At 40.0% G+C, this 121,896-nt stretch overlaps 4 protein-coding genes across 5 annotated transcripts; 1 reads left to right on the forward strand and 3 right to left on the reverse strand.

Annotated features, from left to right (window-relative positions):
- Positions 1-53,937: 53,937 nt before the first annotated feature.
- On the reverse strand, positions 53,938-71,261 carry pkz (protein kinase containing Z-DNA binding domains). Its single transcript, XM_059359952.1, is given in 34 exon segments — positions 53,938-54,505; positions 54,971-55,033; positions 55,209-55,310; positions 56,003-56,146; positions 56,229-56,661; positions 56,776-56,895; positions 57,001-57,077; positions 57,182-57,215; positions 57,306-57,337; positions 58,319-58,343; positions 58,454-58,521; positions 58,646-58,739; positions 58,827-58,972; positions 59,744-59,896; positions 63,754-63,885; positions 64,185-64,247; positions 64,475-64,573; positions 64,840-64,971; positions 66,150-66,348; positions 66,440-66,583; positions 66,667-66,786; positions 66,889-66,947; positions 67,088-67,175; positions 67,266-67,324; positions 67,722-67,800; positions 67,884-67,951; positions 68,309-68,441; positions 68,527-68,667; positions 68,751-68,812; positions 69,580-69,703; positions 69,817-69,966; positions 70,051-70,112; positions 70,199-70,325; positions 71,017-71,261. Coding segments are annotated over 34 exon segments (3,762 nt in total). The 5' UTR covers positions 71,109-71,261; the 3' UTR covers positions 53,938-54,367.
- Positions 71,262-72,070: 809 nt separating this feature from the next.
- On the reverse strand, positions 72,071-94,203 carry eif2ak2 (eukaryotic translation initiation factor 2-alpha kinase 2). The gene is made up of 36 exons (XM_059359953.1): positions 93,595-94,203; positions 92,384-92,510; positions 92,113-92,267; positions 91,906-92,029; positions 91,666-91,739; positions 91,427-91,576; positions 91,197-91,329; positions 90,320-90,387; positions 90,148-90,235; positions 89,857-89,888; positions 89,726-89,768; positions 89,550-89,629; positions 89,325-89,444; positions 88,713-88,847; positions 88,414-88,630; positions 87,628-87,771; positions 87,371-87,472; positions 85,311-85,373; positions 84,643-84,774; positions 79,415-79,527; positions 78,336-78,474; positions 78,101-78,174; positions 77,567-77,731; positions 77,295-77,439; positions 77,025-77,092; positions 76,887-76,941; positions 76,550-76,614; positions 76,350-76,437; positions 76,030-76,082; positions 75,765-75,884; positions 75,545-75,673; positions 75,254-75,458; positions 74,761-74,904; positions 73,729-73,830; positions 73,381-73,443; positions 72,071-72,751 (listed from the first exon to the last, which is right to left on the reverse strand). Exons 1-36 carry the CDS (start codon positions 93,687-93,689, stop codon positions 72,617-72,619), a joined length of 3,945 nt encoding a protein of 1,314 aa, XP_059215936.1. The 5' UTR covers positions 93,690-94,203; the 3' UTR covers positions 72,071-72,616.
- Positions 94,204-94,663: 460 nt separating this feature from the next.
- Positions 94,664-96,886, reverse strand: gpatch11 (G patch domain containing 11). The gene is made up of 8 exons (XM_059359541.1): positions 96,730-96,886; positions 96,332-96,558; positions 96,190-96,231; positions 95,973-96,093; positions 95,796-95,886; positions 95,505-95,627; positions 95,174-95,255; positions 94,664-95,082 (listed from the first exon to the last, which is right to left on the reverse strand). The coding sequence occupies exons 1-8, from the start codon at positions 96,777-96,779 to the stop codon at positions 95,027-95,029; spliced, it is 792 nt and encodes a 263-aa protein (XP_059215524.1). The 5' UTR covers positions 96,780-96,886; the 3' UTR covers positions 94,664-95,026.
- Positions 96,887-97,122: 236 nt separating this feature from the next.
- heatr5b (HEAT repeat containing 5B) lies at positions 97,123-120,783 on the forward strand. 2 transcript variants are annotated; one of them, XM_059359217.1, is made up of 36 exons: positions 97,123-97,200; positions 98,063-98,229; positions 98,319-98,530; positions 99,179-99,287; positions 99,419-99,568; positions 99,873-100,044; positions 100,688-100,845; positions 100,932-101,181; positions 102,696-102,851; positions 103,878-104,128; positions 104,251-104,362; positions 104,471-104,623; positions 104,716-104,815; positions 105,153-105,262; positions 105,350-105,513; positions 105,697-105,872; positions 106,484-106,589; positions 106,682-106,872; positions 107,139-107,298; positions 107,506-107,695; positions 107,899-108,068; positions 108,161-108,299; positions 108,400-108,585; positions 108,758-109,009; positions 109,767-109,948; positions 110,063-110,131; positions 111,030-111,209; positions 112,640-112,880; positions 113,548-113,784; positions 114,024-114,151; positions 115,185-115,329; positions 116,273-116,545; positions 117,298-117,522; positions 117,636-117,787; positions 118,429-118,642; positions 119,544-120,783. In XM_059359217.1, the coding sequence occupies exons 2-36, from the start codon at positions 98,104-98,106 to the stop codon at positions 119,849-119,851; spliced, it is 6,147 nt and encodes a 2,048-aa protein (XP_059215200.1). In that variant the 5' UTR covers positions 97,123-97,200; positions 98,063-98,103; the 3' UTR covers positions 119,852-120,783. The 2 variants fall into 2 exon arrangements, with proteins under 2 accessions (XP_059215200.1, XP_059215201.1); XM_059359218.1 differs by having other exon boundaries at positions 108,400-108,579.
- The last annotated feature ends 1,113 nt before the right edge of the window (positions 120,784-121,896 follow it).

The following is a 121,896-nucleotide window of genomic DNA, read 5'->3' on the forward strand; positions in this document are numbered from 1 at the left end:
CAGTTGCATCACAGTGGTTTTCATCAGTTAACACCAAAGGCACACCCAAAGGGGTTTAAAAACTGCACTTGTGGGAAAGATAGTCAGCAGGCTCTTACCTGTCCTTGTCCTGCTTTTAGTGTTTGAATGAGGTTTTGTTATCTCTGCGATTGCTTTCATGGTATCAGTGACAGGAACTGGATACAACCACAGGAGATTTTCTGAGGCAGATGTGCTACTGGAAACGCTATCCCTGCCTCCAACACATACAAAGACATACACAAACATAAAAGGAATGTCAATGAAAAAAGGCTCAACTGTGGGACAGTATATCACTTCCTGTGCTAAACTTGGCCTTTGAACCTTATGTGTACTGATACTTTGACAGGTGTTCAAGGAAAAGGGCAGAACAAAGAAGCAATTAGAGGCTGTGTGGGGACTGAGTGACAAATCCATTTTCATTAGATTTCTCCACATGATCACATTTCCGTGCACTGGCGAGATAAAAGACTATGTTCTGGTCTATTCCAGAATGTTTATCACCTAGGCCTACTTTACGTCAAACTACATAGGCTAGCTCTTTTTTTTAAAGCTGCTTTTTTCTATTTATTTAAAAAAAAAATAACAAGTTGTAATTTGTGTCATGTCAAAGGTGTTGTTCGTAGTGACAACCAACTGACCTAAAGTCCCGCCCCACTTAGTTATCTACTGGGTCGGACAAGCCAAAAGAAAAATGGTTATTATTTGGCATATTTTCTGGGCATCAGACAAAAAGCTTCAAGAAGGCAACAGCAAGTTTTTGCCCTCTGGGATGGTAGATGTCATGTATATCCAAATAAATATCACCTAAAGTTACTTTGGGGCTGCACATTGCCTTACAGAGATGAGATAAACAAAGGAATGTTAGCTTTGATATTTTCCGATGTCTTTTCTGATTTCTGATGTCAGCAACCACCCAGTCTGTCTTTTTCCACATCTCAGAGATACGGAGGAAGCAAACCTGGCTGTTGTCAGTGATCTGATATTAGGGTAACTCCTCTTGATGTAGCTATAACTTAGCTGGTGTTTTGCTAACGTTAGCCAACTTAAAATGTGACTATATACAATCTAATGAGCAGTGGTGGGAAAATTCTTCAGATCCCTTTCTTCAGTAAAAGTACTAATACCACACTGTGAAATTACTCCACTACAAGTCCTGCATTCAAAACTTATTGAAGTAAAAGTACAAAAGTATCAGCATCAACAAAAAGTATCAAAAGTAAAAGTAGCCTACTCATAACGCTGAATGGACACACTCAGATTGTTTTATATATTCCAAATATATTTGTATTGATGCTTTTATATAAGCAGCGTTAACATTTTCTCAAGATAGGGCTCATTCAACAACTTAATATACTGATATTGGCTTAAACAAAAAATAAAAAAGTCTAATCACTTTAAATTTCTCCTGTTTTTTTAATGTTAAATCTCGACCTGAAAAGTAACTAAAGCTGTCAGCTAAATGTAGTGGAGTAAAAACTACAATATCTGCCTCTACTTAAGTACAGTACTTGAGTAAATGTACTTAGTTACATTCCACCACTGGTAATGAGTATGTTAAGATTGTGACACAGAGTACAGAGAATCACTTTACAGCTACATAACAGGAAAGAGAAGAGTTGACCAAAGTTTCGGTTATTGGAGCATCTCGAAAAGGGCCGGGAAAGGATCACTCCGTTATTACCTGACTCCGCCGTTCTCCTAAGCGCTAGGGAGCATTTGCGCATCTTTGAGCTCATTACTTTTTGTTTTATAGTAGTTTCATAGTTTTGGTTAAGTCTCACCACTCTCCCCTTCATTGTTCTGAGCCACAACAGGCAACGGTTTTTGGAGGAAACGCTCTAATAAATCTACTTTACACCACGTGACCAGCAGCAGATGGCAGACAAACAAAGTAGGTGGGTAACTGGCGATAACAGTTGAGCATTTAACTGCAAAGGAGACGGATAGTTCAGTCAGGAGACCAAAACAGAGCTAAAGAAAAAAATTGGTCAAGTCCAAATGAATGCTGATGTTGCTCCGTGTCGACTGGTGGGCAACACATTCATGTAGAACACTTTATGGTGTGTTAATATCTCAATGTTATCAATTAAATCAATCAAAAATAGTTTTGTCTCTATATATGGAAAAGGGACACCAAAATTCTGACTAAAAACAAATTCCAAAGTATAGCGGTAAGGAAGTTAAAAAGAGGAATATACACAATCTGAAACGGCTGATTATTAATGAGCAGGAATATATCAAACTGACTGAAGCTATGAGAGGAAATTAGGTTTCGGAGGGTGAGGCCAAATTTAAAAAAGAAAACTACCTCCTTCCTCTTTGTTCATGATCACAGTGTACAGTATTAGTAGGTTTCCATGTAAGAGGAGGTGTGTGATCCAGTGTGACTTATAGTCTGTCTCTGTGAGGTGCTGTAATGGGATCTGTGAATGGTACAAACGCATGTGTTGTTGTGGTGTGAACAACACTTACATCATGGTGTAGGTGTGTGACAGAGACGAGCTTTGCTGTACAAGAAATGAGGACACTGCATCTGTTCACTGCTGAAAGTGGGACAGCTTCAATAACTTACTGCATACATGATATCTGCTTTTTTTTTATCCTCAGGCAGTGCACAAATTTTGTCTTCAGCACAGACTTTTCATTTGCTACACTCTGTACAGAAGCCTTGAAAATAATTTGCAGGGCTGGGGCATGATGTTGAATTTCTGAGGGCTGTTTCTGTTGATTCAGGGGAAAATCCATTTTACAGCATGTGCAGCCAGCCAAGTGTCCAATTAGTGCTGTAAAAAAAAAAAAAAATCCTCATCGAGGCAGAATTGGAATTACATTCTGTGAATTCTGGAGCCGTCCTTGCCAAGGTCTGACACGAGGGAATCAATGACTTCACTGAAATATCAAACTGTGTCATAAATTATAGTGTTTCATTGCCTACAACCTTGATCCGCGGGACTGAGGCAATTTCGCCCGCCGCCTTTGCTGTTGAAGATGAGCCGCGCCACTCCAGCTGCACTCCTGCGGATATTCAAATAATTGCCCTCCGCTCTGTGTGAGAGAGAGAATGAATTTGAATAATGTATTGCAATGGGAGTGAGGCCACAAGGCCTCCGAGGTCGTAAATTCTGCTGCTACATCAGCTCAGCCCACGGGAACGGGAGGCACACAGGGTTGTTTATAAAATGCCCTTGGAAAAATGAGTCTAATCCCCAGCCAAACCGTAAGCCATGGGGAGAGCATTAGATAACCCACAAGCTGCAGAGTAATGAGAGTAATGAGGGAGATGGAGAAGCAGAGCCAGGACAGAGAGAATGCATCCATTTATTGGCTGTATGCTCTGATTGCCCAGACCATTTGAGACAAACTGGAGCCTGACACTGTGCTGGAGTCCATTTCGTCTGATCAGCAGCAATAAGCGCTTTCCACAGCCAATGAGTGCTCCAGGCTGGCCGCAGCCATACATCATGCACATTGTGTAACCACTCATATTATGTCTGTTTATCTAGAATCAGCGATCCATTGTGACTGCAAGCGTGCACACGGAAAACCTTCAAACGTGACAATTTTGACCAATGACTATCATATTTTACCAAGAAATTTCATGATGACGTTTTTTGGAATCATATATCAGCGTTAGAAGAAAACATAAATCCCCCATTGATCTTGTCTCTAGGAAAAAAAATGTTGCCTGTTTCCGAAAATGTGTTCCATGTCACCATCCCACTTCAGTTATCACGGCGCTAACAACTCTGCCACCTTGCTAGGTGTGCGCTAGCTGCAATGCAAATGATGCTGCGTGATAGCTTACACATCTAACCGTGTGAGAACGTGATCAGGAGCTGAGCTGACGATGACGTAAACACATGCGGATGCAGCCAACTTCTTTATGCAAACACATTTTTCTCAATTTGCAAGATGAGCATGTTATTTGTCACGTTGTTTGTGGTGTAAACCACAGCACTACTCCGTCATGAGGAAGTGCACAAAAAGCAAACAAAGGCTTTTTCCACGCACACGCACACACAGCATGACAGACCGGCCTACCAGACCAGCCTGTACAAAGCAAGCCCAGATTCCCCAGCTCCCCTTGATGTCTCATTAGCAGCAAAAGCAGGCTTCCTCCTGTTCAGCCAAAAATGAGAGAGGTGGGGGATGTGCGTGTGTGTGTGTTTTTTGTGGAGTTTTGTCCTAAAGGGTACTTTTGCAGAGTGCAGGTGAGCCGCGGGGCTTGCTGGCTGGCTTGCTGGCTGGCTGGCGGACTGCAGTGTTATTGCCTCCAGAAGGATTCCTGTAAATGAGGGCTGCCTGCCTGCCGCTACATCCCCCCAGCCTTCTTCTGGCAGCCCACCCCATAAAGCCTGGGTGACGGAGCAGGTAATAAAGGGCCCGAACGCAATGAGTCAGCACTTTAGCCTCCATTTAATTTCATCTGAATGCAGCGCTGACCCCCCCCCCCCCCCCCCCCCTCACACACACACACTCCATCCCCACCCCCATCGCTACCCCTTCTGTCTCCCCATACCGCTCCTCTCCCCTTTCTCTCTCTGCAGTAGACTTAACCCATTCCTGGCTCCTGTGTCAGACTTAAATGACTGCATAGCAGTGCTTTCAAACCTGCAGAGCAAACACTGTCTCATGGCCGTATGTTTTTTTATAAACCGCTTCCCTGTCAACCCCCTCCCCCCCTCCGGACGGAAAATGCCAGTAAATCAGGACCATGTGCTTCGAATGTTTCCGTCCTTTGTTGTTTTTGGTATGCAGCCTCTTAAACTTTGCCGTGCTGACAGTGAGTGTTGGTGTTGGAGAAGCAGAGGCGGGGGCTCAAGAGGGAATGTAGGCCACACATTCCTTTCCTAGGAGCTGTCTGAACACAAGCAAACGCTGCCGCACAATCAGACCAGGATTTCCGCCATTCCACAGCGTGGGCCAGACTCTGTGAGTTTTCCTCTCACTTTGCACGAACCCGAGGCTCAGATCCCCGCTGTTGCTCGCAACTTCCAGTCTTGCATGACGTGCGACTTTCCATCCCTAAACAGATCTGTCTCCTTCCATTAACATGATTGCCTTGCTGTTGCTCTTTGTTCTGCATCTGAATGATAAATCTTTCCAAACCGGATGCAATTCAAAATGCATGTCACAACCTAAATAAGCATACTCAGTCAACTCTGCAGCTACCCCCCAACATCCTGCACCTACAGTTCGCAGATACTTTTACAATGTGGGTCTGTTCTAGTTCCAGTTTTCACTCCAACACTAGATCATTCGTCATCCAATGTCTAATTATGGCTTGTCCCCGTGCTGTCCCCTGTTCTGCACCGCTGGGCTCTCTCATTTTTACTTATTGTTTGTGCCGTTTCCTGGGAAGGAGGGATGACATTGTCCAGACCTCCTCTCTCCCTTCCCGCTTATCCCCCTCCCATGATAACTCTCTCTTTCCCTTTCTGACTCCCTCTCTTCCTCCTCCTCCCTATTTCCAACTCTCTGCCTTTATGTCTCATGCAGCTGCTGCACAATAACAGTGTTTGAGTGCAATAGTCCAGACAGGACTTTGGTTTAAATAAGCACCCCCGGGGCCACGTAATAACCCAGCAACCCCCCTGTCCCAGTCTCCTAGTCAGTCCCTCAGTGCTGGGGCCCGCTCCACAACACATTCCTCCTCATGCACCCTGCCAGCCGCTCCGCCAGCCAGCCAGCCAGCCAGCCAGCCAGGCAGCCAAACCACCATAGGAAAAATACAGAGCATGGAACTGTGATTCACAGCCCTGATATAGAATATCACCTCCTCCCTTCTCCCCAGTCCAACAGCTGGTTTCCTGGAAGCAGACATGTGCGGTGGGAGTTCAGGCCACGGATGGAAGGCGGTGGACTCGAGGAGGCCCGATTTCTGTTCCTTCAAAGGCCTCTCTGTTCACATCTGCAGCTCCCTTGCCGGAATGTTGCAACGTCTTCATGAGCAGCCTGTGTTTACATGAAAGGGAAAACATGCATTGTAGAAAAACAGGGTTTGACGTAATGCAGGTTATCTCATAATGACATCAGCTAAGGTCTTGGCTTTCACAGGCTGAAAGTCCCTGCGTGTTTGGAGGTGAAAAGGTGAAGTGGAGATGGGAGGGTTTCTTTCTCCAGCTGTCAAAGATAGATGAGAAATGTGCACTTTGGGTTGCCTGCATTGTTGGTGATCTGGGAATTATTAGCTTTTCAGTGAATAAGGCCATCAACTAAATGTCTAAATGTCAGTGTAATTGTTAGCATCTGTCTGTGACAATAGACCTCAATATATCCAAACTCTGCCGGGATCGATGTCATTCAAGACAATAACAGGATCGTTGAGTTTAATCATGGCACAGAGTCATTGATGCACAGTTTAAATAGAGTTCCTTTGCTTTTTTTTTTTTTTTTTTTTTACACATTTGCAAGTAGAGCGCCCTTAACCTACTTTAGAGAGCATGTCAAGTCATATGTCTGTGTAGCCTTTCCTGTCTACACAATGACCTTCGAGTAGAGGAGAAGAATAGAAGCAGGGCTCACTTCCCTCCTGTGCATGAACAGCCTAATTTAGGAAAGCGTGTCAGTGTGAACCTTTGTCACATTGCCGGGCTTAGAATACCCATTGTTCCCTTGATAGAGTCATTCCACTTAGAAAAGGCTTTTAAGAGAGAGAAGAATATCCTGCATCCTTCGCCTGCACACATCTGCATTAGTATGCATGCAGACGGAAAATCAGTGCACACATATTGGCGGGACCACGCGCTTACACCCGCACACACGTGCATGATATAGGGAGATTAAGAATGGAAGTAGGCTAGCATGAGATCATGCGTGCTCTGGCTCATTAGGTACATTTAATATAGTCTGCCTGGTAAGCCATCTGTTCCAGGCGGATGGTGCCAGATATGATGTGATGCTGGCAGCCATGGCTGTTCCTGTTTACCATTTTGAAAGATGGTCATTATGTGGTAAGGCTACAGTAGACTATACTCCCCTCATAAAAACACTCACTAAGAAACCCAAATGTTCTTTCTGCCCTCAAAAAGGTATAATATTAGATTTATACAGACAAATAACCATTCAAAAGTTAGATGAGAAGCTTCTTCTGACTTTGGTGTGTTCATGAGCATTACTGGTAATGCCCTCAAACCACTACAATATTGCTTTACCTGACATTTTATCAGGGTTAATGCACATAAACACTAATTAATCTAGGTCCCACTACATCAATAGCGCATCTGAATTCATAAAAATGTATTACATCAACATTTACTTTTGTCCTCCATGTTTCTGTGTAAAGACGTCTACTTGGCAAGTTGTGTACCAAAATCTTTGTTGTTGTTGTGGCTCGTGAATCATCCCGGACAGAAACAAATCTCTCCGATTCCTCTGACATCACATGAATGCACGGTGCATTTTATCTTGTTTGTTATGCTAAGTTAAGTTAGCATGCTCCAGCTCCTTTTTTTCTTGCACTTTATCCTTCTATTTTCCCCCCAAATTATGCTTTACGGTGTCCGGTAGATGTTAGCTTAAACGTCAGTTAAGGCGAACTGATAGCTAGCCCATTATTAACCTCTCAAACTAACTAATTTCAAACTTCTTGTAGTGTTTGTGTAATTAGAATAACCTAGGTGGGTTACCAAGTGCTAAAATGGCTCCATGATTGTGCGTCTCTCAGATATTTGATTTCAAGCATGTAGCTTGGATAACATTGATGCTAGCTAGCATTAGCCATACACGTTAGCCAGAAAAAATCATTCATTTTACAAAGATTATTAATGACTATCCTACGACTATAAATGTTATGTAAACAAAGACCTAGCTATATATGCTACAGTTGATTTTAGAGCATTATCTACAATATGTGTGTCTCTTGTAAATTGGTGTGTGATCTGAATGGCTGTCTGTATTTTTGCGGCTGTATATGTGTATGTGTCACTGCAGCAGGATGTGTGTGCATGCGTGTGAATCCGCAGAGACACAAAGCCCCCCATGCCTCTTTGCGGTTGCCAGCAGCCCCCCTCTTCTTGTCTCTGGCTGGGAAGGTCTTGGGGATTAACTTTCCACTTCTCTGATCCACTTTTCCACAGAGCCAATAGCTATGCAGGTCTGGAAATGTGTTATGTGGCTGGGTGAGACAAAAATCAAGGCCAATTCCAAAATAATTTATGACCCACGTCTCAAGGTTATTTCTGTTCTTTACCTTTGCCGCCTTTTTCATTTCGATGACCTCATCTCCATTAAGAATCTCGCTGTAAACAAGGACATCATTTACATTCAGAGGACATTTGTTATTGTACAGAAAATGTGACTTTGCCGCACAAATACAGTTGTCAAATACATTTCTCGCGAGCATTAAAATTCACCCCCGATTTATTACATAAGCTTGTTTTGCATATTTCCATTAGGTTTTTGTATTCACGCTCCATTCCAAATCACAGTAATTGCTTCCTCCTCGTGCCTCTTTGAGTCTGAAGAGATTACGCTCTGCAGCTGCAAATGATTGTTTTACAATTGGATGGGGAATCCAAAATTAGGATGTGTGAATATATAGTGGCAAAACTGAAGTTTCATTCTATAATTTCACCTCAAGCTACCACAGCCCCTTAATGCACTGTGGTTTATTAGCGCAGTATATCTCAGATTTCAGGGAGCACTGTAAGATTTCAGCAGAGCGTCATTCAAACCGCAGGGTAGAGATATAAAATGGGTGAGTCCTCTAGGAGACGGGAATGAAAGCTTCCATCAAGGCAGCCAGGGAGGAGGGAGCTGAGGTATTCCTTTGAAGTGGGTGGCTCAGATATTAAATAATTGAGTTGCAGGAGATTAAAGTTTCAGAAGCTAATTTGGCCCCCTCCACGGCCTGTCACTCTGGGGCTCGAAGAGTCTGCAGTCTGCAGACGACTGGTGAATAAGTGTGACTCACTTCCTGTGTGTGGCCTGGCTGGAGAAACCCTATATCTGTGGCAGACTGAAACAGGAAGTTCATCCAGGGCACACTGTGAGTCTCTCTGACTCAGAGCGAGGGTGACGCCATTTTTGCTGTCCGAGTTTTCAGGAATCCAATCCTCCATGTGCTCGAGCAACAAAGAGGCGCAGAGATGTTTCACTTCCCCTCCTCCTTTTTTTCCTCATAAACACTCGCCATAGTTGCTGACAGCTGAAATGTTATGTGGAAAGAAGTTCATTTGCTGATGCAAGAGGAACACGTTGCTTGTGTAAGCCTGGATTTCAGTGTTATTTAGACGGGAGGGTTTCGGTTTCAGTCGCTGCGTGCTGACGGGGAGGCTGAACAGCCTGGAGGTGAAAGCTCTGTTATTTTCGTCTGGAATGTGCCTCTCAGCTGACATTGAAACCTAATTTTCAAGCACCTTGAGGATGACACTGCCCAAGTCGTAAAGTAATTGATATGTATGAGGGCATATAAACACAAGCACATTGTCTTTGAGGACAAACAACAGACTTTGTCGGAGGAGGTGTGAGGACATGCTGGTGAATTACCTATCCTGCTTTCTTTCTGTGTGACTTATGCGGGTGCAGCGGCGCCACAGTGGGCCAGAAGTCTTCCACAATGACTCAAACCCCTGCGGCGATAATGAAAAAGAGCAACTCCATCTTCCTGCGGCTATAGATTGGCTGGATAACGCCCGGGAGTACGGGGCTGTAGATTTGTTTTCCTGTGTCTTTAACCTTGCAAAAATGTCAAGATGAATCAGACTTACAGTACATGCGGCCCAGCTGAGGCCTGAACTGTCTCTGTGGCGTTGATATATGAGATGTCTGGTTCTGCTGCTCGCCCCACGGCCCTGAGCTCACACTCTGAGCTCCGTTGTTTACAGTTACTCTTTAGAAAATGATTGTTGCAAATATGCCGTATCTACCTATATATTCAAATCTCCACCGATGACATCACATTAGTTTAACAGCCTGTATGAACATTTACAGCGTCTTACCCCTGGAGTGTGTGCACTGCTTTGTATAAAGCTCCTGTCACCTGGACCAGTAATATGTTTTGACTGTCAAGGGGTCAGAGTTAGCTCAGGGCGGTGTTGCTATGTTGCGGGGAAAAACAGGCCTCCTGTTGTCATGTGGGCCAGAGGGCTGCTAGGATGGAAAGCCAAAGCCCTGCGGTGAGATCAGTATGTGGAGGAGGACTATGTTTAAGAATGAGCCCCTGTGGGCTGTTTACGCCGTGCTGAAGCAGCACTACTCTCATCTAGCTGCAGGAAAAACAAATAAAGCTTATAAACTGAAACTAAAAACACATCATTACTGCAAACTGCTGTATTATTACTAGTTGCTGTCAGTTGCATCATACACTAAACAAACTTCATGTCATTTTGTATTGAGTTTGCAGTCTGACAGAACATAATATGCAGCAGAATGCAGGCACTTCATAGAATGCACACATTTAGTGGAGATTCGTTGTTGTTTAAGCCTTTATTGAATTATAGGAGATGTTTTGGCGTGTGTGTGGAGAGCTGCTCATATCTCAGTTTGTTGTTTTTGTTTTTAGTGCAACATTCTGTCACAATTTCATCACAATCTATTGAAAAAAACAGCATTTTACAACTTATGTTATCTAGTATTCAGCTTTGAAAACTTGTTTTTGTGGTGAGATCATTTTCCAGAAATTCATTGGCACTTCACAAGCCGATTTAACTTTATCTGAAAGAAATGTTTGGGCTAATAACTGTTTTTATTCATTTTTGTTGCAGTGATGCTGAATGAATACAATCTGTTTTTTTAATAACAAGGTTATATAAATTATTAACAATATGTTATGCTACATTTTCGCATTCAAATTTGACCCATGTTATATATTTGTGCAGTTATATACTTAAATCATTAATAATTAAAAGTTTAAACCCATAAAAAGATGTAATTCAAATCAAGGATACGATCAATGTCCGTTCCCTGTCAATGGCGTCATTTCCTGTACATGTAGTTGTCATAAATTTAATTTTTAAGTTTTAAGCCACTGTTTTACAATACACTTCTTCGATCATACATAGTATAATCAGATGAAGGATTACAGTGATCAGAAATCTAGAGCTTATGTTATCAGTAAATCAAGCTAAGCATAAGTTATAGCAGCAGATAGGCTTCTCGCCCCTCCAACAGCATTTTACATGTTTTTAGTGGACTAAATCACTGTGTCCTCTTGTTTTCGATAATTCTGTTACTGGTGAAAACCTCCTGAAAGTCTGGATCGTAAATGATCAGAGAAATAAGCTAAGCAAATGCTAGCAGCAGTGGCTTGTGGTCTCTCTTTAAGGCGAAACTGCAAAAATATTCTGTGTTTTTATCAGTTTTTAATCCCCTGGTCCATTTGTTTTCATGGGAGGAGATCTCTGCAGATAATTCAGCTTCTGCTAAAAACCCAATATCAGTGCTGTGAAAATTTGTCTGTATATAAATAAGTAAATGCTTTTATGAAATAAAGAGAGAAGAAACTGGCAAATCATCCCAAACATTTATTCTTTTTCTGCTCAAAATATTACAAAAGCCACGATCAGTCACCAAGGAAACATCAGCATCATCTCCAGATAAATAAACAGTATTACGACTATGACAACAACACCAACAATAAACACAGGGGTAGCCTTCAGGGAGGAGCCACGGCTCTTCACCTGCACCCCCCTTCTGTTCATCTCACTCCACCTGAAAACTTTACTGCGCCTCACAAAAACACAGCCAAAGGGCTTCTGCTGCAGTTTTCAGCAAGGCACTTACAACTACCTCTGTCAATTTACCTCTCGTTTTTACTCCACTGAGATAATGTCTTCACTGCCTCGAGGGATGATCTCTGGGATGAACCCTACAGATGAAAGAGAGCAGTGTGACGACAGGTGGAAAAAAAAAAGAAGAGCAAACACGACCTGGCAGGGAGTTTTTAGTGGTGGCAGCTAAACAAAAGGCCCACAGCAACGTAGATCCCTCCCTCCTCTGGTATGGTGGCAGGCATGCTGGAGCTCTGTCTGCGTCTGTGCTCCTGTGCAGACTAGCTCCTGTTTAGCTACAGGCTAGGAGGGAGGAAGCGTGGGCAGGGTGTGTCTGCTTACCATGGAAGCAGGTGGGCAGATTGCACTCAGAGGTGGAGGAGGGGGAGGCAGGGAGGAGGGGGAGCAGGTGGTGTGGTGCTCCTGGCTCGTCCCCAGCAGCCACGGAGCGCCAGGTTGACGTGACAACGCCGCTGACGAAATCACGCAGACATGTAGTGCAGCTAGTCACCTTTTCAACAGCAGAGACAAAGGCATGCCACTTGAATGTAGAGCATTGACATTGTTCAAATACGTCCTTTCACAGCTCTTCTAAATATTACCATCTGCAAATGTTTCTCACAAACACACGTCATTTGTAAGGTGTGTTGCTGTGTGTACCCTTAGCTTATATCTGCATCTGTGGTGGCATTAAGAGCCTTTACTTACTGTAAAAATACTCCACTGCAAGTAAAACTCCTGCATTCGAAGTCTAACTTCAGTGAAAGGAAAGAATGCATAAACAGAGATTAGTAGAATGTTGCTGTTGTTGGTGGTTGAGGTAGAGCTACTTTTACTTTATACACAGTTAGGTATTTTATTATAGGGTAGTCACAATATCAAATTTTCTTTACAATACAATAACGATATTATCACGATAACTGTAGAACATTATTAAAGAAATTCTTAGTCAAATGTGTCTTTTTCCTTCTTTATTCTATGTGTTTTTTTGCAAAACTTAATTATCTGCCATCAGTACAATAAGAGAAAATTACTAAAGATGTGCTGGATTATTTACATAAAATTAGCATGTGTGTATTAGTACCATGATATTGATATTTAATTTTAAGTTATGCTCAGTACCGTACTATACTGCACTGTGAACTTGCTTTTTAAAAATAGTTTTTATGTCTATTGTCTATGCACATAAACACTTTCTGCTGCTACACTTCTGTGCAATATAAATATTCTATTTTTACAGTTTTATATTTTTATATTTATACTTTATTTATCTTACATTCCAGAGTACAATCTTTGTTCAATGTGCATGTTTTTATGTATAACTGAATGACAATAAAGTCTGTCTAAGTCTAAGTCTACTAGTTTATTGTGACACCCCTAGAGGTTAACAACCTTTGGGTGTTATCATAATAAACTTAATTTGTTTTGCACATTTCATAAAAAAAGTTTTTTTTAAAAAGTGCTAAAGTTCTTAAACAAAAACACACGATTACGTAGGAAGTAGGGTCATTTTCTCATAGACTTCTATTTAATCAGCCTTCTTTCTGCAACCAGTGGAGTCGCCCCCTACTGGCCATTGGAAAGAATTAAGGTTTCATGAACTTCCGTGTTGGCTTCAATTTTCAGGCCCAGAACTAGACACAAACCAAAAGGGTTGGGAATCACAGTTTTAGTCTTTAAGTCCTTTACAGTGTGTTGTATTTGTATTTGTGCTTATCCAACATTTAACATATACAACAGTACGTTTATAAATGTAGAATGTTACAGATTTAAGAAAATATACTGTATGTTTTTCGAGGCAATGCTTCCCTCTTGGTCACTTAACAAGACATTCTTATTTTTCTGAACGTTGTCCCAGATATCCGGCAATGTTTGATCTAGGCCAGCTCCACAGCAGGGTAGCCAAGGGGAAACCAAGGAGCCAAGTTAACTGGTTCATGTCACTCGTCAACTTTATTTTAACAGATATGGGTTGCATTTGCTGTGACAAAATAAGGCAGCTACTTCCATGAAGAGTTTCTAGTTGAAAACACTTGTGACCTGTTTTCACTAATACATTCTCACATCCCCGGAAGATTTTTCTGACACTAAGCAGCTTACTTCATATATATATATATATTAATTTACATTCACTTTTCGTGTTTGCCAGGTCAAGAAAGCAGAAGAGAGTGAAGTTCAGGCTGGGGCTAAACAAAGCCGGCGCTGTCATAAGCCATCAAGTTCTAATAAGGCATAACCTAGTCCTGGGTGGGCGAGGGAAGCCGCTGTTTTTCTGCTATTTCCATTTATAGACTGCACCAACGAGCCCCCTGGGAGATTGCTCGCCATGACTCATGTCTCCAGTGCTTCTGGTCCAGACTGCACTCTCTCCCTCCTTCATCATCCCTGAGCGCCGCTGCCTTTTTCTACCCTCTAACTAGCTTTGTGTTTATCTCACCTTCCTTTATTTTAATCATTTGCTCTGCATTTCTCAGCCTGTGCTTTCATTCATGCAGGACAAATAAAGCCTTGTTAAGAAAAGAAAAAAAGAGCGAGAGAGAGAGAAAGAATGTAGTCAATGGGAGGAGTGAAGTGTGAGGGTCAGACCTAGCTGATGATGAAAGCAATAAGCGGGCTGAATCAGTCCCATGTAAATAGAAGCTACAGTACAGACGGCGGCCATTTCCCAGAACTGTTGTTGTGGTGAAACGGCAGCGTCAATATGGGGGGATGTCTCTGTCTGCCTTTCCCAGCACAGCAGCCTGCAGGCTTTTCACCGTCACGTGGTCTGCTTGTCCTCTCCCACCCCTCCCCCCCCACCCCTCTCCTCTCTCTTTGGTTATATTCCAGTCACGGCACCCCTCCCTCCCTGCCCCGCCCCTCTGTGCTCTGTCAGGTCACCCGCCTTGTTTGTTCAGATGGAACAGAAGAGGAAATGAAAGCTCTGAGTCCACTGTTAACCCCTTCCTGGGACTCTGCTCCACTATTGTGTGCATTCCTGCTGTTTTTCACCTCGACGTCTCCACGCTTTGATGATGATTTGTATCTATATCAGGACGCAGTAACCATGTTGGTTCTTTTCTTGCATGCTATGGGGAGAAAAAATAACCTGCACAGACGAGAAGCGCTTAAAATACCTGCAAATCTCAGCTGCTCCGAATACAATACAGTGACAAAGCTGCACCGCAGTGGAAGATAATAACTGTGGTCTACTTAATGTGCAGCTTGGGATATTTATGCATGTATGACTTCACCAGAAAAATGCTGTGTCAGACAAAGCAAGAATTCACATCATCCCTCGCCTATTGTTTGCAAAGATTCACACTTTCTCCAATGCATTATGCCCGGCTGTGTTTGTAATAATGTGTGTTTGCGTGGGTGCGTATGCGAGCTTGTGCTCATGCTCAGGTTTATCCTCCAGTCTGCCACGTACGTTCTTGCTTGGTTACTATGCAACCGGGTCAGAACAACACGGACACCACAGTAGCTGAATGGCCATTTTGGGTAAAAGCACTCTGCAATAATAAACAGCTTCTGGCACAGAGAAGTTGTTTTCCAGCTGCAGATCGGTGCCAAAATACAGAATTAACTGCAATACCATTTACTGCTGTGGAAAAACATCAGCCGTCCAAACCCACATACCTACTGAGGCTTTGAACAGCTTGTAATCCCTCAGCAGCTAGATGGCTTTCAGAAACACGCCAGCTCCGGCTGCTGCCAAAGAAATTACTGCGCAGTTATGGTGTTACGTTCATATAAACTAAAGTGTTCGGAGTTTTGCAGGGGACAGAAAAGTAATTACGTGAGCTTAAATGGTTGCTTTAAAGAAAAAAAGAAACTCAACATGGCCACAGCTGGCTATTGTGTTCGCCCGGAGATGTCTTTACATGGGGAAGATAAGCCTTAGAAGCACAAAACAGCTGCCTTATATTTTTACAATGTAGCAGGAATTCTTCATGCTTATTTTGAAGTGGCGCCAAAGATGTTGGAGTGATTTTAAGGGGAGATCAACTGAACTTTAGCCTCTCTCAGAGGAAAGGAAGAGAAACTGTTACTGCCAGAATCTGTGAGGCTCGAATGAATTTAGAATTAGACAAAGTGAGGCTGTACGGTCAAACATTACCGTATCATTTCTTCACGTGTTTCATCTTAATCTACCAGTTATGTTCTGCCAATTATCTCTTATTGACTCAAATCAGTGAAAGCACATGTGAGTACAGCCTGTGCACACTGTCAAGGCTGCAGTTTGTGCTGAGTTGTGACTATAAGGGCCGTGCTGTGTTAGCCTTGCGCTGACATGTCATCATCACGGCCTCCGTGACCACTATGCCAGGTTTTCTTGGAATCGCCGGGAACATGACTATTTTCCCTGGCGGAGAGCCACGTTAAACAGATCCGTCACAGAGTGTGTTTTGTAATTGAATCAAATAAACAGGATAAGCTGGCCAGTAAACAGTGGAAGGAGGGCAGGGCGTCGCAGGAGATCTCAGGCGTCTCAGGTGCTGCTCAACCCGCACCGTTGAGGCTGAAAGTTTTTTGTATGTCAGCCACCCTGCTGTCAGTGGCCTCCTGCACATGTACTGTAACGTACACAAGCTGAACAAGACGCGTGGTGTTTCAAACACACGTGTACAGTTCAGAGAAGTGGAAATATCCCTTGGTAATACAAAAAACATGTCTTATTTCATTATGTTCATTTTGTGGTTTGATTATAACTAAGGCTTTTAAACAGTGGTAAGGTAGCTACAGTCCAAAGTAATCGTTTTATAAATCCAGGATTCACAGTAGCCTACTGATTTGTAATACTCAACTTGTAGCCCAATCTGATGCCATTTTATTATTAACAAGTTGAGTATTCTCTCTGTAGATACAAGTATTTCTCCACAGTCGTAGGCAACTTAGTCAGGCTCACTTTAGTTAGCTTAAAATAGCATCATGTGATGATTAGATGCTCATTTTCAGATTCCTGTTTACAGTTTATCCCAGTAAACATCTTTTAGAGGGACTATCAGGGAGGATGTGAGCTCCAGTTAAGCCAATTACAGTTTATTTTGCTCCGAGCTTGAGTCAGGTCTTTGAAATTGTTGGTGACTATTTTGAATTCAACCACTGGTTGTTACAGTCGAGTCTAGTCTCTGTTAGTGTCTAATTTAGAGCTCCATATTGTTGTTTTTGAGTTGCCAGCTAGTGATTTCTATGTTAGTGGAGAGTATTGAACAAGAGGCCAGAGACGTGAAATCCTCTGATCCTACTGGACAGAATCTGAGAGGTCAGAGGTCATGATCCAGCCTGAGGACACAGAGAAGAGCATCTTTGTGATTTGTGGATAAATACATGATGGTATTGTGCCCTGGGCTGCATCCAGACAGCCGTCCCTCCTCCTTTGTGATCAGCGGGCCTGGGCTGTTGTGACTGGGCCAGTCTGACAGATAGACCATGATGAGAGTCAAGGCTGAAAGCCAGGCTCTGTGACTGCAAGGCCAGGCCGGGCCAGGGATGACGCAGGACCAGGGAAACAGAGAGCACTGTGGACAGCCCTGGCCCCGGCCCTGGGGCCCCCAGCAGCCCCTCCTGTGCCTCGGAGCACTTCCTGCCTCTGTCATTCTACCAGCAAATCCAATCCCTGATCAAAGGCCAAGGAGAAAAAAAGGGGAAGAGAAGAGAGAGGAGACAGAGAAGTGAAAAGGGCGAGGGAGATTGACGTGCGTGTTGGGGGGAAAAGGGAGAAAACAACAAACCGCTCTTTATCTGACAGGGGAGGCAGCTGCTCGGGCCGGGGCACCTGTGTGCCTGCTGCCTCCCAGGCCGACGCCAAGCTCCGCCCTAGTGCCCGCCAGTGCCAGACCCATGAAAGGTTGCCATGGCAACACCCCAGGCCCACAGTCTGAAATAAACAACCTTTCAACCTCATCTGAGGAGGGTAACCTTTAGATGATCTGTGGCCAGGCCGAGGTTGTGCTGGCACCGCCGACATGACTAATTACTCCTCTGCCAGGTTATACCTATTTTATATCTGTTTGTGGAAAATTAGAATCAGCAGAGCTCTATTTCTGAAGGCAAAAGAGACTACCCACCTGTTCCTGCGCTTGCCCGAGGCAGCACAGAAATCCTGCAGGACCGAGGTAGTACCATTGTTCCAGGGCAATTACCCAGGCCAGATTAAAAATCAACTATCATTGAGCAGATGTCCTGGCTCTTTTTTCCCTGCATGGGGAGGGGTGGATCTTATTACATCTTACCAGGCGGACAGTGGAACCCTTTTCTTAGGATTGGATATGTCCTCTCTGTTTAGAGTCTACACACACACATACACACACACACACACACATGCTCACCGTTGTAGAGGACAAGGCTTGTGGTTCTAAGCAGAAGTGACATCCCATTCATTTGAGCTGGTCAGGGTCTGATGTCCCCCATCTTATCTTACAAGGCTTAGCGCTGTGAAATGACATTGGCCCAGCTCCAGCAAAGACCAGTGCGGTGGCTAGCATCCCTGAAGCTGGCTCACTCCACGCTGCACACACACCGACGCACGGCTGTCTGTCTGCAGCTTAATACTGTGTTATGGTTAAATGCCGCCATTCAGTATCATTTCACAGCTGTTAATGTTCCGAAGCGGTCACTGTCTGTCATTGCTAAAAATACCCCTGACAAGAGCTCGCTAATTGATGTCAAATGTGAAGCTGAACTTGTCAAGTAAAATGAGTTGATTGCTTCATAGATTGGTGCTGTGAAATTGGACAAGTACACTTCAAATGTTAACTTGATAAAGTCTGCATTGTGAATATAAAACAGTCGCTGTGCCCACTTGAGTGAAAAATATTTTTACCGAAAATCCCCAATCGAATCAGCCTGAATTTGTTCTCTGGTTTGTTTCCTCAGCTCTCGTTGTCGGCGATCACTTGCCGGCAGTGATGCAGCAGGATGAGGAGACGGTTGCCATGGTGAATAGACTCACAGGAGGAAGAATCTTTTGTGTGCAGGACTTGTGACATAATTGCTGTCATTAATTTTCTTGTTAGGAACAATAAAAGATGTGCAAATATATACAAACAGACAAACAAATCATTTAATGAAAGCATCGCAGAGACAGGAGGATTCAGGCCTGCGCAGAAACACAGACACACAAGTATTTACAGTATTGTGTCATTTCCTCTGCAGAAATCTCAACTCACTTTTGCTTACTATCCATCACTGTTGGCAGGATTCCCAGCTGATTGCGATAGCGACGCCACGTGAAACGACCATATCTGTTGTTCATCAGCTGTGCAAATAATGCTGATGACGTAGTGTCCGACTGGCTGGCATATTTCATTAATGTGGGTCGAGAGAATATTGCAATGGTCTTTTAAAAGCAGAGCCTCCGATTGTGTGTAGTGTTAGGTCCTATGTTTTAGGTTTAAACACAGGAATGAGTTCTTAAACCTGGAAGTAAGTTAACATGTTAGCGCCCTGGGGTCCAACCTCTCATACTCAATGAGGATTTTTAATAGGTTGGTGGTGCTGCCTGAAATAAGGTCCCTGGTTAACACAGCTGAAGAACTGTTTGCATTCTGTTGTACGACATAACATACTTTAGTTATTACCCCAATTTCTGAATTTGGATTGAATTTCTGTGTCACTAAAAAGGCAGTTGCTAACAAGTGGCTAAATGAGACCACAGTGGTTGATGGGGACATTAAACGTCTCTCACTCTCTCAGTAGTCCGTCTTATAGTCCCCCGCCGTGTTTTTCAGTGCTCTTGCAAACTTTTGTAGATTGTAGATTAGGTTAATGAATAATTTATTAGGCTACGGTTTTGCTAGCTTGTCAAAATAAAAGCATTAATGCTTGAAACATAATAAAAGTGGTGTTAATTTGTTAAGATTGTCCTGCTGAACAAAACGTGTAAGCATCAGAAATGTGTGTTTGCCACAGAGCTTATTTTCTGCAATGATCCAAAATCCCATTAGGAAATTCTTAATAGACCCCATGGAGATGCTAACTTCTGGGTTGACCTACAAAAATTATTATAATTATTTTGTTTGCTCTCTATGGTGTTGCTGTGTCTTCTTCTTCATCCTCTCTGATATCATAAGACAGGATGGGCCGGGGCTAGCTGGTTAGCATGCTAATTGTAGTAAATATTTCTGCAACACAACAAATATATGTCTTTGACATAACGTCAACACTGTCAGTCCTTCCTGTTAATATGTCAGGTCATTTAGAATATTTTCAACAAAAATCTGGCCATATCTTACAAATTTCACCATTAAAAATTTCAGGTTTGTTCAGGATATCCTGTGTTCTGCTAATGACCAATCAGTGGTCTAACTCCACCTTCTAGTATTGGCTGAGCTCGCTTGGAAAAAAAAGTCCAGTTGATTGGAGTGGTTCTGCTTATTATGCAGTGAAAATGTGGCATGATAAACAATCACATCGACTTACATGTATGTGGGCTATAAATCAACCAGGAGATTGTGAAGCAGCACATGAAAGAAAACTATTAGAAACACTTGCCATGTTAACAATGTGTTGTGTGTTCTGTCATCACTGTGTTGTTTGACTTTGAGGGAACAAATGAAATCCTGTCAGCGCTGGCCCTACTTCAGCCTGCTATCCATGTCAGTAGTTTCATTTGTCCGGCTTGTCCGCGTCTGTTCTTTTGAAGGTTTTACTCTTTCATCCCCCTTCATTTAATCTCGCCTGTCATGACAGCAGCGCTCCTGTCCCTGTGTTTCCATGTAGGGCCGTTCACAGGGAGAAATGTGGGAGGGTGGGTGATTGATACCGGCGGGCCGGCGGCTCTGGTACAGCGTGCAGCGGCGAGCATGCGGTGCTAAAGGATGATAGAGGTGGTATATGATAAACGAATAGGTGATGAAACAAGGCCTTTGAAGGGAAACTATTTCCGTCCCTTCCTCAAGGGTCCATTATTTTGCTTCTGTGTTTCCACTGAGGCCAAAAAGCAACCTTCAGAGTCCTGAGTAACACGTCAGTTTTTTTATTTAGTCCTTTACCGCAAACATTTTTACCAAACTTGAAGCTCTTAGAAAGATGCTCAAATAAAAACACCAAACCCAGCTTTACTACTTTGAGCATCACTGACAGCACTGTCTGACTTTATTCACATTCAGTCTTTGCTTCATCACATCCCCTTGATTGCTGAATAAATCTGCCTGGGCATTGCTTGTGCTCTGCTCCGCGTGGTCCATTAATATTCCAATCATCTCCTATATCAGATAAAAGGGAGAGACAGACTCCTCTTCATCTCTCAAAACACCAGCTGTGCAGAGCCGTGAGACATCTACACATGCACATAGAGCTGTAAACAGAGCACTGCAGACACATTAATAAATTCATACATGCAGGCAAACTTATATAATTGAGGAGTTTGCAGGCAGCCGCATCAATTTTGCATGGCGTTCATCCTGCATGATTCACGACCTGCACAGACTCTTTTCTTAAAAGAATTCACCAAATTTTCAAATGGAGGCACCTGCACACTATTGGAAAGGAGGAAAAGTGAGGAGGAACTGAGCGCCTACATGTGCAGATATCACCTCCTGCAGTCAGGTGGGTGTTGATATGCTGCTGGCACCCCCAACAGTCCCTCCTTTCATATCCCACTCATCTCCTCATCCTCCTGCCAACCCTTCATTTCTCAGAGCCTCTCTGTCACTCACGCTCCACACTATCCTCGTGCCCCCCCACCCCCACCCCTTCAAACTTGAGAATTGCATCGAAGCAGTAGTTTTAGCCCGCGCCCCTGGGCTTTGCTGGTCCCCGCTTCTCTAAAGCGATTAGTCACTCAGGCATCGAGTGGACCAAGAGTCTGGAAGCTTCTGATAGAGGACCGCTCGCAGCCCGAGTGACAAACTCAAGGACGTTTTAGTGTTGTTGTTGCTGTTTGTTGCAGTTGTTTATATGGAGGGCTGCGTGAGAGTGTCCAGCTCCTGGGGGCCGAGTCGAGGCAGTGAGCCATGGTAATTACATGCCACTCGTCACAGCGCTCTACTCTCTCTCCCTGCCCTGACCACAGCCAGCAAAAAGCTAACAGCTTGTGTGTTATCTTCGTAATGATTCACCCATCAGCTCACATGGACACAGCACTCTCCTGTCTCCCTGCACACAAACACTCACCCCGTGCTCTTGCACAAACTCACCCACTGCACACATTGAAATGCACGGAAGCAGGCTTTGTACATGCAGCACAAATACTCAGCTCCATTTCCCTTCTGAATTTTGATGTTCTGCACTCCAGTGCCTCATTTAGTTATATTTAGGATCAACTAATCTGAAATACAAACCCATCAGCGTGCATCTTAACACACACAGGGTAAATTGGTAAGGTTGCTGAGCAATAGAGTGGGTTACCTTGTTTCCCAGGAAACAACAAAATCCAATTAAAGAAGCCCATGAACCATAGCAACATGTGGTAAACACAGCATGGCACCGCCGCGAGGTTGTTATTCAATCATCAGAAGTAAAACAAACAATTACTGCAGAATGACCCTAATGCAGGAACAAATGAGAATTTATGCATGAGGAAGCGTGGGTTGGGAATGGAAGTGATCCATCCCTCATACATGTCGGCAAGAGACTGCTCGAGCTTCTTATTCACAAGAATAATGATAATACTGATGAGACAGGCATTGTGGGGAATTTATTATTTTGCTGTCTAAATGTCTTTCATGTTCAGGACAAAGCATTTCCAGTGGTTTTGCATTTCAAAGAGAATCCGCGGTATTGTTGTTATTAGGATTGATGGAGGTATGTTACCAATGCTAATTAACCGATGCTAATTGTGTGGTTTAATAAATTCTAATCAGAAGGGCGGCTTCTCAGAGTTGATTAATTTTTCATAGTGCCTCATTTATTTCTCTTCTGTGATTTTTTTTTTTTTTAAATGTTAAGGAGATCATTACATCTGCGGGAGGACTGCTGGCTGCAGGTGGGTGGAAGATGCTCCAACTACGACTGAGTAAAATGTAACACCTGGATAATTAGCTGATAGGATTCATGCGTTCACACCTCTAATATTACAGCCTCAGTATAGATCACCTATACAGGCTGATGTTTATTCTCGTCACACGCTGTGGTGGCGATGAGGGATCCATATGAAGCGGATTCAGTGTAATTTTATGGCGGAATCACATTTCAAAGCTGGCTCACTCTCCCAGTTGCTATGGCAACAGTCTAACAGAGCTGGAGTCAGATGAATGGACGGACACATTAACGCAGGAACATTGATCCATACTGCAGATGTTAATCTATCCCCCTTATTGTACATTTATAGGCAGGATGTAAACATTTAATACATAGTTAATAACACACAATAATGTAAACAAATGGATATTTAAAAGAGGAACACTGCAGCTGAATAGGATAAAAAAAAAGTCCTATGCTATAGATATTACCATTTTACTTCCCCAGTTCACAAGGAAATTATTTTTTTAAATTGTATGTTTAAATATGTAAATTAGAAATGATCTTATCAAGTGTAAACTATTTTGTATAAATACAATTATAAACATAAATCTGAACAATGCCAGGTTCAAAATAATTTTTAATCACTCCATAACTCCGAAAAAATATATATATTTCACAATGTTTTTAGGAATAAAATGTTCTATAAATCAGGCTATGAATGATATAAGAACAAAGTATAGTTTGGTGTATGTAAGGGCTGTTGAAGTTGAGATTTATGTATAACCTGTAGTGTCTTGCAGACATTTTACAAGACAACAATGTATTTTATGTTGAAATATGTTAGGCATTATGTCTGTGAGGAGAAATCTACAGAAACAGAGTGCAGTAAAATAAGCACCTAAATGTGTATTTTGGATGTTTACCATGTCATGAAAGCAAAATAATAAAATAAATGATAATAAAATTGACCAGTGCATGAAAAAACTATGTTTGTTTCTGAAGTTTTGTGTCTGCAATTCTGTGTAGTGTAGTTAGCTAATCTGCTAAATCAACAGAAAATTTGCACAAAAAGCTGAAATGCATACAGTGCATGTAGTCTGTCTGAAATCAACTGAAAAGTTCATATTTCAGCAAAAGTAAATATATGTTGTTGTTTTTTATGCATCTTTCTGGATTTGTGTTATAGATATTTATGAATTAATTATATACTACTTATAATAGCTGAAGTGTATTTTTTGCTTTCAGTATTTTTCTAATGTCAGTTTAGTTATATTACACATATGAGGCCATCAGGGGAAAATAAGATTAACCGGGGACAAAATGATTGGTGAGGCAATATCTTGTGAAACTGCTGCACACTCATGATGTCATGACGCCCTGTTCATATCTTGTCTTTTTTGGCTGATAGCGTTGCTCGTTTGCTAGCAGCCAGATGGCCTGTGTGCATCTACAGCTGACTCACAGTCGCTGGTAGCGGAGGCTTTGCTCCTCACTACAGGCTGTTAATCATGCTATTCTGAGCGGCGGTCAGGCGTCTCTCCCTTTCCCCTGATATACGGCGTTTAGCAGAATGGCAGCGAGATGATTAAATCTTGTGTTGCAGAAATGTTGCACAGAGACAGAGATTGCCTTGTGTGCAGCCGAGCTGATGCTGGATGTGATTGAGTCGTCCTTTTGATTGGAACCCCTCCTCCTCCCCGTCGTCTTGACACTGGTTGTGGCTGGTTGTAACCATGGCGACAGCTGGTCTTGTTACCTGCTTAGAGGGGAGGGGAGCTCGTGACTTCGAGGCTTGGGTTACTAGCCACGGCGAATGGATGGAGGGAGGGCGGTCGAGTAGGGGGAAGGGGGGACTTTGCACAAAGACCATACTGTTCTCTGCACATCCATTCACTGCTCCAGCAGCCAGGGAGGGAAACAAGATCAATAGCATGAAGTAGTTGATTAGAGTAACTCAATATTACGACTTTAGTTTCCAGAGATGCTTTTAGAGCAGCCATATCAGGCCCTCTCTGTCTATCCCCCATGTGAGCAGACTGAATCGTTGCCAAGCTCCACACACCATGAATAAACTCCTAAACATAGGATTGACTTCATCGCTCCCAACGGGAAGCCCAGTGACACATATTTACCTTCGCCTCATGCTGCAATCACATAGCTTCCACAGAAAGAGAGTTTAACGCACTCTCCCCAGAGATCTGAGGCAGGTTTCATTAATTGCACGCGCAAGAAATTACTACGTGTCACGGCCGTCAAACAACCCATCTTTGAATTGCTTTCGTGCAAGTTTTCTCTCATTAGGACTCACTAATTTGTCAGTCATCCTTTTGTGGATCCGCAGTATATAGTACCTCGCCCCGACTAGCCTGACATCAAGGCCCCCTTCGGTCTTTATTTACACACTGACTTATTATTGAGTGGCTGCTTTACACAGAGAAGTAATTAATTTTTGACCAATGATGTGCCAGTTGCTTGACAACAGCAATTACATCTTAATGAGTGAAAAGCTTAATGTCAAATGATTGAGATGCAGCTGGATTGCTGCTTAATAGCTTTTAAGCCTTTAGAAAAGCCAATAGTGACAACATGCACAGGCTTAAATACACATTTTTATCTTCAAACATTATGTGGTAGGGTGTGATTTATGTGGGGGCACTGAAGTCTTTTATGCGTTTTCTAAATGATTAAAGAGCAATATTAAAACCTGAAGACTGAAGGGCAGGAGACAGAGCGGAATCTTTAAAGAGGCAGTTTTTCTGAGCTTTTCAAGACCGTCAGAGGCTCACCTTTGTGTTCTCTGTGCGGTTTGCTTTCAAGCAGAGCAAGGTGAGTTTAACACCGAAACTGTACATTCACTCAGCACCGAGCAGCTGCACAAATGGCCTCAGGTTTCCCCCTAGTAGCAGGCCAATGCATTCCAGAGACCCATCAATGGGATTTGTTGTTATGATGGAGCGAGGCTGGCAGTGGCCAGATTTGGAAGGACTGTTGCCATGGAGACCACTCGAAGGGCCAAAAGCAGCTGTAGACAGTCAGCTGATGCCCTTTGGGTAAATCCTTTCAAACATGATTTGCTTACCTCTTTATTTATTTATTTCTCGTTGAGCGAAGAGAAAGCCCCCTCACGACGCACAAATCGCCTCCACCATTTTGTATCCTGTGAGAGGATGTAGGTGGGATACTGCAACATCACACACTCTCTGCTATTTTATACCTCAAAATGTAAAAATATGACACTCCAAAAGATGATGTATCACTGCAGAGCTGCTAGAACTAGCTGATTAAATAATTGTAGCAACTCTTATGATAAGAAATTAATTGTTTGATGTCAAACATTTGCTAGTGACAGCTTCTTAAATCCAAGTATTTCTGTTTTTCCTCTTTATTCTATCCATGCAAATTGAATATATTTGCATTTTGAACTGTTCCTATAGCTTTTTTCCCACTATGTTAACGTTGATAATGAAAGTAAGCATTAGTTGCAGCCCTACATCACTCCTCTTCTTTCTTCTTGAAAAAGAGGCCCTCTGTTTACGTGCCCACCGCCTTGTGTTACACTCCATGTTAATGTATTCAGCGTGTTCCATGTGTGTCACATGTTGCGTGTTATACGTGTCGTCTTTGTCGAACAGGCCCACGTCTGTGTGTGAGCAGCGATGAATTGGACCTGTTTGAACAGATAATGCGGCCCAGCACGTCAAAGAGGACAATGGGATCTTTTCTGGTCCGGAAGAGAGTGTGTAACACTATCTGCAGCTTAAATGGAGCGAGACAAAGAGTCAGGGGATTGTCATGTATCACCACTGCCACTATCCTGCAGGAGACAACAGAGGGTGTGTGTCATCGCTCAGTTTCCAGTTGCTGTTTTGTGCAAGTCATGAATTATAATCGTACACCATGTGATTTGAGCTCACCTTATTATAAGTGAATATCATGCTACAGCTGAGATAAGGCTGATCACAACAAGCAGCAACCTCCGGGCCTGAAAAGTGAAGCAATTGCAGAAGTTTCATTTCATCATCAAATTTAAAATTTCAACCCAACCAGTTGTTATTGGAGGATATCAAAGACTTTTTACTTTCTGGGACTTTTTTCAAAATGTTTACATTTTTATGTTGCAAATCAAGGTCAATTGAGTTATTATTATTACTGTTATTATAATTATCTGGGACGTAGCCTTACCTTCGCTGGTCAACTGGAAGAAATCCATGTGGTTCTACCACCTCACGGAGAGGCATGGGACCTTATTCTGGATGTCCGCTAAAGTTACCAAATAAGGTTCTTTGCCCGATAAAGGGATAAACATGCATTCTTTCTAAAGGCCAGCAGGGGGCGACTCCACTGGTTGCAAAAAGAAGCCAGATTTTATAGTCTATGAGATAATGACTCTACTCTACTCACTTGATTTTATACCACAGTAAACATTCTCATAATAAGTTTATGCTCTCAATCACTAGTTCACAAGTCTTCCTCAACACAGCATGCATTTTGTAAATGAAAGTAAAGTGCAATGGAAAAGTCATTTAATTTGGAAACATGCACTGCAATATGACACTGCACAAATTGAATCGTAAGCAGAATTACCTTTTCATGGTATTATTATATATTTTTATTGCAAAACAAAAGACAAAACAGTAACAATTGCAAAATGGACCTCACATGAGTTGTGTCCTTTATAAAGTTTGAGATGGACGCAGAAGTTGGGAAAACTAACTCAGAATTATCAACTCCTGATCTCCAATTGATTGGAAGTCCAAATATGGTCACTTCCAACTAAAAAAAAGGCTAAACTCAAGGGTTCAAAACAGTTCTCCATAAACGAGCGGGTGACGTCACTGTAGCTACATGCACTCCTTTTATACTTTTAACCATGTGCTTACAACATGGTTTCATGTCAGCTGATTATACTAAACGTAATCTTGCTGAGCTTGTTTGAACGTTAGGGAGTTGACTCCAATAATCCTCATTTGCTTACAGCTCGTGGAACTCAGGTCAGTGAGGGTGAGACATACATTACCTGCCATCGTCACTGTTTACTCTTCAAACAGCCTGGAGAGCAGGTGTGTCTGTGTGTAACTAAGGTTTTGGGTTATTACAATTTCAAATGACTTCATATTAGTTTCATGGCACTTTTAAGGAAATCATTAAAAAGTTTTAACACCACCACGAAACGTATGATCCTGGACTTCTTGCAATGAGAGTGACATTTTAAAGGTATGACATTTAACCTGTAGTGAAAGGTTGAGGAGGGTGTGTGTTTGTGTGTGTGCATGATGGCGTTTGTTTACACTGCAACTAATCCGGCTCGCCTTACCTTGCTCTACCAGTAATCGTGGGAAAGAATGCGGCTCCTCTACTGTACTTGTTTTCCTTTGTGTCGGAGGTGTGGCCGGGTCACAATGTGAAGCGCTGCCACCGTTTCTCATGACAGTCATGCCTCGCAGGTGTCACCTTTCCAGATCATCGTGTTGATACTGTAAAGGGGAAAGACTCCAAACAAACCGGAGCTGCAGTGACCTCATTTGCCTCGGGAGGTTCACAGCGTACAGCCGTGGTTTCACTTTACATTCATCATTGTCTTGTGAAACCATAATTAGTGTGAAAGATGATTCACATGGAACTGGTCCAGCTTGTCTCTCGGTAATAGGAATGATTAGGACTTAAAAACCCTATTAGAAGAAAATAGTTTATCATGTAAACAATTGCACTTTTCTCATACAAAACAACTTAGTGCATAACGTTGTTTATATAACTTGTACACAGATTTCTTGCATTTCAGTTGCTGCACATGGAATTAAGCCCATATAAGAAGCTTGAGCCCAAAAATCAAATATGCACAAGTGCTTTCGCAATTCCAATTCTCCTCTGCACACATCAGCAAAAGGCCCCAGAAGGATAAATGCTGACCACTTGGCAGAAGTTTGGTAGGGCTCCGCCACATTTGGGCCCATTTAAAGCAATGTTTCCCAGCCGTCAGCAGCTGCTTTCCATCTAGTGGCATTTTCCTTGTCTACCCCCCTGGCCACCCCCTCTCCTCCACCACCACCATCCCCTCTTTCTTCACGTCAAACTTGGCAGGCAAGTTTACACTCTGATTTTCAAAGCCGCCCTGTTCTCTGTCAAATGTTGCGTGGCAACATCAAACGCTCTGCCGGACAGAGCCTTCCTGGGATTCCAGCGTGGTGGGCGGATAATTGGAGGCAGGCCTCAGCGGATCTGGCAGATGTGTGATGAGTTTTTACTGGAGCGTTGTTTTTTTTCTTCTTTTGGAGTGGTGTGTATGTGTGCGTGGGGTGGGGTGAGAGACGGGTTTTAGAGGGAAAACATAAGGGCTTTCTTTGTTGTCGTCCCCTTCACCCTCCCTAAAGCTGGCCACAGGGGCGTCTTATTGGCCCAGTGGCCAAGTAAGGGCTGAGTGTGGCAGTAAACATTGCATACAGACACGATATCTGAACCCAGCATGTGGAATTTGATGTCTTAGGTCTGACTCACAAAGCCTTTAAGCCTCCAAACATTTCCACATGTCCTATCCTTCGTTTTCTCTGTTTCACTTTTTCTGGAAGCTGCTTTTTTCCTGTTCCCTTTGCAAGACGCATCCAGATAATTACTGGGTAATCTTGTCTGGGGGTTGACCGCAAGTTTGGATGAAGGTCACTGGAGTTGCTGTCAAACATATAGTGATTACAAAGATGCTCAGGAATTCCCCCCCTTTTCCCTCCACCCGCTCACCCCACTGTAAAAGCAGGAATGCTGGACTTGGATTCTTAGTTTTCCTGTCCATCCATCATTGAGCAAGCATAACAGGGACCCAGACCAGCTCCTCCCAAGCCAAGGGTGGGCTTCCACTGAAAGTGCAAGAGGCCAGGGCTCAGTGGAGGGCTGCGGAGAGGGAAGAGAGGATGGGGGGGTGGGGGGGTCGTTGGGCTCGGGAAATTGTTAGACAGAGGGGGAAATGGACAAAGGGGAGAAAAAAGACATGCAGACAGAGTTCCAAGAAAAAAAAGAATGAAACACAGCCCTCCCATGTTTGAGTAAAGTCCCCTGGGCTCATGCAGACAGTATTAAGTTTAATTTTTTTTTCTTTTTACACAGGAAGGCGGTGCAGATGTTCCTGAGAGCAGGCCTGCGGTTTCCCTGTTTTCCTTTTGCTAGTCTGTTCCCGGCTCTCCAGCGTTGCCAAGGCGCTCCCTTACTCGGTGCTGGCGTTTTTGTTTTTCCTGAGAGTGGGGCTCCAACAGGAGGGTCATCTCCAGGCCAGCTCCAAATGAGAAATAGTTGGCTGGCTGCCCTGGCGGCCGCTCAAATCCGCCCTTTTGAAAAGATTACTGTGCTGCTGCTGCCGCCGCCTCCTGTGGGGCATGCCAGATCTGCTGAGGGGAGAGGAATGTGCAGGAGGGCTGGAGGAGGGAGGAGAGAGGGGCACCGGGGGGCCACATTTCATTCGACCTCTTTCAGAAAGTTTTTCTCATTACTTTTCTTCTCCCTCTCCTCCTCAAATGTTTCAATTTGTGCTGCACAGAACAGGACGTGGACTGTTCCCAAATAAAACCTGACAGGGTTTTTCCACCCGGCCAAAAGCTGTGTGACACAGTCCAGTTCAGCCGCCTCCCTCCCCTGGTTGTCTTTTGGCTGCTTGTTTTTGTTTCTTAGGGACTAGTGATGAATGATCGATTGATAGCGTTAAAGCCCACTGTGGGACTGCCGCAGGCTATCTCTGCTAAGCTGCTTTGCCTGATAGGCTGCTGACTGTGGAGACTCCAAAGCCAGAGCAATAAATGTTGATTTGTGGGGGCATTGTGAGAAGCCCCAGACACTTAAGAGAGGTGTGCATGTCTCCTCTGGCCTGTCACAATCAATACTACCCCACCACTGCTGGGCCTCTCTGTCTCCACCGTGTTTACTCTTAAATAATGCATCACACTCTCGCACAAATACCTTCCATTCACACTAGGGATGGAGACCATTAGCCGTGGCCATGTGGAACAATGAAATACAGCCTCTGCGTCCTCTTTCTTTTTACCAACCAGCAGATAGAGCATTTTCCTTCTCTTGAGTGCTTCTGCAAGGCATCATTTTAGTGCTGCCTGACCTAATTTAACAACCTCAACATCCAATCTTTTCAGGCTCTGATTACACACCCGTCTAGTTTCAGCTCGGATTAACCTCTGAAAAGAACTCTATAACAATTAGTGGAACAATGAAGATAAAAGGCCTTGCCTGAGCTAGGTTGTCTCAACCTGACATATTTTGCCCCTCTTAACTGCATGCCCTGAGGGGACGCATACTTCCATGTTGTATTTATGAAAACGGTTACCGCAGTATATAAAACGGTATGTTAACAAGACGTCTCGCAAAAGAAAACACTTCTCTGCTATTATATATTACTGTTTATGATTGTCTTAGCGATCATGTAACTAGAGACTTGATAAATGCTGAGTAATTACATCACTGCTCCACTATAAGAATGTCGGAGCCTCCCCAGGGATCATTAGCTGCTGACGGATTTGGAGTGATGAGGCCTTGGTGGGTGGTCCTTATCTGAAACAGTCAGGAAACAGGGCCAGACCCATAAACACCCGGCTCACCACAGAGGAAGCACCCTTGTATGGAGACCACACCCTAAGCTGCTGTAAACCTTGAACGCGCTCGAAATATAAGTAAAAAAAGGGGGCTCCGTCCAAATCTCAGACTCTCACAGCCCTTATGGTAGCAGCCGAGGGAGAGAAAACAACAACCCAGCTTGGTTCAATTTGCTACTCTGTTCCAGTAAACATCACCGTGCATGCAGGCAGAGTCAGACTATGCTATCAGTGTGTCTGCTCCACGCTGACACTATAAGAATAGCGGTGTGTGTTCCTGAGTCACATCATCTGCTTAGCAACACGCACGCTGGAGAGAGCAGGACAGAGCGATGTGATTGGGGGAGACCAGGACCCTCAGGACACCGCGCGCTAATTGCAAAGCTGTTTTTCTCCTCCATTTTTAACAGATGCAATACGCCAGCCACAGAAAAGGGGTTGCGTAACAGGATTTTATAGCAGATCCCCCTCCTCCTCAGTGGCTCTCCCTCCATTTCCATCCTTTTTTATGCACCCCCACCCTCTTCCTAGCAACTCCATCTCTTCCTCTCCATCCACTCATAACAGCTGGAGCTGAGCCAAATGGCTCTGATGCTATTTTAAAGATTGCAGTCAGACAAAAGATTGAAAAATGTAAATGCTTTTTTATATGTTTTATATCAGCGTATAAAATGAAATCTTTGCAACACAAAAGAAGAATCCTTTGTTAATTGGTTCGGAGGCAGTGTTGTTGACCTGACTTGGGTCTTTGGCAGTCTGGACAAAGAGCTCAGTGTAGCCAGCCTTTGTGCTGCAGAGCTGGAAGAGCGGTTTCCATATTGGGACAATATGCGCCATGACCTCTGACCCTGCTCAGAGGCGGCGGCTAGAGAGCACTTGCACATTCGCTATCCAGAAACACAAAGCATTCCAGGCTCACACACATCCACAAATAAGAAAAACAGAAAACATGTTGGCACAAGTGGACGACACACACATGCACACCAACTGTTACTTTTCGTTCGTAAACCCTCCGGGCCAAAAATTACACATGCAAGCGTTTTGCTGTCTGACGGGGGCAGGGCAGACTTGGCTGGGGGAGCTGAGAATATTTGCAACAACATACACACACAGACTGGTGATCTCACTCTGTAAGGCGAACATGAAGTATTTGTTGCCACAGGGCCAACAGAGAGTGTGTGCATCAGCATGAGTGGGTGGGATTTGTTGTGCTTTGTGGGAGATGGGAGTGGGAATTGGACATAGCTGTTGTATGACTTTTTGCTCAGTACAGTTTCCACATCGGCCCCGGAGAAAACAAAGAAGAATTACGCAATGCAAATGTTACTCAACCCTGATTACAGTCTTTCATGTGAACACCATAAAAAAAAAAAATTGGACTCTGTGCCAGGGCGTGTACGAGGAATACACTAAATATAAAGGACATGTGCTTTTGCACAAAAAATCTGCTTCTCTCAATCTCACTGATTCCGAAATTGCATCTATTATTTTGTACTTTCACTTTGTGCATGCATGCATGTTCGTGTGTAAGAGTGCATGCCCTCTTATCACAGGAACACACTCTTATGCACTCTTTGCATGTTTGGCTGACTACATCTGCCATCCACAATAACCCTCGGAGTGATGTCCAATGTGCTGAGTATGTTCTGATGTTTGTATGCTTGGTTAGCTAGGGTGAGGGGAGGATAGTCCAGAAATAGAAATGTTTCATGAAAACATTAGAATGGAGAATCATTTCACTGTAAAGGCTAGTTTCATAATCGCCCTGGAGGAACCAAGCTTGTCTGTTCCATTTGAGCTCCCTTTTTGCCCTAATTCACTTCTGCAACTCGAATGTATTTAACCCAATGTCAGCTCTGACTACCCTCGCTCTCTTATCTCAGCCTTTACTCCTGTCAGGTCATGTTTGTTACGAAAGAGTTGAGTGCTTTTTTTTTTGTCTGGGGAAGTGCTGTTAACATCAGAGCTGTGATGATGACTGAGTTACTGTATGTGAGGCACCAATCATTTTCCCTGTGATTGCCGGTCAGGAGAGGGAAGCACAGCCGTGAGTAAACGAGGTGTGGCTCCCTTGAGATGATTTTCAGAGGAAACTAATTTCCCTGACCAATCAGTCTCTGAGTCATTCTGTTTTTCAGGATTCTCCCAGAATTTGTTTGTGCGGCACTGACAGCAGCCTGGTCCCTGAGCCTTTTCTAGCAGTATGCGATGAAATAGACTTGTCAGGGCTCAGGGCACAGCAGAGAATGTTTACGTAAGTGGTCAAAAATAGGCAGCAGATTTTGTCATGTTTCACGTTAGTCATGGGTTCACAGACTCACCAAGCACACCATCAAGGGACTATGTGGCCTCTATTTTTGTTTTTTTTTAACAATAAGTCAGCATGCTAACAAGCTGTTGTTTGGCTATAGACTGAATAAAAGAAATGCCACTGTGACATCACTCATCGGTTTGTTGACTGTGGTTTTGAAGGCTCAAGTTTGGCATTTTGTCCTAAGTACTTTTGTACTAAGTTTACTATGTTCATGCATTGGCTAATCGGCACTAAAAACAAATTACAGCTGAGGCTAATGAGAATATCATCAGTTTTCAGTAATTTCATAATAAAGCAAAGTATAAAACACTGACATATTTTTTAACCTCAAGATGGCACAACATGGAAAGTTAAATTAGCCACAAAGTTATTACTACTCATCCTGATAGTGACATGAATTTCTGCACCAATTTTCGTGGCAATCCATTCAAACATTACAGACAAATTTGATACTGAACCACAAATGTCAATCTTGTGGTTGCCCTGGATAAAAGTTCAGTGGTTCACCAAAGCCCATAGGATTCATCCTCAGAGGATCCAAAATGTCTGTAGCCAAAATTCATGGCAATCCATCCAATAGTTGTTGGGATATTTCAGTCTGAATGAAAGTGGTGGACAGAGCAACTGACTAACTAAACATTGCCATCACTAGAGCTGAATATTCAGTGCAGCAAAACATCTAAGTAAAAAAGGGAATGTACTCGTGAAACCAGGAAAATGTTGCAACACCAGCACAAGCCCACCATTTCATACATGGTGTCCCATATGACTTACTAAACATTATGCTGCATACTGTGGCAAGTCAAGCGCAAAATTGAATCACATATTTCATAACATGAGTGAACAGCAGCTTCAGCAGCATTTCACACGTCGCTTTATTATTGCAGAGCCAGCCAGTAAACTCCAAAGGGGTGTCTCTGCGGACCGGACATAATGCTCCTTTCATCATATACATATATTGAATATGTAAACTGTCCCACACCTACCATCATCAGCATCTTCCATAATGTGAAAGCCATGCACAGTTTATCACTGGGATGTCCTCGCTTGCATACACAGAGACAGGTACAATGACATGGATATAAAACCTGATATATAAAAGGGCTGTAAGCATTTATACGGCCTATTGAGCACATGTTTTTTTGTTTCAAGCTAGCTCTGGCTAAAGCTAAGCTACTCTTCATGCTTGGTTCCCTTAAAAATAAGCCAAATACCAACTCCAAGAAGAAGGAAAAGCCTGATTCTTAAATAGCAAATCTAGACCCGTCTCCTCTCACCATGTACCCACACAACCTGCTAACCCAGCCCGGCTCCAGCCTGAACACCAGATCAATGCGTATCCAGATCAATAGGCTTATTAGAGCTGCAGTTGAGTGGTGAACAAAGCCGATTAGCTGAGTCCCCATAGCACGTCCCCCCAGGTTGAAGAGAAACACAGAAAAGGTCACCAGTCACAAGGTCACTATGCCCCGTGGAGCTGCTGCTGGTCGTACATACTGAAGCGGCCCTCAGCACATATGATTAATAGAATTAGACTCTGGGAAACATTGATCAGCACTCTGTGTGCTTGCTCTGATTCATGCAGAAATCCCATTGATTTTTAATCATGTTTAGCTCTATGCTAATGTTTGAATGAACCACTCGAACCCCTACATTTGTGCTTGTAAAGATGTGTCCTTATAGAGAGGTTTAGAATAAGTGTCTTCAAACATTTAATGCTGGTGTTTTAAAGGTCAATGAGTGCGGTACGCCTCCGTGAGGCTATTTCTGTGGACGCCTGAGGCTGAGCAGTGAGGTGCGAGCTGATTGTAAGTCTATGACAGTCAAAGAAGGCAATGTTCTCTAGTCAAAGGACATGACATGAATGGAGCCACAGCTAGACTCAATTTTGTTACCATTTTACCCGAGAACATGTCTGAAAAGCTGCCAAAAGACACTCAGGACTTTGTGAGTTCTGTGTAAGACTGCATACATGGAGCGAATGAAAGAGACGTATTCATGCCTTCAGGGTCATTTCATGATCATGGGTACCTTGGGGCCTTATAAATCTTTCAATTAACAACTTATAGGCTTTCAATGGTTAACATAACCATTCAGTGGTATGTATATTTGAATAGATAGGAGATTATTTGCTTCCATTGGAGTATACATATTGATAAGATTGCGTCATTTATAGGAAGTAAAAACAATAATACTACTCGTGGGGGCGACATGTGCAACAACACATGCTTTTTTTTTTATTGGATTAGCTTATTGGAGAGCTTAAAATGCAACTACCAGCTCTTTTTTTGACAAGTTTCTTGGCTCTCACTAACGACTGCTGGACAATGCTCACGTCACATATCACTATATTATAAGGACTGGCGGGTTAAATTGGCTGACCTACTAACACAGAGTATGCCAGACAGACACACAGCTAACAACCTTGCAGCTAAACTAGCAGTTAAGACTTGGGGACATGGTTGAAGGGCTGCGTGAATGGTACTAGTCCGTAAAGTATGTCCGAGTCTAAGCTCTTACAGATGGGCAAACTGGCACTCCATTACCCACATGTATGTTAACTGTTAATGACTGGTTAAAAAGAGTTATCAAAGTTAGTCAGGAATAAATTCTATTTAGCTTACGTAGTTGTTTATACAATAAATGGAACACGTGTTCGATAAATCATTTGTAAGCTAGGTCAACTGACGACACAAACACTGTGGGTTTCATGTGAAAACAGAGATGACTGTGTTTAATTGGAAAAGCAACTTTCCCAAGACCTTCCCATGTGTGACTACCATCCTCAGACCAAAGATGAATGGGCTGCTCTTTCTCCTTTTCCACAGAGATATAGGCCTTGTGAATGGAAGGCTCTCTACACTCTGCTCTGTATCCTGAAACCCACTTCTAATGGGGGGAGTAGGACTGTCTTGGTCGGCTCTGACCCCCAACGCACAAAGGCCACCTTTGACTGGGAGGCCTGTAATGAGTTGGAGGCGGGGGCTTTGGGAATATCTGATGACTAAGAGGCTGTGAACGCCACTGTACGCCACTATGTGATTAATGAATGCAGCATCATCACAGACTGGCATTCATCCAACGCTCTGAGGTCATCACCTCTCCTCTTACGTTACAGTGTGAAGCAGCCAAGATTCATCTAAGAAGGAAATGTACACTTTAACATATGGATTGTTGCCTCCATTGAAGCAAACTCGCATGTCATTTGGGTAGTTTTTATGAAGTCAGCGAGGTGTGCTGTTGTCTGCGAATATTGATCTGTAGCCTTATGCTTTGTGTGCTTGCTCAGGGTATATTTGCAGCTGCTGTTACTGGAAATGGATCCCCGGAGCGATCTGGATTCAGCTGATCCAATTAAACGCTGTGAATAATTGATCTGACAGTGAAACTGAGCCCTGTCACATGGGAGCGGTGACATCATCATTTAAGGGTTGAAACCGTACTCCTGTGCAGCTGGACTGCCCTGGGTCGTTTGTTCCACAATCAGTCCACTGTATCTGATTACCGCCTGTGAAGGACACAAAGCAGACCATGAGGACAGAAGGGGGGAGGTTACGCTGGCATTATCACGCTCAGCAAGACTGTACAAAGACAACAGACTTACTGATAGCCGGGAACGGGAAACTCATGAGGTTGTCACATGTTGCAGTCTGCAAACCTGAACCCAGTAAGCGGAGAGAAATTCAGTTCTGATTTCATCTGGTTACAAGCCTGAAGTTACTTTCTGAAAGAGAAAACAAATCTTTCCTTTCTCACAGATCTCTCGTTAAGGAGCTGTGCTGCTTTGCGTGCTACAAAGGCCATTCCAAAACAAGACCTCCATGTGAACCAGATGGACTTGGCGTGGGTCGATTATCTTCCTGGCCATGAAATAAGGTGCAAATAGGAGCCATCTTTGACCCTGGCCTTGGAGGAAGCTTAGATTGTAATATCTAATGAAACCCCTCCAGAGAGGTCTGCTCCTGCCACTCGCCACCTTTTCATCTAGATCTGCACCGCAAATGAGAAAAGGAGGCTGTTGAACATCCAACATCTTGTCTGAGTTAGACTCGAACCCTTCGGCAGGAACAGGGGGAGGTCCGCTTTCCACGTCTCCCCTTGATTTCTCACGGAGGGAGGAAAGGGTGTGGGGTCCCGCTCACAGCTGACTCTCATGCTGCAAACATTTTGCTGGGTTGGCACTTCTGATCTGGTCATAATGAACTCATGGGTCTGATGAAATCATCCAGAGTTTGTCCACACGTGGCCGCACAGTCATCGTTCATCACTGTGTAATGTCCACAGTTGTAAAGTGGCATTATTGCTGTCTGCCTGTGGGAAGTCGAGAGACTCATCAACAGACAAGGACATGACTAGTTTGTCCACAGCAGATGTTTTTGATGGTTCCAGTTTTGTTCATTCTTCTTCTCTCTGGTGGAAAAAGACAGTTGTTTTACGGCTTTGATCACTCTCATGTGTTCAGTACAAGATTAGCTCACCTAATAATCAGGTTAAACTGCAAATTTGTCTCACTTCCCTCACTCAGGCTGACATAGCATTCGTGTTAGCCAGTCTTTTGTTTTGTGTTGCCCTAACCACTAAGTAGCAAGTGACATACACACCCCAACAATGTAATTTTCAGTCAACATGGAAGCTGTTGTAATTTGTGAGTTTATGAGGTTTTATTTTTGTAAGTTGGTTTACAACATAGTTGTGTCTCATCCCCTCTTGTCACCACTTTTGTGGCTATTTTTCATGGCTGTAGTAGGTAGCTTGAAGGCACAGACAAAGGAGTAGATGTAGCCACCGTGACATCATTATTGGTTTGTGGACTTCTATTTTGAAGCCTTGAGTATGGGATTTTGGCAGTCTATCTTGGTTTTTTTGGTGCCAGTTGTGACCATATTACGACAAGAGGGTGGATCTGACTAAGAACCAGAGAACACTGTGGCAGCGACTTGTCAATCACAAGCTAGCTACACACCCTCAAGCATACCTGGCTTTATTATTGATTTTACTCTAAATGGGGCCATCATTTACAATATGAACATCATGCTGTATTGAAAAAGAAATCCATTAGGAAAAGTGTTTACTGAGGTAATAAATTAAATATGAAATAGGGTAATTTTGTCATAGACTTCTACACAATCAGCCATTAAAAGGAAAGCAGGTTTGAGGCACTTGGCTTCACTTTTCAGACCCAGAGGTTACTCCGAAGAGACCTATTTGAATCATGGAACAAGTTGCACATTTGGGTGCTGATTAAGATGTCTGGAACCAAACTAGCGATTAACCTAGCTTAGCATAAAGACTGAAAGCAGGCTCTCTGCAAACCTCAGCTGACCATCAACCTATATATGTCACGTCTGAACACTTAAAATGTCATTGGTTTTGACTGATAAACAAACAAAAAATTAATAATGCAGATTTGTAATTACATGCTGGAAATATTACTGCCCAGCATTTTTCCATCATGAAATAACTCCAGCACATAAATCACCCTTAAATTATAATATTTTTGTACATTCTGTTTGAGTATTTATTTAACAATGTATTAATTGGTGTTTGCCAATCCTTATACCTAAGCCAGACCAACATGTTCTCACGTCTAACTTGTCATATACAGACGCTTTGTCAGGACCCCTTGTGTCACTTTTTAATGCACAGGGTCAACCTCTAGCATCAGTTTTAGACGTGCAGGGCTGCCTGATTAGTCCGGTGACGTACTGTAGTATGATTAGCGCGAAAAGTCTGATGCAGTCACATACTTACTTTTTAAACCAAAACCACGATCATTTCCTAACCCTAACCAAGTAGTTTTGATGCTTAAACATAACAAAGTAGTTTTGATGCTTAAACATAGCAAAGTAGTTTTGTGTGAATGCAAAACTCTAACCTCATGTTGAAGTCTAATGGATTACCCAAACACATAATTCTACCGTCAAATTAACCTATATTGAGCAATATTAACAAGTGTACCAAGGAGTGAAATGGTCAAACATTGGAAGGGGAAATTTCCCAGAATGCTTTACTATTTCTTTTACTGACAAGCATTGAAGGTGAGCAACATATTGAGCTTCTAACATTTGTTATATGCAAACTAAAGGCAACATCCTCATCTAGAACTACTGAGTAAATAGTAAGCTATAGTGGTTTGGTGTTAAACTTTGCCTGGGTTGTCCCCTTGCAATATTAACTGACTCAAGTGAAGATAAACTTTATTCAAGTATGCTTCTTTATTCCCCCTGTTGAGAAGGTCGGCAAAAGCAAATATGGCTGTGCCCACACATTTCTCTATGAATTGAGTCATTGGAACTTCATGCGGGCAATGAGGGGATCCTGTCAGTTAATTAGACGAGGGTGGTGACGGCTCCATCCATCACCTTACATTTTCTTTCACTCCAAGACGAGTCCAGTTGGAACATTTCCCTCATCCGTCAAACAGGAGAACATTTCCAGCTACAAAGACCACCAATGGGTGGAGAGCTGAAATGAAATGTTTCGAGCAACACACTGACATGAGCTCGACCTCCCAGGAAAGGTCATGCGGTGTTACCATGGCAACAGAGAACACCACCGGTATGTTAAAAAGGTAGTCAGGAGGGGTGACGAGGGGGAGGGGGCCCTAAACTGAATCCATGGCTGCGGAATTTCAGTGGGTGGGTGCGGATGCATGTTGAATATTAAAATATTCTCTCTAAATGAAGTCGGAGTAGCCGTGCCTCCATTCATTACACCACTCTGATGTTCCATAACCATTAACATCTGTTAAAGCCCAACGCGCACCACAACACATCCAGCTCTCTGGACAAGGAGGGTATTTTTAGACATGTACTCATTAGTGCTGAGAGATCATTTGTAATGAAGGACGGGAGGGGAGAAGGAGGCCAATAACACAGTGAAAGATGGTATCCATATTCAAATACCTGAGGAGCGAGTGGGTCTAACTGGTAGTGAAGAGAAAGGAGGTGAGGTGTGAGGGGCAGGCCAATCAAAGATTTTCAGGAGAGCGATGCAATAAAATATTTAGGGCAAGGTCAAGGAAATTATGCAGCACATTATGCATTATCTGAATGCTCCTATCTGTCTCTAAAACATAGACAACATATGTAACCTCTAACTAATTGCATATGCTTATAAAACTGCTATGTTCCCTGGACCAGGATCAGACCCATTGTTCTCGCCGGGATCAACATTCCTCCAGTAATTCAGCCGTAATTCAAAAGAGCTTGTCAGCTCTCTAAGCAGAGCGGCTATCATTCAGAATCACGAATGGTATCGATTAATGGCCTCTCCTTATTGTGAACTGTTCAATTATTCCACTCTGAAATGATATATATCCTGCAGGCAACATGTACCATATTTCCTGTTTTGGTCATACAATGGTGGTATTGAATTGTGGGAGTGTTATCTGTTTTTCTATAATGGGATTCCGTTTTAATTTGCTGCAGGAGGGAAAGAGTCGTGCAATCTGTCTCTTTCTCCAGGTGGAGGTTAGATTGGATAAGAATATAGTGCCATTGTCTTACAAAGTGAGAACACAAACATAGATAGGGTGGTAGACAGCTCTGCCACTGCCACTTTCAGCTCTTAGAGTGGGATGTAGCCTGGTACAACAGTGCCCCCTAGAGGACGGTTGTAATAAACCATAGTGTCTGTGAACTTAAAGCCACCAGGGGCAAATCCAGGTGTTTTTACAGACTGAAAATTATCCAGAATATAATGTTAATGCAATGTAATTACCAGGCGCACTTAACTGATCATTTATCTAATTACCAGATGCTGCACTGAATGTGTCAAAGTGACATATAACCAAGCCAAAGAAGAGCACAAAAGAGTAGCAAAAGCCATGCAGTCCAAATATGGTTTTCTGTGCCCCTGCCTCGTCCCACCAGGCTGTCGCTGTCACTGGCAAAACAGAAAACACAATGGAGTGATGGAGGGACTCATTTGCCAGAGCGGCCTTTGCTGCCACACAATTAGCAGCAGAACAGTGGGCACACCAAATATCCAAGTGCCACTCCACAGGGAGGCCAAGTTGGTTTGTGGCTCCAAATGGAGTTGGCCAATTTGGCCAGTGGCTCCACTGGCACGTGAGGCCAGTCATTGTCCTCCCAGGCAGCCGGCAGATGGGAGAGAAATGTGCCCAGGTGCTAAGAAGAGCAGTCACTGATGGAGTGATAATATCACAATATCAGTATTAATATTTATTCATGATTGAAAATTAAAACATCTGATGAAATCCAGCTTCATTACCAGTGCTGTGGAGTGGACTCCACCAGCTCATATTGTTTCACAGATTGAGTTTTGACTTTGTGAAGGTATGTTTCTTTTTTTCTTTTCCTTTTTATATTTTACTATGTTTTTGTGTTTTTTTAATACAGCATGTAGGTTCATTTGTCCTACATAAAAAAGGAAGAGCGACAGCTAAAACAATTAGAGTTGGAGGGTTACATTTAAAACGTATTCCACTACAGATGAATGAATACATGCCCAAAAATGTAATTTATAACGTATTTAATTACATTACTTAAATTAACTAACATATTCTAAATACTTTGGATTACTTTTGGAATACTTGAAAATCATTTTTGACGAGCTGATTCACACAAATTGTTGCACACTAGAGCAAATAAAACAAACTAGAAGAGCAGAGGCCTCCACTAAGGTCATCCCTATTTTGTTAAGAATAGCAAAAATTTTTTTATTGTGATTAGGATCCACTTCAGAATTTAATGGGTTCTTCCTTGGCCCATGTCAGTAGTTTTTCCGTAATCCTGCCAAACAAACAAACTGCCGAACAAACCGAAACATGACCTCCTTGGAGGAGCTAAGCAATCTTTAAGTAATCTCTTTTTTAAGACTAACTATAATCAGGACACCACAAATTGAAACCATAACTAAACATAGTTACTTGATTTGTGTGTACATACATAAATAATAAATAAATAATCCCATTATATTTATATCTGTTACTTCCTTACTGTAGAAATAATAAATATAGGTATGTTAATATGTATATGATGTGTTTGGTACAGATTAGAGATATAAAGATAGATCCGAGAAATAAAATGTTTTTAGCTATAAAAGTGCTGGTTGATTTGGTTACCTATGGCCAGAGCCAAACCAAGTGTTTCCCTGTTTCCAGTCGTTATGCTAAGCTAAGTTAAGCTAACTGGCTGTTGCATCAGCACAAGAGATGTATTCATTTGGGTGTATAATTTGGGGTTTACGTCCAACATTTGAAATAACGTAAAATGGTAAAAAATAAAAAAAAATAAAAAAAATAAAAATAAGGGAAAGGCATTAGTGCACAGCTCTCCAAAGTAGCAAAGCCTCATCTTTCCACAGCTTAAACCATCAACTGTACATCTGCCACCCACACCTCAAGCATCATTTTGTCATAGAGAGGATGTTGAGCTAATGCACTAAAAGAAGGTACGGATGCACTGGTCCTTGAAAAATCCTAAAGAAATGGATGTGATGTCAGTAATCAATAGGCCGCCACCGATTACATCATCTCCCAGCTATGAAAGAAGGTGCATGCTCTCAGGTTGCTATACGTCCTTCACTTGAGATAATGTACTGCACGGGAAAAGCTCTTAGGGATGGCATTATCTCTAATGTTCTCTGCAGAATGACATGCCTGTAATGACAGAGCACAGCATGCGCTCATAGGGAAAAACAGTTGATATTGCTCACAGACCTCAATGGGGGGGGGAAATGCAGACGACAGGATGGCGAAGGTGATTCAGTCCACAGGGTGTTGATTTCTGGGAAAGTGGCTCAGGAGGCTGGAAGTACGAAGACAGATGGCCACATGGTGCCCTGTTCCCCCTGTGAGGCTTCACACACAACAAGAAATCCATTTATGAGATGGCTCTCTGAGTGTAATGCCACTAATTTGGGTCTGATGAAGAACACAGGAGACGAGTGCCAGCGATGGGGACTTTCAAACCGTCCCTAAAAGGATTTTTTGAGAGCCCAGATGTGCTGTGCATTGAATTGGATTCAACAGTGATTATCCCTACAGGGCTTTTTAAAGAACATCTTATCAGGTTATAGACTGTATATAGAGAGTTTTACATATAACAGAGATGTCTGAAGTGATTGTATTCTGTCAGAGCACCAGCGGCGTATACACAAGCTTTGAAAACACCAAAATACGGAATCACACACAGATATATATTAAGAACAGTAGTGGAAAGATATTTACTCAAGTACTTAATTACAATTTATGGGGTACTTGAAATTACTTCGACTCAAGTGCAAAGCAAATATTATTGAATAAATAATAATAATAAATATACTATAGTTACTTTGCAAATTCAGATAAGAAATACAAAATATAACTGATAATGAAAATGAATACATTAATTAAATAAAATTAGGGGCTTCTAAAAGGACATCTTATTAGGTTATAGACCGTATATAGAGATTTTTACGTACAACAGAGATGTTTGAAGTGATTGAACTGTGTCAGAGCACCAGCAGCGTAAACACAAGCTTTGAAAACGCCAAAATATGGATAATAACAAACTGATATTAAGAACAGTAGTGGAAATATATTTACTCAAGTACTTCATTACAAATTTTGGGGTGATTGTACTTCGACTGCAAAGCAATTATTGCTGAATAAATAATAATAATAATAATAATAATAATAATAATATACTATAGTTACTTTGCAAATTCAGATTAGAAATACAAAATATAACTAATTAATTGCCCAGGTGGGCAAAATATAACTAATTAATTAAATTAATGAAATTAAAAATGAAATTATTATAGGTTAAGATAAGACTTGATTGATCCGCAGACGAAAATTCACAAACTACCGAGCAGTATATAAATTCATTTAAATTAGCTCTACCAGTGGCATTAAAGTGATTTACACATTAGTGTATCGATAATTGTTATCCAATAACCTACTAATATTATTGTAAAATGGGCCATTGGGCGAGTTTAACTTGTAACAGAATATTTCTACACAGTGGTATTGCAGCTTGTATGAAAAGATTTATCTTACACCATTGGTTAAGAATGAAAACATCCAATAATAGGCCCTGCCTGCCTGTCTTATAACTGCAGACACACTGAATTTTTGCCCTACAAAGGATTCGCTGACTTTGACCGGTATTGATTTTTTCGAGGTACCAGACAGAACAGGCTTCTTTCCAATAAGGATCAATACAGGTGTCTAGGACAGAGTCTTCTATGAACGGAGCTGTGATCCACCCCAACCCCGGTAATGAATCCATTATAGTGTGCATTTTGTAATGCTAAGGATGGCAAGGTTGTTCTGTCGGTCCATCTCTGTGGTTCAGACTGATTTATCTTCACAGCTATGATACGAATTGCCATAAAATGTTGAACATCCATTTGTGTCCCTTGAGAAGGAATCTTAATGGCTCTGGTGATCCCCTGACTTTCCCTGTGGTGTACGGTGACCAGACGTCCCGTTTGTCCAGAGCTGCTAAGGTTTAAAGCTTGGTGTTCCGAGTATCAAACAATAAAAGGTAAAATATGTACATGTCCCGTTTCTCAACATTTATTTGTGTCAATCAGAATGCAATGATTTGCAAATCCCTTGTGACCATCTCTTTTTCATGTGTATACTAACAATAACAAATGTTGTCTTTTACACAGCAACCCAACTTTTTTGTAATCACCTGGAGTTTAGAATTGTTTTTCGTTAGCTTATGAGTCCACCATGTTGCACTGCCATGTTTCTACAGGAGTTCAGAATGGACAAAACAAACTCCTCAGTAAGAAAAGCTATTGGCTGTCCTAAAAGTTGCTAAATGACATTGCCTATTTTGCATAGTTGACTATGTACTACGCTGTAGGAAAGAGGAATAACGTTGTGGGAGAGACAAGAAGTGAGTAAAAAACACCCTGAATATGTTTAGAACTGCGAATGCACTGTCTTCTGTCACAATTCCAGCCCTCCTGCTTGAATCGGCCTTGGGACTGGCAAAAGTGACCCAAAAGAGACACTCTGACTGTAAGCCAGACAGTGGCACAATTCATTTGCAGGCTGGATGCTAAGGGGTTAACATCTCCTGCTCTGACTGCATCTGGGAGGGACTGCTGCACGAGGACTGGGCCACTTGTGAGTGCTTTGGGACTTGCCCATGGAAGCACCCACTGCTCGTTCAGAAGAATAAGAACGACTCTCCGAAAGTCGACAATAACACCAAAAGTCGCATGATTTGTCGCCTTTTGAAAAGGAGTCGCTAGAGGGGTCTGAATAGCCGCTAAACATAGCAACAAAGTCGCTAAGTTGGCAACAGTGCTCTAGAGAGGGCCTTACATTTTATACGTTAACTGAAGGCATGTAATAATAAGATGTGTAATAAGAACCAGATGAGGCGCCACTGCTTAGTTTTGCGATATTTATAGTGGCCATTCACGGTATCGCAATTAAACGTTTTTCACACCCCTATGTGACAGGTCTGTAAAACTGTTGACAGTAAAGCTTGAACTGCAAACAAGGTCAGTTAGGACTCTGCTTTGATCCGTAGAGGTTTTATAATTGTAAAAGGTTTCTCAAACTGGTATACGTGACATCATCACAATGTAAAGCCTATGTGCAAGAGAAACACTAGTACAAATATTCACTGGCAGAATTAAACCCGGAAGCTAGAAATTTTATTTGGCACATGCACCAGGCAAGCAACTGTCTTTGGCGCCATCTTTGGGTCCGGTATCCAGTTTTTAGAATACATACACGCACAGTGGAATTCAGATGGCTCCAATATGTAACCTCACCACTGGGTGCCACTAAATCACACTAAATGGAGCGGTAGAGGGATTACATTTATTTGTAATAGATCTTTATAGCAAAAAAAGAGAAAAAAAGTATGTGACTGAAAGACGGAAATAGCTTGTGGTTCTGCCTCCTCCATCTACTCCCACCTACTGTGGTGGGCTCTTTCATTCATGGACTATGATAACACGGTTAAGCAAGACAGGATATTCTGCTCTCACCACCCGTGAGACCCCCTCCAAGAAAAGGTGAATCCAGATACAAGATCAAATTTGAAGCATTAAAATATATTTTTGTACTTGATACTTTGAAATGTACAACCTGAAGTGACCTTTCACTTAAATGCGAACAAACCTACTCAGGCAGAAAAGAGGTTTAACAGCTCTCCGACACAAGACAGCCGGGTTGATTGCAGAGAAGGAGGCAGAGTGTGTCTGCTTTTAGAGGCTGTGTTGGCTCGAGTGAAGCCAAACTGGACACAAATCATCTGGAGCACCATCCAGAGGGGTGGGCGTGTGGGTGGGTGGGAAGGCAGAGCAGATAAAACGAATCCTAAAAAGCTCCTGGCAGCTGAATAAAACAGCCCCAAAGGCTGTCTGTCATGGCGTAGTGTTCAAGCGTTGGCCCCCTCTTTCTGTTTCTGGCTTTGTTCATGTCCTGGTTTCACAGCGCCTTTCATCTCCCTCCCTGCCTCTCCCATAGGTGCCTGCGTAATTACTACTGACACAAAGAGGAAGAGGCAAACGTGAATCCGCAAACATTACAAAAGTAATTCATTCCTGTCGATTCAGTCTATCGTTCAATTCATCTGCCAGTTTGATGAGCCTGCCTTTTTCTGTCTTATTTCTCTGCAACCTTGTTAAAAAACAGAGTGCTTTGGGCTCAGTTAATCACCACTGCCATCACACTACCCAAATTTACTGTCACTTAGCATTTAAATTATGCAATGAAGTCACCTTGCTTGATACTGGCAGAGCTGAATATTTTAATTTCTAGTCTATAAACACTTCACTATAAAGCCTTTAATAGCACATGGAGCATGAATCCTATCTCGCAGCTTCAGTCTGCAGGTGCAGGTGCAGAAGTAGACGCCTCCTGAATCATTTAAAAGCAAATAAAATTGTGACTTCACAGTCTTTTAGAGGACTGCCTGTTGTCTAGTATTTAACACAGTTCGGATATATTTATGACAGCAACGAGGAGGATGTTCGAGATGTCTCTGTCCTTGATTTGGAAGGATCTGTGCCGCAGTAAACAACATTAGCGTTGGTGGTTGCAGTGGGTTCATATTGTAACCTTCAGCTCTAACACCCGTCACAGATAAAGACAAACTTTGACACCAAGTGCGCGGTTTATGTTCTTCACAGAGCACCGTGGTACCCATTTAACTTTTTTTCCTCCTTTCCATATTCATGTGAAATCCACGCTAACATCATGATTGCATCACCCCACACATGTCTTTCCTGTGGGCATGAAATCCTCACAACAGCTGGGCTGTCAGAAGGTGTCATTTTTGAAAAAGAAAACAGGGGAATAACTGGCTGCAGAAGCTTTCAGAGGATCCCCCTGACACACCGTCTCCTCCCCCTGCTGCTCTGTTATGAACTGCTGAACTCCAGATGGGGCTGACTCTTTGACTTATTAAAGATTTACCAGGTGAGTCTGCTGGCGTGTCCTTGACCTTTACGGCTGCGAGGTGTGTCTGTGAATGCACAAAGACGGTGAGCAGTTTGGGGATATGGGGGGTGGGGGGGGCAGGAAGTCAACAAACGACTTTTCTGGCTTTGCCCGTTGACAGCGTTGGCAGGCTGTCAGAAGAGAGAATGCAATATCATTTGTAGTAAATTACCAGCCCACACAAAGTGACACAAGGCAGCGTAAGTCAAGTTGTTCTGACAGCTCCTTCAGCTGCCACGCAGAGCACACATTTGCCAAGAAAACTGCACACACACTCAGACACGAACCACGCTTTTACTCACATGTGCCAATAAAACTAACAAAACAAATCACACACACCAACACGCTGAGATCCGTTTAACAGGAACGACCAGGAATCTTGACAGAAGAAAATAAAAGAAAATGCTATTTTCTTTGGAGAAAATGCATAATTCAGGTGAAATTTAACAAACGATTTTAGAGGACATTCATTTAGACTTAACGTTAGACGTTTTTGCTACATTTGATAAAATGTTAGCATTAGAGCCTGCCCGATTTATCGGCTGGCCAATATCGGCAAATCAGTATTTATCTGTATTAATGTATAGGTTTTCCGATATGCTCCGATATGAAAACTTTTGTGATTTAGAATTTTTTTTTTTTTTTGTATTTATTATTTATTCAAGCAATTGACTGATACTGAACATACAATACTGGTGTTTATTTAGTTATTTACTTACTTTTGAATTATTTTTTGTGTCATATTTATATAATGGGTTGATAATGATATATATTCTATGCCAAATGTATAATAATGTATATATATGAGTTGATATGTTTTAATAAAATAGCCTTCTGAGTACCTTTGCATATCATATTGGTGCACAAAGTCTATTTTCATAGCAGCTTAAAAATGTACCTTTCTAGTCGGCTGCCATATCTGTAACCAGGTTATTTTTTCCCCTCTAAAATTGGTACTGATCTAAAAAATACTACTGATTGACATAGAATTTTTTTTCCTTGAATCTAGTGATATTTTCTTTACATTACATGTGAATTCAAGAAATATTAAAGTAAACATATGTTTCTGTAGAGAGAAATTTTGTTTACATCTGTTGGATTGACAAAGACAAACCGGGACAACAGCGTGAGAAGAAAAGGCAGAGAAGCAGCAACCGCTGCCACAGTCTATCCAGCAGTGATAAACAACAACAGCTAACAAGAGAAACACTGGGATGTGAAAATATTATCCTTCTACTCTCAGGAGATGCTGGGGTATTTTTGAGGATTAAATGTAAGAAGTGAGAATGAATACTGTCAGGTGTAGAGGAATATGTGGCAGATGTGGAGCAAAGTTTGCCAAATGTGTTGTCTCTGATTTACAGTGCATTTAATGTAGACCAGTTGGGAGTTCTCACATGAAATGAGTTTTATGTAACTGGAGTACAAGAGCTTGGGGGAGGATGTACTGTAGGTGTGAAGAGGATCTGATCTCCTCTGCTGACTGGAGCTGAATCAGGCGGATGTGCGTGAACACAAGGTGTTTTTTCTTTAAAATGGGAGCTCACAGACACAGCTCCAACCTGATTGTATTGGCTTGAAAGGAAAAGTGACAGCAGATCTTTTTGCCCTATATTTAATATAATCTCAGGGGGAAGAAAACACTGCAAAGTATATCTGGTGCAATGTTCTCCTGTAGTTTAACCTGGCATAGACTGTGAAGAGCACAATGTGAAATGAATAAAACAAGAATAGCCACAGACTGTCATCTTAATGTAGTTTTAGTGTAAATTTTAACTTTTGTAATGATAATATCTGGAGTAAATGTAAATGTAAATTTCAGCCAGGATATTAGAAATAATACTCCCAGAAAAGTAAGCAGAATTAGTCTTTTTTTTTTTGTTGAAATGAAAAAATAAAATTCTCAAGTATAGAGGACAGTGTCCTAAATGTTTGACATAAACTCAAATGAGACTGTAAAAAAAAAAAAAAAAACATTGGTCATTTTTGGAAACCCATATTTCTATATGCCATATTTTAACAGTATTTCATCACTGTCTTTTTTGCTGTTGCTGGTCTCTCAATGAGCAGCTCATTTAAAGGCATATTATATTATTATCTATATAAAATGACAGAAATAGCTCAAGAGTGCCAAAAAAAACCGATCAGTTGAGGCTCCAAAAGGCAATCTACATAGATGCCAATGTGTAAAAACCCAGCTTTACAGCAGAAGTAAATGGATACAGCCTGGTACACAAACAGTTTTTTCTGTAGCCAATTTTCCTATTCATGACAAATATATAGGGGATACATTTTACATAATTCACCTGTTTAAGTTGATATTAAGGCTTATGTAAAGTTATGAGTGACAGGTAAGTGCTGTCACATGTTGTTTTGAGCAACCAGGCTTTTTTCAGCACGCCTCAGCTTACTCCACCTCTTTGCCCATTTTGGGATTAGCCGGGAGTGAGGACAAATCAGGAGCTGCCAGAACGGTGGCAGCCGAAGCCACCCACATTAGACAGACGTCACAGAGATTACATCCACATTTTATACAGTCTTTGCTTATGAATGAAGTTTCCAACTATTCGGTGCAACCCTCGTCAGTAGTGATGCTTAGTTTCCATGAGTTGTAGGAAAATAGGTCAAAACATGCAAAATCACTGGTATGGCCCTTTAAACATCACTGGCAGCGCTCTCAAAGTGGAGTGGACAGTGGCAGGATGTGGCTCTGGAGAGGTGGAAAGTCCAGAGTAAAAGCCAAGCGGGACCTGAGGCGAGGCACAGTATGCAGTCATGCTCCAGTTAACTGGAGTTCACCAGAGGTTAAGTGGGCTATAACTTAACAACAAAAACTTCTCAAATATATGTACAGGCAGGGAAGATAAAAACACTATCTGACAACTCACGTGTATCTTCAACTGTCATTTTGATTCTGATGTCTGCTGGTGGGTGATAGTTTTGTCTTTGCAGCAAGGCTGATTCCTAAAACACACAGAGCAGAACAAACTCTGGATTCTGCTTCTGCAATGAGGCTGCGCACAGAGTAATCGTTTGCTCCGACCCCTGGGACTTTGGGGAGACACTCCGCTGCTGTGCTCCTGACTGGTGAGTCCATTTTACCCCAGGCTACACGGTCCAGGCCACTGACTAGAGCGCTGCTTCAGTGCCCACACTGCTCTCAGAGGAAGTGACCTCAATACATCCAATAACCCTGCTCGCACAAGCGCGACAGCTGTGGAAGATTGGAAACGCACCAGGTTTCTTATCTTAGATACAGCTAAAATGAGAGAGTACATTGTTTTGGTGGTGTAAATGTCAAGGGGAGAATGATTCAAAGTTTTCTCATGCAGTTGATATCTAAATGACATCTTTAAATAAAAAGAAAACTCAGCTGGCCACTGTTGGCAGTCATTGAGGAAGTGAAGGAACATTTAATCATAATAAATAGAATTTTGACTCAGACACAGCAACAAAACTGGGCACACTTTATTTATCTTGGGTATTGAATGAAATACCAGCATCGTGGCTCTACATGCTGGCTAAAACTAAATAAAACTAGAAAAGTGCACTCAGTAGAGTGCAGATCTCAGCCAGGTGTTGAGAATCTCCTGTATATCTCCTAACTCCACTCAGAAAACAAGCATTTAAAAACAATCTGATGCTTGAATTCAAACTTTTTACAGATCGGCATCATGGTGTAGGATCAAAATTTCCTGTGGCCTCTACAGGATAAAGTAATCCTGGATTTGTAAAACTGTCTGCACCTTTTTTGACTCCTTATAGCTTCTGTCACCACTAGATTACTGCAGTGACTCTATGAGGTAGGGCCGTGACTGATAAAAGAGAAATTAACCAGGTTATTCAATCTACATGAAGGCAGTTGATCCGCCATGGCCTCCATCCACAGGCTTTAAGCTAATTTGAGCTTTGCAGTGTGGCGAGTGTTGAGCGAACATAGTGAGCCGCAGGAGCTGATTTGTGCTGATTATTGGGGCCTATGGGACCATGTGTGCACCGCAGCCAGGTGATTGTGTGGGATCCTGCATTTGGCACTTGTTACTGTTGTTTTCCAAAGAGATGCTAATCATCAAGCATGCGCCGCGGGCATGATTAAATGTCACACTGCTCCCTCGTTTTGGCCCTCTCACTGTGAATAAACCTTTCTCACCCACAGGCTGAGGCGGCTGCACGTCTGCAGCCATGCTCTGAACAGCCTGAGCTACACAGAGCCACAGCTCCCCCTACAGGTCACACTACAGAAGACAACAACAATTAGGTTAGTGTGCAAACTGTAGTTTTACATGCCAAACTGGGCCATCATGCACATTAGCTTTGGATGATAATTTCTTTAATTTGTTTGGGCAACCGTAATTAAATTGTTGTTTAATTTATTCCCCAAACACTAGAATGTTTTGTCTTATTTAAAGTATTGTAGTTGCCTCTTTTTCACAAAATGCAAAAGTCAGCAAACAGCAATCATGGTCAAGAATTATCAAGAATTATAATATAAATGGTGAAAAAAAAATAAAGAAGGGCAAGACTGCCCTCATATGGTCTATTCAACTGTAAATGGTAATCTTGATCATGGGAAAACTGTCAGTAATGTCAACATGAACATACAGTATTCAGTGGAGAGAAAAAAACTTGACTGATATACAAACTGAAACATTGTTACAACTATTTGTCTACAGCAAAAATGGTTATTTAAAGGTCCCAAACTGTTAAAAAGTTAGATTTCAATGTGTTTTTTTTAATTGTTAGACAGTTGTAGGAGCATCATAAATACTGTGGAAGTATCAAAACACTTAAAAACAAACTGTAACTCTCAAAGCACTTGCAAAGGGTGAATTTCACTCCAAACTGTGCTGCCATACAAATTACATCTTAGTGCTCTGGTTGTATTTGCACATGAATTAGGTAATACGCATGCATTCGGTGCAAAAAGTGACCCCTTTCTATGCAAATGAGCCTCATCGCAAAAAAAATAAAAAATAATTATTTACAGATGCCAGCACTAATAGCAACACGCAGTTAGAGTGAAATTATTACCGTCTTCAGAGAGCTGGTGGTAAATGAAACACATTTATAAGGATGAATATAAGGTTGACTCAAACTCAAACAACTTTTGAAAATACATTTAAAATTAAGAGGGTTAACAAAAGAATAGATTTCTGGCTCGAGGTGACTCTCATGCAGCTGATGCACTCACATACGCTCACTGTGTGAAAGTGGACTGTGTGTGTGTTATGTTTTGGAAGTGTAGATCGACACAGAAAATGTATTAATATTAGTTCCTGACTGATTGGTCAGGAGCCCGGTTTCTTAAAACAACATGAGCCCACCTCAGTTAATCGGTGCTTAACCCCCTCACAACCCACACTTTAATCTCCAGGGCATTTATACTTCCACTTGAAAAACTGCAATCATGTGTAAAAAGAAGGCAAATTGCGCTCAGCTTCAAAACTTTTTGGGCGTTTGGGTCATAATATCATTGGCGCTATATCTTTTGTGAATAGGTCCTTATGACGGGACAGATAGTGGTTGCAAATAATGCCAAATACATGGTGTTGGTGCCATCAGCGGCCACATTCCATTCTTTGTGAATTCCCTCCTCAGTGGACAGAAATGCACACAGCCCATATTCAGAAACTGTCAGGATTTTAGTAAGTTTGTGATGTCACAACTATACCGTATATAGGTAAGCCAAAGGATGAATACAGGTATGTTTAGACAGGCGGTATTAGAAATAAGTTTTTGAACACTAATGAATGCAAACATGTTCCAGTAGTAATCCAAAATATAAGTATGAACCTGAAAATTAGCCTTTAAAACATCCACAGCACAACCACAAAGTAGGTGTATCATTGTTGCTGCATATTTATATTTTGGGACTCCTTCCAATAACACACTAAAGGTGTTTCTTCAAGTCAAAGTAAATATGCTTTAAACTTTGAAGGTGAAAATAAGCAATAGGCATTGAATGTGTATAAGTGAACCAGACGGACGCTGGGGTGTAGTTAAACTGGCAGTGATTTTATTCCTTGACAGCAACAACAAAAGCATGTTCTTTACAGTTTATCAGCAGGTTTTTTCTCTCTTGTAACTGAAATGGATAACCACAGAAATGGATAACCACAGAAATGTTCTTATTCGAGTACTCATGCCTCAAAAAGTACTAGAGTTACTCAGAGTCACCATCTAGTGGCTGGAGGCACATTCACAACTCTAAAATCAACTGGCAGTAGCATATAAAATACTTTTCATCAATCATTCATTTAAAAATTTTCATTAACAAAGTTTTAAAAAAAGACATACAAATGCACAATCTTTTTTGTGCAAAACACCATCAGGTGTAATATAAAAACACAGAAATACATTATTTAAAAATTTTCAGGCATGCATTGCACAACACACAATATTTAGCATGTTCCCTTTTTGATAATCAGACGGTTCTGACGCCTCGACGCACAATTTCCTGAGTGTTGGTTCTACGAGAGCACTCTTCCAAGTCTGTCTTGAGCTGACTTGCTTCGGGTCGCTCTTCTGGCTTCTCACACAGCATTGGCCTTATTATGAAAAACTGCAACATTAAAAAAAAACAGGTAAATATACTGAGATCAATCTTGCAGATTTACGGTGACCAGGTAACTACAGTATTATAAATGGTAAATGGACCTGCACTTATATATCGCTTTTCTAGTCGCTTTGTGACCACTCAAAGCGCTTTACACTACAGACTGCGCTCATTCACCCGTTCACACTCACATTCATACTGGTGGCAGAGGCTACCCTAAATGGTGCCACCTGCCACCATTGGGAATTCATTCACAATCGATGAACGCAGCATCGGGAGCAATTTGCTCAAGGATACTTCAACATGTAGACTTCCATGGTCAAGGATCGAACCACCAACCCTCTGATCAGTGGGCGACCGATCTGCCAACTGAGCCCATTTTCTCTCAATTACCTGGTCACTTTAGAGCGTGAAAACATACTGAACAGTGCATATTTTATATACAGAAATTGGAGGAAAAAAATGGCGTACCTCCGGGTGAAACTTGTCGTGGAACCCTTCAGGAAATTTCTGTTCTCTGAGGCACTCCCAAATCTGGAAGGCATGCAGGGATAAGAAAAGAGAAAAACATGTGACTCACTGGACACACCCGATCAGCAGGATAAGATATCTGACAAAAAATACCTGGTGCCTTTCCAAAACAAATATACATAAGTTCTTAATTTCTGATACACTAAGCACAATTTTAGATTGTGACTGAACAACTCACCTTTAGCCTTTCGTGAACAGTAGGAATTTTCCAAAGAAGTTCGAAGAATATCAACCCCAAAGCAAATATGTCAACTTTTCGGTCATAATTCCTCTGGCACTTCTGTTGTTAAACAAGAACAAAAATGTATTTAGGTACATTTCTGGATTCTCCAATGAGCCTCTTTGAAAATACTTGTTTTCAAGAGACGCTCACAGCAACTTCACCTTCTTATGAAGAATCAGAATTCAACTTTTAGGGTTTATCTTTGGAAAGACTAACTTTGATAAAGTTACACCCACAGCAATCAAAATATTAACTCTTTCTTTAACCAGCTGTTTATGTCAGCTAGCTAAGCTCCTCTGGTGTGTGACGCCAGGATACATCAAACAAATATGATGACAGGATTGATTCAGATCAAATATTAAACAACTTTTGATTTATACGAGTGATAGCGGCGATTTAACTAGAGCCCGACGGATACTGGATTTTGTGGCCTGATGCCGATATTGATATTAGGGAGTAAAACAATTTGAAATCTGATGGACAACAAAGATATGACACTCCATCCCAAAGGCTCAAGCCCACTAATTGTCTTTTCTTAAATCACTATACATATGCATGTAACTAATCTAATGATGTAGATATAGCCATGAAGCATGATAATGCAATCTGAGGTGTCCCATTTTTTAAAGCTGTAAGCATCACAAATGAAATCCCACTAGCGGTTAAAATGTCCAAATGTCTCCATTTGAGAGCCAATATCTAATAAAACAGAAGAAAGTTAAAGTTAGTGTCAGTACAGAACATCTCACCTGCTCAGGAGCCATGTATGAAGGGGTTCCTTTGCAAACCGTTCTCTCCACCAGGTTCTCTGCATCGTCATCGTTCCCATCAGTGACCAGACCAAAGTCTCCGATCTTCACTCCTCCATCTTTGCCAAACATGATGTTGGCAGGCTACATGTGGGAAAGAAATCATCACACATGCAGTCTCATGATTGATATGATGTAAACAATGATTGTATTCCCTTCGTCTCACCTTCAGGTCTCTGTGGATTAATTTCCAGAAGTGAATGTACTCCACTCCGCTGACTATTTGCTTAGTAATAGTTAGACTTTCTTCTCTTCTCTTTGAGTCTCGCGGAGATTTCTTCACATTCTGCATGTTCTTCTCGTCTATCACCACTCTCAGTGTTCTGGTGTCACACAGCTCCATCTGGATATAGAGGTACTTTACTGATGGATTATCGATGGAGGACCTAGAAAAGGGAAAAATGACAAATAAAGACACCTTCACTTAGTATCCCTGCCAACTGAAATAAGTGGTTGTGGCTTACTGTGTAGAACTGCAACTGTCATCTGTGCTGTCCCACTGGTGTCCCGACTCATCAATCCAACTTGTGTGGTATCGAACAATATTACAGTGAGCGAGGGCTGATAATGCCTGCACCTCTCGTAGAGCTTTTTTGATCCTGAGAAGGAGAAATTGCTGAAAACATTCAAGTTTGTTTGCACTGCAGCTAGAATTAATATGCTACTATGAAATCCCCTAATAAAAACCTAGATCATCATAATATTTGACTTACTCTTTACAGAGGACAATCTTTACAGCATAATGCATTCCCGTCAGTTTTTCTTTGGCCTTAAAAACATGACCAAAGGCTCCTTTGCCGAGGAGCTCTATGCAATCAAATTCTGATGTAGACCTGTAGAAACAAAGGAAACAATGACAAACAATGTCTTACTTATAGTATTCAACGGTCAGAACAGACTACAAACATGTGATATGTTTGAAAACATTTTTTCCATACCTGAACATTTGTAATTTGCTTGCTGTGTTCTCACTGGGACTGCTTCTTTTTTTCAGATTTTCAGGAATTATTGCATCCTCATAGAACAAAAAAAAGAAATCATGATATAGAGCTCACATTGTAGAACTTAAACCTACTATTATCATTGAAATTAGTCAAAACTCAAACATGCTCATAATACCTCAGTGCTGCTTTGAAGGGCATCTTGGAAGATTCTAACAAGACATGACAAATGATCATTATGTGTTTTTTTTGAGACACAAGATAAATAAAATATTATGTTGTGTATTATGTAATGTACTTACCGGATTTTAGGCTTCACAACAGGGTTTTGTTCCTTTGTAATTGGAAGAAATATAGAAAACAGTGACAGTCACATTTTTTAGAGATGTATTAAATTGTTTGTTGTGTAGGTTAATCAAATGTCACACCACCAGAGCAAATAAAAGGCAACTTTGCAGATTTGTGTATTCAGGACCAACAGTTTACTAACTGCTCAAAATTCTTAATTGTTTTTAGGAGGATGTCAGTCTTACTCAAATTTCAACCCATTTCAACTTTTTCGGAGCCTCGACTCAACGCAGGTATTGGCTCGAGTATTAGGGGGCTTTCACACCTGAGCTGCTTGGTTCACTTAAAATTAACTTGATCGTTTTGTTGGACAGTCCGTGTGGTTTTTGCTGGTGTAAAAGCTCATATGGACTCTGGTGCAAAACAAAGAACCGAACTCTTGTCCACTAAAAACCGGGGGACTCTGTTTGCTTTCAAATGCACCAGAGTTCATGTCTGTGCTGGTGATAACGGATTATGAACCAAAGGAAGGAAGTGAACCAAAACACATTGCATTCTGGGTTGAATTTGGGTGGAAATTTGAGAAATCAACATGGGGCACAGTAGTAGGAAGCTTGAAAAATGTCTCATGGACAGATAAAATCTAATAATGAAGTAAAGGCCCTTAACGAAATATGGTCGGACGGCAACACAGTTGCTTGTGGAGACAAAGAAAAACAACAAAGTCTTCACATTTTTAGCTGCACAATGTGGCTAATGGATTTAATGACATAGCAGATCAATGCCACATTAAAGTGAAAAAACTCAGCAAACAATATGTTAAAGTCTGTGTCAGCTCCTTCCCTGCCAGTTCTGTCCAATATATCACATATATTGGTATATATATCGATGATAGACATTTGTTGACAATGCATGGTACTCTTAATAAATCCAAGTGTGAAAGCACTAAGCCACTAAGCGAAAGTTTTTTCCTTGGGAGTACCATGCAGATAAGGATTGGATGAGGATTAGAAAGGCAAAGACTGACCTGATTCTTGGGAAGAGCTGATGAACTGGTGAAAACAACAGAGTTACATGTTAACACACTTGTGGACTCCCTTCGAGACTACAAAGACATTAGTAAAACATTTTGACATATCAAACTCTACCATCAGTGACTTACAGTGCAGTTTGTGGTATGGATGGTCTGGCAGCTGCACCATCATCAGATATAGCTAACCAGGAGAGCTCCTAAAACACAGAATAATACCTTGACTTTAATGGTAAATACATTATAATACAGTGTGTACAGCTTTTATGTATTACATGCTTCAATTACGCTGGAAAATAAAAATTAGTGTTTACTACAACTTACATCTGTAATGCCACAAATGTCTGAGGCTGCTTCCTCCTTGGCTTCCCCCTTTGTTTTCCCAGTGGCAGCTGGCTTCTCATCATCAACCATGAAGCTGCAGCATCGGATGTTACACAAAATAATTTAATGTATTTTTTAATAAACAACTACTAATAAATGTGAATGTGGTGCAAATACTTACAGAGCAGCCTTATTTGGTTCTGGTCTGGGTGATTGCACAGCCTTCACATTGACTCTGCCCTTCTGACCATATTCAGTGAACAAACTGCCTTTTTTCACACGTTTCTGATGAACTGGTGCTGTAGGATTTTTTGCAGCATTTTCTGTCTGTAAGAGAAAAAGCAAAACGCTTTCAGTACTTCCCACAGACCACACTGCAATGTGTCAAAATGTGGTGGAGTCAGTCAGGATGCAGCGGGGGGTAAGACACTATAAAGCTACCGCATTTCAGCTCAATCTTACTTCTTTAAAAGTAAAACATTTTTACCAGAACCCTGCCTGGTTTCATTCCTCACCCCAACTAGTTCAATCTTTAGATTCTGTGACAGGAATGATTTGCACAAAACAACTTCAATTGGAGGTTTTTATTTCAAATAATTAACTTAAGACCTACCTCAACCTCAAACCTCAATAACCTGTTCTAACTGTTTTGGTAAAATAATGTAAAAAATAAAATATATTAACACAAATAAAATAAAGAAAATAAAGAAACTACCTAAGGAACAAAGCCTGATTCAGATTCTTTTTAGGTTCTTATACTGTAGCCTATTTAGTGCACAGCTTCATGTCCTATCAGAACACCTAATTTTTCTTGGCTTCCTGAAAAACAACTCAAGTGCTCTTCATAAGGGACCTCCTTGGGTTCAGGCCCATTTATGGATAGTCTTGCTTGAGAAACAGCAAAAAAACAGCCACAGACAAATCAGAATTAAAATAGGCTACTTTCGATCTCTATTCTGTGGCGGTGCGCCACAGAATGGTCTATGTGTGGGAAACACTGGCTTTTAGCAAACACTGCGAAACATGCTCTGTATAAATTTTCTTAATTTAAATTTGGAGTACACAATCCAACATTCATTTGACAGATAAGAATCTTACCACTGGTCTCTGATTTTCCTTGTCGTTCAGACTTCTCAGGGCACCTTTAGCTGCATTCTGCATGGCCTGATTTTTGGTATACCCAACACCAATGGGAAAGCGTTGACCATTGATCACGGCATTCATATAGAATCTAATGAAGAATTGTAAAACCTGTAGTTAGGGTGACTTGAGACAATGTTGGCAGAGCCCAATGAAAAAATATTCATTAGTAATTAATTTATTATTTTGTAGAAAACTCTACTCTTAAACACAAACAAACAAAAAAAGCAAACCTAAAATTGAAATGTTATATACAAACTTTATATACAAATTGCGTTGCTATGTTTAATAGAAATAAGATAAGATATGACTTTATTTATTTAGTTGAAATTTAGTTGTCACAGCAGCTCAAGATATAGACACATAGATATAGAAGACAGAAAAATACAAAAACATACATTATATACCAGAAATGTGGGGTGCTCCGATCTGATCGGCAGATATGCCTATGATCGTTCTCAAAATGACCAATCTAACAAGGCCGATCAAATGACATGAAATCCAGGAGCGTGAGAAAAAAAACAGGTTAAAACCCGCAAGAATTACCATCATGTATAAATATACCAAATATATGTTTTCCATGTCTGCACACAAAGACTGGGATAAACGTTTCAATATAAAGATCATTGTAGGCTTTAGGCCGCCAAAAGAAAGAAATCATTATTTTTCCGGTCACGTAGAAGGCAGCTTGCGATTGGCTGTCTCCCTTTGTTATGGTGATGTGGTTTGAGCACGCGCTCTGTCTCTTCAAGTTTGACTCGAAAGAAAATAAAATAAATGGATGCTAAAGTAATGAAGTTTATATGTTTAAACGAACAGCCGCTGTCTGTTGTGGAGGACGCGGGGTTTAAACGCCTCGTGTACTACCGGGGCTAAAATATTTTACTGACGTTTGCCTGCCGGAATTGTATCAGAATGTCCGCGTGCACATCGAGCGCCTAATGAAGGACAATGTCACCGTAATCAGCTTCACGAGTGACATATGGATAATGCAATGTTGCACTTATGAAAAATGTTTTATTTGATGTATGATAATACAGTCTATGTAAGCTTGAAGTTGTCTCTCTAAGAGAGTAATAGCTAGAGTGGAATGTTCCCTGCAATAAAACATATTGTTGTCAATTCATAATACTTTCTCATCTCCTATTTTAATACTTGTTACACAATAATTTAAATGCTTCAATTGCTGTTTAACACGCTGTGATCGGTGATCGGGAATATTGGATCGGCAGATACTGATTTCAGTAAGATCGGATCGGTGATAGGACCCCAAAATCCTAGTAAGAGCCTTTTAATGGATCACATGTTTCAGCTGGCATCAAGCAGTGGTGGAAAAAGTATTCAGATCCCTTACTTAAGTAAAAGTACTAATATCACACTGTGAAATTACTCCACTACAAGTGAAAGTCCTGCGTTCAAAACTTACTGAAGTAAAAGTGCAAAAGTATCAGCTTCAAAATATGCTTAAAGTATTAAAAGTACAACTACTTGTTATGCAGAATGGACCCACTCGACCTGAAAAGTAACTAAATCTGATATATAAATGTAGTGGAATAGAAGTATAAAGTTACATAAAATGGAAATACTCAAGTAAAGTACCTCGAAACTGTACCTAAGTACAGTACTTGAGTAAATGTACTTAGTTACTTTCCACCACTGTTTACAGGATGACATTTTAATAACGATGACTCATTAAAATGTCTGCTGTGACAAAGTTTTCTGGTGGGAGCTTTCTACATTTGCCACAAGAGGCCGCAACGAGCCATTTCTAGCGTTTCTGTTTCACGCAAAACAAAGTTGTTTTGCAAGAAACAAATAAAGACTTCAAATATAAGGACTTCGTAGTTGGTTTAGCAAGTGCATATCAGGTAAACTTCCCCAATGCAAATAAAGTTTACGAACAGTCGCTGCGCTACGGAAAGCATGTGGGTCTGTAAAGTAGCAAGCGATCATAACATGGTTTTAACTCACCTTTTAAAGTGGTCTGGCCCCTCAGAGCTCAAGTCCTCATATTTTACCTCCCACCCTTGTCTCCGTGCATACGTCTTTAGTTCAGTTACAGACTTATTTTTCTTCCCCATTGCAAATCATAAAACCCCGACTGACCCCAGCTGCACTGCTCTGCAGCTTTAAATTTCCTTCCAAAAACTGTTTTTTCTTCTCTCGGTTTGAATGACTCACAACAAGCAGCTTGAAGGTGCTGCCACCTGCTGTACGGAGTGTAAAATATCTCATAATTTCTTTAATAATTTCATAATATAATAATAATTTATAATTTCATCTCATGTATAGTCATAGAAAAATATCATTAGACCATTTTTTCTTCAATTGATTGTTCTTTTTAATGTCTGGTACAACTTAAGGTACATTTGTTTGGACAAATATAATGATAACAACAAAAATAGCTCATAAGAGTTTAATTCAAAAGCTGATATCTAGACATTTCCCATGGTTTTCTGGATAATAACCAAACTCATTATCAAGAAAACCATTGAAAATGGCTAGATATTAGCAAATTAAACACTTACGAGCTACTTTTGTTGTTATCATTGTATTTCTCCAAACAAATGTGCCTTTAGTTGTACCAGGCCTTAAAATGAACAGAAATGGAAGAAAACAGGGTTGGTCTAATAATTTTTTCCATGACTTTATGTACCATAGAGTGTATAAAATATGTATAAACTACAATCTCTGGTACAAACCGGTAGCGCAATTGTTTTTATAAAGAATACAATAAAATACTGCACAAACTTAAAGCTCTGAAAAATTAGAGCCTTGTATAATGAATTTGACTTGTAAGTACGTTTTTTCGCCTTTTATTTATCTTTGTTATATTTTCCTTTATTTATTCCCACCTCCACTTTGAGCTAACATTCCCTTGTTATTGTTCTTGAAGTGGTAAATGATGTTGTAAGTCCTATTATGTGACAAATAAATTCTCAGAAACAAACAAAGAGAATATAGAAATACATTCAAATTTAAAAATGTAAATAAATGAATACATTTGGGTAACCGTTACTTTATTCTCAAACTTCAACAACCAGCACAAATATGACACCACTTCTGATACATTTCAGGTTCACAGACCGACCAGAGCTCTGAGGTCTGCAAATGAGTCAAACCTGGTTGTGCCTAAATGCAGGCTAAAAACAAAAGGCGATCGCTCTTTTGCAGTGGCTGCCCCGAAGTTGTGGAACAGTTTACCGCTGCATATCCGGTCATCAAAAACTTTGGACAATTTTAAATCATCTCTTAAGACTCATTTTTTCTCCCAGGCTTTCGAACCTGTGTGAGAAGAAAGTTGTTTCTGTATGTTGTATTGCACATCTCATGTAATATATTACTAGATCAAATTGTCTTTTATTGTTATTTGTGAGTTTATTGTTATTCAATTATGTATCTTGTATTGGATTGGATTTTGTTGTTATTCATTTATGTAAAGCACTTTGGTCAACCTTGGTTGTATAAAAGGTGCTCTAGAAATAAACGTGACCTTGACATTTGACCATTTCCAGCATATAATAAAATATCTGTGGACATAGAAAAAAAATGGCACATTGATAATTTTGATTAAAATCAATGCAAAAGTTACTTGTTAAAACCATGATAGAATAAAAAAAATCAAAAAAGGATGCTTTATTGACTTATGATAAAACCCATAATAATAGGTCCCCTTTTTAGGTTAGGTAATTGCATGGTTAATGATACGACCTTCTGTCTGAAAGTTAAAGTTTTCTTGAGCAAAACCCAGAAAATAAGTGTGTGAGTGAAAGTGAGGCACTTTGCACTGATCTCAACTTAAAGTGCTATTCATGTCCAGTACGTTAACCGTTTCCCCACAAATACTCATAACATTACATTAATACAGTATACAACCGTATATCAAATAATTTCATTAAATCCCAGTCACCAGAAGAGACAGACGTCCATACACTCCCAAGACTCTTAGTAGTTTCGTGTGATAATCAGATGGTGGCATTTTCCTGACGCACATTTTGTGCGTTGACTTTCTGAGCCCACTTCTCCAGATCCGCCTTCAGCTGACTTGCTTCAGGTCGCTCTTCTGGCTTCAGATGCAGCATTGTCTTGATGATCAGGTTCTGCAAAAAAACACAGAAAAGACAGCTACTGATATCTTTATACTAACAATAATAAAATCTGCCATATTGGAGTACTGCTGGCTCCACCACACAGTATTTCTGATATATGAATTTTCTCAAAACACTGTTATCTGTGCTGCTCAGTATTAAAATACAGCAGTCCTGATTAGATTCCTTTGAGGCTTTAGAGACAGCTTTAGCAGTGTAATCTCTTTTATGTCAGCCTCCCTGGTAATCTGCTGAAACACTGATAAATATGGCTAGTGAATAAGTTTGGATATAAGAATATGGTCATGTACCTCTTGGGGAAATTTCTGTGAAAAGTCTTTGGGTAGCGTCTGACCTCTGGCATCCTTCAGAACCTGCAGTGATGAATGGATGTTAAGAAGAAGTTAGTTAGTTTGTCAGATAAAATGATAAACAGTTCCATCGTATCTGCTATCTGCAATACATTGACAATAAATCAACTGATGGTGTACATTTAGCTGGTTTCTTATTTGTACATAACAGACAAAGACAAAATATGATTACAGTTGTGGAAATTGACAAAGTTTAATAGGATACAATTTTCTGTTTATAAAGGACTCACAACTCCTCTTTCGTGTCCGGTGGAAACTTTCCAAAGAAGTTCCAAGTATATTAACCCCAGGGGAAATATGTCGACTTTTCGGTCATAGGTCCTCTCCCTCTTTTGTGTAAAAAAAGAAAAAAAAAAGGATTGGCAAAGGGCCTTCAGCAGACTAAAATGAATTTTTAATTAATCATCACACCAGATTAACTAGTAATGATTGTGAAGAAATTTAAATTTGAGTTTTCAGCCACCTTTTTACTGCTAAAGTATGCAATTGAATTAAGAACAGATGAGGCCGAACTTCATGAAACCAAAGAGAATTAGGTTGGCTTACGGGTAGTAGAAGGACATATTGTCCTTATTGCCAGCTAAGACCATCTCACCTGTTCAGGAGCCATGTAGGATGGAGTTCCCTTTCCCTCTGTTCTGTCCATCAAAGCATCATCATCTGTGGTGACCAGACCAAAGTCCCCAATCTTCACTTTTCCATCCAGTCCAAACAGGATGTTCTCAGGCTTACCAAGAGACAGAAATTGAACAAATAAACATCCATGTGTGGCTTTCATTAGAAGGAGCTGTTTTGTTCAACTTGATCAGATAAATGATCAACTCACAGACTGAAGTTTAGCTTCTTGATCAAAGAATCTAATGATTATTAATGATTATTTATTGATAGCTGCATTCTCTGTTCTGATGAGGTTTTGATGTGGTCATTAATTGATTATTATAATGTAGAGCGAGCAGGGCTACATGCTCGCAGCTATAATAGTTTCTTTCTAACAAGAGTCACAGTCAGTCCTCTCTCACCCTTTTTCAACCAGAGACAGTTTGCAAATGTTTCTTTGGTTTTCCAAAGACTAAGAGCCGGCTCCCGGCCAGGAAAACTGGTTCCACAGCGGCACCAACTCTTTGCTGGGCTTGAACCGCGAACCGATACGCCAGGGGCTGGGGCGGGTTTATCTGACCAACAAGACCAACTCGGTGCCGTTGAGACCAACTAAAACGTGTATCATTAATTTATTGGATTTGTTTACCTGCAATGTGATTGATACGGGCAAGCGAGCGTGCTAACGTTAGCGGGTGATCAATAGTCATGTTAGTGGGCTAGCGTTAGCTTACAACAAAGCCCAACATTAACATCTTAAGTTCAGTGTTAGGATGGCCTGCTCTGGCCACTCGAAGGGCTAGTTATTGGTATACTTTCCTTTATAAGGCAATATTGGGACTGCTGCCTTCGTACATTTGCACCTTAATTACTGTGAGAAATGCTGGATCTTATTCTCTTCGGTCACAAGATCAATTGTTGCTTGCTGTCCCTTATGCTCGTACAGAGTTGGGTAAAAGGGCATTTGTTTACTCTGCACCTTATGCGTGGAATATGCTACAGAAAGACTGATATTGTTTCTTTGAGCACTTTTAAATCCAAACTAAGAGTTATTGAGGTCAATTCCACAACATGCACTTGTTTCTCATGACGTGTTTAAGGTCTGTATGTTATGTAAATATGTAACTGTATTTTTTGTTTGCTGCCTCTTGGCCAGGGCTCCCTTGAAAAAGAGGTTCTTAATCTCAATGGGATATTCCCTGGTTAAGGGCTGGTTCCTGGCTCTGGTCGAAAAAGGGTATCTGAGGCACATGCAAGCCCCCGCCCCAAGGTAAACTCCCCCGAAGCCATGACATAGTTTGGTCTCACCTTCAGGTCCCTGTGGATGTGCTTCTTGGAGTGAATAAATTCCACTCCACTAACAATTTGATGAGCAATGCTCAGACTTTCCTCTCTTCTCTTGGGGTCTGGCTCTTTGTTCTTTTCATCAATCCACTTTTTAAGTGTTTTGTTGTTGCATAACTCCATCTGAATATAGAGGTGCTTTGCTGATGAGTTATCTGTGGACCTAGAGAAGAAAAAAAGAGAAGAAGAATCAAATGACTCTCCTTTAACTGTAAATAAAAAGTGAATACTTAAGGTCAGCGCATCAGACTTACCAGGATGAGCCGTAGCTGCTCACTGAACTGTCAACTGACTCAGTATAGCCTTGGTATCCTGAATCCTCCATCCAAGCTGTGTAGTATCTGACAATGTTATGGTGGAGAAGGTCTGATAACGCCATCACCTCTCGAAGAGCTTTCCTGATAATAAGGAGCACAAAATAAATGAATCAGTAAACAAAATACTATGCAATGCTAATGGGATCTAACTTTGGTATACTTACTCTTCGCAGCAGACAATCTTTACAGCAAAGTACTTCTCCAGCAGTTTATTTCTTGCTTTGTAAACATCACCAAAGGTTCCAGTGCCAAGACGCTTTATGGAATCAAAGTCTGAAGTAAACCTGTAGACATTAACATGGTTGTTTAGGCAGAAAGTTAAAAACCCCAAAACAAAGCACATCAACTATTGTGAAAGAGGAAGATTAAGATTATTATTTTCAAACCTTGATTGGATGGATGTCTCATTCTGATTATTCCCCATGTTCTTGTCTTTGGCAGAATGCTGAGTAAAATAGAATAAAATAGATTAAAATTATGAGTGGGTTTACATGTCCCTGTGACCACAGGAGCTGTGTAGGACCTCATAAATCAGATGGATGGATTTAGGATTGTGTTCTTGAGAATGAAATATAAACTACAGACCTGATCGTTGGAAGAGTTTGATGAATCAGTGAACATTCCAGAGCCACTTGTACTGGTTGACATACTTTGTGATGATGCAGAAGACTCCCTGGGAAAATATAATAAGAAACTTGAAAGCAGTCTTTTCAGTATTAAGCTCTACAATCTGTTTTAATGCCAGGGTCAGTAAGAGCCTTACATTGAATTTGACAACTTGGATGGTGCATTATCTTCAGACACAGCTGACCTTAACGGAATCTACAATTCACAAAAAAGTTATGTTAAAAAATTATGTCAAATAATATTTATTATCATTTTTCACCTAATTTAAACCACCTTTTTCAATAATAATTTATCAATAAACCCTAACCCCAACCCATTTTAATGATCATTATTACTATCACAACCTCCGCTGCCCTTTCTATAAATTTATATCCATTAAAAAAGGCTTTTTAACAAGAATTCAAGGATTGATTTATCATCAGCCTATGCAAATTTTTATAAAGGAACCCTTTTAATATATATTTTATTACTACGGTCCCCTCTGAGCCTGTTTTGTTTTATCTAACTTACCATATGGAACCTCACTTAACATTCTTCTACTTACAATGATTCTACTAGTCTAGATTATGCTACGATGATGTGAAGTGCAGACCTGAGCCTTGGAAGGGCTTGATGAATCCGTGAATACTATTGAGCCACTTGCACTTGTTGATGTACTTTGTGATGAGTCCCTAGAGAAATAAAATACGAGACATGAGCACAACTTTCTCAGCATTTAACTCTGTGTTCCATGTAATGACAGTAAGGGACTTACAGAGCAGCTGAAGACGTCGACAACACCGATGTTTCACCATCTTCTGATGCTGTTGATCTGACGGACACCTAAAATGCAAGAAATAATTATTTTGTGTCACTGGATTTTTAATTTCATTTAAAAGTATTAATAAATTGCAGGGGTAGAGATCTACTACCACTTATTGCTAGTTGTTATGGAAAGGGCCTGGTAACATTTCCTCTACATACAAAAAAAAAGAAACAAAAGAAAACTCCCTCCTTGAGCGGTTTATGTAAAGAACTTTCAAAATAAAAGCATACAGGTGTGGTGGATATCCCTGTGAGGAGTATAATTTGAGGCCAAATAAAAGCATAAGGAATAATATGCAATTAAACTTCTGCTTTTCCATCAAACTACTCTAACTGTATATTTAATGATTTAATGGAAAGGAAAATATGAAATACCTTGCTGTCCCAGTCTGACTGTTCTTGAAGAGCAGACCAGGCCAGTTGAGCTGCATTTTGTTTGGCCTCCTTGGCACTCTTACCCTGACCCACAGGGTAGACCTTATTGTTGATTGTTAATTTGTAGAAAAACCTGCGTGGACAAGGAGGAAATATTTAGACCATGTAGAGATTTCATAAAGTGTCTCTTCAGGTCAAAGAGGTTCAGTAATACTCACTGAGGGTCATGTGCCAGACCACTTTTTTTCTCTAAGATGTAAGCAGGGGATTGGCTCTTTTTCTGGCAGTAGTGGTTGACCATTCCGATATAATTTGTCTCTCCGCCTGTAGATGCCACACTCAAGCTCCTCAGGCCGTCACTGTAACACCAAGACAAATAGGATTCAAATTAAAACCTTTCATAACCAAACACAAACAATGTGTCGCCACTGTTTGTGCTCACCTGATGTCTGACACACTTTGATTCAGTTCCTCTACTTGTTGACCTGAAGCACCATCTCCAGTCTTGAAATAAAAAAAAATACAATTTTATTGTCATCCACTGATTGGTGTGCAGCTTCTGTAACACTAAAGAGATAAAATAATCTTATGGAGTCATTTGGCAACAAGACTCTAAGGGCATTTCTATTTCTGTTTCGCTTCCGACTGGTTTTTCCCAACACCTTCAAGATAAGGTAATTTAAACCACCTTTTAAATCATTCAAATTTTTATAATTTATCAATCAACCCTAACCCCAACCCATTTATGATCATTATTACTATCACATTTACTTATTTACGTATTTATTTATGTAGGGATCCGGTCACAGCTCCCCTCATTCTTTTTTTTACACCTTTAATCCTTCCTTGGGAGGGCTAGGCTGGTTTTACCCGGAAAACACAACATTCTTCAACTTACAATGATTCTACTAGTCGGTCTTTAAATATTATCATCAATAACAATCAGTTTTCTTCTCACTAAAGATTATGTTACGATGATGAAAGTGCAGACCTGAACCTTGGAAGGGAAGAGATCTACTATAACCTGTTACTAGTTGTTATGGAAAAGGCCTGGTGTAATATTTCCTCTACAAACAAAAAAAAAAGAAAGGAAAATTCCTTCCTTGAGTGCACTTTCAAAATAAAAGCATACAGGTTGTGGTGAATATCCCTGTGAGCAGTATAGTTTGAGGCCAAATAAAAGCATTAATCTGCAATTAAACTTCTGCTTTTCCATCAAACTACTCTAACTGTATATTTAATAATTTAAGGGAAGGGGAAATATGAAATACCTTGCTGTCCCAGCCTTGAAGAGCCGACCAGGCCAGCTGAGCTGCATTTTGTTTGGCCTCCTTGGCACTCTTACCCTGACTCACAGGGTAGACCTTATTGCCAATTGTTAATTTGTAGAAAAACCTGTGTGGAACGAGAGGAAATATTTAGATCATCATGTTAAGATTTCACTTTCATAGCTATTAAGAGTTTTCATAAAGTGTCTCTTCAGGTTAAAGAGGTTCAGTAATACTCACTGAGGGTCATGTGCTGGACCAATCCTTTTCTCTAAAACGTAAGCAGGGGATTGGCTCCTTTCCTGACAGTATTGGTTGACCATTCCTATATAATTTATCTCTTTTAAACCTCCGCCTGTAGATGTCACACTCAAGCTCCTTATCCCATCACTGTAACACCAAGGCAAATAGGATTCAAATTAAAACCTTTCATAACCAAACACAAACAATGTGCACAAAACTGTTTGTCCTCACCTGACGTCTGACACGCTTTGATTCAGTTCCGCTTCTTGTTGACTTGATGCGACATCTCCAGTCTTGAAAACAAAAAAATGATAATTTTATTGTGATCAACTGATTGGGGTGCAGCTTGTGTAACACTAAAGAGATAAAATAATCTTACAGAGTCATTTGGCTCCTCCAACAAGGCTCTCAGGGCATTTCCAGCTGCTTTCTCTTTGGCTTCCTTCTTGTTGTTCCCCACACCTTCAGGATACGCCTTGCCATTCAGGACTGCTCTGGTGGTAAATCTGAGTAGAAATGATAGCACTTTGTTAAACAGCAAGATGACACAACAATGTGGTAGATTTTCCACAAAGACATCAATGTGCACACTTGTTTCAAATCTGCACAGGACGTTATTTCCTTATGAAATATGGGCCCTCATCAGGAAACTAAAGATGTCAGACTTTTCACTATTGGTAGTAATATGATACCTGATTCAGGGAATTGAAACCAAAACAAAGTTGATTCACATCTTAAAGATCATTAGAGATATATACTTTATTTATCCAAAGGGAAATTCAAGCATCCAGTAGCAACATTCAAGCATTCACTATAAATACATTAAAAATAAATTGAACATATAAATAATTAACCTATGCTAAATATGAATTTACATTAAAGGCTCAACACCCAAACTACAGATAATATCTAAACTCAATTTTAAAGGTAGAGCCTACACTGTCATCTTAATGTTAGGCTGCATTAATTGCATGTGTGGATTAAAGTTGGTAACAGCTGACAGGGTGTGTTGAAACACTGAGAAAGTACAGTATTTACCAGAGCGATGGGCCCATAGACAGACGTGTTATCTCCATGGAAATATACTGTGTCAAAACTCAATAGCTTAACAGTATGTCCCAAAGTCCAAGGTCGCTTTAAATACTACTGTCATGACATTCATGCAGATGTGAAGCCCCCTAAATGATTGACACTTACGTTTTCAGATGAGCAAGACCAACAGATTCAACCTCATAAGCCAGAATTAAGCGATTTTTCTGTGCATACTCGTTCAGTTTCGCTACGTCCATTATTAATAATCCCGAAATAACAACAGAAAATATTTGTCAGACTACTCCATATTGTTCCTTTTCGTCTAAACTGTAACACTACTTCCACGTCTTCTTTCGTCTGGCTTCAGTTTCAATTCAGCCCACTGACTTTATTACCTTCAGCATTACTCAGCTTCACGCACTGTAAGTTTCGTTTCTCGGTAAGCGTCACACGTCGTGACAGGTTCAAGTGCAGTCTGAAATAGCAAACATAGTTAGGAAAACAAGAAAATATCACCGTGGATGGATAAAAACACTGGGGAAAGTGCATAGTATAAGAAATGGGGTTGTTTTGCAGCCTTCAGGCAACGTTATCTTTTTATTTCTGGCAAAATGCCTCGTTACCGATCAACAACTACACTTTCCAAGAAGCTTTAGTAGCCCATCACTTCCCTTTGGCTGCTGCTGGTCAAGGTCCAATTTACTTAGAGGCTAAGGAAGGAAGTTTTATATCTGTGAGGACACTAAAGGATGCACGATATGGTTTGTACAAAATGGCATGAATAATAGCTTATCCATTTTTAACACCTATTTCTTTAGATCATTAAAAAAAAATCTTTTCATTACAAGTTGCCTTTGTTGTTTAATTATGAAAGTCCATGATTTAATGAACAGACTCCTCAATCTAAGAGTTGCATGCTTCCCAATTATCTAACTTTTCATTATTTTCAGCCCTCTGAAGTTTCAGAAAGGATATAAGGCATCAACTTGAAGTAGCAAAAATAACCCCTGGGATATTCACTGTTGGACTCAAGTTAAGATGACATCATAACTAATTAGCATAACTATCATTATTTAAACATTTAATATCAAGTATCAATAATGCTAATCTCAAGTTGAGTTTTAAAACTAGTATCAATAGGATTGCATTTACCATAAAAAATGTTTTAACATGCATGTCATTAAATCATTGAGAGAATAATAAAAAGAAAAGGTATACAAAAGCTTTTTAATGAAATAATTCAACTCATAAAACATTACAACACTGTAGCCAGTTTAAATGTTAAAAAGTATTGGTGTCACGAACTGTCATTCTGTAAATCTTCTCCAAGGATGAAGATGCAGCAGCTGCAGCACTCACTCCGTTTAGTGTTTAGATAACCATTACAAACAGATTCAGTACAAAACAAAAACTGCACTGTGACATCACTTAAAACACAAGTTTGGAAACAGAAAATACAGGCACATGATTATTTGGAAGCTAAAAAGCTTGACAGATTGTAGCTAAGGCTACTTTTTATAATTATGCTAATGTTCATGTTCCATTTCCTGATTATAAAACCATTTTAGGTCCCCTTCTTAGGTAGATTGCATAAATATGTGTGTGAGAGGGCGCTGATCCCAGCTCTATAAGTGCAGTATGTTAACCATTTTCATACAAAATCATATTATAACGGAATATGAAACCATTTCATTATTAGACCAAAGACATCTGAACAGATAGAGCTCCATACGGAATTCTGAATCATCATGCTGCCTTGTGATTATCATACAGTTGCATTTTTCTCGTGCATATTTTGTGCGTTGAACTCCTGAGCCCACTTCTCCAGCTCCGCCTTCAGCTGATTTGCTTCAGGTCGTTCTTCTGGCTTGTCATGTACCATTGACTTAATGATTTCATCCTGCAAAAAAAACAAAAAAACAAAACAACATAAGCAACTGCTACTGAGATCATTGAATCAAAAATAAATGCTGTCATACAACAATATTCACTCCACATTATCTGTCTAGAGATGGACAAGTGTTGAAACAGTGCAAACCCCTGCTACTGCTGTTGTCAGGAAAATGTCACACGAAGTATTAAAAATAAAAGTACTCAATGCAGAAAATGGCCACTCTGACTATAAAACTATCCTTCATATCGTACAATTATTATTACTCACACATCAATATAAATGCAAGATTGTATTGTTGTAGTTGTTTGAGGTGAGTAAAGTTAAGTATAAATAATTAAGTATTAATTATATTGTTCCGGACTGCAACTTATGATAACTTCTGTTTATTAATATCTCTATTAAACAACTGATTGTTTGATTTGTGAAAATTCTGATAATGGTAAAAAAAAAAAAGCCCAAAGTCAATCCATCCATCCATCTATAAATTGTTTCAGCTGTATTTTTACATTTTCATGCTTTGTGTGCAAAACTTTTTCCCTTTGAAATATTAAAATATGAAGTAGCATCACCAGAAAATATTAAAATAAAGTAGTTCCTAATAACTGTACTTAGTTAAGTTTACTTAGCTACTCTACCTCTTGGGGAAAAGTCTGTGAAAACTCCTCAGGGAACTTCTGGCTTCTGGCATCCTCCCAAACCTGGTATTCATGAGATGATAAGAGATGATTGTGAGTCAGCCTTAAATTAACAAATAATCGCTCTAAAGAACGTTGCTAATTATTAAAAAAAATGAAACAAGACAGATTAAAAGATTAAGTTTCATCTTGTGCAGTGCATTGCTTTTGTTACATACACATTAAAAGAAATCAATTACTGGTGTATACTTAGCTGATTTCCTATTTGTGTATAATAGACAAATACATAATACGGTAAGTAATAACATGTAATAACACACAATGTTATACTGTTTCTGATTGACTCACCACTACTCTTTCGTGGCCGGTAGAGAGTTTCCAGAGGAGTTCAAAATATATCAACCCCATCGCAAATATGTCCACTTTCCGGTCGTAGGTCTTCTCCCTCTTCTGTGATGGAATAAAAACATAGTATTGACAAAAAGCACTTCAGTTTCAGGTTAAGCTAAATTGAGAGCATTGTTTTGTGCAAGTTGGTGGTCTACCTAATAGAAGAAACAAAATGACGTATTTTTGTAGGCCAACCTTGAAGTCAGCATCTCCATTGGGTTTATGAAGAATTCGCCTATGGGATTTTTGAATTGGATTTAGGATCAACGCAGAAAATAAGCTCTGTGGCAAACAAACGTTTCTTATACTTGTGCGTTTTGTTCAGCAGGATAATGTTCACAAATGAACACCACTTTTATGATGTACGAAGCGTTAATGCAGCCGGCAAAAGTAAAAAGCTAACATTATGCTATAGCTAACTACACCACGGTCGCATGACTTGAACATCATAGCAGTTATGCTTCAGGCGGTCCCAGACAAGCTAACCAGCAGTTTTGACAAGCTAGCGAATCTGTAGTCTAAAAATAGTTTATTAACCTAATGTACAACCTACAAGAGTTTTCAGAGCACTGAAAAACACGACTAGAGGCTGTAAGGCGGATTAGTGAGAGAGATCCTGTCCGTGTCCCATGTGATGACATTTAATGTCCCTGACAGCCACTGTAGTCACATTTAACCACTTGTTAGCAACCACCTTTTAAAGGACATGTTAAAATGTAAAATTATTGAACTTAAAAAGTGGGGTATTTACTAACCTATTTTAGGTCCTACAACAAAATGCTTGTGTTGACCACAGACCTAATTCCAGGCATCTAACCAAAACCCCATTCAAAATTCTCATTGAGTTTGAGAGGATAGACCCGAGGTTAACATGCTAACTTACTTCCTGGTCTAAGAACTAATTCCTGTGGCGTCCTTTTAAGCCCTTGACAAGAACAAATTTCCTAATATTGAAGAATTAAAAGTTATTGTCAGCGTTGACCATCTCACCTGTTCAGGAGCCATGTAAGATGTGGTTCCTTCGTTCCCCGTTCTCTCCATCAGATCATCATCATCATCATTATCATCTCTGGTGACCAGTCCAAAGTCCCCAATCTTCACTTCTCTATCCACTCCAAACAGGATGTTATCAGGCTTGGCATTGAAAAAAAACAAAACAGAAATTTTAACAAATTATCATCTAGCTGGGCAATAAATCTAAACAGTCATGTAGCTTTTATTGGGTCAATACATTTTTTTTATCGATCAACTAGGTATAAAAAAGGAAAATTCAATTATGTGATATTATTCTATTGAGGCAGTTGTTCATTTTATTGTTATTATGCTGTTAAATCTAATGTAAACCTCATCCATTTACAGGTAATAGTATGTCTGAATGTTGTTAAATGTTTCATTTGTCACAACAAGAATAATATTCTAGCGGGGAATTAGTGAAAACTAGGGGTGTTAATCATAATTAGGATAGTATATAATATAGATTCACCTTCAGGTCCCTGTGGATGTGCTTCTTGGAGTGAATATATACGACTCCACTAACTATTTGCTGAGCAATGCTCAGACTTTCTTCTCTTCTCTTGGGGTCTGGCACAGTCTCAGTGTTCTTCTCATCAATCCACTTTTTAAGTGTTTTGGTATCACATAGCTCCATCTGAATATAGAGGTACTTTGCCGATGATTTATCTGTAGACCTATAAAAATAAAGAAGAGAAAAATAATTAAACAATTCTCCATTAACTTGAAATTTAAAAAGTTAGAGTAAATGCTTCAGACTTACTGGGAAGAGCTGTTACTGTCAGATGAAATGTTCCATTGGTATCCCGAATCCTCCATCCAAAATGTGTAGTATCTCACTATATTACAGTGGAGGAGGTCTGACAAGGTCCCCACCTCTCGAAGAGATTTCCTAACAAGAAAAATTAATCTGTAAACAAAGTACTTGCACACACTCCACATACTCAACAGTGCACACTGGAACGTTATGACTGTATACTTACTCTCCACGACGGACAATCTTTACAGCATAAAACTTCTCCAGCAGTTTATGTCTCACTTTGTAAACACATCCAAAGGCCCCACTGCCCAGACACTCCATGGGTTCAAAGTCTGAAGTAAACCTATTGAGATTAACATGTTTGAAAAATGATAACATGATTGTTTACACAAAAAGCCAGTGGGAGATGTTGAGGATCATACTAGTATAAAACACACATGCTACATTGCAAATCTAATATTACAAGAAAAAACTGCTTGTTTTCATACCTTGACTGAGCCTCATTCTGATTATTTCCCATGTTCTTCTTTTTGACATCACGCTGAGAGAGTAAAATAATAAAATAGATTTACATTTTGAAAGCTGTGCTCTAATTATTGGGTTGTAACTTCTTTAAGAACCATAACATACAAAACAGCTTTGTGTTATATTATCTTCAGGAGTATTTATATTATTATTAGACAAATTAACATTTCTAGCTCTTGACTAATACTAATATTATTCTGTGTCCCTTTCCACATACAGAGGAAGCAAAATGAAAGGGTGGATATAAGGTTGTAGTTTTAAAATTTGTATATAAAGTGCAGACCTGATCACTGGAAGAGTTTGATGAATCTGTGAATTTTCCAGAGCCACTTGTACCCGTTGACATGCTTTGTGACGATGCAAGAGATTCCCTTGAAAAGAAAAATATTCAGAGCCATTAGTACAGATTTTCATCATTAGGCTCTATAAAAAAACAAAACTTTTTGGGAATTAGGGTTGTGCTAGGATCAAAATGGGCCTTACAGTGAAGTTGGTGTTGACAACTTGGCTGGTGCATCATCTTCAGAAGCAGCTGACCTTAAGGGAACCTACAATTCACAAAAAGTTGTTACAATATAGCATGTTCCATGTTAAATGATGTACTTTCCTGTAGCCTGAAAAATAATGTCAAATTATATCAATTATTTCATGTCATTTTTCTCAGTCAAACCACTTTCAATGTTCATTTTGTTCATCCACAAATATGGACCCAAACTAAACTTTCTTGCTCTTACAATGCTGCTGCTAGTCTGCTGCAGTCTGTAACTATTGTAAGTGTAGATTTCACCTACTAAAGATTTTTAATTATAAGAGAACTGACCTGAGCCTTGGAGGGGAATATGCTCATTGATTGTGATGATGCTTCCTGGGACACCCTGAGGGAATACAATGAGACATTATGACAGCTTTCTCAGCTTTTAACTCTACGTTCTGCTACTTTAGACCGAAAGACACTCACCCGGCAGTTGATGGTGACAACGATACAGATTGTGCACTGTCTTCAGACATTGTTGCTCTGACGGACACCTAAAAAGCAGGCAATGTTGGACAAAACTCTTGAATGTGAAATGTCATCTCAGTGAAACCACTTTATTCAAAAGCATTTAAAAGTAGCTGTGGTTGGACTGTGGATTACCTTGCATATGTTTTGGCTTTGTGTACCTAATTAACTGGTAACTAAATGTATATTTTATGACATCAATGTAGTAAAAAAAAAAGTATTAAATACCTTGCTGTCAAAGTCTGACTGTTTTTGAAGAGCATCCCAGGCCAGCCGAGCTGCATCCTGTTTAGCCTCTTTGACAGTTTTACCCTGACCCTCAGGGTAGTACGTAATGATCTCTGATGATTTGATCATTAATTTGTAGAAAAATCTGTTTTGTTGTGAGAAAATAGTTCAGACCACTATCTTAACATTGTAATATTGTTAACAAGTAAAAATCAATCAAGACAGTAGAGAGTATCTGCAGTGTGGATACAAGTTACAGAGGTTATACTCACTGAGGATCATGAGGTGGACCACATCTCCTCTCTTCTATGTATGAATGGCAGCGGTTTGTTCTCTGACAGTAGTGCGCAATGAGTCCAGTGAACTTGGCCTCCTCTCTTTGTGTCCGCTGGTTTCTGTTAAGCTGTGAGTTCGCACTGAGGCTTCTTATCTTAGTACTGTAAAAAACAAAACAAGAGAAATTTCACACTGATGAAAACATGAAACTGAAAAAGATTATATTACTATGTTTTGCATTATACTATATCTCATACCCCATACTAAATCATAATCTACCATATTACAAGACATTATGTTAATATCTTACAAATACTTTTGTATCATTGTATTAATCAAATAATAATAATAATAATAATAATAAGCATACTAAGAACCGTAACGTACCATTACCCAATCCCATCATATTATAGTCAGGAGTACACCCCACTGTCACTATACCTATACCTTTTCTTCTACAAAGGGTCTTTTTAAATGCTGCACATCTTATCTTAAAATTATAAAATGTACTGCCGCTGTGATTTACTCACCAGATATTGGAAACATCTTGATTTATATCCTCCCTTTGCTGACCTGATGCACAGCTGTCTTTCTCAACTGCATCCTTTAAAATAAAAAATAAAGAACATTTTGACATGGGTCATGGGTGACCTACTGATTTATGTAACAAAACAAGTGTTGGTTGTGGTTAGTGGCCCATCATTTGTCTTTCACTAATAAATACTTGTGGCTCTTAACCATAGATAAGAGAAACAATAATCTTACTGTGTCAACTAAGTCCTGGGTTTTTTTTCTTTCTAAGAATTTCATGACATTTTTAGCTGCATTATTTTTGGCTTCCTTCTTGTTCTTCCCCACGCCTTCAGGATAGGCTTTTCCATTTAGGACAGCCCTCTGGGTGAATCTGTAGAGAAATGCACACCTCTGTTAACAGGCATGGTGTCTTGAGATGACGTCGATGGTAGTGCATAAAGTTATATGTTGTTAAATGTGATTACATCACAGATGATAGGCTGAGACTATAGCACAGTACACTTATTCAAAGATTATACTAAAATTTTAAGCTACTTGTATTCAGGTATCTCCATTTTTATATCGTCACACTGTTAAAATAATCGCCTAAAAAGTCATTTTTTGTCCTTTTTTTTTTTTTTTTGCCTAAATCGTCTCCTCATGACGCTGGCCACCTATGGTAAAATCACCTACATCCTCAGTTGATCAGATCATGGTCTACATAAGAGTGACATGAGCGTGTCTTAAACATGACATGGGATGTGTCATGAACATTAATGACACTTTGAAGTAACATTAATGCTCATGATACTTGTCAGGACATGTTTCTGACAGGCTTGTGTGACTCTTATGTAGACACCTTCAAAATAAAGTGTTACCATATATTGCTTAAGTCACAAAGGCATGTTCAAAAAATTGCCATGAAGTAATTTATTTCCCTTAAGTTACATCATTTACACACAGTGTTATTACTATGTCAATAGCCATCCTTTGTTACATCATTTTTGAGTGAAATGATCAATAAATGTCATATGTTACACTTGGTGATTTTTTTTTGTGTTTCCTGCAAAACTTGAAAAAATGAGTTAGGCGATTATTTTTAACAGCTTTCACCACAATCTTCATAGGAATTAACGATTTAATATAAAATATGAGACCACAGGGCAGACCGGGCGCTAGCTCTACTAAGATTCATATCACACAGTCATCCCTGCCACTATACGGAAGAGAACCACCCAAACTCTAACTCCGACTTTGGCGGAGCACAACTACGGGAGAATAATGCGCAAACACATATAAGTCATTAGTAACATACATGTTATTCTACTCACGTTCGATCATGGCAAGGCCCAACATATCCAAGGTCCTCATAGTGCAGTCGGGAGCGTGTTTTATGTGCATACTTATATAGTTCAGCAACATAGGTTCCAGTTTCCATCACAGATCACGAAGTATCCGGGTTTACATTTCATAAAACCGAGATCAATGTACAATATACTTATCTCTTTATCCTTCTTATGTTAATATGTCTAATAATCCTGCGTATTTCCGTGCTGTTTCGACTCCGCTGTTTCTAGTTACCTTAAGTTTCGATTTCTCCGTATGAACGTCAGTCACGTGACGTTATGTGACTGAACAATCAAAGTTAAAACTCGCATTTACAGCTGAAAATGGTTAATGGCAAAATTGTAGAAACATGTAATTCAGCATGAGTTATCAATAAATGCAGAAATTGTTTTGATGCATTTTTTTTTTTAGATTTCTATAAAATTATCCAGTAGTGTGCACACACTGTCTCAATATAAAGGGCAAACATTTTCATAAAAGGGCACCTCTTACATGTTACAGGGTTCATTTTTGATCCGAGTGGGCACACACCCAGTGCCTCGTTACCTGGCTGTGCTGATGGGAACAGGTTAAGCAGGTTACACAAATATTCTGCAGCCTAAATGATAGTCATGTCAGCCTAATGGTTGATCTGTTTAAGCTCGATGGTAACGTTAATGTAGTCATAATGCTGTGCTTAAAAAAAAAAAAAAAAAAAAAAAAAAAAAAATAATAATAATAATAATAATAGCCATTGAAAGTAACCTATGGCTAAAGTTGTTGCAGTGTTTCATTGGCAAGGCTGTAACACTAATCTGCATGCCAGTGTCATATATGGATGAGTTTAGGACTGGGCTATGGCCAAAATCTTCTATGTTGATATAGATCATTTTATATCCTGATAATGAAATGCATATCACAATGTAGCATGTTTTGTCAATATTAAATTCTATGGATAAGCCCATTATATACACTACATATTCCATGTTAGATTACTCCAGCCCCTCTATGGTTTGCTCTAGCTTCTAGCAGTCAGAACTCAGTTTTCCTCCCAGACTGGCACTTTAAGCAGCCACAGGAGAACTTTGGCCAACCGTAGAGGTATGACAAAAAATCTGACAAAGGACACATTAAACAGCCTGACAGTGGTTACCTGAGTGGTTTCTTCAACCTCAATATGATACTCAGACAATACACAGTTTACCTGTAACTATCAACCTAGTCCAACTCTTACTTCTACATGTAATTTCTTTATATCAGAAAAACAATCTTAGTGTGTGAACACATCTGTCTTGTACTTACAGTTTTGGGAATAAATGACATAATCAAATGGCACGATGCAGATTTTCCCCCTAACCCAGAACTCATACAATACACAAACTGTGCAAAATAAAAAAAGTACATTTACAAACTTTACAGAGGAAGAATGACCATTTCACCCTAGTTGCCAATGTTTTATTTCCGTATTCAGTCTATTCATTACAAAGCAAAGGGTGTAATGTGACATCACTAATTAACCATTTCAAGCATAGAACATAATATTTCATTGTCAGTTGTAATTGTCCAGAACATGATTATTTATTAAAATCAATAATGTTGCATTTGGGTTGTCTCTGTTAAATCAGATAGAGGTCTTTGTTTACATTTGGAATTTTGTTCACACTTTCTATTTATAAATCAGCTATTTGACACCAAAAATAAGTTCTTTGAAAATTGCATAGTCTCTTCTCATAAAACATCATAGCCAGGAACCCAGTTTTAGGGTTCAATATCTTCAGGCATATAACTACATACAATTTGGTAAGGGCACAGACAAAACACTGTACATGAGATCTAAATGATTGAAAGGCACAGGTAGAGGTCTTTTTAAAAAACATGTTATTGCTGTCCCTTAAAATCGAAAGACTTGCCAATTTGGTTTTGGGGTCCCCGGGGTGTCCCTCAAAGCAGTGTTTCACAAACCTCTCCTGAAGCACCACTTGTACTGCATGTTTTAGGTCTCCCCCTCCTCCAACACAGTTGATTCAAATGATTAATTTGTTATGAACTCCTGAAGCTGCTCGATAACAAGCTGATCATTGTAATCAGCTGTGCTTGAACAGGGAGAGATCTGAACATGCAGGACATGTGGTACTCGAGGAGAGGATTGGGAAACACTATCCTTAAGTATAAAAACATGAAGCTTTCCACACTTCTGGATAGAAATACAATATTTGATATATAAAATTTCAGGCACTCTTAACATAAACAGAATCAGAAATATGGCAACAAAATGACGATGTGGACTCATTTCTAGGACCATGAAAATTTGTGTAAAACGGGTTTATGTGTGAGCATTTTGTGTGTTAAGCCACAAGTTCCTTTCATGTTGTCCTAATGTTTAAATGTAACAAAATATGAAGTTTACTATAGATACGAACTACCCATGCATTGACCTGTATTGTAGCACCTGTAGCAATGAAGACAGAAACAGAAAAAACTCACAATGAACTTGAAGAGACAGTTGAATTTATTTAAGTGGGGTTGTATGAGGTCAGTGTATTACCTACAGTAGATGGCAGATGAACTGCTGTGGATGGGTGCAGCGGCAAAAAGTAATTTGACCACCTAAAATAAAATCAATATCAGTTTAAGTTTAGGCTATATTTAAATACATTTCACAGCTTTACCTTGCTGTCAGAAAGCCCTGTTTAAGTTTAAGGAACTGAAGCTGTCATCTATGCCCTCGCTGAAGCCACCAGCCTCCATTGACAAAATCAGTAAACTGACTTTGCAGAACACAGGAGTTGCTGATCTACCACTGCCTATGTCGTTAACATTGTTTTTGTGATTGTGTGATTGGTGAATCCAAACTAACCCTTAAAATTTACGTCATACAAGAACTCAAAAATAAACTAACCGATCGAGGCAGCTGCAGACCAGCAACTCCTGTGTTCTGTGAGGTAGAATTACTGTGTTTGTCAATGGAGTTTGGTGGCATTAGAGAGCATAGATGACAGCTTTAAAGCTAAACTAGGAAACAGTTAACATTAAAAAATTGTCAAATTAGTTCAACCTGTCACTATATCCTGACAGTAGTACATGAGACAGATACTCCTCTGTCTCCTCCTGGTACTCCTAATGGCATTTGCAAGATTTCACCATTACTGTAGGAAAACAACCAATCAGAGCTGAGGAGTCTCTAATGCAGCTGTCAATCATGCCAATGAATGCTTGTGAACTGCAGGCAACGCTGACCAAATATGAATCAAGATTCTATTATTGCATTGCTTGTTACTTGTTTTGAGAAACATATTTTAGTGTACAGTTCACAAAAACATTTCAGGTTAGTACTAAGCAATGCGATAATAGAATCTTGACTTATATTTTGTCAGCGACAGTTTGACCACTGTTCACGAGTATTAAACTGACGATTGACCGCTGCATACGAGACTCCTCAGCTCTGATTGGTTATTTATATTCAGGCATGGTGGATTCTCACAACGCCATTAGGAACATTAGGAGGAGTCAGAGGAACATGATTTTTCACATCTGTCTCATCTATGACTGTCAGGATAAAGTGACAGTTTCATCAAAAATGACAAAAACGTATTATGGAGGTACCTTCATCTGTGCTTCCTGGTTTGACAGTTTAACAGTAGTTAATTTGCCCCCACATAAACTTAAACAGGGCTGTCTGAGGGCAAGTGAAGGACTGAAAATATTAAAAATATAGCATACGCTTAAACTGATATAGTTTTCTGATGCCCCATCCACAACACTACATTGCTTACTCCTGCCTGCTTCTTCAAACTGGAGGCAAGCCAACCGCCATCTACTGTAGGTAATACACTGACTATGGATAATAGCTCATACAACCCCACTTAAACAAATCCAAACTATCCCTTCAGTATTCAGTCAACCACATCATGCCACTGTAATTGAATGGCGAGTGAGGTGGAGATTAACGCTACCTAGGAGTAAAAAAGAAATAGATAAAAGTATATACATACGTAGCTCAGTGTCTCAATATGTGCATGAGTAGTTCATTTGGGAATAACAAGTTCATATCTTAATCAGTTGAAGACAACATGGAAGGACCTTGTAACTTTACACAAAATGCCCACATGAAGATACACAGAACCAACTGAGAAGCAATCAACTGTTAGGCACTTTCAAAAAAATACTTGGCAGGTACTTGGATGAAGTATCTGCCCATCACCATCCTTAATGGGTTAACGTCAACCAATCAAACTGAAGCCAATCGTGAGAAGAGCGCAAACATCTATTCTGTGGCGAAAGGCCTTCAGTGTCCTTCTTTGTTCTTCTTTCAATGAAGAAATACTTTCCATTTCTATAACTGATGCTGTTGCAGCATCTACATTAACCTCTTTATGAGTCGCCATTGCTGTTTTGCCCCTCCATTTGATCACACACACCTAAATCAAGCCGGTAGCTGCCAGTAGCTCCTCACAGGACACTAAATGCATTACTTGAAGCATGACAAGTGTGATCTCATGATCATGTAATTCTTGTGTGATATCGTGAGAATGCAGCTGCTGTGCAAGGTAAACATAACCCTCTTTTCAAACAAACTTTCATGGTCCTTGGAATGAATCTGCACCACCATATCTTCAATTCTGATGATGTCCGAGCCCTTGATATTTGGTCCAACATCAATCAAACACTGTATTTTTAGCAGGAAACATGGAACCGACAATATGTCTATACTGCGAGGGCTTCCTGGGGCCTCAAAACCACCTACTTTCCTTTTTTTTCTGTTTTCAAAGTTCAGTAATAAAAAATATGCTTTTTGCTTTGGCCTTTCAACCATTTGGATCTGGTGTTCACTGTTTTGTCTGTGCTCCTATCAAACTGGCTCAAGGAGGTATATTTCTGAAGATATTGAACCCTAAAAATGTGTTATCAAATAACAAGATTCCCAGGGGCAAAATTGAGTCAAAAATATTGTTGCTCTTAAAAAGCACAAATATAAATTTTAAAACAAAATGTACAATGTAAACACAAAGCTCTACCTGATTTGACACTAAATTATCCCCGTGGTGTGGTGATGAAATGTGTCTTTTCCCATTTATACTACATAATTATGACACATTTTGTTACATCGGGTCAGTTATTAAAAGAGACAATTTAAAAAAGTAGAAGTATTTTGGAATATTATGCTGGATAAATAGTCATGCTTGTGATGACTGATGCTTTTGTCTCTTCAAGTATTTCCTCGTCATACTCAGACAGTCTTACTGTTGCGCTGTGCCTCTTTAAGCATTATAAGTGTACGAGTGAACTCTTCCAAGTCCACCTTCAGTTTAGTTGCTTCAGGTCGGTCTTCTGGCTTTGCACACAGCATTGACTTAATGATCTTGTACTGCAACAAAAAACACGACAAAAAGAACAGATATTGTGATCTTAATGACGTCAATACGTGCTCCAAATGTCTTTTTCTTCAAGCTGAATTTACTTACAAAATAAATCTTCTGCCTGAACTATCACCTTCAGACCTATCTTTTTAGACAGGCATTTGGATGACCACCATGCATTGTACATATTATTTTATAATTTTTATATTTTCATTGTGTTTTAACTGTGTTTTAATTGTCTTAAGTCCCCCTATCTAATTTCTTTCTTTTTATCTTCTGTAAAGCACTTTGTGATTTTATCTGTGAAAAGTGCTATATAAATAAACTTTACTTAAGTACTTACTTACTTACTTACTCATCTATCCTACTTGACATTTTTCTTACATTATACATACTCACATCAGCAGTCATATTTTAACTTCCTATTCTTTGAGGCTTCACAGATAAAGTGTTGTAACTGTGCAAACCTTTCTACCTCATTCTGTGCTATTGGAGACTATCACAAACTATTGTGTGTCAGGTGAAAGAAAGAATGCTGGTGTACCTCCAGGGGAAAATTGTGGGTAAATCCTTGAGGAAAATTCCGGTTTCTGACATCATCCCAAAACTAGAAATTGTGCAAAGGAAGGAAGAACATTTAATAAGCATAACACAAATTCACAAGCTTCTCATTCAGCCTTTTTCACAGACCTCATGCATCCAACACTTTCTCCCTAATTTCAAGGCCATCTACAAGCAGCCTCTTGTTTTGATTTTCTCCAATGTGACTCGCATATTTTGCATATCAATCGAAAGTGAATTATCATGAGTCGTTTCTTTGTCTGACATCAACTGAGTTGTTAAATAGTCTATGAAACACAATCTGCCCCCTCGATACAATTTCAACTCACCTGTTACTGCAGCCTGGCAACACAAAGTCTAATTTAATGAGGGGTAGACAGGTTAGCTAACTTATTGTTATGCTTGCTTTTAGCTCAGCTGTTGTCAAATGGCAGGCTGGAACTGAGTTCTGCCTAAAAAGATCTTACAGTTTTCATTCATATCTGCTAGTAACAAAGATAGTGGCCATGACCTCTACAAAGCTGAGGGGTTTTAATTGAGAGCAGAGAAAACGAGTGAACCAAAATACTGTAGTGACGACCGACATTTCCCATCATGCCTCGTGCTGGACTGAGTAGTGTGTTAAACTCCCAGTGAGACAGAAGTTGGAGTTGCTAAAGTATCTGTAGCTTTTGTACTGGGATGCAAAGAATAATCTAGTTACAAGTAGTGATGTGCGGATCGATGCTGAAATATCGATACTTCCGATACCAGATCTGTATGCTCTAAAATCGATTCTCTAATAAAAATATCGATACTTTTGATACTTCAGTCATTTGTGGTAATGTATATTATTAACAGGAATATGGTGGAAAGTAACTAAACTATTCAGATCTTGTCTAAATGACACGCTGCTGGTAGGAACTACTTTTTCTTCCGCCTGGGTAAGTGCCTAATACGTAAGCGCAGTGGCGTGCTGCTGCTCACTCGTCTCTCTATCAGTGTGTGTGTAATTCAATGGCAGAGCGGAAAATAAGCTATATTGTGAATGAGGCTGCTACCTCAGTATACTTCTGAGTTTAAAATAAATAGCTAAAGTGACTCTGATATCTTGTATTCTTAAGCCATTTGAAATACACTTCTTTTTTAGATTTACCAGGCACATTAGGTGTATTTGCACAAAGTATCGGTATCAGATCGGTATCGCCGATACCAGCCTGAATTTTACTCAGTATTGAATCGGAAAGGAAATCGGTGGTATCGAACATCACTAGTTACAAGAGGTATTTGAATCAAATCCTTAGCTTTTGATTGGACCACTAAGAAGTGGGCGGACTTAGAGTTTAGCAGAGCTCCTGCTAACTAAAGCAGGAGCTACAGATCTCTGCTCTGCTACAGAGGACTGTTTGCTCCACAAACACACCTCCCTCACCTGTTAGATCAGGAGAACGAGGGAGAGATGAAAGGGAAACTTTGCCGACCTTCAGTCGACTCTGCATCACCACAGCGTGGGCATGCAGACAAATAGTGCCTGAGGCTCCAGAGCTCGCCCGCTCACTTGACAACAGAAGTCTGCCATCATCTGGCGGGGACGTTGTTCATCTCAATACACTGGCCATGCCAAAGTGACACAGACAAGGTTGCGAATAAACAAAGTGTCCACTGGATGAATCAGACACATTGCTACTTAGAAGCAGTTTTGATACCTCTGCCAGGAGTTTGTATGTCTGCCTGTGTATGTCTGTTTTTTGAGAGATCACAACCGCAGCAAAGTTGCAGTTTGATTGGCAGACGGATGGTATAATGATATTATGGGTTTAAATTGGCTGGTAATGTCTCATGTAAGCACAAGTTTTACTTTGTTTTACAGGAAGAATTCATGATTGGATGTGAAAAAATAAAAATACAAGGACGTAAAGTTTGATGTTTTATCCAAAAATGTTTTAGTTTTTGCAGTTTTAACAATTGATGAGGTGGTTATTACTGTTCTGTGGGTCTTTGAAACAAAAAAAAGTATTTGTTAGTTTACAGTTATTATTGACATACATAGGACTTTGAACTCACCAATTTCCTTTCAGGGCCGGTAGGGAGATTCCAAAGAAGCTCAAAATATATCAACCCCAAAGCAAATACGTCCACTTTTCGGTCATAAGTGCTCCTGCTCCTCTGCAATAAAACAGAATATAAAATATTAACAAAAAGCTCTACAGCACCACTAGAGGTTAAAATCTTCACAGTGTATATTTTAATGACTCCCTTTGACAACCAAATGTAATAAAACAGAAGAAAGTTAAAGTTAGTGTCAGTACAGAACACCTCACCTGCTCAGGAGCCATGTATGAAGGGGTTCCTTTGTAAACCGTTCTCTCCACCAGGTTCTCAGCATCGTCATCGTTCTCATCAGTGACCAGACCAAAGTCTCCGATCTTCACTTCTCCATCAAGGCCAAACATGATGTTGGCAGGCTACACGTGGAAAGAAATATTCAGATATGAAGCTTCATGACTGATGTGATGTAATAAATTATTCTTATTCTTAATTAGGGCCTCGGGGCAATCGCACCGAGCACTGGTCCCATACAGCAATAGCTGTAGGGACCAGTGTAGGGACCAGTGTGCTTTCTGTTCGAGACCAGAAATTTCAGTCTGTCCACCTCTGCTGTCACTAAGCCGGAACAGGTGCCAGTTAATTCTGTTGATTGCTTTGATCTGATTGCCTTTGATCTTTGATGTGATTACAGTTACAGATAGACACACACACACACACACACACACACACACACACACACAGTAACATTATGTGATTTTAATTACACACACACACACACACACACACAAACACACACACACACACACACACACACACACACACACACACATTTACATTTACCAGACGCTTTTATCCAAAGCGACTTACAGGAAGAGTAAAAACAAACAAACACACACACACACACACACACACACACACACACACACACACACACACACACACACACAGTTTTAAATCTCTGAAGAATCTCATTATAGTGTACACACACTGGCAGTAGCCCCCGTGGCCCTTTCAAAATTTCCCCAGAGGAAATTTTCTAGTTATTATTATCCTCTCACCTTCAGGTCTCTGTGGATAAGCATCTTGGAATGAAAGTACTCCACCGCATTGACGATTTGATAAGCAATAGTTAGACTTTCTTCTCTTCTCTTTGAGTCTCGCAGAGATTTCTTCACATTCTGCATGTTCTTCTCGTCTATCCACACTCTTAGTGTTCTGGTGTCACACAGCTCCATCTGGATATAGAGGTACTTTACTGATGAATGGCCAGTCGACCTAGAAAAGAAGGATCAGAAAAAAGGTGACCTACCTTCATGTTTAGTAACATAAGTATGGAATAGTAGTGGGTATGGCTTACTGTGAAGTGCTACCAGTTTCATCTGTACTGTCCCACTGGTATCCTGAGCTCTGCAACCAGCATGTGTAGTATCGAACAATGTTGCAGTGATGGAGGTCTGATAATGCCATCACCTCTCGTAGAGCTTTTTTGATACTAAGAAGAGCAAAAACATTACTTGGTTAATGAAACTGATTTATACACACTAGTGCTCAAAAGTTTGTGGTCACCAAGAAAAAGTCTGTGTTGTTTTTCATGATTGAGTTACAAAATTAATCGAAAATATAGTAAAGATATTGACATGGGTAGAAATTATAATTTTAACCTGTACAAATCTCAGACTTTACCTCTAGATACTCAACTAGTCTAAGGAAGGATCATTTTATTGCTTCTCAAATCAGCACAAACAGTTTTCAGCTGTGCTATCATAATGCTCAGGTGTTTTAAAGATCAATAAGCCTTTCAACACTATAAACATGGATTAACACGTCTGTTATTTTAATTTTTAAAAATTGTGCTTTTCTTTCAAAAATAAGGACATTTCTAAGTGAGCCCAAACTTTTGAGCGGTAGTGTATATATATTAATTATGTAAAAAAGGAAACAAATGAAATGCCTTTAATACTTAACTTACTCTTTGCAGCGGACAATCTTTATAGCATAAAACTTCTTCAGCAGGATTTGTTTTGCCTTGAAAACACAACCAAAGGCTCCTTTGCCCAGGCACGTTATGGAGTCAAACTCTGATGTAAACCTGTTGACATTAACAGGAGATTGAATATTGATACACAAAAAACTTAACACCACAGCAGTGTTAGATATCATACTAATAATGTAATTCAACGTTTTCATTTTATACCTTGAGGTCGCTGACTGAGTTGTTCTTTTCTTGCTCGGACTAATTACTGGATTCTTGCCATTGAAATTCGGCATTATATCCTTGATGAATAAAATGAAACCATGATATTATATAAACTAAATGTTAAAGAAAAAACAACAAGATAAACTAGCATGACTGATATATGACTACCTTACCTCTTTGCTGTTTCTTTTGGCATTTAGGAAATTTGCTGCAATTCTAGACAAGAAAAAAATGCAAATTAGAAATAACATCAGGGAAAACATTAAGTATTGTAACTATACAGTGAATCTAAAATATGGCTCACCTTATTTTGGGCTTCACGTCAGGACTCTGAATCTTTGTAAGGGGAAGTAGAAAAGTATAGTCAATTATATTTATACATTCATATACATATTCCAAATCCATTATATAAGGCAAAGAGTACTTGTGTGTAACCCTTAAAAACATCCTGGTACTAAGTCAGTTTCTTGCATCAGTGTAATCAAAGCCAGGTAAGTAAAACTGGCTAAACCCAAGAGGTCAATTAAAGCACTTTAATATAACTTCTGCAATAGACAATGACAGTATTGAGAGGTTTAAATAGGAAATAACAGACCTGATCCTTGGGAGGACCGGGTGAATGAACAACAGCTGAGTCGCTTGTAATCACTGGAACACTTTTTGGCTTTGCAGGACGGGACTCCCTTGGAGAATAAAGTGAGACACTTCAGTAGGATATTCTTAACATAAACTTTACCATGTGGAGTACTCCTCAGTCAGTGCCTTACCGTATGCTTGTTGGTGTGCACAGCCTGGCTGGTGTACTATCAGCAGACACAACTGACCTAACCGATACCTGCAAGGACAGCAAGTGTTTGGCTGTTACATCATTTGGTAACGCTTTATATTAAGGTCCTTGTAATAACCATTAATTAACAAGTAATAAGGCCCTTGTAAGTCCTTACAAAATGCTTGTTAACATTACTGTGTGTTTATAAGCGTATATAACTGTTAATAATGGCATTACAAACACCCATGACCCACCCATTATGTCTTTGCTATGCCTTTATTAATCTTATTTTGTTTGCTTACTGATATTAAGATATACTTTATTGCTCATCCATTATAAGTTAACTATAAGTTAATTATGCTTTTTGCAACTACCGGATCTAAAGCGAGAACAATGCCTTATTACTTGTTAATTAATGGTTATTAAGGACCTTATTATAAAGAGGTACCCATCATTTTATAGTGATTAATGCTCTCTAGCATGGGGTGTAACATTAGTGTATAAATCATTAGAATAACTTATTTTAATACAATTATTAAATTAAATTATTAATTATTAATTGCCAAAGAGCCTGGTTCTAATTCTGAAAATACTGTTTAAATAAGATGGTTTACGACTCATTTAATACCTGCTGTAATTGCCATATTTAGAAAATAATGAAAATTACAAAAGAAAAAAAAGGAGAATATGACTGGGCTTGCATATTTTATAGTTTGGAATTTTAAAGGAGGGTAATGTGTGGCAGCAATGGTTTCCTGGAGCACATGGTTGCATAAAAGCTTCAGGAAACACATGAAAGGAGCCCCATCTATCTACTATTTGGCATATTGAAAACCATAAATGATCTTGGTAAAACAAGAAAGAATATGAAATACCTTGCTGTCCCAGTCCGATTGCTCTTGAAGAACAGCCCAGGCCAGCTGAGCTGCATTTTGTTTGGCTTCCTTGATGCTCTTACCCTCAGCCACAGGGTAGTCCTTATTGTTGATCACTAATTTGTAGAAAAACCTTTGTAGACAAGAGAGGAAATATTCAGATCATCATGTAGTTTTCATTCAAGTTTCTGTCATATCCATTCAGGTTAAAGAGGTTCAGTCATACTCACTGAGGGCTATGTGGTGGACCGCATTTTTTCTCTAACTTGTAGTCATGTAAGAGCTTTGTTTTGTGACAGTAGTGATTGATGATTCCTATGAAATTTGTCCCCGTACAACCTTCGTCTTCAGATATCACACTCAAGTTCTTTGTCTTATCACTGTGTTACAAAGATAAATCACATAACAATTAAAAAATTAACAAAAATAACATTAACAGAAACTATGTGTGGCCACTGTTTGTGCTCACCAGATTTCCGACACATTTTGGACTAATTTCTCTTCTTGTTGACTGGATATGCCACTATCCTTCTCCTCTCCAGTCTTGAAAAAAATAAAAGTATCACTTTAAATTGTTTTTAGAGCAGTTTGTGTAACATTTGTGAAATCTACTTGAACATTTATGACATTACAGTCGATGAAATCTCCTTTGTTCCGTCTACTTTCTGCTTTAATCCCTGAGAAACTAGTGTGTACAATTACAACTTACCTCTGTAGTTCTACTGCCACATATCTCATGATATACAAGCTTGGCTGCTTCCTCCTTGGCTTCCCTCTTTGTTTTCCCAGTGGCAGCTGGATACTCCTTATCACCAACAATGAAGCTGCAGCATCTGATGTCATAAAAACTTTCCTTTAATGTATGTTTAAATCGAGACAAAATAGCTGCAATTCTCGGTGCAGTTAGGAGGCTTACAGAATCGCAGAATTTGGTCCCAGTCTTGTTGACTCCACAGCCCTTATATTGACCCTGGTCTTCTGACCATATTCATTAAGCCAACATATATAGTTGGGTTGAATGATACTTGTCTGATGAACTGGTGCTGTAGGGGTTTCTGCAGCATTTTCTGTCTGTCAAGATAACAACAGATACACATGAAGGAGACATGTGCCATTAATTGGTCTTTTACTCTTTGTAATAGAAACATTCACACATGCAGTGAGTCAATAAAGAAGAAGAATCTTACAGAGGTAACTGGCTCCTCCAACAAGCCTCTCAGAGCATTTTTAGCTGCGTTCTGTTTGGCTTCCTTCTTGTTCTTCCCCACACCATCAGGATACGCCTTGCCATTAACGACTGCTCGTAAGGTAAATCTGAGAAGAAAAATACAACATTTTGTTAAACCGGGAAGATGACATGAACCGGCTCACTTGATCAACATCCCCAAAGGTAAAGTTATCAACTTGACAGGGTCAAACACCCTTGGGACTGAAATTAAGTGTTGAAATGCTAGTATCAAATCATCTATTTTATTATATGTGCATCTACTACAGCATTTTTAGATGGCGTTACACTCAAATCAAACCATAATCTTCAACATTTTGTATTATGCTGTCTTATCCAATTTGTAAATATAAACAGGCTCCACTACTCGAAGGAAAAACTACATAACATACCCAGAGGTGTCGCCTATGTGTGATGAATGTCTTCTGTGGCAACACTTCTTCATAGTTTTGCTTTAAGAACATCTGCGACCTTCAGAAAACCTAACTGTACACAGCAGCGTTTTCTCTCCGATTCCCTTATAATGGTAAATCATTTAATCAAATTAAAAAGAGTGTAACTGTCCCTACCTCTGAGATGTGGCTAGAGGATTTCATTAACACACTCCATTTGGACAGGATATATTGAAGATATGCTGAAAGCAATTCAAGAAAACCTGGAAACCCCTCATGTCATATCTAGCAACTAAAAATCCAGTAAATCATCCTCAACCTAGCACAACACAGGAGGGCTGGAGATAAATAGGGAATGATTAGTGGGGTGGGTGTGGGAGAACAGACCTGAGAGTGATGGGGGACCCTGATCATCTGTTTTGTATTAGATGTTATTGCACTACATTTATTTTCTACCTAATTTAAATAATACCTTTGTGCCTATTAAAATATTTGAGTTCTAATGACTCCAGGGTGCAAAAAAAAAACCTCAAATATCTCCACTCAAATTTAAATGTTAAATTAATGTTACATTAATTGCATGTGTGTTTAAACTGCTTAAGAGTGTAGGATACGCATACATAATAACAATGACTGGCCTCGGGCATCATACAGAATACACCCATTTCCTATTTTTCTCAAAATAAAACACATGGGACCATACGACCCTCCCATTCGTGTCCCATATCATGACCATAACTTTGCAGGTAGTAAATCCCACCAGATAATTTTTGTAACTTACGTTTTAATGTGATCAGGGCCAACAGATCCAATGTCTTCGTATCTCAGCTCCAAACGCTCTCTCTGTGCATACTCGTTTAGTTTAGCTACGTCCATTATGAATGACTCGATAGTCGGAATGTCAACTCGTAATACAACAACAAAGTGCACATGTCAGAATACTTATTGACATTTTTTTCCGTTTTCATCTCAACTTTACTTCCATGTTTTCTTCGTGCTGTTCGTCTCGGCTCAGTTTCAATTCAGCCGTACTCACAGTTAAGTTTCGTTTTCTCGGTAAACGTCACACAACATGGCACCTTCAAATGCAGTCTGAAATATCAAACGTGGTTAAACAAACATGAACCGAGTGGAAGCAATCGCCGCGGATAAGATGCAACACCAGGAAAAGCGTTGACACAGTGAAAATGCTGAGTTTCTTTGGGACAGCAGCCGTCAAGTTACGTCTGTTAATTCTTCTTGAAAGCTATTTTTTAATTACCGTGAACATAACTGGCTGTTTTCGCTGCCGTCTCGAAATCACTGTAGCTTCAGTAAAAATGTGTAGTTACCATGGTAGTTACCTGTTCTTTCCTTTCCGAAAAACATAACGTTTGATTTGCTAGCTTTCACGAACTACAGTTCCCAATACGCTTTCACATCGCGCCTACTGCTAAGACTCATGGGAACTGGAGTTTTTTTTAAAAACATGAGGAAGCTAGTCTGTTAACCAAGTACTAGACGTCATTTAAACGTTTACAAGGGTTTATATCACATTTAAGTAAAAGTCAGAGACATATTTTAGGTAACCGTTCTATAATTTGTGTAGTTGGACCGTTTAACAGGGAAAAAAAGGCAATATTGCGGCATTTACCATTCACTGTTACACTAATCAAATACTGAATATATATTCTGGTGAGACGAAAATAGTAGTGACATATAATTTTAAAATATTAATAATAGTTTTAACACCCATATAACCTCATGATCTGAGCATCACATACACGTGAAGGCAGTGTTAGAACAGTAAAATGACATCTTGTGTTTTCTTAAGTAAATCAAATCCAAATAAAACAATAGATATAAAGGTATAATTCTTAAAACATTTAATGAAAAACACATTTAGGTTATTGCTTTTGAGACATGTCTAAAAAAATCTAAGTGCATCTTTTCAAAATATAAACAATTAAAAGATATACATTTACCATCAGATTTTTAAATGTAAAGAAAAAATCAAAACTGACACCCACAAACAGCATAAACAGTGGTGTCCTTCCAGAGATAGACAACAGATTCAAATGGGCATGATAAATATTCATCCAGTCCTCGCAATGTGATGAGCCTGTTCCCCATCGTAAAATGCTTTCTGTATTCACTCTTACTTATAATGTTTCCAGGGTCAAACATTTGTAACTTTTTTTAACTCGGAACTACTTCACACTTTTTAATTAAGTTCATTCATGGTCTGCTGCTGTATCCCCGGGACAGTTAGAGCACAAGTCCTCTTCATCTGTAAAACAAAAAGCAACAAAAAAGAAGAAGAATATCAGCAAAGGCAATAAACAACAATAAAACTATAGCCATGTTGACATCACTCTTACCATTATAGGTGGTCCCACACCATATGCAGTAAAAATGGACTCCTCTCAAATAGGATGTCAAGATGTGTAGTTTGTCAAAGGACTGTAACAGAGAGGCACATATCAAATACACTTTAATTTTACTCTGGAAAAATCACCACAGAAACCTACAAGATGCTTGTACCCCACTATACCAGTATAATAATAACTGTATACTTTACACTGGCAGAATGTGCCACTATGTCCTATGTGACACAATAAATTATTACTATACATGTATTTGACAAGAAAACTGATTTTGGATCATATATTAGGATTTCACATTATGTCACAGCATAAATTAAATACTAACAGTCAGTTCCACAATCTCCTCTTTGTCCTCATCCTCTTTTGGACCATCTTCATCTTCATCATCATCTTCATTATCAGACTCTTCTTTAGGCCAGTACCAGTCTTCCCTGGGGACAGTGATGCTCTGAAATGACAGTTCAGCCAAAATATTCACACATAGAAAACCAAGTCGTGCTTTGTTACTGATGCCTAATTAATTATCAAAATATACAGAATGAATAGAGATCTGCAAAAACAGCATTGCCATTGTGAAGTACTGTTGAGAAGGTGCTATAGACATAATTCCACCAACCTTTTGACTATCAAGCTGCTCACAGGCTCGCTGACTCTTTCTGAGATCGCCTTCAATCTTTCGCTCTTCTCTCTCTGTCCTTACTCTTGACCTGAAATTAAAAAGCACAAGATTACACATACAGGCATTTGTGTGTTTAGAGGTAAAGTGCATGTCAGAGACCGCTGTAAACTTCACCTAAAATCTTCCAGAGACTTGGTCTCATTCTGTTGTTTGGCTCGTACTTTTTGACGATAATGTTCAAGCTGCTCCTCAGCTTTTCTTTTCTTCACCTCTTCCATTCCAATGCCACCTCTGTCTGATTAATCATGCAAAGAAAAGCACACAAACACTGTAAGCCATCATTTGGATGGCACATATTGTTACTAAATAAGTAAAAAGTGTAAAAAACTACCTGTTTTGATACTCAGAGGGATTGGATCAACCCTTCCTGCTCCTGAAGAGGTAACAGAGATTAACATTAATTCGGACAATAAAAGCAAAACAGATAAAACAATAGAATTTGGGGGAAAAAATGGAAAAAAAAAGAAACTTGCCTGCCTTCCCGAGGCCTTGACCAGCTTTGTAACCCATTTTCTGCAAAAGTGCAAATCCTTTATTCTCATTGCTAATGGAGTTTTGTAAAGCCGTCTCTCTACTTTCCGTCTCTTGCTCCTTGAAGGTCTTCTGACGGTTCTTGATGTTCAACTCCTTATGCTGCGCCTCCTTCTTCATCGCTTCTTTCACCCGCCTCACCATGCTGACACCTGGCTTCACATCTTGTCTGATAAACAAAATAACATAGAACAAGGTTACTGGGGTAATAAATCAGTGGTAGCTAATTTACTCTAATTGTAAAGGACTTACAGCACCAATCAATAAGCTACATCATGCAATGTTACAATAACGACACCTTCAGGCTTGAATATAAAAAATTAACACACAAAACGCTTACATTTTAGTGAGAAATGCATCAGACATATAGTCCTCTTCCTCGTCAGACATTATGGCCGCAAAAAGCAGAAACAAAATGTAGAAAAGACCTGCAACAGCGCTAAATAAATACTTCGGTTGTGCGTTTGTATTTACTTCGATTATGTACGGGTCGTTCAGAAATAGATTCCGAGTAGCTACAAGATACCTAACAATTATACAGTTCCGGCGCTTTTGAGAAATATTATTATATATTATTATATAATAAAATTATATATAATATTATTATATATAAAATATTTTGGAAGAAGGTATTTATTTTGAATGCTCAGAAAAAAGGGGGAAAAAAAGGGTACATATTATTTTGAGCAATATAGTTAATTATGTCCACAGCAAATCGTTACTCACACTTTTTCCTTGGTTTCACGTCGGGCCAATTTTAATGCAACACAGCCGATACTCGTCGTCATTCATCCTGGGTTATCGAAAACAGGTAGGGTAAACAATTTGGCTATATAAATCCCACATTTTAGGAAGGTGTTGTCGCTCAGGTGTTTCTGAACAGCTGTAGGTTTTGGTTATGATGACAGATAGCTATGACTTAGCGTGGGTGAGAGTGTGTGACGTTAGATAGAGTTTAGCTTGTTCCCCGTAGGAACTAACGTCAGCTAGCTTAGGTTGCTAACCAGCTCGCCTATCAACAGCTGGAGCCAGGCAGCTGTCAACACAGAGCAGCAAAGTGTTAACGCTTCCCAGCTCAGACATTTTAAATTGCTGTAGTTAATGCGATGAATAAGCAAGGTTTCGAAGACGTATAAAGCAGAGACAGCTGCTACAACTCTGTTATTACTTGGATAAACCGAATAAAGTCATTGCAAGGACGGTTGATGTCAACAGATCTCTAGTAGCTGCAGTGCTGTTCTTATATGTTCTAGGTGATTGGATGAATATTAGAGAAGAGGAACCTTTGTAATTAGGGGTAAAGTGCAAGAATTTGAAGAGGTGTGGACACCCTTAATGGACTTTCTCAAGCAACAGTAGATTATATTTATCTGTAAGCATAATGAGTGTAACAATTTTTATTTTTTTTATTTTTTTTTTATATATTATTATTTGTTGTAATTGTTATTTATAATCACACACTTTTTTATTTTATTTTAATTTTTACTCATTTTATTTAATTTATTTTTTGTGTATGTGTGTTCAGCGGGGTCTGCCTGCTTTTCATTATGTGGCTAGTGTGGTGAGTGTTGATGTGTTGTGTATGTTCTTATTGAAAATTAATAAAAACATTGTTCAAAAAAAAGAGAAGAGGCATCTACTGACAAGGCACACCCCTAAATATAACATTGCAGAGGCGAGGGTGTACAGCACTGTGTGTTAGGAAGTCCTCGCCATGGAGCTGGCTCACAGTCTGCTGCTCAATGAAGATGCCTTGGCTCAGATCACTGAAGCAAAGAGGCCTGTCTTCATCTTCGAATGGCTCAGATTCCTGGATAAAGTGCTTGTGGCAGCAAATAAGGTGACTATTCAGATCTGGCCATTGTTTTGTTTTTTTGAATGGGTTTCATGAGAGGCAGTTGGTGAGTTTGTTTTGCATTTGAATGGCAGGTGGATGTGAAGGAGAAGCAGAAGAAGCTGGTGGAGCAGCTGACAGGACTGATAAGCAGTGCCCCTGGACCACCAACAAGAAAACTGCTGGCCAAAAACCTTGCAACCCTCTACAGCATTGGTGACACCTTCACAGTTTTCCAGACTCTGGATAAATGCAACGAGATAATCAAAAGCAAGGATGACACTCCTGCATACCTGCCAACAAAACTGTAAGATCCCATTTATTTGTAACACTGTGTATGTCACAAGGATTTTTTTTGTATATGCTTATTCTGCCTTATCTACATATTGTATACATTTGCATTAGGATATAAGCTGGTCAGCACTGCCTTGATGAATGTTACAGCCATATAGTGGCAAGGGTATTAGCAGTTAAGCCAAATGTTAATCTGCAGAATGACATTTCATGTTTAAAGGGGGGGATTAAATGTACATAAACAGATATTATGTTGTGTTTTTTGCTGGTTTAAATGGAATCTAACACTGTTTGAAGCTGCATCAGTGCTGTCCTGCTGGGTTTTCACCCTCATTCTTTCAAACTGCAGTGCTTATTGTGTGTTTATATGTGTTTGGAGCTTTTCAGTTAAAGCACAGGCTATTATGCTAATATTAGTAGATAAGCAATTAAATAAAAGCCAGTCTGATGTCTAAATGTTCTCAACAGGGGATTTTCATTATGACTATGAGAATGGAAAGAAATCCAAATTTATGGCATTTTAACTTCAAAATATAATCCATTCTTTACCTTCCTTTAATTGAGTCTCATGTGAATATTATATGGCATTGTTTATCAAATATTTTAAAGTGTACTACAATGCGTACTTTAATTTTAATGCATACAGTAACTTTTCTTGCAGTGCTGCAGTGGCATGTGTTGGAGCATTTTATGAGAAGATGGGCAGGATGCTGGGCAGTTCCTTTCCAGACACCATTAATAATCTTTTAAAGGCATTAAAGAGTGCAGAGGTATGACTTTTAAGAATACAAAACTGAAAAGTTGAATGCATAACTGGATAACTAAAGAGATTCATTATTCATAAACAGATGTGACATTTTATCTTAACTGTCCTGTTTTCACGTTTACTTTGTTGATTTAGTCTCAGGGCAGAGGAGAGATCCTTCTCAGCCTGCAGAAGGTGCTCTGTGGCCTGGGTGGAGCTGCAGCCTCATGTCACAGAGATATCTACAAGAATGCCCGCTCACTGCTCACAGACAGGTCCATGGCTGTACGCTGTGCAGTAGCAAAGGTTGGTCTAAGAGCATGGAGCTGCGAAAGAGTTTCAAATTACACACATTTTTGCCGTGTCATTTTTATTTCCTGACCTCAAATGTGTTGCACAAATCTTCGCCCTGTTGTGAAAGACGATTTCCTGTTTAGATAACATGACAATTGTATAGTTCACAAGTTGTGTTGCCAGTATATCACAACGATACGCGCAATATAAGCATCCATATTGTTAAATGCATCCTCTGTATAATAGCAAGATACAGTAAAGGCATAATGTAGATGTTATTAACAGGACTCCATTTTTATTCTTCTTGCCTTGTTAGTGCCTGTTGGAGCTGCAGAATGAGGCCGTATTCATGTGGACAACAGAACTGGAGAATGTTGCCACTTTGTGTTTCAAAGCCTTGGAAGGATCTAACTATGGTGTTCGGGTCGCGGTGGCCAAATTGCTGGGGACAGTCATGGCCACTGCCCTTATGCCCAAACAAGCAGCTGGTAGGTTAAAGAGGGCCACTTTCATGCTAAGTAGACTAGCTTCATTAATATGATTTTATTTCATTATCTTTCTTTTTTTTGTATTAATCTACCCATTGAGTGTACTTATCAACGTCATTATCGTTACCAATCACTTGCATATTTACTTATCTGTCCCTTTCCTCCTCTTGCCCACACTTGCACATTCCTCTGGTAGCCATTATTCACATACAGTTATACAACAGACTTTCAAAGCACACTCTCAACCGTGCATGCAAGGTTAACTATTACAAAAACGACAAAAAAAAGAAAAAACTCTATCATACTCAAATCATACTGTCTCATGATAATGGCTGTGTATTTTCTTTTGCACCTTTTATCTGTCTAATTTGTCACTTATTCTTATTTGTCACTCTGACAAAATGAAATAAAAAAGTAGACTACACACAATTAGCTATGTGTGTATTACAATTATGGACCTATTTGAAGCTATTTTGCCTGTTTTTAAAAAAAAATCTTGTTTCATTTTTATTTGTCACTTTTTAGATTTTTTTTTTGTAATAGGTGCATTTCCCCAGGGTGTGATCAATAAAGCTTTTATCTCATCTTACCTTCGTTGACCACTCACTTTTGTTCTTTGTGATCTCAAACTGTTTTTCCTCAGTGATGCGTCAGAACGTGAAGCGGGCCTCACTGGAGGAGGTGCTGGAGCTGATGGCCACAGGCTTTCTGCGTGGTGGATCCGGTTTCCTGAAGAGCGGAGGGGAGATGTTGAAGGGGGGAGGCTCTGTCAGCAGGGAGGTGCGGGTGGGCGTCACACAGGTGAGGTGAACTCTCAGATGTACGATCCAGCTTGTGCGTTGTCTGATTCAACCACTTCACACGTGCTCTTTGCTCCTCTTTTTTAGGCCTATGTTGTGTTTGTGACTACACTGGGTGGTCAGTGGCTGGAGCGCAACTTTGCCACATTCCTGTCCCATGTTTTGGACCTAGTGTCTCACCCACGGGCCACTCAGACACACGTTGAGGCTGTGTACTCACGCCGCTGTGTTTCCTTCATGCTACGCGCCACCCTGGGGGGCTTACTTGGAGAGAAAGCACAAATTGCAGCCGGCAAAGAAATCTGCCAAGCCATCAGCAAGCAGATGAGGGCTGTGGGTAAGGAGGATGGGGGGGAAATATCACGGTTCAGAGCATTACAGAGTAAGTACTCATCCATTATTACCACTTTTAATTCACCCTTCATTCACTTTCTACAACTCTTGCATGGTTTGCGCTTGTGTTGGATGCAGAGCTATTTTTTCTTTTCTTTCTTTTGTCGTGTGTGGAGATTCTTTCCCTATTTCTGCTTTCCTTCTTTCTTTCTGCCTTTGCTTCTTCCAGATCACGCTCCTCTTTCTGTACTTTTCTTTTTAACCACAAGCAGCATCATAATACCAGTAACATTATCCATTGCCTGCTCAGCATTTGAGTTACTCATGCTTGCATTATTGCATAGCCTCCATGGCTGTTTGCCATTCTGTTATTGCATTACAATCCCTAAGGAGCATGATATAACTCTTTCTGACTGTTGACATCTGGCTTACACCAGCAGAAAAACAGCATGCGCCACTAAATTCACAGACACATAGTCTGAACAAGTCACCCCTACACACAACAACAAGACATCATATTTGCAAGTTTGTCCATCATTTACCTTTTTTTTTTTTACTTCAGTTTGTCCAAATTTCCATTTTTCCCCCCGTAAAACAACATATCAATCATTTTTATAATCACCTTTATCCCATTTAATAAAGGATGATTCTTACTCTGATTTGCTTTGCAACCTTTAAACTGATGTAAACTATGTGAAACATACATTCTCTTGTTCATATTGATGTTAAAACAGAATTTGAAAAAGAAATTGAATGTCGGTGTCTCTTGAGACGTGGTCCTGGGCTCTTCACTGTACTTGCTGCTTGGATCTGTGAGACTTCTTGAAATCTGACTTATATGAAAATTAAATGTTTCTTAAAGACATGATGGTAGTTGGACTTCCTAGTGTATGTTCCTCTCTTTATTCTACAGTTGGTTTCTGGTATCCTAAGTTTATATGAAGTAAAACAACTGCCACAGTCCAAGAAGCAGCTTTAAATCTCTTTCTAAAGTCATTTAATTCCTTTTCCTTTTATGTGATCTTTTGATTGTTGCCTATTTTGGGCTCTGAGGATTTAAGTTCTTGATAAATAACCATCAGATGGTTTTATTGGCAATTTGCTTGAATTCAGATGACGTTTTAATGGGTTTTTTTTTGCACATTTATCCCTTAATAAAGCTGTAACCATTGTTTTTTGTATTGAACTTTTGTTTGAAAAATCCTCAGAGCTTATATAGCAGCGTGTTCTTCTTTGCAGATTCATAATGTGTGACAGCAACACACGGATTAATGTGGCCAGCCAATTATGTTACAATCTATTTTTATGTAACAAATCAGAGGATTATGATTAAATCTGACAAAAAGTTCCTTGTTTTTTGGGGAAATATAACAATCTAAGTTGCATTTCAGTGCAGGTCACCTTATCCATCAACGCTGTACTCATTCTGAATTAGTACCATATTTGCAACAGTTTTGCATTTCACACAGAGAAACCCCTTCATGTTCATTTCTCTTTCTCTCCTGCGTGTTTTTCCAGAGGCAGTTGTGAATGACATGAGTGGAGAGAACAAGGCCGGGGCAGCGGATGTCTCTGCTAGTCAGCATGTCATGGTATGTGCCCTGAAAGAGCTGGGCAGTCTGGTGCAGAGTTTAAGTGCCACATCTTCACCACTCATCCAGGAGCCTTCTATAGGTGAGACACACACAAAAACTAGATTGAGCTTTATTTATATGGTACATTTAAGACAACCACAGTTGACCAAAGTACTGAACAGGATCAAAATGCCAAATAAACAAACTGAATGTAAATAATGGATGAGACTAAAAGAAAACTATAAACATGAAAAAAATAATTTGGCACAATAGAGGATGAAGTCAAGTTGTCAAGCTAAACTTCCACTGGATGCCCACGTGCAGAGGGGATTCTTTAGCAAGGGCTTAAAGGTTTCCTGAACGTGTCTTATAAGAATAGGTAAGCTGTTCCAGAGATTAGGTAAAACCACAGCCTTTATTTTTGAGCCTGGGCCTCGAAAACATCCAAGACTAAGTGGTAAAGTTGTGGTGGGCTGGAGTATGTTTATCAAAGTTGAAAGTGCTGTCAAAAATCACATCAAGATACTTAACAGATCTGATTGTAAGAAACTAAAGTCCCAAGAGTACTGTCAGAGTCATCCAATAGGTCAGGCCAGCCAAAAACAATGAAGTCATTCTTATTTTTCTTATTAAGAAACTTCAAATACATTTACGTTTTGATATCGTTTCAGCAGCTCAGCAGAAGCTGCATAGAATCTTTACTTTTTGCTTTTAAGGGCAGATGGATCTGTATATCGTCAGCAAAACTATGAGAAGGAATTATGTGTCTCAAACATGGACCACAATGAAAAGAGAATGGGGCCCAAAATGGAGCCTTGGGGGGCCCCAGTTGAAAAATATTAACCTAGGTGAACTGAGAAACCTTAAGCTGTCATAAGTTTCAGTCCTCTTAAGTTTCTATGTACAAGAATAAACTTGAGTGTAAATTGTATGACATTGGCCAGCATCTTCTCAAACCTTGGTAATGTGTTTTAACATTTCACTATCCATTAACAGAATAGTAGCTACTAATAGCTATGTAAATTTCACACTGACTGAAATACAGTAAGATCTTACTGTTTTTGCATCGTTGTACATTTCTCTTAAATTGAAATAAATAAGTTGTTAACATATTCCATGTCTCCAGGACTCCTTGAAACGGTGACCTCAGTGCTGCTGCACCCAAGCATGGCTGCTCGTTTGGCCGCTGCGTGGTGCCTGCGCTGCGTTGCTGTGGCGCTGCCCTATCAGTTGACCCCACTGCTGGACCGCTGTGCGGAGAGAATCAACAACCTGAAGAGTTCACCTGAGGCTGTGAGCGGCTACAGCTTTGCGATGGCTGCTCTGCTGGGAGGCGTACACCAGTGTCCTCTGGGCATCCCTCACTCCAAGGGCAAGGTGTGTAGCCTCAGAAATGAACATTATTGGCTCCTTTTATTTTATCAGTTAGGTCTTTCTACTCTGTTCCAGCCTTAACGATTGTCCTATATAGACTTTAAGATTGTCTTCTCTTCTTGTAGTTGGTGGTGAGTATAGCTGAAGACCTCCTGAGGACGGCTGCTCAGAATAGTCGGCTGTCCCTGCAGCGCACACAGGCTGGATGGCTGTTGCTGGGTGCCCTCATGACTCTGGGTGAGCGTCCCAGACATCTCCCTCCTGTATCTTGGCTTTGAATTATCACCAATGCTATCTCTCTCTATCTCGCTGACAACATTGCCTCCACATTGTGTTTGCGCCCAGGTCCCTCCCTCGTGCGCTATCACCTTCCCAAGATGCTGCTGCTGTGGAGGAACGTGTTTCCTCGCTCGCAGAAGGAGCTGGAGGCAGAAAAGGCCAGAGGAGACTCCTTCACCTGGCAGGTCACACTAGAGGGCCGAGCTGGAGCACTGTGTGGTAAAGAAACGCACCTCCCCGTATACCTGCACATGCTCTGTAATGTTAGCAGACACAGTTCTGATCAACATGTCTGTTCCTTTCTTTTGCAGCCATGCGTAGCTTTGTGGCTCACTGTCCCGAGCTGCTTACAGAAGATGTGATCCGTAGACTGATGACTCCCATTGAATGTGCCATGACCATGATGTCTCAGTGAGTAGTTGACGACATCACGTTTGTATTTGTATTTGTATTTTTGTATTTGTACTTTATTTGTATTTTTACATTACATTTTATTGTATTTTATTGTATTTTTATATTTTATTGCTTGAAGTATGCCTAGGTTGTTCTTTTTATTTAATTATTTAATTGTGTTGTTATTGTCTCTGTGTGTAATGCTGCTGCTACACTGTAATTTCCCAGCTTGGGATAAATAAAGTATATCTATCTATCTATCAAGGCAAAGTTATTTTGTCTTTCCTGCAGAAATTCAGGATTTCTGTACTTTTTTTGTTTTTCTTTATATCTAATACTTGTAATTGTTTTTTAGTGTCCCTGCCATCATTAAGGTCCATGGTGCTCACCTGAAAGCTAGTGCAGCCATGGTGAGGCTCCGATTGTATGACATCTTGGCTCTATTGCCTCCCAAGACTTATGAAGGTAACACAATCACTTCTGCATACTTTTTCACAAAACATTTATAGACGTTTATTTTATTTTTTTTAAACTGTAATTTTTCTTGTGTAGGCAGCTTCAACGCCCTCCTGAGGGAGCTGGTGGCAGAGTTCACTTTGACCGACAACTCGGCCAACACCACCACCTCCTTGCTGCGCTCTCTCTGTCACTATGACGACAGTGTGCTCATGGGTTCCTGGCTACAGGAAACCGACCACAAGTGCATAGAAGATCAGGTGAGTAAAATCATCAATGACATGATGAATCCAAAATACAATACTACGACATATTATAAGAATAAATTTCAGGAAATTAAAATTAAATCGGAAATGCATTGAACAATAACTGTCTCTACTTAACATTATATATTATTATCTGATGTCTTTGATCTTTTTCACTGTGTGATCTTTCCTAAACAGCTGCAGCCCAACAGTGCGTCTGGCAGCGGCGCTCTGGAACACGACCCCTCGTCAATCTACCTGCGTATTCCTGTAGGCGAGGCCATCCCCGGGCCTCTCCCTTTGGGTGTGTCTGTCATCGACGCTTCAGTGGCTTTGTTCGGTGTGGTTTTCCCTCATGTCTCCTTCAAACACAGGTGAGAAGTTAAGTTGTTTCTGCAAACAATACAGACACACTTAGATTGTTCTTGTTCTAATATTATAATTTTAGTATTTTATATCCACTTCCATATATTTTGTACTTTTATCTATCTATTTAAAACTGTATTCCTTTGCTGCCATTCCATCTGCTTTATATGAGGTTATTTGTTTGTATGTGTGCCTTTTTCTTTTACTTGAACTTCACCTGCTTTATATTGACTTATTTCTTATATTTTGCACTTGCACCTCAATCTATTTCTGTATGGTCTCAGTGCTGCTTGACATATGTGCTCTCATTTTCCTCATTTTTATATTTTTCATACCCTCCGTAGGGCTTACATGCGTTTCAGATTTTTTGTTTGTTTCTGTAATTGTTTTAATCTGAAAAGCACTTTGTGCTTAAGCTTGAAACATGTTTTATATATATTTAAGTAAGTAAGAAAAGTTAATTTATAGAGCACTTTTCACAGATAAAATCACCAAGTGCCTTACAGAGCAAACCATACTTATTTTAGCAACATGTCAACATTTTGCATCTTATCCTCTGTTGTTTCTCTTGTTTGTTTATTGTGTATTACCTCTCTACCCGACTTTGTATGTGATTCAGGCTGCAGATGCTGGACCACTTTGCAGAGTGCATAAAGCAGGCTAAAGGAGTTAGACAGCAGGCAGTCCAGCTGAACATCTTCACTGCAGTGCTTAGTGCCCTCAAGGTGAGAAAACTTGCTTCATCTGCTCCCAAGACAGGAATATCATGTTTCATTATTCAGATAATGAGAAATAATGTGTCCCTTCCTGGCTAAAGGGTTTGGCTGAGAACAAGAGTACTCTGGGTCCTGAGGAGGTGCGTAAGTCGGCTCTGGCCCTGGTGATGGGAGCGTTGGACAATCCCAACCCCATCCTGCGCTGTGCTGCTGGAGAGGCCCTGGGCAGGATGGCTCAGGTGGTGGGAGAGGCTACCTTCATTGCCAGAATGGCACAGACCAGCTTTGATAAGTAAGTATTTAATATCTCTATTATCTTTTTCTTTAGTCTATTTGTCCTGATAAGATCAAGAGAGACTTGGCTAATATAACACCTTTAGAATCAGTTACAGAGGAAAAAAAACCTTTTAACATTTTATTGTAGGTCAAAGATGTTTTCAGGAAGATAAAAGTTAAATCTTTGATTGTCCTGATAATCTATCTTGCACTAAATCAAGCTTACCTTTCTATCATCTGCTTTCATCATGTGATCCATATCTCTCCCTCCTCTTTTTCCAGGCTGAAGTCTGCCCGTGATGTAGTATCAAGGACGGGCCATTCACTGGCTCTCGGCTGTCTGCATCGATATGTTGGAGGAATTGGCTCAGGCCAGCACTTAAAGACCAGTGTCAGCATCCTGCTGGCTCTGGCCCAGGATGGGTCCTCCCATGAGGTCCAGGTAGAGTGAATTACTCAGGAGGAATGGTTTTCAAAATCCACTCCCAGTTGATGGCTAATATGAGGGTTGGGGTGTTTTGTTTTTCCATGTAAACTGCATATTAGTTTGCTTTACTTAGATTAATATGTTTCTATATTTGATTTCTAAACCACACCCTGTGTACTTTGCACATTACTAATTCAGATATTCTCCATCTATCTTTATTAGACATGGGCTCTGCACTCTCTGGCTCTGATTGTGGATTCTAGTGGTCCCATGTACAGAGGCTACGTGGAGCCCACACTGTCCCTGGTGCTCACCCTGCTCCTCACTGTGCCTCCGTCTCACACAGAGGTGCACCAGTGTTTGGGCCGCTGCCTGGGAGCTCTCATCACCACTGTGGGACCAGAATTACAGGGTAACCGTGATAGGAAAAACTTCTGTTTTGCTTCTGTAAAAGCCATATAAATACAATAAACCCCTTCCTAGCCAGCAGGTGGCAGTGTAATCACATAACAGGCTACTTAAGTAGACTTGAAGACAGATTGTGCATCCTCTGGTTGCTAAATAATGCTGTTTCTGTTTGTCTCTTTCCCCTATTTGTATTATTGGGTTTGCTAGGAAATGGAGCCACTATCTCCACCATCCGCTCATCTTGCCTGGTTGGTTGTGCCATAATGCAGGACCACTCTGATTCCCTCGTGCAGGCAGCTGCTATCTCATGTTTGCAGCAGCTGCACATGTTCGCTCCACGTCATGTCAACCTATCCAGCCTGGTGCCCTGTCTCTGTGTAAGCAAAATAAGATCCAACTTCAAGCACAGTAGCTATAGTTTGCCTCAATCTTAATCACAATGTCCTACTGTGCTATGGGATACCTGCAGGTGCATTTATGCAGCTCTCACCTGTTGCTGCGTCGTGCCGCCGTTGCCTGCCTGAGACAGCTCGCTCAAAGAGAGGCTGCAGAAGTCTGTGAGTATGCCATGAGCCTGGCAAAGAGATCAGGAGACAACACTACAATCAGTGAGTACAAATCATGAACCTGACAGGAACATTCTGTTTATTTAATATGCATCAGTGTGATACTGTGTCTCTAACTGTGTTGACTTTGTCCTTGGTTTAGACCTGAACATCACAGAGACCGGTCTGGAGGGCGTTCTGTTTGGCATGCTGGATCGGGAGACTGACAGAAAGCTGTGTTCTGACATCCATGACACTCTGGGACACATGCTGTCGTCTCTTGCTGTGGAAAAACTTTCTCATTGGCTGAAACTCTGCAAGGATGTCCTGGCAGCAACTACAGGTACAGGTAAAACAACAAAATATGACACATTACAATTTTCTGTCTCCAAGGAAATTAAGGCTGGAACAGAAAACAAAGAATCACACAGCAGTCAAGTCAAATTTATTTCACAGCCCAATATTAAAATGATTTGTAGCTAAATCTTTTTTATCACAAATGTGTCCTTCCAAACTTTCAGATGTAGGAGGGGCCGTTGTATTCGAGGTGGAAAAGGATGAGGAAGACTCAGAGAAAAAAGACGAGATGGACGATGACACCATGTTCACAGGCCTGGGCGAAGATGACAAGTCCAAGCCGTCGGTGGCGCCGCGCTGGGTGACGCGGGTCTTTGCCGCAGACTGCTTGTGCCGCATCATCCTGCTGTGTGAGAATGACAAAGCGCACTTTGACCTGGCAGCTGCCCGCTCTGCACAAGCCAAGAACCCCAAAGGTACCAGTCACTAGCTGCCAAAAGAGAGTTCACTTCAAGGATTTGTGATCAATTTATTCCACCTGTGATGTGTATCGTTGCTTAAAAATTGATTTTCTAAAGTGACATACAAATATTAAAACTGTTCCTTCCAAAGAGAATAAGAAATATATTTTCAACTGACCAAGAGTCCAGCTGTTTGTTTAGTACATGCTGTTGTTCGTTTGCTTTGGGTTAATATATCTTTTTGTGACCTCCAGGCAGTTCAAGTGTCAGCTTCTGAATAAAACTCATTCATGCGCTTTTATGGAGGGAGCCAGACATGAGTAAGCAAAAGTGGGAGGGATATCATTCACGGTGATAGATAGAGAGGCCAGTATTTATAAGCTCCTCTGGAATAAGGAAGCATTCTACAGGGCAGACAGTAACGGCACAGTGAAGTGATTTTTGCAGAGCTGGAAGCAGCTAAGCCAAATTTAGTGACTGGGATTGAGTGGATGGTTGGTCTGCATGTTGGTGTGTCCAACTAATCCTTTAAAAGGTACACTTCAGCAGAAACTCAATTAAATCTAAGGCTCAAGGTCAGTATCCGGTTTCTTTGAGGAAGGCGTTAAAAAAGCAAACACAGCATACATGCAACCCATTATCAAAGGATTACAAAAGCACATAATAAACAATTACTTTTATTGACTATTGTGGCTGCTCACGAAGGTCTCATTCCTTACAGTAATTGTAAATGCATTTCTACTCCTCACACAATCCTTGTCGTTCCATCCAGGAGATCAGTTGGTGCTCCATTTGTCTGACCTCATCCGCATGGCCTTCATGGCTGCCACAGACCACAGTAACCAGCTGAGGATGGCCGGCTTGCAGGCCCTGGAGGACATCATTAAAAAGTTTGCCTCTGTACCAGAACCTGAGTTCCCAGGTCACGTTATCCTGGAACAATACCAAGCCAATGTGAGTTGGAAACATATCGAGATTATGCTGAAAAATTCCCCAAATAATAATGACACAGAAAATGTGAAACAAAATCGAAGAAGTAAACATTGTATCAATCATGTCTGCATTTAGGTCGGAGCTGCCCTCAGACCTGCATTTTCACCCGATACACCATCTGACATCACAGCTAAGGCATGCCAGGTAGGACACCCTGTTGTATTAACAATCATTTAGACGCTTAACTGGTTATATACCATTTTACTTCACAATGTTCTACTACAATGGCAGTTAATTGTCCACAGTGACTCCTCATCCCCTAAGAACCTAGAAGTGTCAAGTTTTTCTGCTGTATTACTCTTACACTTAATTTATTTGACTGTGGAAAATAGCAAACATACCTGTCAACAGTAATGTAAAAAACAACCTTCTCTATTTGATGATCCCCTTTGTGTCTCTGGCTTTGGGTTTGTACCCACTGAGACTATTTCTGTTCTTTCAGAAGCCTGAATGCTTGATCTCAGGGTTTGTCTTTCTAAAAGGAAGGATTAAGTTAAATCACCAGAGAAAACAAAATAAATATCCACCTTTTATCCCCAAGGTGGTAAAGACAAATATGAATAATTAAAAGAGCACTTAGGGCTGCACTGAATACTTCAAATCTTTGAAGCTTCATTCATAATGTGAACATTTAAATTCTAAATTAACAGCTCCATTTGAAAACCTCAATAGAAGCATTCGCTACAGCCCAACATTTAATGCATACCTGTGGCACTGCAGAGTCACACCTGACCTTCAGAGCATCGTAACTCATTAGCACCTCTCCCTGTCCTGCCCTTGGCTGCCTGACACTCTAATAGCAGTTCTCCTCAGAAGGATGTGATCTTATAAATGTCTGCTCCACTTGTACGGCCCTAACATGTCAACCGTATCTATTAATATCTGTTCGTTGACAACTCCGACCCCTTTAATGGTTTGTGTGATGGCTAATCAACCTTGAACACTGTTAAATAATGTAGGTTTTTAATTTTTCTCATTAGTTGGAATAGACGCGTTGAGTGCTTTGACTGTTTATTACCTCGACCCCTCTGTGTGACTACAGGTGTGCAGCGCGTGGATTGGTAGTGGCGTCGTCAGTGACCTCAATGACCTGCGGCGAGTCCACAACCTGCTTGTGTCGTCGCTGGACAAGGTGCAGGCTGGGAAGGGTTCATCCAGTCAGCTGTACAGTGAGAGTGCCACCACGATGGAGAAACTGGCCGTGCTAAAAGCATGGGCTGAGGTGAGACAGAAGGCTGATAAATCAAATCAAATCAAATCAAACTTTATTTATATAGCGCTTCTCATACGTAAAAATGCAACACAAAGTGCTTTACAAAAAATAAGAAAAAAAAAACAATAAAAATGACAAAACCCACCCCTCCCTCCCCCACATACACATCTGTAAGTATACATACACAAACATGCACACACGCATTTAGTCATGCACGCACACAAACACACTCAGACTCACACACAGCACATATTGATTGACAGTGTAGAGACATGGCAAGGCACCGAGGATCCAGATGAGGAAAAATCAACCTGTGGGAGCATCCACACTGAGAGGTGGCAGAGCCCACGGCCATAGAGGACGCCATCACAGAGACCACCAGGACCCGGGGAGACCGAGGCGGACTCCACACATGGTGCAGAGCAGCCCAGCCCCCCGGGCCCAGGGAGTCCCCAAGACCACATCCCCACGGGCAGACCCAACACACCCCCCAGTGAGGAGGCCCCCATGAGGAAACACTGGAGCTGAAGACTAAAAGACTAAAAGACAACAGGACAGAATAAAAACTAAAAGACTAAAAGACAACAGGATAAAAACTAAAAGACAACAGGACAGGATAAAAACTAAAAGACTAAAAGACAACAGGACAAGATAAAAACTAAAAGACTAAAAGACAACAGGAATTAAACTAAAAGACTAAAAGACAACAGGACAGGATAAAAACTAAAAGACTAGAAGACAACAGGACAGGATGAAAACTAAAAGACTAAAAAACAACAGGACAGGATAAAAACTAAAAGACTAAAAGACAACAGGACAGGATAAAAACTAAAAGACTAAAAGACAACAGGACAGAATAAAAACTAAAAGACTAAAAGACAACAGGACAGAATAAAAACTAAAAGACTAAAAGACAACTGGATAAAAACTAAAAGACAACAGGACAGGATAAAAACTAAAAGACTAAAAGACAACAGGACAAGATAAAAACTAAAAGACTAAAAGACAACAGGACAAGATAAAAACTAAAAGACTAAAAGACAACAGGAATTAAACTAAAAGACTAAAAGACAACAGGACAGGATAAAAACTAAAAGACTAAAAGACAACAGGACAGGATGAAAACTAAAAGACTAAAAAACAACAGGACAGGATAAAAACTAAAAGACTAAAAGACAACAGGACAGGATAAAAACTAAAAGACTAAAAGACAAGATAAAAACTAAAAGACTAAAAGACAACAGGATATGGTAAAAACTAAAAGACTAAGAGACAACAGGATAGAAAATAAAAGATAAAAACTAAAATACAACGGGAATAAATAAATAAATAGTAAAATAATCAGTTAAAAAAAAAAAAAAGAGGACTGTCCTATGTTTGTTATACTGCAAATGATGTACATAATAAAGCTGATAATACATACGGGCATCTTTCCTCAGGTCTATGTGGTGTCAATGAAGATCAAGAAAGAGGCAGAGTCCAAGCCTGCCAAACCGGTCCGAACTGGAGATGACGACGAGGATGATGAGGATCTGGGCGCCGACGTGCTTCCACCTGACAGCCTCATCACTTTGGTGCAGCCCGAGCTGCCCTCGCTGAGCCGCCTGTGGCTGGCCATGCTGCGAGACTACGCTCTGCTCACTCTGCCCGCTGAGTTTTCCAGTCAGCTGCCCCCTGACGGTACGAGACAAATCCATGCCTATTAAATGCAGATCAAGTCTGGACCAAATCTCTTCATATGCATGGACACATGCACATGGATTTTTGTTCTTTCCCCACTTTTGGTCCCATTAAAGTGGTGGTTTTATTCTCTAGGGAGAAACTCCAGACAAAAAAAAAACCTTAAATGAGAAATTGTCTTTGTGTCCAAAACCTTTTTTGGGATAAGATTTTCAAGGAAATTGTTGGAACTTTTTCATTTGTTTACCAATGGCTGAAATGTAATGACTACTTCAGGGGGCTCAATCCTAAATATACAATGTCGAAACTTGTGTTTAAATATCTGTATGTCTAGAATCAGAATCAGAAAACTTTATTGCCTGTCAAGGCAATTCAGACATTCAGACACAATAGACATACAGCATGTTTTCCTAAAAAACAGAATAAAATACCCAATGAAGTTTAATTTATGCAGGATATTGTGAGATTATTATTGAGATTATGTACCACATGTGCAATGCAGCAAAGTGTGTGTGTGTGCGTGTGCGTGTGTATTATCACCTTTTATTTAAGATGATGGTGCCATGCTAACTAATGTGGTGCATTTCGTAAACATTTCAACTCACATTTTAATCTGCTCAAAACCGTTTCAAATTAATTTCCCATTATTGTGTGTGTGTGTGTCCAGGTGGAGCCTTTTATACTCCAGAGACTATAGACACAGCAAGGCTCCACTATCGCAGTTCCTGGGCCCCCGTCCTGCATGCTGTGGCCCTGTGGCTCAGCAGCACTGGGTTCCGAGCTGGTGAAGAGAAAGAAGAGGTCCCCACAGCTAACTCCAAAGCTCCTGCCCTCCCTCAAGCAGTCACCGCCACCAGAAAGAGCTTTGAAGAGTCTGTCAAAGACAGGATGCATCTAATGTTGGGTAAAGAGACGCAAATTATATCCACGTTACTGTGTTTGGCTCTTATTTTGAGGTCAGTACCCTCCCTAATGTAGATATTCTTCTAAAAAACTGAACACATTTTCATAGCGACTGCTTTTTATTTTTTACCATCTAGTCATGGGTCCCTTGCATCTGCCCACAGTGGAAGGATGATGGTGGATAGAAAAAGAAAATGGCATGAACACACCCTAAGTGCATTTCTGTGTTCTGTCTCTCAGGTGTCAGTATAGAGTTTCTTTGCTTCCCCCGTCCCGAGGAGCCCATTGAACATGTGATGTCCTGCCTGCACGCCCTATTCACTCTGCTAGAATCACCATGTGCTAAGATCCATATCGCAGAAGACCAGGTAAATATATAAGTACAGAAATTGCACGTGTAAGGAAGAGAGATATGGTGTAAGATTGGAATGTGTATCTGCATTTTAAGAAAACAAAATTTGTATTTTTAAAATCATTTTTTTAAAACTCTGATTCAAGTTGCAATTTAAAAATGTCATGTGTTAACAGAAATCCACCGCATGAACCAAAATTACAAACTTAGCTGACAAGTGCGAGTTCCTGTTGGTGGCTTTGTTGATTGCAGATATAATTTTACAACGCATCAAAAAAGAAACAATGGATTTTTATGGATGACCTCTGTTACTTACACCCTGCAATAATTACGATTGTATTTCATTGCTCTAGTTCAAGTGATATATTTACCAGTGACTGATCCCCAGCTTTATGCAAATAATTGGTGAAAATGACAAGGTTACGTGATATTTACTGACTTTACCAGGTGAAAAGGATTGCTCCAATTCTCCATTAAACAATTGGTGGCAACACAATGGATAATGGGATACTGAGGGCTTCAAAGGATACATAGATTGGTGTCCAGAAAGAAAGCAGGTTGTATTTCTCTGCTGCATTTAGTGGAGTCTTTGAAATGGGCCAGCTCTTTTCCGGTCCGATGACGTATTCAGTCTAGAGGTGTGGACTTCAGAGGATCCAACAATTAAATTGGGACACAGCATGTGTCTGTCTGCTGCTGCCACAGTCATTACAGTCTCCTGTCACAGGCAGGAACCACACACTGCGTTGCTGGGCCATTTAGCCTGTTAATATATATTGACAAAGATTTTCTTTCCTTTGAGAAGCAAAACAGAGATTATGAATTTCTGTTAATATACAGTAAGAAAGTTATCTGAAGGTGTTTTTTTTATTGGAATTAAGACTTAACTCAGTATAAGACTTGCCTATTTACAACTCTGATAAAAGAAATGCTTATAGTTGGCACTGAGCCACAACAGATGAGTATACTGTGTTGGGCATTATGAATATCAATGTTCACATTCCCAGTGTTATACAGTGGCATTACTGTAAATGTTATTTCTCTTGTAGCTGTTGGCAGTGGAGCTCCTGAACGTGCTCCACAGGCTGCTGCTGACCAGGGATCCTCCAGCTGTTCAGCTCCAGGTTACCGCTGTTGTACAGGAGACCATCAGGGCTGCTCAGGACCATCTGCAGCAACAGAGGACCAGCAAGGGTCAGGAACTAATTCAGCTCTGACATTTCTCTTAGTGCTCACTTATGCCTGAGTAGGGACATTTTGGCTTTATAATATATATTTTTCAACCATTTTGGCTGTGTTAATGTTTATGGCACAAACTTTGGCAGGGATCTGAGTTTTTATTTTATTTGTTAAAGTTCACCTTCAGCTCTATGATAATCTGTGTAGTCCAAGTCAGAGCCTTAAGGACAAAAATGAAAATGTTTGATCCCATGGTTGTTAAAGCATAAATCATTCAATCATCATCACACGTTCTATTATTATATCAGGCTTTCTTTCTAGAGCTCTGGCTTCAATATTGTAGTTTTTACTATTTTCTACCAAATCGAGACGTTTTCTCATATTTGTCCTGTGAAGGATGTTGCTGCTGTATCATGGAGCACTTTCAGTGTGTGATGAAATGCATCGGAATCAATGTTGAAAATCATTGACTTATCCTAAATTGTAAAAAAAAAAAAAATGTAATGTTTTTTTTCTTCATAATAACAGTGGCATTATGTAAACAAACTTGCATTAAATGGTTAACAATTTGAAAATTAATGAATATTTGGTGGTTATGACCAGCACTGAATTTTAGCTCAACTTTAACTGGAAAATAATTTGGGCTGTCCCTTATGAAAAGCTTTAATCTTGTATTTACCAAAGAGTTACTCATTAGTTACTTGGAACTCTTACTTGGAAGTCATTTAACATGAAAAAAAAATCGACAGAAGAAATCTTAGTCAACTAAGACCCAAAAGACTGATTAGTTGCCCTAAAAAATAACATTGATAAGAAGAAAGATTTGAAAGGGGACATTTTTGTCCGATAAGGAACAAATTATGTGAATATTACATCTGTTGAGATGTATTTTCATAGTAAAGTTGTTTCAGTTATGTAGCTGTTTGAGTGATTTAGGTCACTGTGTTATTTTCCTCAGGCAAAGAGGAAGAAGGCGAGAAAGACTCTCAGTCCAGCCTCGGGGAAGGAGGAGACACAGGGGAGCTCGTCCCTGGCAAGTCTCTGGTGTTTGCAGCCATGGAGCTGCTCGTTTTCATCCTGGTGCGCCACTTACCACAGCTGAATGCACGTGTGAAGGAGTCGCCCAGCCATGTGGCACTCAGGCCTCAGCGACTACCTGAAGAAAGTGCCCGCCTGGTGGCAAACACAGTTTCCATCCTGGCAGAACTGCCTTCGCTCTGCTCTCCTGCTGGTGAGGCCTGAAGCATACTACAACAACACAGAGACACTGTGCAAAAATATGAAAAGACACATAGAGAAGCAAATCTGTACAATCACAGCACATATTGATACCTAGTCTGTGTCCCAACTTGGATGTCTTATATAGAATTACTAGCTTGGCCTACATTGTTAAGGTTTATGTATGCTAATGATAGGCTAAACTCTTAAACTAATGCCTTGCAATGATGGTATTACAGGGTATCCGCGGCGTCTGAAAAAGTCTTAAAACGTCTAAAATCCAATTATTTGAATTTAAGGTCTTAAAATGTCTAAAATTCTCTTAAAATTTCATAAAATGTCTTAAATATGATGTTGAAAGGTCTTAAAAATATATTAACGTTACTTTTATTTAAAACAAATGCAGAAACTTCAGTCTTGCTTTTAAATATTTCGATTTTTTTAGGACGCTATAACATAAGTACAAAACAGAACTAAGTACCTATGCAGCCCATACAGAACTTGAGCTGTGAATAAATTCATATCCGGGCTTCCGATTTTCCTTCATGTCTTTTGTACTTTTTGCCAGTATGGATGTTAAATGGGTCTTAAATTATATTCATTATGGTCTTAAAAAAGTCTAAAAAAATCTTGAATTTGACTTGAAACCTGCAGAGACCCTGTATTAGAAACTGCTTTGTGCATTTGTATGACATTGAGAGTAATAATACCCTTAGTATAGCAACGTGGTGTTTACCATCAAATTATTTCTTTTCACCTCTACAGGAAGCATGAACATCCTACCCACAGTGCTCTTCCTCATCACGGGGGTACTGAGGGAAACTGCAGTTAAGACTGCAGACAAGTCTGTGCCCGTGACCGTGGCAGCTGCCCTGCAGGGCATCAAGACCATCATCACGTCCCCACTGGCCCGGGTGGAGAGCATGCAGACACAGTGGACAGGCCTTGTGAGGAGCAGCCTGGCATCTGTTCTTGAGCACTCGCAGCCAGGTTAGGACATACACACACACACATTTGACCGAGACCTCTAGCCTTTCTGTAGATGGGGCAAGAAAAAAATATGACTACTGACAATATGAATATTTGTTCTTGTATCTCTGTAGATGAGTCCAGGCCTGACATGGATGAGGTCAGTATGTTAACAGCGATCACACTCTTCCTGCTGTCTGCCAGCAATGAACTTGTAGGAGTGACCGTCCTGCAGAAGGGCTGCATGGATCGCTTCCGAAATGCCCTCAACTCCAGTGATCCCTGGGTAAGCACTTAGAGTCAGCTGATGTACAGTACAGGCCAAAAGTTTGGACACACCTTCTCATTCAATGCGTTTCTTTTATTTTCATGACTATTTACATTGTAGATTCATCAAAACTATTAATGAACACATGTGGAATTATGTACTTAACAAAAAAGTGTGAAATAACTGAAAACATGTCTTATATTCTAGTAAGCAAAGGGTGGCTACTTTGAGGAATCTAAAATACAAGACATGTTTTCAGTTATTTCACACTTTTTTGTAAAGTACATAATTCCATATGTGTTCATTCATAGTTTTGATGCCTTCAGTGAGAATCTACAATGTAAATAGTGTCATGAAAATAAAGAAAACGCATTGAATGAGAAGGTGTGTGTCCAAACTTTTGGCCTGTACTGTATGACAAAGTGAACCTGAGGCCTCACTTGGTTAATTTTCCAGATTAATGACCCCCGTCATAGGACGACTTCACCTGATTGCAGTTGTTAGATTATGTGAAGCCTTATAATAAAAAGATACCGTGGATATGTCAAGCTTTCTTTGTACTACAAGGTCCTGGATAGATTTGAAATGCCTGATTAAAATGTGTATTCCAGATGTTTGTGGCCCAAGTTCAGTGAGTGATTTCATTCTTTTTGCTGCAGGTTCAGGCACGATGTTACCAGCTGCTGTTGTCAGTGTTTCAGCACTCCAGCCGTGCCCTGTCTACTCCTTACATCCACGCACTGGCTCCACTTATGGTGGAGAAGCTGAAGGCAGTGGAGCGCAGTCGGCCAGGGACGGCTGCCGAGCTGCAGGCCGTGCAGGAAGGCATCAGGGTCCTAGAGAATCTGGTTGGCATGGGTGAAGAGCAGAACCGTAAGTATGCCTAATGGACCACTAAAGTACTGTTTTTGTTCCATTAAAATGTTTAGCTCCATTAAAGAAGGTCTCTCAAAGTATTTAGCTCAGTGCCTTTGGATGTGTGCTGTCAAAGATCAGAGTAGTAAAGCATTAAATGCTAAATTTAGAATTTGTGTACTGGTTTATTGTCCATTTTACTATTGATTTTATCATTATGCTTTGTTCTATATTATTTATTGAAATGATACAATTTGTATTTTGTTTTCCTAAATATCTTGTTCAAGCTTTCTCATGTTCCTATTATCATAGTAAAGCAAACTGCACTGAATACTTACAGAAAATGCTATTGAAAAACATTAATTTACTTCATATTCTCATTTAATTAACCCGTCATTTATTATACAGTAGTTATATTTTTATATTTTTTCACATATTTAGGGCCACATCTACAGATTAGTTTTGTTACAAACTGATCTGTGGATTACTTAATTATTCAATTGGGCTGAAAGATTAATCAGACTTTTATTGAAACTGTAATATGTAATAGTATTACATCCAAAGCCGCAGGAGGCCAGTATTTGAAGGAAAAACATGTATCAAAATGCATATCTTGTCCAAAATCTTGTCGACTACAAGCAAAATAACTGATACAAAATTGAACACCTAGCTCTCCTCAATGAACTTGATACGTATTCATGCAAAATATAGCATTTTAGAGGACCTCTTACTTACCTTATCTGGGTTCTTAGTTGTTCCTTTGGCTTATTCTAAGATACATTTGACTGTGTGGCAAACTGATCTGCCAGGGCCTCTTGGTAACCACTGTCTCATTTTCTAGAGTGGTGCCTCATACATCAGGTGAAGGTGTAATGAGTTGGATCTGTGGCAATGTTTCATTATTTTTTGTGTTTAATAGGGGTGCAGCTGCTGGCTCTTCTCGTACCAACTCTCATCTCCTACCTTTTGGATGAAAACGCTATCTCCTCTGCGCCCCAAGTCTCCAAAGGCCTGCATGATTTCGCCCTTCAGAACTTAATGCGGATTGGCCCCCTCTATCCAGCTGCCTTCAAGATAGTAATTGGTGCAGCACCTGAGCTTAAAATCCGTTTGGAATCTGCTATAAGGGCCAACCAGGCCAGCAGTCGAGCCAAAGCTGCAGCCAGGCAAGCTCAGCCGACTGTGCAGGCGGCACCAACCATCAAACTCAAGACGAGCTTCTTCTGAACTCTCCAATGCACTGTACACTCTCACAGCCTCAATTAATGTTGTCTTTTTAGCTTTGTTTTGTTGTCTGTACTACAAAGTACCACATGATATGTCTATATCAACTACAGTTTCTGAAATGTATTTATTTATTCTACATGTCATCTTTGTTTTTGATGGCTGAGAGCTCTTGTTGAAGTCAAAAATGAAATTATGTAAATATCATTAAGAAGCGTTTGAATGTTCACTTTCCTAAAAGCTCACTTTAAAATCAGTAGGAAATTTTGATTGTGTGAATGTATCATTTACTGGACTTGATGCACATTAATAAAGGGACGCAATTTACATTTATTTTACATATTTTTCCTGATCTTTTCCTTTCATTCTTGTCATCATCACTCACTCTCCAAAAGTTGATGTTTAATATGCCATCTTCTGTGATTTTGCATCACCATAAGCATGGCAGTTAATTTTTTTCTCCTTATGCCAATCATGCATGTTCTTTAATGGAGCTGGTTTAGAATATGACCTTAGAGTCTGCTGATTGTTACCGATGGATGTTTTTTGTTGTTGTTGTTGTTTCTGTTTGCAGAGGGGATTTCTCTTAAATTATGTTACTGAGAAGTTGCTTTTTATTTTGAGCCAAGAATGAGATTTTGTTTGAGACCTTTGAATTTTAAATGCATCACAATTTCAAATTGTTTTGGGGTAGAAACCGTAATTCTCACAGAGACAGTTAATTGGTCTGATGACAAATGGGGAGATACTACATCATTTATTTAATATATGTGCTGCATATCATACAAACTGATTTTTGATCCATATGTCTGTTTGTAATAACTAAATAAATGGGTGAGCCACCATCATAAATTTGAAGATTTGTTAAAATGGTCCTATTTTACATTCCACCCTAATTTCTTTGAAATGTGAATAAAGTTGCTTTGATCTCCTTATGCTGATGTCTGTAATTGGTTATGCATTTTAACCAATGGTGTGACCGAGTTTTTGTAATTAAAGGCTGATTCAAGATCTGTAACGGAATAATTAGGGTTAGATAGATTGATATCTTTGTCTTTGTACTCTTTACAGAACTATAAAATAGTAGTAAGGAAATATTAAAATACACAAAAGAATAGAATATAAATAAGACACTACTTCCATTGTTTAAGATACAGTCATGGACAAAAAATATTACTCAATTAATCTTCAATTTCTTGTTTATTTTAATGAAAGGTACATTTGCTTGGACAAATATAATGATAGCAACAAAAATAGCTCATAAGAGTTTAATTTAAGAGCTGATATCTAGCCTTTTTCCATGGTTTTCTTGATAATGATTTTGGTTATGATCAAGAAAACCATGGAAAATGGCTAGATATCAGCTCTTAAATTAAACTTTTATGAGCTATTTTTGTTATCATTATATTTGTTCAAACAAAGGTACATTTAGTTTTACCAGGCATTAAAATGAACAATAAACTGAAAAAAAAGGTGGTCTAATAATTTTTTCCATGACTGTATATGAGATTGTAGTAAAATTGATGGTTATCCGACTGTGTGCATATGCTTACCTACATATTGAAAAATGTGTTGTTGTTTTTTTCATTTTTAGAAGGGAGACTTTTTACACATAGGTACCAAGGTTATAATAGTTTGGGATTTTTCTTTAGTTTTAATTTCGTTGTCAATTTTTGTTTTCAAATTCAGTCAGTTTTAATGAGTTTTGAGAGTGAGTTTGCTAGTTTTAATTAGTTTTTATTTTTGGAAAATGCTTAGTTTTAGTTTAGTTTTAGTGTTAGTTTTAGTTTTTTGTGATGGGGTATTTGTTGGGTGCAAGATTCAATAAGGTCACAATAAATGTTGCCTTTATTTAATTTGTCTTATCCATCTCAGCCCCAATAAGTTTACTAAAACCAAAACTCATAAAACCAAATAGATGAAACAAAAAGGTTAACGTATGAAAAAAGTTGACAAAGACGAAAACTAAGGACATTTTCACTATGATTTTCAGTTAGTTATCGTTTTTTTTTTTTTAACTCTTTAACAAAGATGTTTTTCCAATTCTA

The sequence above is a fragment of the Centropristis striata genome, chromosome 20 (genome assembly GCF_030273125.1).
Source record: "Centropristis striata isolate RG_2023a ecotype Rhode Island chromosome 20, C.striata_1.0, whole genome shotgun sequence".
In the NCBI taxonomy this organism is placed as follows: domain Eukaryota; kingdom Metazoa; phylum Chordata; class Actinopteri; order Perciformes; family Serranidae; genus Centropristis; species Centropristis striata.

Coding starts and splice junctions, on each gene's coding strand:
- gpatch11 (XM_059359541.1), bottom strand. CDS start 96,779: ATGTCTGACGAGGAAGAGGACTATATGTCTGATGCATTTCTCACTAAA. Junction 96,559..96,729: donor GATGCATTTCTCACTAAAAT/GTAAGCGTTTTG, acceptor TTTGTTTATCAG/ACAAGATGTGAAGCCAGGTG. Junction 96,232..96,331: donor TCAAGGCCTCGGGAAGGCAG/GCAAGTTTCTTT, acceptor TTACCTCTTCAG/GAGCAGGAAGGGTTGATCCA.
- eif2ak2 (XM_059359953.1), bottom strand. CDS start 93,689: ATGGACGTAGCTAAACTAAACGAGTATGCACAGAGAGAGCGTTTGGAG. Junction 88,848..89,324: donor AAGATTGTCCGCTGCAAAGA/GTAAGTTAAGTA, acceptor TGCTCTTCTTAG/TATCAAAAAAGCTCTACGAG. Junction 76,942..77,024: donor TTGTCACCATCAACTGCCGG/GTGAGTGTCTTT, acceptor GTATTCCCTCAG/GGTGTCCCAGGAAGCATCAT.
- heatr5b (XM_059359217.1), top strand. CDS start 98,104: ATGGAGCTGGCTCACAGTCTGCTGCTCAATGAAGATGCCTTGGCTCAG. Junction 104,363..104,470: donor GGGTGCCCTCATGACTCTGG/GTGAGCGTCCCA, acceptor GTTTGCGCCCAG/GTCCCTCCCTCGTGCGCTAT. Junction 118,643..119,543: donor CATGGGTGAAGAGCAGAACC/GTAAGTATGCCT, acceptor TGTGTTTAATAG/GGGTGCAGCTGCTGGCTCTT.